This window comes from Diuraphis noxia, unplaced genomic scaffold (genome assembly GCF_037042655.1).
Source record: "Diuraphis noxia isolate RWA-SAM2 unplaced genomic scaffold, SU_Dnox_SAM2 contig0004, whole genome shotgun sequence".
In the NCBI taxonomy this organism is placed as follows: Eukaryota; Metazoa; Arthropoda; class Insecta; order Hemiptera; family Aphididae; genus Diuraphis; species Diuraphis noxia.
The window spans coordinates 69,748,538-69,859,368 of record NW_028301714.1 but is presented as its reverse complement, the minus strand read 5'-3'; the positions used below and the strand labels follow the sequence as shown (position 1 = coordinate 69,859,368).

Sequence of the window (110,831 nt, the reverse complement as noted above, 5' to 3'; positions counted from 1 at the left end):
ACACCTGCATGTGTTGTCTCTGTATAACTTTTTTAATTATTATTTCTTAATACTGAAAATAAAAACTTAAAAATTGATAAAAAATGTTTAGATAAATTCAAAATAGCCTATTTATGAAGCTGATCGCTGATGATAAGCATAATTTTGGTGTAAAAGATTTATCTTAGTCAATTAGCTTATTATTTTTATATTTTAAGATTCAATATTTTTTGGTTAAATTAATTTGGATCGTAATAACCAATAGGCTCGGATTTTATGACATTTGCTAATTTTATTATTATAGGATAGAGATAAAAATAGCAGAGTGAGCTATAAATTTGTATTATGCACCAGGGATTCCAAATATGAAATTTTATAAAGCCATTTTTTGCATATTTGAAGTATTTTAGGTTTTTAGTGCTATTTTTCAAGTTTTGGTGCTATTTTTTGCTATTTTTTGCTAATTTATATACTATAACGTTTTATTTTGTATTTTCATAAATCTAGTTTATATTATGTGATATGAAAATTATGAAGATGTATTTTTATTTTTTTTTGAATACATAAAATAAAAACACACATTTTACCCATATCACACCCATTTTATAAACGTACCTATTAATTATTAAATAATCTTTAGTTAATAAAATATTTTTTTTTAATTTTGAGCAGAATACATTTTTTTTTTTTGCTATTTTTCATGTTTTTAGGACATATTATAGTGCTTATTTAAAAAATTTTAGGTCATATTATAGCGTATATTTCATTTATTTTCAGTGCTATAAAATCCGAGCCCTGGTAATAACTTTTTTTTAAATATGATTATCAAGAATTTGCTGACAAATATATTTCTTAATTTATTTACTTATCATATATTACTAACAATTTTTGTCATACATTTAATTAGCATATTTTTTTATTTTTTTTGGTTGGATCTTTCTGTTACACCTGCATAATATAATGTATATATACATGTTTATAGTATTGTATTTAAAATAAAAAATATTTGCTTATTGTACACATCAAAATATTTTTAGTATAAATATCTATGGTACAAAATGTCGCTATTTATAAATATCTGTAATAGAAATATCTCCTATGAAAATATTTTAATAATTTTAATGTTTTTATAACAATAATTATTATTAAAAGTAGGTTAAAATATATTATTATAAATTGGATTATATAATCAATAATTTATTTTATACTGGCTATAATAATAATGATAACTAATTATTAAAATGTTTTCATGGTAGATATCTCTATTAGAGATATTTTTAAATGGAGACATTTTGTACCATAGATATTTTAAATCAAAGCTATTATGACCGGAGATATTTTGACCAGTCATCATAACAGAGGGGGTAAGAGATTTACTGGGATATTAGCTCCTCCTTAAATGGCTTAGTGAATTGATATAAGTAGCTAATTTGGTATGGAAATTTGTTTAGTGGTTAAATACAACTTTGTTTATAGTTTCAATTTTAAGATTATTCTGTAGTGAGTTGTTGAAAATGTACCAAGATACAAAGGTTACTAAACAGAGGGTGATGGATTGAATTTACTAAATTTTTCTAGTGAATAATTTCTGGTGATTTGGCACAAGTGCAGAACACTGCATGTAATCTCACAGATATAGATAATAAACTAGATTGCTAACTGTTGTTATTAACAACGGGAAAATTTGAAGCCGCTGAGCCGGTAGTCCGCCATCTTTAAAAAGGGCAGCTGAACAATAATAACACAAGATAACCATGTTATATTAATTATTAATATATTATTTTAAATTACAATATATATTTTATATTATGCGTCTTGTTCCTTCAAGTTTTTATTTAAATTTACTAAACATACAATAAATACAAAATAACTCAATGAAGGCATGAAGCATAGGTACCTAACATGAATGTTAATATAAAAGGTACAACAAAACATAAAACACAACACAAATATATTATTGTTATTAATAAATAAACATTTATAACATTGATGTATATAAATAAAAAATGATTCACAAAATACATATTTCACATATAATTGATTGACATCCTCACCTAGTATACAACCAATTTGCCTGCTACCAATAATGTGCCTGTCTCTTAAGAGGATGTCAGCGCACTATTTGTTTTCTATTTCTGGCTCACTCGTAACATAGACAAAACGCATATACGCAGAATCATTTTTTCTATAGAGTAAAACCTCCCATTACAAAAAAGATAGAAAATAATATTTTTAAGGGAATGACATATCGATTTGTCTAAATATTGTCTCTAAATAATTTAAACATTATTTAAATGTACAGTGTTGTTTTGTTTATTTTGAAAGTCAAATATCAATAAAATATAAAATCGATATGTCATTCCCTCAAAAATATTATTCTTTATCTTTTTTGTAATGGAAGGTTTTACTCTAAAATTACTTAAAGACATAGAAAAAATGATTCTTCGTAAATGCGTTTTGTCTATGTTGCGCGTGGGTCAGATAGAGAAAACAAATAGTGCGCTGACATCCTCTTAAGTCTCTCATTTATTTTCATCTACGAGTATATCTGTGTGTAATCTGAAATGGTCTTTAATCTTTATCAATGCTAAAATAAATGTAATTTTATTGTTGAAAGAAAAATTTGATTTTAGGATAAGTTAGTAAAGGTGTTCTCTATTGTTAAATTGTATTCTTATTGATTTTTAATATATGCCCCAGTTAAGACCTTTGTCTAAGTACAGTCCCATTTAGTAATGCAAAATCACCTTACCAATAGTAGGTACCACAAATATCCACAATGATGTTACTCAGTTTTTATTTTAATGTAATACACATCTTAAAATTTGAAAGTAATAATAAATTATTGCACTGGAAAAATATTTGAATCATATATCCAATACAAGATTTTCAGTTACTCATCATATTTTTTTTTGTAATCAAATAAGATTAGTACCGGCCTACATAATATTATACTGTGGATGAAATAGACTTAGGTATAATAATTAAACTATAATTGAAAAAATATTCTAATTTTAAGATTTTGAGTGTGGCTAATGAATATATTGATTTTACATGGGTCAGTATTTTTTTTTGTGTTTATAATTTTTATATATTGTTAAATCTATATATGCTAAATTGCTGATTTCCCATTTCTTCACGTATATGTTTCCTCATAATTTCTAATATACCTTCAAATTTCAATTACCTACTTTATTAACGGTAGTTTTGGATACTAATGTAGTAATGTAACTAATGATCCTCTTCCCTTTGAATCTTTTTGCCGTTGATCCAAATTTAGTTTTCTTTTTTTGCTTGACAATATAGTATTGTCAAAATATTGTTTTAAAATTGCAACAATCACAGTCTTTTCTGGCATAATATGATATCTCGCTGAAGAACCAATACGATATTTTCTCAGCTAAAAAAATTATTACAGGTGAAGTGATTGAAAAAAATATTCAAAGTCTAAATTAGGAATTTATAATATATTGAAAAAAAATATATATATACCTATTATATATTAGTGTAGGGGGGATCCAGCCAAAAATAACGGGGGGGGGCAGTAGTATTTCATAGACGTAAATATAGAGACTGTTTCCAAAAATTAATAATTAATATACACAATAAATTGTATATGGATAGGAATTTTTTTAGAGGACGGGGGGCGAAAAACAATTGTTGATATTAATGTTTTAACAGTTTATTAAATATTAATATGATCTAAAAATACACAAATATTAAACTAGAATTTTATAATATAATATTAATTGTGGTTATAGATTCGAGTATACAGGGTGTCCCGCAAGGATTTACCCATTTTGCGATATCTCACGAAATAATGGAGATATCAAAATTCTGGTTTTATAATATGATATACTAGGATAAGAACTACAATTATTTCATTTATTAATTTATTTTAATGTTTTTGTATGTAAAAAATATTTTTTTTTTTATTTAATTATTTCCGAAAATATTAAAGATAGCCATTTTGTAGAGTTTATTTTTCTGAAAATATTGACGTTTCAAAATGTTATTTTCATTAATTTCCTGATTTTTAATATTTTTTCTAGTTTTGAAGAAATAGAATATGATTATAATTTATGACTATGTATTAGGAACACGGAAGGTATTTGACCGGCCGTATGAAAATGCCTGAGGCGCGGCGGGTCACATGTTTGATAACATTACGGTGTTATAATTAATAATTCACAATTTTTCTCGAAACTAAAAAAAAATATTAAAAATCAGGAAATTAATGAAAATAAAATTTTGAAACATCAATATCTTCAGAAAAATGAACTCTACAAAATGGCTATCTTTAATTTTTTTGGAAGTAATTAAATAAAAAAATATATTTTTTAACTTTATTACCAAAACGTTAAAATCAATTAAAATATGAAATAATTGTAGTTCTATGGTTAGATCTATGTAGATCCCTGTGAGGCTTATTACAAAACCAGAATTTCGATATCACCATTATTTCGGGAGATATTGCAATGGGTAAATCATAGAGTATTATTATATTACTCTATGGGGTAAATCCTCAGGGGACATTCTGTATGTTAAAGACTTAAAGAAGGTAGTCAGAAAAAAAAGCCAGGAAAAAAAATCCAAGGAAAAAAAACCCACAGAATAAAAAGCCATGGGAATAATATTAGCCACGGAAAAAAAGTCAAACTACAATAATTAAATATACCTATAACAATTAAAATTAAACTATTAAATTATATAGATATTATTTAACAATTGTTTACACATTATTGGTCAAATATATAAAAAATAAAGATAATTAAATATACGAAAAAATAAAATTTAAAGTATTATTCAAAATTGTTAAACATTGGTCATATTATATATATATATATATAATTAAAATACACAGGTTATATGTTAATTAATTTAAAATTTTTAAATAAAAATAAAATTGTTAATATTATAAATTATAATATACATTAATTAATAAAAATAATATAATATTTTGTGGATATTATCTTGAAATCAATTGATTTATGTCTTACACCCTAGATATGTATAAGTATAATGTATATACTTTGTACAGGCCACAGGGTGATTCTTTTTTAAATGTACATGTTGCAGTATGAAATACCTACATGCTTGAAATAAATAAATTTATATATATTTTTAATTTAAACTTTTTGTTTGATAAAATCTATACATTCATTACTGTATAGAATCTAAAATATATTTATTACTATGAATAATAAATAATAACATAATATGTATAACCTGTGTATTAATAATTATATATATATATTATGTATAACTACAATATGACCAATAAATAATAATGTGTGAAATTTTTTTAAATAATACCTAATTTAATACTTTAATTTTAATTGTTATATATTTAATTATTGTAATTTGGCTTTTTTTCCGTGGCTTATTTTTCCCATGCCTTTTTTTTTCTGTGGATTATTTTTCCCGTGGCTTTTTTTTCTTACATTCGTTAAAGAAGTGTTCCATAGTCACATAATATAGATAAATATTATTATTATATAAAAGTATGTATTAAAAATGTTACATAATAATGTTGAAATATAGGTATATTGTTTAAAAATTTCAAATTATAAAATGTATACTATAATAAAAAATGTGTTATGTATTTAGTTGGTACGGGGATTTTTTAACCGTATTTTGATATCGGGGCTTTTTTTCCCTAGATTCATTACCCACAAACCATAATGATTCAAAATGTCAGTTGAATGATTAAAGACATACTATTGCTTTTCCATGTACATTATGTTAAAATATGAAAATCAATTCTTCGTCCTTTAACTTTTTGTTACCTAGGTAGGTACTAAAAATTTTATTTTGGATTGTTTTTATTCGATTTACCGCTAAAATAATTCTAATGTAAATTAATAATTAGGCAATCATCTTTATTTGATGTAGAGTTTTGGCCAAAAAAAAACTGTAGGTGGTAGTTTTTATTTTAATAATATATTTCCTTACTTCCTTAGTGTTAGACACTTAGACCTAAACGTCCTAAACAGTAAACGTAAATGTCGTGAATCGTGATAACAATAAATTTTCGTATGATGTGATATGAATTAAACATGCTGATGCTGTAGACCGTGATTGTGGACGTATAATACCATAATACCAAATGCGGTTTATCATAATCAAAAATTTTATGATTGCCTTGAAAAACCTCAGAAATTCAAATAGATGAAATAGATTTTATAAATTCACAGTTAATATTTTCATATGTAAATTGAAAATTCTAGTATTAGCGCCACCTATCCTATGCGTTATTGCCTTACGATGCTAATGTTTAGGTTAATATTTCGATTTTCGAATTCAGATTACAATGTTCAGTTTACGTTGATTGTTGACGTGTAGATAGCGGTTAACGTGTTTTGTGCTACTGATTACTGAATGTAACCCACCTTATTCATAATTTATTTAGGCTAATTATTGTTGTGAAAGTTTTTCAACAGTTTCAAAATAGGTACAATGCGTGAAGTATTATTTTAGTTATACCTTATAGAACCTGTCTTTTGCTCATAAATTAACGAGAATAAACATCATGTCTAATTAATTATATCAATCTCTTATTGTTCTGTCGTTTAAATAAAATCAAACATTAACTTAAAATGTTACCCTTTATATTTAATGACCCACGAAAATATAAGGACGGAATATATTATTAAATCAAATTAGTCAGCATGAGTACAATTGGTTATGGTCGTTCCAGTGCTCTGGAAACGTATGTTCGTGGCCAGTGGTATAAAGTATATGTGACTTTGGAAGCTGATTTTTTATGCATTAGTTTGGATGAAACCTATGATAACTGTACACCTGTTAATGGATCTTTAAATAACAATAACTTGGGTAAAATTAAAATTGTGTTCTATTATTTATTATTTTTATTCTGTAAGATGTACTTATGTACTTGTTTTACAGATTCTTCGGGAAGTCATATTGACTGTGTTGATGTACCAGACTCAGTAGCTAATCAGAAACGTCTCATTCGTGTAGTAAAGACAGATAGCAATGGCTTGGGAATTTCAATTAAAGGTGGGCGTGAAAATAAAATGCCCATCCTTATATCTAAAATATTCAAAGGAATGGCTGCTGATCAAACTGAGCAGCTTTATGTAGGTGATGCTATATTATCCGTTAATAAACAAGATTTAAGAGAGGCAACTCACGATGAAGCAGTTAAAGCACTTAAACAAGCTGGAAAAATTGTTGAATTAGAAGGTTAGCTGTAATTTCATGATGGTATAATTTATATGTTTAAATTAATTTTAGCTTACTAAAATAATTTGTGCAATTTAAGAGTAAGTACTTACTTTTTTATGCAATAAGTGTAAATAAATGATGATTTTTTAATTTTTAGAATTTTTATTTAAAATATTTATAAAATAAATAGGCATAAGTCTTAGAATTATTTGTTATTGTTTCAGTAAAATATTTGCGAGAAGTAACTCCATATTTTAGAAAAGCCACTATCATATCAGAAGTTGGATGGGAATTACAGCGAGGATTTTTATCTACAAATTCACCAATTTATCGCTCTCCTCAAAAGCCTGATGCTCGTTATTTACCATTGCAACTTTGTTGTTTAACAAGAAACTATAAGCATCCTGATCCTGGTATTTATTCTTATACAATGATATATTTTTGTCATTCAAAAATTATAATTTTACATACATTTCAGATAATAAAACTATTGAACTACATTCACCAGATGGTGTACATTCCTGTATATTAAGAACTCAAGAAGCAAGTGAAGCTACTTGTTGGTTTAATACTCTTCATGGTGCTTTAAGTGTTTTATCTTTAAAAGCACTGCATGATGCGAACAAAATATTAGCAAACATAATACCTGTGCTTGGTCAACTTCATCACATTGGATGGTTATTTAGGGTAAATAAAAATGAGGTTGGTTTTTTTATTTTGTTATTTTTCCAATTTTTGATATTGGAATAAATACGTTCTAGTTGTAGTTCTAATTTATTTTTTATTTTTTATTAAAAGTAATTTACAATCTCTATTTACTAAAATATTTTAATAAGCAAATATGAAATTTTACGATGATTGAAATGACATGTAAAGCATGAGAAAATAATCCATTGGAACACCTCCTAAATTATATTAATAAAACTTAACTTCAATTACGCTTTAGTTTGTATATTTGGTTAGTTCTGTAGAAGAGTAATGGTGTCGGTCATATGGGGAATGAGTTAATTTCTATGCTTATTTAAAATTCGGTGGAAGCATTTGTATAACATATCATTATTAGAGTGAGTTCAGTAATTCTATAACTATTGTTGTTATGTAGCATAAGGTTTGAAACAAACCATGGGGCTTGAATCTAGTAGCCTTAATGTAATGGATTTAGGAATGTAATATCTGAATATGGTCCTTTAAGACCATACTTAAATACTTAATAATTCTGAAAATTAGAATTAGAATAAATGCTCTATTAAAAAGAAAAACATAGGTGAGCAATGAGCATGCTTAAAAAAATCATCCTTTATAAATAGCTTATCACTTTGATGCTTTCTAATCTTATAATGACTTTGTTTGGTCCATTGCTGATTGTCAGTTGCCCTTAGTTATTCTAATTCAGTAAGCTTTTAGGTCATAAACACATTTTTTAGAAAAAAAATTCAATCCATCCCTATTCATGTCTATTATATAAGTTAAATATTTATTAATTTTTAAATAATATTAAATTTTTTAGAATAGTATGCGTAGCATAAGTTCAGAAGAGGAATTTGCAGTGAATGACAAATGGCAATCAGTATTTGGTGTGGTCACTAGTAAAGAATTACGATTGTATGAAGTTGCTCCATGGAGTCCAGATGCTTGGTCTGCTCCACTCTTTGTTTGTTCACTTTTATCTACAAGGCTGATGAACTCATCTCGTAATTCAGATTTAATCACATTTAGCTTAAGATGTGGAACAGAAGAAGGTATCATTACTCACCGGTTTAAAGTTGATACTCAAAGAGATCTTGCCTGTTGGGCAAGAGCTATAATTCAAGGTTGCCATAATTCTGTGGCTATCAGAAGAGAAGTAAATTGTCGTAAGTACTTAATATCCAATGTTTTTTGTTAATATAGTAAAAGAAATTTGTTTACTAACTCACATCTAAGTTAAAATATGTATTACATATATTACTATTTTTAATATAGCTACTATTTATTTACATATTATTCTAAACAGGTTGTTTATGGCATGGAAAGCCAGCACAATTATCAATTCACTATGAGAATGGATTTACGCTTATTGAATCAAAAACTGGATCTGTAGGCCGTGAACCAAAGAAGTTATGGAGTTATCCTTTTGATAAATTAAAAATGTCTTCTGATGATAATAACAGATTACTTTGGCTGGACTTTGGTGATAGCGTAGATATAGTAAGTATTAGTTGATGATGAGATAGATTATATAGTTGAAGGTGTTAGATTTGTATTTGAAATAAGTAATACTAGAACTGTTAACAGAACAACAATAATCTGTATTTATTAATAAAAATAATTAAAATTTACTTATAAGTTATGGAAATGTTATGTATGAGATCTATTAGTGATTGGTATAGCAGCGGCTGGCATTTTTGGCCAAAACTGTTTGATAGTGCGCAGCTATCTAACATGTTGATAAGAAAAAAGTTTCTGTCTTCATTTCACTTTTCTTAAATTTTAAAACTTCAAATTAGTAAATAAGTTTGACATCATTTTTAAAATTTGATAATAGTAATTATTCTTTTATAAAGTAACAAATATTTATCTAACACAAATAGTTCTCAATAATATAAGACGTAATTAATGAAATATATAGTCATAAGAATTGAATTTTGTAGCTATCTGTTAAAATTCAAAATAATCATTAAAGTAAAAGTATAAGTTAGGCATGGGTTTATATTGATATTTTAAAATATAAAATAAATCTACAGAGTACTAATTATTTATTTATCTATCCCAGTTTATTGTAATATAATTATCGAACTAATATTAAAATTATTTGTTTTAGGAAATAGACTTGGAGTGTAGTCCAAAACCATTAGTGTTCATACTACATAACTTCCTATCAGCTAAAATTCATCGGCTTGGTTTGTATGCATAATTGAAAATATGCTTTTAATTAAACTGATAAAATCAAATCCATCAATTATTTTCATGATATCTAAATTAAACTAATAAGTAGTCCACTGACTATTTAAATTAATATTAATATTTGTTATACTTGCATTTATTGACCCTAAACATTAAGCTCAATAACAATTAAATATATATTAATTTTAATGTGGAATACAAATTTATAATTTAGTTTTGTTGGATTTAATTATTATTATTGGTAGTGGAATGTTATGTTTATTAAAGTTAAAATTGTAATGTATAAGTATTTTTAAATTAATACAATGTAATAAACTTAAATTAATTTCAATGTAACAGGGTGCTGTGGCACCATAACATGCACACACATTCCTACACTTGAAATATAGTAACTTGTCTGTGATAATTTGTTTTTATTTCATTAAAAATGTAAATGCTATTGTGTATGTGTGTATGTTAGTGTGTCTATGTGTCAAATTTGTTTTATCAAGATAACAGTGTCAATTTTTTTATTTGGGATTTAAAGAGTCTCACAAATAATTTCTAGTTAATGTTTTTTTTTTTTAAATATTATAAAACATTGATTATTATTCTATTTGTATGTACATATTATTATAAATTAACTTTATCATTAATATTGACTGGTGTTAAAAAAATGTCTTTTATCGTATCATTATTTTGTTTTATATGTAGTCATTGCACTTATAACATTCTTATAATAATGAGTCAAATTCAACATTAACTAATTAATTTAATGTAACAATCAAGCTTTTATTTTTGGCATTCTTATTAATTACAACACGACTAACATATATTATATTATAGATAATTATTATATAATTTATGGTAGTACAAATTTGTTATACCATATAATGGTAAATAAGTTAGTTGGATTGTTTTTTTTTTATTATTATTTGTTAAGATTAAATTGTTTTATTTATGTATAAAATAATAACTAAGTATTGTTTGTTAATCTTTTATTCAATTACATTTTTAGATTTTTTAATTACCTATTTGTAAGTTTTATATAAACTATAGTTAAATCAGTTTTTAACAGTTCTAACAAAATACACTCATTTATAAAATAGTTAATTGACAAACAAGAGTAAATACAGCATTTAGAAGTTTATATTTTTTATTAAATACAAACCATTGCTTTATTTATTTATGTTACAGTGTCTGCACTCTTAAACTATCAATTTTGGAAGATAGTATACATTTTTTTCTGAATTGTATATAAATAATAAGTATACAGATATATATTATATATATATATATATATATATATATATATATATATATATATATATATATATTCATAAGTATAATATGATTATATTGATTATTGAATATGTATGTATGGCAATCTTCATCTTGACTTTAAACAATCAATTACTGAAATTTAAGCCGATACTGTTATAGTATTGATACTTTATTTTCAAAAGAAGCAATTAATTTAGGGTGAAAAAAAAATATTTTGAATTTGTTTTATGACTAATTTTATTTAAAAACATGTTATGTAAGCATAATTGCATTATCGTCTAAATTTAATACAGCACAACCCACACTTTCAGAAATAGTTATACCACCTGTGTCATCAACATATCCTTGTGCAGTATCATCATCGTCAGTCATTTCTGCTTTTGTCTCATGACATTTTACAGGACTAGGTTCTAGACCTGAGAAATATTAAAAAATAATTTAAATATAAAAAACAATAAAATATTGCAAATGGTTTACCATTTTGAACTTGTGTTTCATGAGCAGATACATGGTCATTGTATCTTTTTAAGCTCACAGTTCCAAATGGGCACCGATTACATGAGTAATATGAACTGTCCATTTTTTCCCGATGATTATTCGTTATATGACTTTTGAGAGCAGTTACTTGGATACATTTGTAATCACAATGAGTACATTTGTACGGCCTTTCCTCTGAGTGGCGGAGTTTATGACGTCTAAGTGAGTTATGATCCCCTATACATTATACCAAATAATAGGTATTTTGTTTCATGAGATAATTTTGTTTATTACCAGTTTTAAAATTACAATCTGGAGCATCACAACTAAATGGTTTTTCACCAGTATGCTGCCTCATATGCACTTGCATCATGTATTTAGTTGCTGAACCATGATTGCAAACTTGACACACGTAAGGCTTTAACTTCAGATGAACATTTTTTGTATGAAGTTTTAAACTTTTTGAGTTAGCTAACACCATATTACAAATTACACATGTTTTTTCCATATACCTATGGGAGTATTCTTAAAGTCAAATAATCTAAGTACATAAAAACCAAAATAGTATATAATTACCATCTTTCTTTATTTACAGACTTAGCTTTTGAATGAAATACTCTGTGATTCTGTAGCTTAATTGAATCCTCAAATTCAGCACCACAGTCTACACAAGACAATGCCTTATTGTGTTTCATGGATACATGATTAACTAAGTTATGATAAGTTGTAGTGGTATATTTTTTACAAACCTATTAAAAAGAAAATATTTGTGAAAGTGTGCTTTTACTATAGTAATTAATATAGACCCAAATCTATAATTTAACATTATTAAAAATGCAATTTTGAAATGTAATACTATATTGACTAGATAGGAGAAAAACTCATATGACGTGTATTAGATTAATTTATGTGACACCCATTAGGCATATAGACCAAGACACAAGAGTTATTCGGGAACAATTTGGGAGGTACCATACTTAAGATGAAACATTGTTTTATTAATCAGTGACAGTGTCGGCCTGGCCATGGCCGCGAATGCATCCGGGGCCTCCGGCCGTATTTGTGTCGAGGGGCCCTGATATTACTAAAAATATAATATTTCACTACTTATAAGCATTTTTTATCATTTTTATTTAATAACATGTTTGGGGGCCCTTCTGAAGAAATGCATCCGGGGCCCTTTAAGTACCAGGCCGACACTGATCAGTGACAGTCAAATGATTTTGTTAAGGGAGAGAAGGATATTGCTGATTTTTTTTAATAGGCACCATTTTATTATTAAAAATATAATTTATGGTAATTAGCTTATTGAAAAAAAAAGGTCGAGTGGAATCTATCCCCCTCACACAGTAAATAACATACTGTTAGTTAACAGGATTATAGAACGATATAATCGATCAATGATCTTTGGAAAATATGAAAATAAACTACTGATCACCAATTTCCAAGATCAGAATTTTTTTGAATTTTTATGGAACAGAGAAATCATTTCTTGTAGGAAAGTGAATATAGATGATACATCAGGTGGAGGAGGAGGTTTAAAAACTAAAAATCTACAGTATTATTTAAAAGCATAGAGAAAAATAAAAATAACAAATTAAAGGAATGTACAGTATGGGGAAATATTGTTTGAAATATTTTAATATCTAAATAAACATACTTGACAGCTAAACATATCAACATCAATTTTATGAACTTTCCATAAATGTATGCGACAAGTATTCCATCTTGGCGTAATAAAATCACAATTTTTTTCACTACATTTATAATCTTTACTATCATTTTGGTGACACAATGAATGAAGTACTTTAGAATTTTCAGATCGAAATTTACGTTTACAATGTACACACCTAAAACAGTATTCATTTGTATTTTTTTCAGATAAGCAAAATTTTATTTTAACTTACTTCGAAACATACTCTATATCTTCAATTTTTTTTTTACTTAATTGAATACTTTTACAATCATTTTTTTGTTGTTTATTTAGATTATTTTTAGGAGTATTTATTAAATGCTGAAATCAATTTAAAAAAAGATAATCATGAATCAAATTACTAAAATTATTTCTTTAAATAACATATTCTAGGATACCTATCTAGCAAACTTGAAATAAAAGTTATAAATAATTTAATAATTGTTAAAATTAAACATAAAATATAAGATATACAATTTCTAAAAATGTAGAAGAAAGATTGAAATGTTAAGACAAAATAAGAATGTAATAGGAAATATATTTATTTTTTTTTAAATTACCTGACTCATATGTTCTTTACATTCACCCAGTGTATTAAAAGTCATTTTACATAATGTACATGAATATACTTCAATTGTTCTTGTTGTATTTGATGTATCATTATTAACTTCAGTTTCTAGTTGTTTTCTAGTCTATAAAAAACAATTAATTTGATTTATAGAAAGCATTAATTATAATATTATTATACATATTAATTAATTTACTTCATGTTTTTCTCTAAGATGCACAATTAAATTTTGTTTTCGAAATGTTAAGTATTCACAATGCAAACATTTGAAACGAATTCTTCCTTTTTTTTTTTGATTTTTTTTTAAGATTGGTAATTTCTTTCCTGGTGTATAATCAGAGTGTAACTTCACATTGGAATCAATATTTATTGTGTTACTATCATTATTTTGATTTACATTTTCTGGAACTACTGTACCTGTTTAAAACATACAAGCATTATAAAATGCTTAAAAATTCAAAACAATAATAATAATTAACATTCTTAAACTTAAAGTTTGTTGATTAAATAAAAATATACATATCATAAATATATAATATTATACTATAGGTAGCATTCTGTACAATAATTAATAACTATGGTCCAAATTTTTGTGCGAAGACTATATATCTCAACATTAACAATTTATTATTTGCAAAATATTATGTTTCTGCACAAAAAATACTTAGACAAATGCATAATGTTAAGATATATTGTATATAATAAATTGTAAATTTTGTATTATATAAAACTATACTTGAAATTATTAAATTTAATAAGTGAAGTTATAAAATGTATTTGTTGCATGATTTAATTAATGAATCACAGTTTAATTATATACTCAATTAGGTACAACTTACAATTTAATAATATTTGTTTATTGTTCAAAATAATCAATGGCAATGAAAAATTAGACTTATCCATGTCAATAAAATAAAAAAACTAAATTTTAAATACCAAGATAATTATAAATGAGTATAGTTATTAATTAAAATTAAAAATGTATCTATAAAAAATTAAAAAACAAATATCAAGGATGGTTTATGGATAACGATAACATGAAGCAACATAATATACTATACTGCATAATAGGACAATATTATTGTGAAGGCACCTAACCGTCCTAACCATAAGTCAAACATGAAAAACAATATATAACATTAAATCTATTGTCATAATGTAGAAAAAAATTTGTTCGAAACACTCAAAAACATAGTCTTTACCAACGAGTAACGACGTAAAGACTAGAGAAGTAGAGAAAATTAAAAATATCTTCCTTACATGTTTGTGGTTATCATTCTTTGATATCAATTATCAGGTCCATCCAATTGGTAATAAAGATTATATAAACACAATAATGTAAATAACATACAATTTTGTTTCATTTAAAAGAATAATATATGATTAGGACACACGGACATCAGCAGCTTACGACAGTTTAAATTTTAAGCTATTGCTAATAACTATTCTATACTGTATTAGTTCGTATTCCATAACTATTGGATTCCAAAACTTGTGTTTGTATTGTAATTGTTAAATATAAATAGGGTTTATAATAATTATTAACTTTATCATTTTATAATAATAATTTACTCGTTTGAGCAACGAAATATCCTGAGCAGCATAAACAGTCAAATCTACATTTTCAAAAAGCTAAACTATGCCGACCTGGAACCAAATTCAAAGTCAATTAAGAAACCCGCAGAACCCTGTAGTGTTCTTTGATATATCCGTCGGGAGAACGGTAAGTGTCTTATTTTGTTTTGATGGCAGTACATAATTAAAATAACAAAACATTCAGCTGTATTGTTGGTTAAAATGTAATTATAGCTCTAATTTGTAAAAGTACTTGGGTTTTTATTGGAAAAAATAGATTTCAAACAGATAAATAAACACTTTCTTCGCATGCAACACTGTTTTATCAAATAAATTATCATAATTTTGCATTTTTCCCTAACCTAAACTTGGTGAATTGTAAAATAAGTAGTAAGATTCTACGAGTATTTCCCTACTCACATGACATTTTAAAATGTATTGCTTATTATGACTTATGTGTTTAAAAGTCAATTGGTATATCTGATTGTTAATTATTAGAAACAATTGTAAGAAAGGGTATTTCAGTCTTGGTCTATATTAGGACGTAATTTGTGAATTTTAGCCAGGCATAAAAAATCCTAGTTCCGCCTCTGCTCGCATGCACATTTCATATAACTTTTGCAAATTAAAGCAATTCAAATAATTTCTCCCCATTTACTAACTTCTCCAACCTGGTATTTAACTAACAATTCACTCCACATTGACTTCAAAATTAAAACTATTACCACAGTTGTATCCATCCATTATAAAAAATTTCACTCTAAACTAGCCACCCACACCAACCCTCTTACAACTATTAAAGGTGGGGCCAACCTACTAAATAACCCCATTCGACGGCTGAAAAGGCGCTGGTGCAGGGATTTAATAAATTCCTAACCATAATGCTGCTTGAAGGTTCTGTCTTTAGACGGTCTCCTTCTTCATAAATATATATATATATATATAGTATCATTGTAAATATTCTCCATCATATTATTCTATTTGTTTATTGTACATACTATACTACAAATTGTAAACTTTCTATTTTGATTAAAAAAGTACTGAACTTTGAATCCTTCAAGACACACTTTTTATTCTTTATTTTAAAAGAACAATTTTAAACTTTTATGTAAATAAAATTTCTTGTAGTTTTAAAAATGGATAAACAATACAACAGAAAGCTAGCACTACATCACTACTAACCTTCTATTAAATGTTTATCTTTTATTATTTTTAAATTCTGTTCTTATATTCCATCTCAATTATGAATAAATTGTTAACAATGATATAAATGATCAAAATTTATAAGAATTACATTGAATCATGTGATTTCTATAAATTTCTAATTTTATAAAAGTTTTTTAGTATGTATTTACATACCTACTAAGTTTAAAGTTTTACATTAAAATTAATTGATGCTGTTTACAGGAAATCGGTAGATTAATAATGGAATTGTATGCTGATATTGTGCCTAAGACTAGTGAAAATTTTCGTCAATTTTGTACTGGTGAACACAAAAAGGATGGAATTCCATTTGGGTACAAAGGATGTTGTTTTCATCGAATAATTAAAGATTTCATGATACAAGGTGGTGATTTTGTAAATGTAAGTTTCAATTTCCAAATAATTAATACGTAATTTGAACAAATCAATTTTCTGTACCTATAACAATTCTCAATTGTTTTTCTATTAGGGTGATGGTACTGGGGTTATGAGTATATATGGAGCAGATACATTTTCTGATGAAAATTTTAAACTTAACCATGATGCACCTGGACTATTATCAATGGTAAGTGTATATTATAGTTGTATATTAAATATATATATAATTAATTTTCTATTTTTTTCACAATAGGCAAACAGTGGTGTAGATACAAATGGATGTCAGTTTTTTATCACTTGTGCAAACTGCAACTTTTTGGATGGAAAACACGTAGTATTTGGTCGTGTCATTGATGGGTTGTTGGTAATGAGAAAAATTGAAAATGTCCCAACTGGCCCCAACAACAAACCAAAAATACCTATTGTCATATCACAATGTGGACAATTATAAAAGCTATGAAATATACTTTTTTATTTACTTCATGTCGTTCATTTGTATGTATGCATTTAAAAAAAATAAATATAATTTTCAAATTTATGCTGTGAGCAGTATAGTTAATATTTTTGTTTGTGTCTCATAACTCATACTCCTAATATAGGCAGAGAGATAAATGTTTAATTTTTAAAACAATTATAATAATTAATTCTTAAAATATTAATGATTTTATTACTAACTGTACAAGATTATTTTTTATTTTTTAAAATCAAATCAACATAGTTATTCATACATTCCTTAACCTTATCCACAGATTCAGATGTCCCATGTTTTCCTTCCAATATCATCCACTTATTAAACAAACTTTTCATCTTTTTTGGTGCTAATTTTTGTATTGTTGCTCTTTCTAGTGCATGTCTAAAATCATAAAAATTAATTTTATATTATTATCAAACAAACTATGTAGTAAAATATCTTGGTTAGAATTAAGGTGTTTTTACCTAGCCAAATCAATTCTGTTAGATTTTATCAACATATCAACATAAATACTCCATACATCAATACGTGAAGGATAGGATGTTAGGACATGTTCAAAAAGTGTTTGTGCTTCTTCTGGCGATCCATGGCTATTTTCAACCAAAGCAAATCGACTAATCATAGTGACATCTTTTAAACAAAAAAAATATGATAAAATATTATTATAGTATTGCATAACAAAATTAATATTGCACTAACTTTTGATAATTTTTAATATTCTTATTTTAATTAGAAATCAAAATACCAGGTGATCCATTTTATGTAGACATTAATTATTTCTAAAAGTATTGATGTTTTTCAAACATTTTTTTTATTATGGTTTTATCATTATAAAACTATATTTTCTAAAAAAGAGTGATAACTTCTTCTCTCAAAATATTGGTTCACTATTCAGTTCTAAACTTTAATTACTTATGACTAGGGCCCGGAATTATATGCACAAATAATGTATGGAATATGCATTCATATTTGCATAAATAAACAAAATGAACAAAAACGCATTTTAATTAAAAAATGTATATAGTTCATTAAATAATTAGTATGGAACAAAATTTAATTGTATTTTATATGATGTATTCAATTGTATGTTGCATTTTGAACATTTACTCATTTAGATAAAAACTCATGAACAAAAATCAACGAAAACAAATATAGCACATTTTTGTTATACAATATTTCAAAGTTACTGAAGACTTGGATAAATTTTAAAATAAAAATGCACATCAATTTTTAGCAACATTTTTTCTTATCACATTTGCAGGTTTTACATAGGACATAGCCTTAAGTATTAGTATTGATAACTTATTATTTTTTTTCATAAATATGCATTATATTTTAGAAAAATGGTAAAATATGCATAAAAATTAAAAATATTCTAAATATGCAACATTTAACTTTGCATACCAACACATTAGGTTAAGACTCAAGTTTGTGTATACCTAAATACTTTTTAATTTTATAAATAACAATATGAAATATGCAAATGCATACAATTCTGGGCTACTTGTTTCTAAATATAATTTGTATGCATTTATCAAAGTACTATGAAAATATTTTGATTTGGAATATTAAACTAAAATTTAATGTTTTCATTCAATAAGGTAAAAATAAAAATAATTACAGAATTTTGTTTTATAACCACAGAAACCATACCAACATTTTAATAATATATCAATTTTAATTGACAACTGAAGTTTCTCATTTGTGGAGTAGCAAAGGGAGTAACCAAGAAGCAGCCCTAAGTTACTTAAGGGGGGGGGGGGTATGTTAAAATTCCCAATTATGTGATAGTTTAGTATTGACTATAATACTTAATAAATAAATAAGTTTGGTAATTACAATTGATATGACAAAGAATGCCTTTATTGGGCTATTAGTGCTAAAGGATAGGTGAAATACTCTGAAAAATTTTAAGTTTACCACACCACCATTCTTCATTAACTAAATCACATTTTGTATTACTTGTTACTATTTATCATAGGTTTTTGTGATTTAAGAATTTTACTATATAATTATTTAATACATAAATTTATATACGTGATTTGGTTGGAAGATTTGACAATGCCTTTTGTAAAATAAATCTTGCTTTGCCAGATTTATTCAGTTTGAAGTACACAGTGGCACAATGTAGATAAGCATCAAGAGAATCACGAAACTTTCTGTTTATTTTTGTGATTAATTCTTCAAGTTCCTAAATGAAACAATAGCATTAAAAATAAAGTTAATTAAAGAAATAGGTACTTATCTGTCATTGCCCTACCACTGAGCCATATACAATTTATCATCTTGCTACCAGCCAAACTTACATCAGTAATCTATTCCAAATCTAAACTTTTAATATTTCATTGTATTTCTATGATATCTTATTTTTAAGTTAATTTATCATCTATTTATTGAAAAAATGGTAAATACTACTTAAAATATTTGAAATTCTTATGTATACTATTTTAATCACTAAAACATGTATAATTTAAGGTAGGTTACATCCAGTGGCATACCCAGGATTTTTGAATGGCGGGGGCTAAATCTATATCGATATTTGGTTCCATAATAAACGTAACGTTTATGCTTTGCTTATACTATGTCATTGTTACTAAAGATAATACACGTTGTATTCAATACCGTTTTTTAGAAATATCATGGTTTGTACTTTGTCTTTTATGATATATAATGTATTCCAAAACACGGCCAATGGGGGGGGGGGGCTGAAGTCCCCTAGTCCCTCCATGGGTACGCCACTGGCTACATTGTAAATATCTTATACAAGGATCTTTTTAAAATTGTTTTGTTAACCTTAATTATGAAATATTAAAAAGATAAAATAAGTATACTACTACTATTAATTTTAAACAATTGATTATTATTATTTACATTTATTTAAATGTTTTGTAACCGTATATAAAAAATATGATACTACAACAAACAGTAGCAGCAGTAGGGTGATAAATTGTATACAATAAGGTGGTTAGGCAAAAACCAATAAGTACTGCTATTAATTTTCAAACTATACTTTTAACTTATTAGATTCTGCATATATATCCAATATTTTTATATAAATCTGATATTCGTCATTTGAACGTAATGCTTCATCCATTGTTTGTTTAAATGATTCCTATAATATAATATAAAAATTAATATTTATTTATTTCGTTTTTAAATATTAATATGATAATATATAAAGAAAAACATTTATGGTATTATTATACTCAGGCGGCAGAGAAAATGCTCCTGGACATCAACCAAAATTCGTTCCAAAGACTCATTTTCATAACTAAACCTTCCAAAACACTGGCCCTGTCAACTAAGGTTGATACTTTTCTAAATGTTCTTTTACCTACTTGTCTACCAAAAAGATAAGTACTCCAAACAAAATTAAACAAACAATTCAAACATGCTCACTAAAAAATCACCCATTTTTTAATTTAATTACTGCAGAAGTAGATAAGGCGCCTCACCAAAAAAGCCATAATGTTTATAACTCACATATTTAATGCTGTATTCAGATACTAATACTATCCAATGTTATGGAAATTATCTAAAATAATTTGTTTGCAAAATCTGACAAACCACTAGACACCTCGACCTCATTTAGACTTAAAAAATGTCTCCCTTTTTCCTTATTTCTATTAAATTAAATCAAATTAAGCAAAAAAACACTAACAAGTCCAATATAACTTATCAACTTCGAGAATTGCAAAAAATTAAAGTCTGTGTTCCACAAGATATACTATCCATTTAACTCTTTAATATATTATATGCATCTGACCAACCTACCATGTAACAAACCATCGTCAAATAAAAATAAATCGAGTTTTTAATCTTTTTACCTTAGTGCCATATAAATTTTCTAAATTTAAAAGTGCAGTCCAAATATTTAGTTTTTCTTGTTCTTCTCTAGAATCAATTACAGACAATGCTCTTTTGGCTATTGCTCTTGCTTTTTCGACTTCGGTAGCCTATAAATTAAAATAACATTCAATCACAATAATTATTGTAATTAAGTCGAGATTAACCTAAGAAAAATTGTATAGTTGAGTCTAGATCCAAGAATCAATTAAGTTTTAGTAATTATAAAATAAAATAAATTAATACTTGTAAATGGCAAGACATATATTTAATCCAAATAAATGAGCTGTTGGGATTAGACAACACTAATCTGTCAAAGTGATCGGCATTTTGTGGATTTGTTTCAATTTGAGTTAATTCTTCTTCAACTTTTCTAAGTCTTAGTTCTTCTTGCCTTTGCTCTTCACGTCGTTGAGAGCTATTTAACTTGCGTATTTTTTTCTTTTTCGGTTCATTGTCTTCGTCCTGAAAATTCATAAATTAGGTTGTAAGAAAATTACAACCATATGACGTTTTTTATTGGGATTCCCGTTCATAACGAGAATTAAGTTTGTTAATGGTTATTAATAATATCTATTGATAAATTAACAAACTATAATTTGTAGTGTCTTACTTTGTCAGAATCTTCCGATTCACTGTTATTTTTATTGAAATAATTAGGAGAAACATCCCAATCAAATCCAATTCCCTCGTTGGTTAAAATTTGCCTCTTTTTGTGTATACTTTTTTTGCTCATTTTTACATGAAATAATTGAAAAATAAAAAATGCAAATTTTTTAACTTTGAAAAACGTGTTCGGCTTCGGAATTTCGGATATAAATTATAAATTGTAATCAGACTATCAGAGCTAATAATGATAAGAGTTTGAATATTTATTTCATAAACCCATGGTCTTATATACAGGTCGGGCAACTCGCCTATAGCACAATGTTAAGATTTAGATTTCTTAATGGTTATGTAAAATTTTCAAGAACACAGGGCGCGCCCTCTATCATTGAAATTAATGTATATTGTTTATACAAATAAGTACAGAGTGCAGCACTTCATAACGTAATTATCATCATATTGTATAATGTGTAGTTACTATAAAAAAAAAAAATAGTTAAGAGGACGTATATAAGACCATGCTATAGACATAATTACCTGTTAATGGGTCTATGGTTAATACGATACGATAATAATAAGCGTTTTATGCGCAACCTGGTTTGTCCTACGCACATGCGCAGAAGTATGGAACCACATGAAAAGCGCAGCCTCCGTTTACCGCGGGAACTACAACTATAAAAACAATAGCTTGTTCTATGAGTTATAAGGTCTATGATTGAATAGCGAATAGGTATTAGGTAGATAAGAATTGTTGTCGTGACGGGAACACGATTAATATATGCTATAACCATAGGCGTGCATGGGCCATGGCATCCCCTGCAGTCTACTCAGATAGCTTGTTTTATGTTTTTACTTTTAATAGTGAAAACTATCAATATTATCATAATTTTTATCACAAACGTAACAGTCTTGTTGTCTTGTATGTATTACATTTTTTTAGAAAAAAATTCTGATTTATGATTTTTTTTTTTTTAATTGAGTTATTTTGGATTATATTGGCATCTCCTGCGAATAAATTCTGCGCACGCGTATGACTATAACTATAGAGCCTCGATATTAAATCAAGGGTATTATATCAAGGCTCTTCTAGTTGAAGCGGTTTAAAGAGAAAATACCTATAAAAATTGTAGAGGAGAATTTTATCTATAATAGTAAGAAGCCCGATTTTCGATATTTTTTATTAATAAGTTAAGAAATTAATTAATGAAAAGTAAAAAAAATTATTAATTTACCATGCAATATTGGACGACTGGAATACGATATCAAAAATCGGCCTTCTTACGATTGTAAAAAAAATTCTCCTTTACAATTTTTATGTTAGGTATTTTTACTGTAAACCACTTCAATCTCAAAGTACTGTGCCAAAAGGAGCCATGGTTGAAAAAATAGAATTTGGAGCTTAATAAAGAATTGAAATCAATACCCAAATTGTGTCCCTCAACTTGAAAAATATCTTATTCAAAAAAATTTCAAGATGTTCAACTTTACAAACATTGAAAAAAAATATTATCATAGAACGGCGTGAATTACAGTTAGTCAGCAAAAATTCTAGTCAGACAGATTTAAATATTTCCATATTATATTCTGTGGTGCTAGTTCCGGCATAGGAATTTACATCCTATTTTCTCATGGGCCATTATGCTCACTAGATAACATATTTATTAAATATAGGTCCTCGACAGTTAACTATTGGACATATATTATTACATAGTTCATGGCAGACTGCAATTTGCAGTCCACACAACGTCAGTACAGACTTGTTTTAAATAGCGTAGTCTGTCTGGCCGAGGTTTGTCAAACTACCATGGTTATTTATAGGAGTCTTAGTCAGATCCTCTAAAATTATTATTGTTAAAAATGATTCAATGTACAATTCTTGAAATTTAAGGTCAAAATTAAATGGGATTAATGATTATTTGAATATTGTTATATATATAATTGGGATAATCATGATCACCAAGTATGGACTAAAATATAATAAAAACATATAATGCCATGGGTATAATAATCACATAATTTACTATTATTCACTTCCAACCTTTAAAGTGCAAAAGCTTGAAATAAAATATTAGCAAGTAGGTATGGCGTTCATTTATGAATACATAATTCTATTATGCAAGGTGTAACATAGCAAAATCCTGCTATTTGTCTACAGATAATCGTTTATTCCGCATTGGAAATAAATTTAGTTACACATTGATTAATTGGACCAATTATATATATCTTAATACATAAATAAATGTATTATTTATGAATTCATAAATAACATAATATAAGATAATTCCACTTCATTTATCCATTTTAGAAAATTGATTTCATTTGTCGTTTTTGTGTTGATTTATTGCACACTGTCCAAGTACTACATAAAATTATATATATAAATAAAAAAAAACAATGCTAAATAGTTTTGTATTTTTTTTTTTATTATTATTCACATTTTCAAATAGAATAAATTCATTACTTTATTTGTCCTAGAAATTCCTGAGAAAAAAAAACAAGACAATTTATAATTAGTTTTTTTTTGAATAGATGAAAGAGTATTTACTTACTTAGCTACAATTCCGTGTTCTTTTGCTAACCTCGTTATGCAGTCATCTGACTCTCCCTAAAAATAAATCCATGTATTAGTAAGAGATAAATTATTTGTTTATCGTAGAATTAGATTTTATAGAATATTCACTTGATTGGAATTAAACATTTATCCTAAGAGGACGCTACTACCTTACATATGTACATCATATCAAAAATGGTTTAACATGGGATAGAACGGAGGCTAATTATAACTAAGAAACAACATTTTAATACATAAAAAGAAAAACCTTGGTCTTGAAATATTGTTTTAATTTACTCAAAATCGGAATGAAAAACACAAAGATTAATGGATTTCAAAACAATTTAACTTTTTTTCATGGAATGATATCAAAAAAATAAAAATTAGATTTCAGAGATAATGTTTTTAAATATATTGTATAACAATTTGAAATCCTTGTGAGTAGTTACACCCAGGGCTCACACAAAGGAGAGAAGGATCTATGGTACTGGGGGTTCATGCAAATAATTACTTTCATATATATTTTCAAAAATTTTCAAAATTAATTGTTATTTAAGAAGGGGCTGAATTTAATTCAGTACCAGGGCCAAAAATATGACGTGGGTGGTCTGGTTATATCATGCACAATAAATTATTGCTATGTTGTACATGGGTGTAGTGTCTAGTTAAACGTCCCAAACAGGGGAAGTTTGTGGTTTTATTAGCATAATTTAATAGGTTTACAGAGTATGAATTTGTTATGTATATACTGGCGAAGAAGAAAAATTTATAACTTACATCATTAGGTCAACAAAATAAGAAATGTATTATTTTAGAAAAAATATAGTACATTTCAATGTTCATATACATATTTGATAAAATATATTCCATGACATTGAAAAAAAGGACCTTTTATTCAACTAATGGCAACCCATAACTAAGGAAAAACTGTTCATATTATATGTTTTAGAGTAGTAGTTATCATAATTGTTAATTTTTTTTTTATTAATGTGGAATTTTGATGGGTTGAACAATTTTCAGATTCCTAATGTGGCCCTTCAAAAATATTAATTTTTGATTACTGTTTCACTCTAACACAGGCAAAATTATAATCGATTGAAAGAATAATTGGAATGGATATAAGCAATCAAACTAATGAAGCAAATATAAGTCCTACACAGCAAATGTTTAAAATAAAATAAATTTAAAAAAAGCAGAAGTTAGAATTAGACCGAGATTCAAAAAATTGAATTTAGTATACTAGTAAGAAGTCATAGATAGTAACATAGAAAAGTATATAATTCCAATTCAACTGAAGAAGTAATCATGTTATTTAGTATACTAACCATACGACGAATAGCTCCACTAATGGTCAAAATTTTGTAATTTCCAGTTATGCGACCAGTGGACGAGTCGATTTCGGCTAAATTGATCTGAATAGAAGCATGATCTTTAGCAGGAATGATACGGTTGCTGGCAGAGCTATTAAGAAAGTTACAACATTTAGTCAATAAAACAATAATCACAGAAAAATGCCATGTGGCTCTAGAACATCTCGACGTTTACTGTCACGATTAAAAATAAATTCACCGTCACCCGACCAATTCTCACCATTTCCTTGGGCAGTACAAATCAACGAATTCTCCGGCGTCGTTTTGCATTTTGAGTTTTGTGAATTTCTGACTTCTCGATCCAAAAATCCTAGGCGAACGAAATCTGAAAAGATCTTATGGAACTATGGAAGTAATCAAGTAAATACTATAGTCAATGGAAATCGAGATCATAAAATGATATGGTATACATAACCTCAAAATTCTCGTAGACAGTTCTATAATTTTAATCTCTTTGGTGATTAATAATGTGTGAAGTAAAGACCGTGGTCTATGAAGCGCGCATGCAATTGGTCGAGCCGTTTAATCCATGAATATTTATTTGCCCGGGTTTAAAATTTTGAAATGCCCCAAAAAAAATATAATAATGTAAATAATAAATAATAAATAATAATGTAATTGTGTACTCCCGTATTTCACACGGCTTACTCCTATTTTCCGATTCCTATTAAATAATAGTTTAAAAAATCAAAAATGTGCATTCATAGAGTAATAACGCCATATTACATATGTAGTAATAATAGTACAATACTATATTTTATAAAAAAAAAATCGATATGACATTATGACGATATCTGAAAATATAAATTATCGTACAAAATTCGATTAATCAGAAATATTAAATCAGAAACTTTTTACATTAAGGATCAACAAAACCTACGTTTCATAAAATATGGTTTCTCTTAATACTATGGTTAATAGTAACACTATGCTCATGCTCAATCATTGATGGATAAAGACGAGTGGAGGTACATCAAAGTTATTGATAAGGATTGTAAAAAAAGAAGGCTCATGTCTATATCTGTGTATAATAATTATTAAAAATAATAATCGTATTCTGATTTATGAATACCACCACAGTATATTCTAAGTTGGTTTTAACAATGTCACTATGATAATATTAATATAGTGTATACTAAATAATTATTAGCATGTTATTTGACAATTTAACGCGTGGTACTTAATTGAAAATTATTACTCATAACAATATTAACAAGTACTTACTGCGTATTATCATCAATACGTCATCTATATAAATATTATGTCTACACCTTTATCGGCTTTACTTTACCTATATATTAATAGTAGGATAGTATAGATACCTATATTACCTCGCCCCTGGCTATACCTAATAATCGATTGAAATTTAAAAGTATAATAATTAACAGATTGCAAGCCAAGCCAGGAAGGTTTTTTTAAAAAGAAACACTCATTTGAATGACAATGATAGAATAGATAGACTTTTTTACTCCACCATTAATCTAAAATTATAAAATGTATATTATATTTTATTTTTTATACATAAATTTATTTATTAAATAAATTAAAAATATAATACTTAATCAGTTTAGCAAACTATATTGTATAAATAATAAGATAAGTATATCGAAATAGATAATAATAATAACTTTATAATCAGGGCTCGGATTTTATAGCATTTGCTAATTATAATAGGATAGAGATCAAAATAGCAAAGTGAGCTATACATTTGGTATATAAGTTTTTTTTTTTAATTTTGAGCAGAATACATTTTTATTTTTGCTATTTTTCATGTTTTTAGGTTCTATTATAGCGCTTATTTTAAATTTTTTTAGATTATATTATAGCACATATTTCATTTATTTTTAGTGCTATAAAATTCTAGCCCTGTTTATAATTTATAAATATATACCATATGTATTATATAACTCTTATTTCTTATAATATAATAAAATATAAGAGAAACAATCATAAAGTCATAAGCAATTAAGCTCTTATATGGAATATTTATACAATTATACATGAATCGTGATGGCGTATCGTAAGGAACTGATAAGTGTAATTGTTGTAATATTCTTTTATAAAGTGGTTTGTTCCTTAAAAATGAAAACGATTTACAATCATATGACCTCTGGGGCCTAGGCCGCCATCTCAGCCTTGCTAAAATTGGTCGGCACCAACAATTTGACCCGATACAAATTTAGAGCGGACATTTTTGCCCCTCCTTAAAAAATAAAATGACACCTATGGTCTATGGATTAGATCCATATATTTGTAAACAGAGAAATGTTGAGATCGAGATGTGTATACGTTTACCTATTATAATACCTTTTATAATATTAAACAGAGATATTTACCTTTGTAGTGCATTAATACATTATAAATATCGTAATAATATATTAGACATAATACATTATATAGTATGTAAACTGTAAAGTGTAGAGTAGCTACCGAAATCACAAACCTTAATATAAGAGTGTAATAATTTATCATTAATAATGCAGTTGAAAACTTGAAACACATTTTACTAAAAATCTACATTTACTAACTTGGACGCATATCACTGTACAGGTATTGAAATATATAGTAGATAAATACTACATGTCTATATATAACTACTTGAAAGTTAAGAACTACCGATTTTCATTGTCTATTTAATTATCAAATAACCAGTTAACCATTAAACTATGTCGTAGGCATTTTCGGCGCCTACTATTATGATCATATAATTTATATGAAATGTATACTTATAATAATAATTATTATTATAGCTTATTATTAGCTTGAAATATCAATGACGTACATCTATTTAATATAATTTATTATAATTAAGAGGTTAAGTTAGGAAATATTTGGGGGCTATAATAAGCTCTCAAATTTATGTTTATGATATAGGTACAACTGTATGAATAATGTAATCTATATCTATTAAGGCTGTAAAATTGTATAAGCTCCATTTATACCTAGAATTATTACCATAACTTTATCCTTATAATAGTTATACATTTATTAATCTATAATTTTTTTAATTTTTTAATCAAGAATCGTACAAGCTGTAGGTATTTATTACAATAATGTTGCTCAATTGAAGTTAAAGAATAAAGACTAATTTAAAATAAAACTAATGTCTAATTAACTATGCATATAAGACTGTAGATGAATCCTATTTAGGTAAATAAAGGATGAAACGTGGGAGTTAGTTATGTTTTAGAGTGTTTAGACACCATTTTAGGAGCCTTTTAGGAGACCTGAAATAGAGGAAACAGAAAATATTCTGAGATTAGGTGATTGCGTTTACTGTGAAGATTGGAATGTATAGGTGTTAGTAAAATATATCGTACTGTTGGGATAGAAATAGACAATAGTAACATGTTTTAGACATATAGTACGGCCAGTACTGGGTTTATTTGTTATTCGACGGAGACGTTTGGATTGAATGTTCAGATTTTACTAATGTAGGAGGATTTGGCTACTCACTGCCCATATCTGAATAGTGAATACCGTAAGTCCAGACTATATAATAGCATAAAATGTATAATCGCAGGTACAGCTAGCTGTTGTAGAAGTAAAGTGATTATATCAATTTCAATTACCATTATACTATGCATGCAATTATATACAAATCATATGCATATCAGCTATCATAATTATTTATTATTGTATAAAATAAAGTACAAACCAAAACGTCTTATATCTTTAAATTCTTGACACACACACTCGAATAATTTTATAAAATTACTCTCAAGACTTCGAGTACATGGGTATAAATTATAATTTATAATCAAGTTTATTTGTTGATCTATTTATTTTAACATTTAAAACGATTCATTTGAAAATATCAATCATTTCAATAGGTAGTAGGTACGACGTACGAAGGCACCTAATTTAAGATTACATCATAATATATAGTCAATTAAGTAATTAAAACATTCATTTTTCCTAAAAATTATTTTAGTAAATAATAGCACTGATGTAAATGTAATGTATCTACATTCTACATACATATATATATATTTATATATATATATAAATATACATTAACAATAATATATTTATATATATTTGCACAAATATCACAGCATTTTACCTAACAGTTAAAATATATTATACAAAAATAAGTTATAGAAATGTCAGGTTTCGGTGGTTTCATCGTTTCCAAAAAAACTCGAGTACAGCCACGCTACCACGCATAAGACCACACAGGTGCAAATCATCATCAAGACGATTTTTTTCTGCAACAAATCATTAAATGGCTTTAAAATCAAATTTATATTGTAGACCCTTGTCCATGTTTTTTTAACGTATAAATACGTGTCCTTAAACAATATAATAATATTATCATTCGTACCACTCTCGCTTTACTAGAGTATATTACTGCTTTTTTGGTTTCTACTTTGGCATTTTCAGCAGCTTCTCCAGCCCTTAAAACGTGTTGTTCTATACTATTAATTATGTCACCCTGTAAGAATTAGTAAAAATTTTAATATTTATAATATTTTTGAAAACAACATATAATTGTGTGCACAGTTAGTGATGATAACGTAGTTATACAATATGAAATTAAAAAACAAAAAATTCTCATCACCCTCTATTAAATCTGGAATAGCATATATTGCAACATGATAAATAAACATCCACATTGGAATAAACATACAATTTACTATACCTATCTGTAACTTTAATTTTAAAGTATATTATTAAAGATCAAAGTCTAAATTTGATATTTTTTTAAACATAATTTTAACTATAATTGTATAATCTAGGACGTATATACAACAAATACAAAATTATGTCTTAAAAAAATGAAAATCTATTGATACGAATTATACCTACTTGGTGAATATTAATATTAATGAATGATATAAAAATTCAATATATTCAATATTAATATTCACGCCACAAAACGGTTATACTACGATCGCAATTTTACTTTTTAATGTTTTCATTAGTTCTTATGAAATGCACGGGCCAATCGATAATTACACGTGAATAGATTTTAATGAATTTCTAAAATTCTTGTTTATAGCAACGTGAAATCCATATTTATAATAGTACAATAGAATATATTGTAATAGACTCGTGAAAACGCGAATACACGATATGAGCATTTGGAATAATTATTTAGATCTATACAAAAATATTGAATATACCAATTTTAGTACTGCGATGGATCAAACAATATTATATTTACTATTTAGTTATATATATAGTCAGTTGTAATAATAATATTAAATATAAATAATCTTATTATTTCAATAATACATAAAAATTGATTTACTGCAAAGGGAAATATACTGAGCTTCTGAGCTAATAATAACAACGAACAATAAACAGTTAAGACGTACTTCTTACTAAATACCGGTCATTAAAAATTTTAAAACGGTAATTGACACGGTGATTATGATATATTGTGTGTATTAAATGCATAACTTTAGATATGTACCAAAATGTGTTTGTTTCTGCTTTGTTTACAAAGTTTTATCGAAAAAACCGTACAGCACGTCGGCACACAATTGAATATATTGCAGCGCAGTAGGTACGCACGTGTACCTATACCAGAAAGACAGAAACTTGTTGGTATTGAAAATCAGATATAGAAGATAATTAAACAATAATAGACAATAGCCTGTTTAAATGTATCACCACATATTTTGTAACTTAAACGTTTTGGACACGTCCGTGGTTCTGGAATAATGTACCTACTAAAATACCAGATAAGTGTAGTTATCATCGTATATTACAATAGGTTGACGAATTATTATGACAATAATAAAAATATAATATGAAATTTAACGTGTGACAAATACAGACGGATAGACACAGTGGCGTAATTTGGAATTGGCTCTGGGGTGGCATTTAAGTTTATACTATAATATACCCCCCTTTACCATTAAATTTCATAGATCGCATGGTAATATATTAATTTGTTATTATAAATTAAATGAGGTAAATGGTATATTGGTATAATAATTGTTTTCAAAGTTATCTTTTAAATATGAACCACACAATTTTCTTGTCATATATTGTAATTGTTGAGGTATATCGCAGTTTTTTAAACTAGTAAAAATAATAAAATAAAAACAAATCTCACCTATAATATACGACAATAACGTCCATGAGTTCTTATTTTAAAATCTTGAAACCCTTTAAAGCCAAATGCTTACGGGAGTTTAATAAAATTATGGTTGTTTTTAAAAAAAAAGTCTGTGGGGGGGGTATATCTTGATATCCACCCCAATAATTACGCCACATGATAGACAAGTTATGGGACACGATGGGATCTAAAGCGAAATTTATGTACCTATGCATGGTATGCATTTATCCACCACTGCAGGACTTGGGTTATATCATCTTATACATAGGGAAAATCAGAAAATAGTGATGAAGTATCCACCTGCTATACGAGTATATAATTATAATATTATTTATATCGTCTATATGATCGTCATACTTGCTTTTCGACCAGCATGGCCATCTCGACAAACATGTCCCGGAGCTCTTGGATGCTCTTCTCCAGTTTCAGCAGTTCCAAGTGCCTGTCTTGGACTTCTTGTAACGTGCTCCTGGCTTCCAACGTTTCGGCAATTATCTGGAATCATAAACTTATAATATATTTATTTACACACACGGACACGAGCACAATATGAATAATAAATATATTTTGTGTTTTACAAGACAAAAAGAACATGCGAATATCAAAGAATAGCTCTTACGTTGCCGTTGAACACGGCTGAATAGTTGCCCTGGCTGACTAGCTCGTCGAACTGATCGTTGGATATTTCGGCTTTCGCTGCAGCAAAAAATACACAACAGTCAACAGTCAACAATAACATATTATACATGTAAAATTGAATCGATGAAGGATTAGGTAACTAGCTACAAATCAAATCATTAAAAACAATTTTGAATTACTAACCTATGCACACGACTTTCTGCATGCGTTCCTCGCATTTTTCTTTGTAGATGATCTGCTCGGCGTTGAATTCAGCCAGAGCTTCGACTAACATGTGTATTGTGGTGGCGTGTTGGGTTTTTCGTATCCGCAATGCAGCGCTCACTTGTACGTTATTGTCACCGGAAGACTCGTCTTCTTCCTGGTTGATCTGTTTCTCTAGACCTAGAAACCAAATCAAATATTTTAAACGCCTCGACGAGTACGACTACACACGTCCGGGTTTCTTCAAGTTTCGTGGGTATAGCGTATAGATACTATTATATTGATTTTTATAAAGCAAATATAACTTTCATACAATTTTTACCCATTACATTTTAACGCAGACATCTAATATATTATTGATTTATTAACTTCGTGTGTCCACGTGCAGGACGATTTTAATCCGCTCGAAATTTGGAATGAATACAAGACATAGTTTCGGAGAATAGTTTTACATATTTATTTTATCAACAGATTTTACCGCATATTTTAATTTAGATTTTTACGATTTTCCTTTGTCAGTTTGTCACTATATTATTATTTCCTGTCGCACAACTAAATAATGATTATTTTTATTTTTATGTATAACAATGGATTAGATTAATACTAAATTCAGACACAAAGTAGTGATTCAGCAATTACTTTTATGATTAGTATTAGGCTTTTTTTTTTTTTTTTTATTAAAAATATATTACAATCCGTTTACACATAAAACAATAAGTAACAATGATGAGTGATTTAAAGAAGACATGATTAGTATTAGGTATAATTTTATTTCGGTCAAATTATTCAAATGATTCTACAAACATTATTTAGAAATGTAGAAATCTAGTTGGTAGTTTTGTATTTTAGAAAACAATGAACACCACATTTTGAATTTACCAAGCATTGATATATGTTTTTTATAATATATAAATATGAATTAATATTTGGTTATCTATACTCATATTACTACTACAGCTATATAAGATATAACTATATAAGTACGTTTTTTTTTGTATTATATTAAATAGTAAATAGGTACATCTGATGTGTGTGATACCTACTTCAGCAGTGATGTGTTTATGTGTCGTTTAATCATTTAAAATAATAATAATATTTATATCATAATAAGTCGAAACGCCTGGTAAAACGTTAAATGAAACGCCAGTGAAGGGCCTTGGCGATGTTAAAGAATAATTTTTGTTATTTTATATATACATAGTATATTTATGACATTTCCGAAGTCCAATGTTGTCCAAGACCTTGATGCCCGTGAATCCGTTCTGGACAGCCTACAGATTACCATTTACGATTTTTTTATTAAGGATATTACCTCGTCTATATTCTGTGTGTATAATATATACATATACGTGTATGTGATGAAAAAAAAAACATTATCGAGCGTTTATTTTTGCCGTGTCATTTCAATGAAATATCTACGAAACTGTTTGATGATAATAGACGTGCCAAGTGCGAATTATATAACAATACCTATATGTAAAAATTAATTTCAAACCAAATATTATATTATATTATTTTTAATACTTGCATGTCTTTCTTATTATATATAAAAATTGCGTTTAACAATCAGATAAGTCCACTTTATAATCTAGATAAAAAAAAAATGCACCATACTATTTTGGACTTTTTATAACAGTTTATGGGTACTCATTACTCTACACCTATTTTAATACCTTAGATTTCAGTAGTTTAGTTTAAAATAATTTTAAACGTGAATAAAACACATGGAATTATCTGGTTTCTTTGACAATTTTTTTTAAAATAGGTTTTATTAAATCAAATTAAAACATTGTTAAGTATTATACTCCGTATACCTATAAAAGTTAAATAACATATATATTTTTAACTTTCAATACAATTCCATTAACGGTTATAACTCCGCCGAAAATATCAAGATATATTAAATATTTAAATCTGAAATACGGTGTCTATTGCACTTAATTCTCAAATTCCTAATTAGAATTAATTTATTTGAGCACAAATTTGTTGCGCCCAATTCGAATAAAATATTGTTATTATTATATTATGTTTATATATTGTTATAACTTATTACCTTTCAATGTGGTGCTGACTTGTTTACCCATTTTTTTTACATTTTCCGTTTTTGTATCTATTTCTCGTTTCATATCTGAAAATTAATTTAATAAAGACAATATTTTAATCTATATAATAAATTTTAATTGTAAAAGGCGCTATACAGTTGTCATTATATATAATAATAATAATAATAATAAATTATAGCATATACAATTGTATCATACTTTCATCTTGCCTGGGTAGAAGTAGTAACTTTCCGTGCAACGTCCTCATCAACACTACGTGCTCTTTAATTTGTTTTATTTTTATCCGACACTGTTCTATCTGTAATATTGATTTAGTATTATGATTTCAGATTTGTATTGTATCAATTTACAGTTTTATTAAACAAAACAATTAACATAATATAATATAATTATATCTATAATCGATTAAAGCATCATCACGTTGTAACTTGTAAATATATATTATTTTTCCAAATTAGAAGAAGAATTCATATAACATATTATAATATATTATAATTTAAAGCATAAATACCTATAGGTACAGTATAGGTACTTATCGTCATAATAGGTGTTACCAGTGTTGGGTTTGGTTAACTTTCTATTACACAAACCATAAGAACGATCACGTCATAATCATCAATCAAATTTCGATTGTTTTACAATTTTTCTTTTTTAATACCGAACTCGTATGCGATAGGTGAGTTGATTTACGAGACCTATTTTATGTATTAGTTAATTAATTCCCGGGTCATTATTAGTTACCGATGTACGAGTTGATTCCCGAGTCATTAAGAGGTAGGTAATATGAGTTGATTCCCTATTGTTGTATAATCTCATTACCAGATACCAATTTATAAAAACAATGTGTTACAAATGTTTACTAAATTACTAATTTTTTTATATTTTTTTTTATCAAATTACTAAATGATGTTACATTTTTTTTACCAAATTACTAAATGTTTTAATAATTTGTTTAATAAATGTAATATAATATAGGTAATACAAAAAATAATTAATAAATAAAAATTGAATAATTTTCAAAATATGAAAAAACAAAAAAAAAACAACATTTTTGAAAAACTTGTCAGTAAACCTCCTCATGGTGTTTCTTGAGTTATAGGCTAAATATCTTACTAAATATTGAAAAAGATATATAATGATCCGTTAATCAACTCGTACGTATCTCTTAATCACACGGGAATCAACTCGTACGCAGCCAACTCGGGTATAATTATTAATTATGTACCATTAATCCACAATAGATATATTTTTAGACTTAAAAATTAAAATTGTACCTGATCGAAAAAATGTTCCATGTAACTGTACTCTGAGTATTGCATGTCCAAAGCTACATTGTCCACTCCTCTCATGTTATTTCGGGAATCCATTCTATTGACGTGATTTGGAAATACATCTTCTACGATCTACAGAGAAAAAACGATAACTATAAATATACGATATATATTGTATTTAGTGGAATATATTTTGTTATTTTAGTATAAGACTGAATTCCCCTAGTATTAAATCCTATTACTCTAGACTCTAGTACAGAACATTACTTGTGCCACTACGTTAACTATTTAATGATATTTTAAATTTTTATGTAGGTTGTGAACATGAATTTTTACAATTATAAAATGCATGCAAATTAAAATATCCTTAAAAAGCCAACGTAGGCAAGCTGAATTAGATGATTATTATTTAAAACCAATATATTATAAAGCACCAATGAGATATTATTTTAGATTCAAGTGCCCTAACCATAATATAATGGCTCGGGGCCCAGAAATATATAAATATATTACCTACAATTTACAAACATATATAAACATATTATGTGTATGTCGTTTATAAATCATAGTGCATAATAACCATTTTTACTTGTGGAAAACTTATTTTATCTAAAAATTATATTCTTATTCTTCTTCTTCTTCTGTAGTCCATCTCCCAAAAGCGGAAGTTTGGTAAAAATTATATTATATTTAATAATTTCAACGTTTATACATATTTTTAAATGCATAGTTCAACAAATTATTAATAGCTATTAAACTTACCTGTCTTCATATTATTTTTAATTAACACTAGTCAATAAAATGTTTTTTAATACATAATATACCTAGCGCATATAGGTAATTTATAAAATAACACTGTCTTTTTTGTATCTAAGGACTAAGATGTCGTTTTTAATTTATAATTGGCGTTCATAAAATAATTAATAAATTATCTTAAAACTAGACAATCTAAGAATTTATAGTAAATATATAAATATTATTGTTTCTACTAGTTATGTTAATAATTTACATGGATTTAAATATTAATTTGAATATTCAGTATAAGTAATGCAGACTACAGAACTAGATATAATTAAGAGATTTTTTTTCTTTATAATTCATAACTTGACTTTATGACTAAAAATAAAATATTATTAGAATATTTCACTAATTGCGGGTTCAAATAAAATGCTATTTATTTATTTTTATTATTATATTTAAGGCTTTAATTCAATGTTTATTAGCCTACTGCAGTAGTTTAGATGTCTTTTATAATTACATTATAAGTTAAGAGTATTTTTTTTTTACATAATTTATGATTTATAATTATATTTAACATATTAATAACTATACGTAATGTGGTATTTTTGATACGTTGTCTTATATGCTCGTTGTGAGATCGGCGATCTGGATGAAGTTAGTTATGGTTTTTTTCTTCTCCCGGTCCGAATGATTTTCTGAGTTATATGGTGTTTATGTTTGATTTTATTGGGCGTTAATAAGTGTTTAACAGTAAGTTCACTGCAGTTGCACGTTTCGCACCTGGCTTCTAACACATTAGATGAGAATTTGTCCTAAGTCTAGTAGGTATTATGTCCAATACGTACTCTGGTGACCATGGTCTTTTCGAGTCGTGTAAGCCTGATTGGTGGGTTCAGCCATTTTTTAATTGATGGTTTTATTTGTCTAAAATTATTATTTTGATTGGTTTTTTTTCCACCGATTCTGAGTGCATGGGTTACATCATGGTATATGTTAGTATATGTTACGCCTACGTGTGGATATATTTTAGTGTCCAGAGATCTTGCTGCTTTCATTACCAAATCGTCAGAGAGTCCATTGCCTGAGATGCCTATATGTGATGGGATCCTTATAAGTTTGATGGATTTGTGGGTTGTGAAGATTAAGTTTTGGATGCTTCGGGTGAATTTGCATTTTGTATGTATGTTAGGTATCGAAGATTGAAGTGACTGCGCGTATAGAGTCGTTTAAGATAAGGACTTTATCGTGGTTAGAGGTAAATTCATTTGATATAGCTTCGAGTATGGCGAAAATTTCCTGCTGTGTATATGCTGAAAAAATGGGCTATTTTATGGAGACTGTTATCATCCCTGCGAGTAATAACAACGAAACCAGTTTCATTTGATGTTTCGTAAGCGTCTGTGTTGAAGTGGTAGTAGTTTTGAAATCGGTGTTTATTAAAATGCATTTATATTGTAAAGGTACCTTAAGAGGACATCACATTGTCATTTGTTGTCTCCGACTTACAAATGTGTATTAAAGCAAATTTACGGTTAGCATTTAACGTGTGGAATAGCATCTTGGTTAAAAATTAGACTATTAGAGTAAATGTATAGTTTATAATAATATATATTTTCTTAGCCAAGTTCAAGTTCATAAATAATTTATTTATGTTTAAAGTAGGTTTATTATATACCATAAAAGTTCCAATTAAAAAAAAAATATTTGGTTTTGAATATTTAACACACTCACTAAATTCAATAAAATACATAATATATAGCCACAACGTTGTAGATTAAATATTATATTCAAATTAAAAAAAACGTCTCAGTCCAAAACTCTAAGACAAATCACTAAAGCACCATATTATACTTTCCAATCACACACTCCATCACGACCGCTCCATATCCTTTGTTGCAGACGTGGCTAAAACACACTACAAAAGATTCCATAACCGTATTTTAATTTTAAACCACAGAAACCCATTCATGTACGATATCTCTTCCTTGACTATCCCTGGAAATCCTCCTAAACGGCTAAAGCGCATATGGTGTAGAAACCTAATGACAAACTAACTCAATTTTAATATTCATGTTTTTATTTTGTTGTAGTACATCCACTGGGAAGTGGGAGGCATCTTCGCTCTGTTACCTTTATCTACTTTTTTTTGTTTTTTTTTTTTTTATTATTATCTTTTACTTCCTCAGTTGTTCTTATTGTTCTTTTTCCGCAACATGTTTCATACTTTATATACATAGATAGAAGATTATAAGGAATTTTATACCTCTATAATTTTCTAATCTTAGACATAAAAAGAAATTTGTTTATAAACCTCTAACTACAAAATAATTTGCAAATTTTCGCGATTTTGATGAATTTCTTAAAATTCTAACTTCAGACGACAGACGGTTATAAAAATTGATGTTGATTTGACGATTTACGTTTAAGTTAAACTTTTATTTTCATTACCAACACTAAAAACAACATTATATGAGGAACTTATCAATATCAAGTTTTCAAGTTAATCGAGTCTAGTGGCACTGCTGAGCGCCTGTCTATAAATGTTGACCTCCTGTCAATATAACTATTAATTATCAAATTTACTCATTATTCTTATTGTATTTATTGTATGTCTGTATAGAATAAAGATTGTAAATAATTCAAAATTTAAAATTTCTTACGACAGTTTCCTATAAATAGCTTATATAGAGAATCATTTTATTTTGAAAATTGTTATTGAATTGTGCATGCGTACAGAAAATGGTCATTATAATAAATATTCGGTAACAAGTTCTAGTTTATTATTAGTTTTTGTTTTTTGAGTTCAACCAAAAAAAAAAAAAACAAGTTTGTCAAAAATATGTTTCGTTTATAATATTTCCGTTCTTTAAAATATATATATACTTTTTTTGGTGATAGCTACAAAAAAAATAAAAATTAAACATTATTGAAAAATTAACAGGTAGATACGATACACTTATCATTCCACTCAGAATCTAAAATAGTTATAGAAATTTAATGTCTTGATGAGAATACATTGATAGTTATTAATGTTATTATATTATTACTAAATAATACGGTAGTGTATAATTTTAATTTTAGTATAGTTAATATTTAAATTAAGTGCAATATTATGATAAATATTTTGGAAATTATTTAATAAATTTTTTGTTTTTAACGACAAGCCGAACAAGCCTTAAAGTGATGCCGTGGGTAAAGCTAGCTCTCTAGTATGTTCATTGTTTATACCTAATATTTTTATAAAAAAATATTTTATAGATAGTTTATTCTCTGATAAATGTAAATAAAAAAAATCATAAGCGACATGCGTTGTCATACAATCTCTGCTTTTTAACTTAATATTCAACACGTTTTAAATTTGAACGTGTATTTCATTATTCGTTTATCATAATCAATTATCACTTATCACTAAAAAATTATCTTTTTTCTATACAATTTTGAATTTATCAGTTGTTTTAAGTATCTTCCTATAATGAGTATAATTAAAACCAAATTCCAATACTGTTATTTCATTTTAATTTAATCTTGACATAATTGAAATAAATTTAATATAATAGCTAAGTGATTTATACCATATAGTACCTAATATACTAATATCTGGTATTCTAGTGAACTACACATGGGTTATGATAGATTAAAATTAGATATTAAACAATGTTTTTTTTAATTGAAAAATCAGCAGCCTATGATTTATAATATGGTTTAACGAGATTTTATTTTTTATTTAATGAATAATGACTATACACGAGTTCACTGGTTATAGACGACCTTCTTATCTTGCATTACTATTTATTATAATTAAATGTATATTAAATCATACATCTAATATCATATATATTGTATACATTTACAAATTACGAAGATTCAGTACGTGATACCTTAATAATATATATTGTAAATAATAATTATATATTTATATAGATATTAATATAAATAATGTTTTAATTTACCTATAGGTATATATAATATAGATAATACCTATATATTTTTAATAGTTCAATGACATGTTAAATCTATAACTGTTTGGCCCAAATTACTGTGTTGTTGAATACATTTAAGTGATATATGGAGCGTATTTTATAAGGTTACATAACTATCTAATGATGGATAAATAACAATACCTATGATAAAAAATAAAAATAAAAATATAATGTATATAATAATAATACACAATTATATATGTATAGTTTTTTTTTTTTTTTATAAAGTTTTCCTGACAATTGGTCATCTAAACTTAAAGCTATAGTACGTATAGTAGGTTAGTATGTACTTACAAAATGACAATACTACAATTTTGACGTCCACTCGGATAAACAAGTATGCCATCATCAACGGATAAAGAGTAGTAAAATGTATAAGAATATTTATTATATTATTTATATTATTATAAATAGGTACGTATTGTACCTTTAGGCTTTAAGTACCTATGTAATATATTTTATTATATTTCCCTCGCTTTTATATCGATGTCCATTAACACTAATAACTGGAGTACATAAATATAATATTATCTATACCTACTATATTAACACGAATATGCAAACGATATTATGTTTTTTTTTTTTTTTTGAGTATTTAAGACTTCATCAATGTTATCATCTTTATATACATATAATAATTTAATATATTATACTTTGTTGAGCGCTGACGGAGTACCGTCCTGTCCTTCTACATAAAATTTCGTTTATTGATCTAAACAAACACAATATTATATAATTATTTAGTTTAAGTGTATAACTATAACAGATATAATATGGCTAATCGTTTTTTTTTCCAGTATTTTGTGTTTGACTAATACGGCCTTTTATTCGTTATGAATTAGTATTATATATATTATATACTATGAATACGATAAAAATAATGTTCCTTATGGTTCCGCACTACCGAATATTAACTACAGCGGCACTCACCTATATGCAGGCCTTGAAGTCATTGTGTTAGGGAAAATTAATTGGTGCCATTTTCAACAGATAGATCAGGACTGCAGTTGGCACAACAATAAACCAATTGTGTATGTAATGTTTGTGGTAAAAAATATAATTATATATATACCTATACGTATTATATATAGTATAAATAATAATATAAAATATTTACAATCTACATGAAAATTTAAATTTTTATTTATAGTCAATTTACATAGGCAGGTACATACATACGTTATACCATGGTTGATGATGTGTAGGTACACCAAAATAATATTATAATGAGCATAATATACAAAAATAATGTCCCACGTTTTGTTTAATCGTGTCTCGTTTTTAATCCAAAACAACCCATCATACTGCAACGAGGATCGTCCATTCATTATAATATATTAATATAGGTATACTATTAGGTACCTACCTACGACATAATCAACTTTTATGGACGGTCACTACTTGCACTCTGTATCGCGGGTATAGATTTAATATCTATTTAGCCGTTTTTTCTATACACAAAACAAATTAGAATTTTGAAGATTGTATTTTGTTTGGCCTGTCAAAACAAATATTTACATAGTTAATATCAATTGAAAATCAATGAGAACAAAAATACTATCCTAAAAATGATTTTTTTCCTACCTATTCAAGATGCACTTTTCGTAGCCACGATATTTATTTTTGTGTTTTTCAGTTTTGACATAATTTATGTAATTTTAATTTAAAATCTTTCAGTTTCATCTTACAATAAATTAACAACATTAAATTAAATATTTTTAATTATGTAAAGATACTAGATAGTTTCAGTTGTCTACAGTAGATAAGACAAGTGCAATTAAGTCACAATAATTACATGTATGTTTCAATCAAAAATTTAAAATCCAAGGTTAAACTTTGTTCTGAATATATCTGAATACTGATATTAATTTAGTTATACAATGGGCAATTAAATAATAGATTTATCAAATGTCAATAAATATATTGCGAGTTAAATATTATATGAGTAAATGACAAATACTAATCGAAATATAATAATGGAGATTTGGGAAATTAAATGAAGTAAACTTCTTAAAATATTTCTTAAGCGATTGAAAGATTTTGTAACTGAATATTTGAGTAAAAAGTAAGTTTTACAACATAGTTATCTATATGTACCTGCCGTTATTATTTTTGCAATAATTTATTAATTATGGACGTAACTACGGAAGTACTAGGTATATGATTAAATTTAACAACCAATAATTTATATTTTATATCTTAAATTTAGTTTTGACAATTTACATTTCATGGGGTACAGTACATTGATTAGTAAGACTGTACACTTAAGTACCTATACGAATATATGGATTATACCACTATTATAAAATACATATATTAAATAACTTGTGTGATGCTTAATACCAATATGCTACTGGATTTAGTTTAAACTGTTTTTTTTTTTTAGAAAAACTATATTACCTCATTAAATAATAATTACTAATTAGATAATACAAAGCATTATAGATATTATCCATTTATATAATGAATTAATGACGAAAATATGTATAAATGGGTTATGGGTACCCACATATTTTATAAGATGAGTAGATATATATAATATCTTCTGTAATATGCTCTTATATTATCATAAATAATACGTAGTATATAATATTTTAATACAATGCTCTTGTACATAGACACATAGTAATGTTATTTTTTTCATATTGTTTAAATTTATTCGTATCATCGAAAAATAATATTGTAATAAAAAAAAAACTACTCACAGCTTGTAACTCTTTCAGTCTATCTTTAATCATAATTGGAATAAATAAATACTATTCAGTTTTGCAGCTCAAACATATTAAACAATATAAAGATTACACTACAGTATAGATATAGGTATTAAACTAGGTACTATATAAAAACATAAACACATTATTGTGACACTGTACACTCGGCGCTAACAAAATCGAAACTGACTATACACGAGTTTTCAAACAGTAACAACTTTATGTCACCCCCACCATAAGATTATTACGCTTTTAATATTGTATCCATGATTCATACATAAACAATGAATAGCATGAAGTACCTAACTCAATTAACATCAGTATTAAATAATAATTGTTAAGATAAGTTATCTGAATAAAACGTTATTACATATAACTAATGTAAATTCCAGCATGATGTATATATAATCATTCATTTTTAAGAATAGATTTTTTTAAACTTTATGTGCTTATTAATGTATAATAATGGTAAGTACAGTAATAAAGACATAATATGTATTAAGCATTAGAATAATCTATGGTTTTGCGAGCCCTTAAAATACCTCATATTAAATTATTAACAATAAAATGCACCTATAGCTAGGTACATATTACTATAATTTATAATCGTGTGAAAATATTACCAGCAGTATAGATACCATACTATCTACTACACGTCGTGTGTCGTTACCAGACTCCAGTTTTGTCAGTTTCAATGAATGCCTATTTTTAGAAAATGTTTAACAAATATTTATAAATATTATTACATTTAATATATTTAATTTTTTTTCCCAGTAGATGAGTAGTTTTGAATTCGATAATATTATATCATAATATAATTATTATTGTATTGAATATTTTAGACTATATACGGAACAAATTTTACAGTTTTAATGTTTATTTTTTACTCTTTTGTTATATGATCTGTCATCATGAATTCATCAAAATCATGAAAATTGGTAAATTATTTTAGGATAAGAAGTTTATGTCAGTTTTAATAAACACATGTTTCTATTTAAGATTTGTTTACTAGAATTATAAAAAAGTTTAGTGTCATCCCAAAGATATATTATTATATAGCATATGAAATTTGAATTTAGAAGAACTATTAAATATTCATGCATAAAATCTCAATTTCTCATCAAACGATTAATTTTTTCCAATGTAACTCAAAGATTACAAATCGTAGAAGCTTGATCATTTTATTGAAATTAAAACAATAATAATGTTTATAAAATTTTTTTAAGTAATTTAAAGAGGATTGAAATTTTTTAATTGTTGATAAAATTGGTTAGGTTCAGATGATTAAAAATTTTTAAAATTGAATACAAGGTTCTACATAAGTAATAAAAATAATCATACTTAGTAGTATATATAGATATAGTCTCCGCTCATAATCGTGTTTTTTGTACGCAATGATTTATCATAAAATTAAAATTAAAAAACATCCATTACAGCGTGACCTAACCTAACCTTAACTTCTGTACATCAGAGCGTTACGGTTACACCGTGGTACCTATTTGTCCGATTTTTTTTGTCTTCTATAACTAGTTTTTATTTTTTTAGTGAAAGAAATATTAAAACGAATAGTAAAAATTAAGAAATAAAAACGTACAGCTACCCCCTATAAGTTTTTATTTGAAAAAATCAAATAGTCTTACAATCACGGTTTATGTGCGATGCGGGTTGTGATTAAGAAAAAATTAAACCACCTTTCAAATGAGTTAATTATAAAATATGTTAAATGTTTATTATTTATTAATATGTAATTAACTTCACTATTTCAAGTTTAGGATTTTACATTTAATTGCTCACCTTTGTGAATTTCTATGTATATGAAAAACAAATAGAGGTAGGTATATAACTATTATAAAGGTATGAAAGTGTGTAAGGTATTATATTATATAATATATAATATATATATATATTATATTATATAGGTATTATACCTATTGGCTGCTATAGTGGTGTTTTTACGATTTTCTTCTGGTAGGTGACAAAAAATAGTAAAGTTAGTAAAATATCAAATATTTTGTTCAAAACTATTTTTTATTGTAATATGTCTTAAGAAACGTCTTTATACTTTTTGTCCCTTGATACAAATAATTAGTAGATAGTTAATGATAATATTTAATAGGTATTTAAATGTAATTATTTATAATATGGGTGTGTTCTGTTAAAATAATCGCTTTATACAGTAAAGGTCGCCTTCAAGTTGACGACACAAATCACTACAATACGGATCCCAAACCACTGAACCATATTCAAGAATCGGTCGGACGAGAGCGCAATATAAAGAGATTTGTATGAGTTAGTAAATTTTGTCGCAGAATGACATTAGATCATTTTCGGTTTACTAACATTGAATTTTAATGTGTTTCAGCCTCTAGAAAAGCGAGCAAGGCGATAGATTTGTATTATTGTCAGTGTGTCACATAATTATGTTAGTATAAGAGGAATATAAATGGGTAAAAATATACGGACTTCGTATTAGAAACAGAGTAAATTTTTTTATGAATTTCGGGTATCACATTTGAAACTGGGTGTGATATGTTTTTTGAATTTTTGAACGGGTGAGAGATAAGAGTGGGTCAATTTAATAGCGGGTTGTGGATTTTGCGTTTAAAACTGGGTAAAATGTTATGCAGGAAGCAGGATGCCTGTTTTTACTCCTTGAATTCAAAAGATGAATCAGTGATTGATGATATTATTCATATGTGACGGGGCTGAGTAACGAATATGAATTGTTCCAACTTATATTCCTGCACTACTGCGTGTATCAAATTATAAATTGTAGGTTAATACTAAAAATCAAATCAGCCAGCTACCTGCAGCGATCGACAATGATTTTTCGCTCTAAATTACGTAATCTCACTCAACAAGTAAAATTTTCTTTTTCGACAGTAAAATTTGTTGAAGCTATTTTGACACATCAGTATGAATTCAGTTTTAGTAATCGCATTCCAATTTTAAAAGATGTTTTATAAATATTTCAATTGCTTGCCAATCGGCAATCTGTTTAATATTGATGTTGACAATATTCCTTTGCGTTTCAAATGCATTGATGATTCTGTCAAATAATTGGAAGGAGGCCTAAATATTTGACCTACATTCATTCACACCACTATATTCTGTCTTACAATTACAATATTTTTCCTTTTTATAGAACTAATTGAAATTAATAGAATAAATAAACATTTTATGGAATTAAGACTAATATTATAGAAACATTTTTTAAACTAGAATCCACCTTAAATCTTGGTGTAGTTCCAAGTTAGTACTAAAATAAATTACCAATTGTAATTTTGAACCCTATGCATGGTACCGTTTTATTAAAGTCATTTAAGTACAGTTAAAATTTTTTCCCATATTAAGATTTGAGAACTGAACTAAATAATTAAAGTCCAGTTCATTTCAAACTTCAAAATTTGAAGCTTCCATTTGAAATTAAAAAAAAATATGTACAACTAGTAAAGGTTAGCCTGTGCTGATCAGTGATCATGCTCAAAAGATGACCAAGTACATTCTCTACCAATACTAATTTCAACACTTTAATAGTTTTATGTAGCTATGTAGATCTGGGGAGTATTAACCTAATACTAAATGTTAGTTTCTCACGAGATGTTTTTTTTTTTTGATAACTAATAAAGTAATAACCAACTTTCCCCCTTGGTTGAATAACTAATTGAAACTTGAAATATTAGCTTAAAAATTCTTATATAGACCATTAAATATTAAAAGAATAGAAGAATTAGTATCAGTTTAATGTTTTTTTGGAACTAAATAATATGGTAAGTCAATAAAAAAATTTATTTCAAATAATAAAATTAAATATAAAAATTAAAACTAAATTTTTTTGTTAAAATTATTTGATCCTTTACCTTAAGATAAACTAGTTTAAATATAAAATAACATTTAACATACAATTTTTAAACAAAATACACGTTAAACAGTATACTTGTGGGACTATAATAATAGTTCAACAAATCTAAAGTAGGTACTTTATTATCTTAAGATGTTATATAGTAATGCGAATGTAACATAAAATTATATTCTATTTTTACGTTTATGCGGGGTTGGACAAATATTTACATCATCTGGTGAAATTAATTCAGCCGGTTCAATTAATAAATGATCATATTGTCCATCCCTGGCTGTGGTTTCCTTAGCATGATTTGCATATTTCTTTATATAATCTATAGCTAGTTTTGTATCCACGTCATTCATGTACAGTCTGTTACCCCAAGTGACAAGTACAATTGGCTAAAAATAAAAATAAAAATGTAAGTACAATTTTTAATCGCAATTTTAATCTTCTATAATCACACTCTCAGAGGACTGGGGAAAAGTATTATTGAGTATGCCTTTTTTATGAAATCTATAGGAAAATTTTAATTTGACGGCAAGTTGTAAATTCTTTTTCAAAAATTAAAAAAAATATTATCTTTTAAACAATTCATACAAAACTTTTAAAATGGCATTTTTGTTTAACTGAAAAAAAAAACACTGTTAATATAAAATTAAACTTGACTGATTTGAAGATGGTTTATTTTTTGATTTTCTTAAAATAATTAATTATTATATCAGTAAGATACAAAAACAGATTTGTTTGAAAGTTGATCGCAATGCCAAATTGTTCATCAATATATCTTTAAAGTATTAACCATATAGCCCATAATTATATATAGAATATATTTGAGAACAGTTTACAATATATTCAATTTTCCAATCTATTATAGTAAAAAAATAATTATTTTTGTAGTAAAATATTTGTAATTTAAGAAAAATATATACACTATGTCACTATGGCAAAGTTATGATTTTATAAAATTAAATAATAATTTACAGACTATTTAAAATATAGGTATTTCAATATTAATTTTGAATCCATTGTTTAAAAATAATCACTTGTAATAGCATCATGTATGCTGAAACATTTTATGAATATAATAAATGAATAAAAACAAAAAAAATATTAATTTGTTTGAATCTAATTATTTTTGATTTTAAGGATGTTCGAAATACCATTCATTAGTAATCTATTACCTATACCAATATTCAATTTTTTAGTTTGTACCAATCAAAAACTTAATTAGAAGTGACTAGCTCAATCTTTAGTCAAATAATGGTCCAGCTTATAATCTTATTATTTTTACTGGCTTAATGATATATCACCCTAACTCCCCTAGTCCTCTGTTTAGTCTGACTTTGCACATACTGTATGTATCATACAAACCCTATCTTCAGGAACCAAATTATACGGAGTAATAATATGTCTGAAAAGACATGACTTTAATACTGTTCGCATACGTTGGACTAAAACTGGATGAGTGCATGGATGGTATAACATTACTACGGATCCATGCTGAAAAAATAAAATAAAAACATATATCATATTATGCAATACGTAGAATAATTAAAATAGAGCTAGTAGCAATTGATATGATACATACCTCTAAATTGTGTAACCATCTTTGTTTTGGTAAAAATTTATATTCACCATATTTGGCCCAAGCAGGACGATGTGAACCACTATCAAAAATTAAAAAAAAAAAAACATATAATAATGTTATTATATTTAACTTTTTTCATACTTCATTAGTATGTGATTAGCACATTACAATTAATATTTAATTCTTATGTCGGCCTTCATAAAAAATTAATTAATTAAATGATTCAACCATTGGACACTAACAGTGGCGATCAAATTGGGGATAGATACCACACCATGAATTTTTTTAATATTTAAGATCTAATAAGCATAAATTATATTTTTAATCATCAAATAGAGAATGATGAAAAATCAGTTATATACCCCATGACAAAATCATTTGATCGCAAATGTTTAAATCATGTACAGGAACCATTTCTCATTATTGAATCAATAAATTATTATTAATATATAAAAATAGTGATTGGACATTCAACCAAACTTTAATGTAAGTACTAGTATATCAGATAGTCTATAATTACATTTGTAAGAGTATATTAAATTGAGTTAGAATTTAAAATTGAAAAAAAATGTTAAAATTTTAACAAACATAACATTTAAATAATACACTAAAATATATGTTTAAAAATTAAAATAATGCCTATATTGGATACCTACAATAATTGTTTAGTTTTATAATTTATTTTTTGAAGAGAATCCTTTTTATAAAAATTGTTAGTGATGGATATAATTGTAATAATACAAATTGTTGTTTTGAAATATGTCTTATAGGTACCTACTCAATTATGATTTAGTTAAGTATAGAAAAAGTTAAATATGCAAATGAGTAGCTACTTACAATGAGGGAATATCATGATTGTAAGATATTGATTCTTTCATGCACACATGATTGGCCTACAAGAGAAAATGTTGATTAATCTTCAGGTTACATTGTTACAAGGCAATCAAAATTCAACCTTATAATTAAACACAAAATATTGTATTGAGTTAGTTCTTGATTTATAATAAATACATATAATTTTATAACATGAGCCAACAAGCATCAGTGGTTCAGTGGTAGAATGCTCGCCTGCCACGCGGGCGGCCCGGGTTCGATTCCCGGCTGATGCAGAAAACTTTTTGCTTTTTTTTCGCGTAAGATTATGCAAGTAATGACTTTTATTCAGATGAATTGGAAATGAAAGTAATTAGCAAATATTTGTACCAACTTTCTCAATAATTGAACAATTGTAATTAAAAATAAAACTGTCAAATAATAGAAACTAGAAGACATTGTGTTGTATATCAGAGCGGGTTTACTATTGTCTATTATGTAATATAAATATAATGAAAATTTATATTCCGATTGAAATCCCAGCTAGGTGATATTAATTGAAGAACTTTATTGAGAATGATTTTTGAATATAAAATTTAGTCAAAATTTCATAACCACAAAAAAAAATGCTATACATCCAAAGCCCGTATATAGTATTTATAGTTAGTAGTTACGATGATGATCTTAATTTTAACTTCTTAATTAAATAAAACGGACAAGTGATTAACGCTCTGACACTTCTACTATACATTAGGGGTCTAGGGCAGTGTTTCTCAACCTTTTTGATATCACGAAATACCAAATAATAATATTTTTTTCATGCGGAGCTCTTTTGAAAATCATCTTTAGAGTACCGGCCGTCGGCGGTCTCTCTTACGATTTTAAACTTTCGCGGAACCCGTAAGTGATCTTCACGGAACTCTAAGGCCTAGGATTCCGCGGAACACAGGTTAAGAAACACTGGTCTAGGGGGTCATTTTGAAGGGTGAGTTAAATTTGAATTCAATGATATAAAAACATTGTCAGCCTATAACATTACGTCATTACTATATGGCTCGGAAGTTGATGACCTTAAAAACAATAAAAAATGACCTAAAAAAAATATATGAAAATATGACATAAAAATGGAAAAACATTTTCTTGAAAAGTGACTTAAAAAATTATAAATATTAATTTTGAATTAATAAAAATTTTATCAAAATGTGAACTTTAAATGCTTATTAAAATCCTGAGTACTTAATACATCTAATTTTTTTTCTTAGAGTTAAACCAAAAACTAAGATTAACTTTGTCAAAAACTAAATTTGCAATAAAAATTTGTGCTATTGCTTAGTTTTTTCATTTTGTTATTCCAGGCACTTCTGAAATACTACAGGAAATTTTGAATTTTAACCTAAATGCATAATTTACATTCAGTTTTACACCAGAAAAGACAGTAATGTTGAAAATTAAATCATTTTTTCAACTAATTATCATGTATACAGATGAAAAATATATATCATTGTAAAATCAATATCTTCATTCAGACCACCCAAATCTAAAATCTACAAATATTTTATTTCATTTATCAAGAATAGGTATGCAAATGACCTTAATTTTTAGTATAATCTATTTAATTAATTTTCCTTATATTTTGAGAACATTTATGTTTAGGTTTAAACTTTAAATAATTCTTGGTGATGACTAATTAATAAAGTTTATTTACTTAATAAATATTAAAATAATTTAAACATAATATTATATTGTCTAATGGCAAATACTCAAAATACACTTTTTAGGCATTATTAACACTATCAAGGTTGTTATTATTATTTTTGAGCAAGAGTGCCAATTCTATTATGCAAACTTAAAGCAAAATTTATAAATCTGAAAAATTATGTTTTTAATAACAAAATTCTACAAAGATATAGTGTATATTTATTATTTAATAATATTTACCACATAATATTTAGGCACTAAATCTCTATCCAATAATGGTCGAATATCAGATACTGGTAAAGTATCACTCAACATGCACGTATAATTGTAAAATGATCCATCCCAATCTCTTGTCAAATTTGTCTGAAATGATACAAATAAATAATCATAAATAATTGTAAATTTCTTAATGTTCCTATTATAAAGAATAAATAAAAGTTTACTATTAATATAATGTATTAAAAAATACCTAATATTGTTATTGTAATATTTAATATCTTTTAATAACTATTTTTTTTTTTTTTTTTGATCATCATTTAAGTATTAATTAACTTATAATTTCATAATCAGAAGGACAATAAAATACATTTTTCAAAAACAGTACTAATATTATTACAATCAAGAATCAATTGAAAGTATTAATAAACTATGAATATAATTATATAAATTATGATAAAACCTTTCCATCATCACACGTAGAATTGATATCCATAGATCCCATTGTAACCATGCTTTTTTTTTGTTCTGGCACAGTATACACGGCAAAATCTTCATTTTCAGTAACAATTTGTGAGATACTACCATAATTTTCTTCATGTGAACGGTCAGGTAAATATCTACCATTCCATCTGTAATTTGAAAATTAAACTCATTAAACTATATAGATATCAAAAACATTTTGTATAATATAATATAGTTATCTTTTGAATAAAAGATGATCAAAGGCACAATTAAAATGTTATTCATGTATCTCAGTTATCACATTCCAGTTATGCCTTTGTTTTTTAATAGTTTGGTGTGCCCATATTTATACTCATGGTACCTAGTAGAATAATACATGTAATTTAACTACCTAATAAATCATAATTTTAACTAACTTTTTGTGTACATCAGATTTATCAGTAGATTTTACATTAATAACATCAACTGGCATTGGTACATCTGAAAACAAAATGTTTCATTATCAATATTCAATATCACAAATGTATAAAGCAATTCATCAATTGTAAATTTGAAATTCTGCTGTAAATATTATTTTTATTTTGTTGATATTTTAAATATCTTATATTATTTAGAAGGTACATAACAATTCAATATTTATGTAATTACTTATGATAATATATAATTATTCTAAATTCAATACAATATATTATTAATTAAGAATTTTGTGTTATCATTGAAAATATTTTTTTTTTTACAGTTTTAACTTAAATATTAACAATAAATTCTAACTATGCATAGAATTGTTTGAATATGTCTATATTATTTTATTTAAAATCTTTAATCTCAGCATTAACATTTTTAATATTATTAATTAACACTAACTATATAATAATTCGAAAAGGTACGATATACTGTTGTTAAATGCAAGTCATTCAATGATTAAACTAGACTCATTGAATTACTAACCATGTTCCTGTAATTGAAATGAAGTTCCTTTTTCACTAGCCACAGTTGATGCACACAGACATAAAAACACTGAATTTAAAATGCAAAAACCTGTCATTAACGAAAACATAATGTTTAGATTTCAGTAAAATAAGTAGCAATGGCCAATAACTAAAATGAAATGTTTAATGTTCAGACATCTTTGTCAACGATTCGATTTTATTAATGGCAACTAATTGTAAATGTAGGTGCTCATTAGTGCTCAATTATGCATGAAAATAATGATGATTAACTTTCTCAAACAATTAAAAACCTAAGTAGTAAATAGCCAAATAGGTAGTTAGGTAGGTTGCCTACTAAGTACTAATCACGATTTAAGATATCTTAAATCGTGGTACTAATTGACGTCTCTATTTCTCTAAAACCATATTATCTTATCACTTCAAAAATATGATAAACATTAATTGATAACTGGTTTAATGATATGGAAATCGTCAAAGCGCTTTTAAAAATATTAAAAATTTAGAATTTTAATAAAATTTATTATTTAAAGAGAAAAATATATTTAAAAATGTAAAAAAGCAACACAATTAATTTAGTTATATACATTATCATATTTTTTTTAAACAAATTACTTTTATTTAGAATTTTCTTATTGTTTTAGTATTCCAGTTTGTTTCCTCTTTGACGTATCTGCGCGTCACCGACTACCGTCAATTGAGGTTATAAACAAATCGACAATTTCTTTCCTTGATTCTCTCACTGAAAAGTTCTGTTCGCGTTACTTCATTTAGTTACATCAACATCTTTTAATATTTTATAATCCTGTAAAATGCCACCTAAAGGTGAAAAAAAAGGTAACTATACACATATTTATAATGTTATTAGTACACTAAAGCTGGAATAAATATTTTTTATGAAAATTTGATGATCCAATTTGTGTCGTTGTTATAAGCACATGGCATGTCATTACTTTCTTGGTCTGTTACATTAAATAATTTTTAATAAATTTATTCAAAATGATCTCATTGCGTGTTTACTAAGATACCAAATCTCGTTGATGTATTATTATTAAAGTTGATCGTGACGATAACTACTAATGTCAAATGATAAATTATAATTCCCTACACAAATGCTCAGTACCTACTCAAGACGTCTAGACTAATTACCTATTCACTCATAACTATCGTGAATTTTGTGTATAATTTTAAATAAGCTTGTTGAATTGTCTAGTAGATACCAAATGCATTTTAATTTCAGTACTCTCTTATCTGCCTTTGGTATTACGATAATTTTAATGGAAGTTCTATAATTTTACAATACATCTATGGTGGTTAGCTGGCTGACAGATAGGTGTGAAAGTAAATCTGCTGGTGGAGCCTGAGATAAATATACAAGCTTGAAAGATTAGATATCAGAAATCTTAGGTGTATTAGTTCAAGATATAACATGTGCAGTATACAAAAAGAATTTATAAACTTGTGTACTTATTGAGTGCTGACTTAATTTTAAGTTTGTACAAATTACTTGGGTTAAATTTTTCTGATTATAAATCTTACCTGTTTTTGAGCAAAATATAATTTTTTTTTTGTGAGGATGAAGGAAACTATCGTAGAAACTTAACTCATCATATTTTGTGGTAGTTATCTCTTTGTTATACAGAAATTACCACCAAATAATAATAAACTCCTACCTAAGAGCTATTGCATGTACCAAGCCTTAATTCAATTCAATTATTTCTCTTTCTCAGTTTTACTAAATGAAAATTATTTTACTTATAGCCTATAGTATGTACTTTTGATATAAATTTAATTGTAAGTTAAATGCATTAAATTCTTGATATAGATAATATAAGAGATGTTTTTTTCATAGTATATAATTTAAAACTACCTAATCTCAGATAAGGATAATAATAATATTATTTAACAATGCTAACTCTCTGATTTTCATTATTTATTTTAGCCAAACCCGCTGCTTCAGGCAGTGGCGGCGGAGATAAGAAACCATCAGGTAGTGAAAAAAAGCCTGCAGCTGCTTCATCTGAAAAGAAACCAGAAAAGAAGCAACCTGCACCAGCTCCTTTACTTGATACCAAAAAACCAACTGAAAAGAAATCTGCAGACAAGAAACCTGCAGCTGATAAAAAACCAGCTCCCGAAAAGAAATCTGCTCCTGAAAAAAAACCAGCTCCTGAAAAGAAATCCGCTCCTGAAAAAAAACCAGCTCCTGAAAAAAAACCGGCCGACAAAAAATCTGCACCAGCTGCTGCTGACAAAAAACCTGCAGACAAGAAGAAGGATGAATCTAAATCAAAGGCAGAATCTTCCAAGAAAGCTGATCAATCTAAACAGGGTAAGAGTGCTGAAAAAGGTACCAAACGACCATCTACTGAAACTGAAAAGCCTGGACCTGCTCCTAAGAAATCTACAGCTAACAAAGGAGCTGATAGCAAATCTAAAAAAGAGCCAGAAAAGGCCAAAAAAGAAGCTACCAAGAAGAAGGCTGCTGATACACCTAAATCTGCCCCAGCAGCTAAAAAAGCAGCAACTGATCCAGCTGCTCCTAAAGCACCTAAAAAAACTGTAGCTAAAAAGGACAAGCCCAAGTCAGCAGCCAAACCTAAAACAGGAGATAAGAAAGAAACCAAAGCTGCTGATAAGACCAAGAAACCACTTAAAGGTAAATCAGCCGCAGCTAAGAAAATGATCAAGGGTGCTGCAGCTGCTGCTGCTGCTAAGCTCAGGAAAGAAAAGAAAGCTGATTTGGCCAAAGGTGTTAAAGTTGGATCAAAACGTGATGCTGTAAAGAAAGCACTGAAGTCCAAAATTAGGGTAAATGAAAATTATATATATCATAACTAGGTATTATTTTAAAAGGATGCTATAACCGCATGTATTGTCTATGTCTTACAAACGTACAACATAGCAAAAACTATTTTACGTGGAATAGAACCATTCAGGTTGTAGTCATAACTAAAAAACGAAATTTACATGGTGTAAAAAGGAGAATTGTGCAACATTGTTTTTATTTTTTCAATATCACAAATACCAAAAATAAATTGTTGTGTTTAAAAAATCATTATTTCAAACTTGAATGACCATGTTTTTGTGATATTTATAATAAAAACAATGATGCACAGTAAATGTTCTTTTTGCCGTGTGAAAATTTTGTTTCTTAGTTATGATTACAGCTTGAGTGAGTAGTTCCATCCCGCATAAAATAGTTTTTGTTATGTTGTACATTTGTAAGACGGACAACACACGCAGGTATATTGTCCTCTTAACTGGAGACTTTAATTTCATTGCAGTATTAGTTTTCTTTCTTATTCCATACTCATACTACCCAAACTGATTATCAATAAAATTCTATTTTTAATCCTTATTTTATTTTTAGACTTTAAAAGGACCTCATGGGACTAGAATTCGCAAGATCAGGTATTCCGTCCACTTTCGTCGTCCAAAGACTTTCCAGCCACCGAGGAACCCAAAATACCCAAGGAAATCTGTTCCCAAGAGAAATAGGTATATTAAATTAACTTTTTTTGTTTTAAAATTGAAGTTATTTGTTGAATGTTATCTTTATATACATATGATTCAAAAATTAGGATGGATGCTTTCAATATAATCAAATTCCCCTTGACAACTGAATCTGCAATGAAAAAAATTGAAGACAATAACACTTTAGTCTTTATTGTTCATTTGCGTGCTAATAAGCACCATGTAAAAGCTGCAGTTAAAAAGATGTACGATATCAATGTGGCCAAAGTCAACACTTTGATCAGGTAATTCACAAAATATTCATGTTTTTTATTTATTATACCTTTAGAAGTTGTGTGATGATTTAATGAGAATCTCTCAGAAAATTCTATTTAATCTTATGATTGATACAACTATAAACTGATAATTTTTAAATATATTTTTTTACTAACCTATATAATATTTTTATCTTAAGAAATACATGTTTTATATTTACAATGTACATGATGACTTATTGAGAATCTCTCAGATATTAAAATTTAAATGATTGACATATTTCTGTCTGATATAAAAATATTAATTAGTTGTTATAAAAAAACATAATCGTATAAATAAAATGATGATAGAATATATACATAATTTAAAAAAAAAAAAACAACTTTTAAGGAAGTCGCCCATTGGTAACACCTAAGAACTTATAGTTGGATTTAGATCACTTAAGGAGATCTCGATTCCAATTTCGTTTGAGCCTGCGAGGGGGGTTGCCTGGGATATGCAGTGAAGCCATATCTTTAATGAGAGGATTAGTACTGGAGTTGAGTTGGGAGTGGAAACGGTGGTAGTGAATTTTGGCGTAGTCATTGACATTAGTTACTTTGAGGTCGTTGTGAAGTGAAAGGTTTGTCATGTACCATGGAGCACCAGTTAAAGTACGTAGGGAAATGTTTTGGAAAGATTGGATGGGGCGAATGTTTGAGGGTTTGGCCATCCCCCATATTTGAATACCATACGACCAGACAGGTCTGATCATTGTATTATACAATAACATTTTGGTTTTTAGATTAAGTTTAGATTTAAGAAGAGGTCGGAAGAGATGGAGTCTACTGTTGGCAAGTTTCCTTTTGTTTTGGAGATGGGGTTTCCAAGTTAAACGTTTATCTAAAATTATACCTAGATACTTTGTCTCGTTCGAGATAAGTATACCTTTGTCTTTAAGTTTGATGTTAATCAAATTTATGTATATTAAGTGGTAATTACTATAATTTACAATAATAAAATTACTGTGTACAAATACTTGTTAATCAACAAAATAAGTATAATAAGTATTACATTGTTATATGATGACTTATTGAGAATCTCTCAGATATTCAAAATGATTGACAAATACCTGTCTGATAATACATTTTGAAAACACAATAGCTTTTTAAGTTTGATAGATACTTATTTTTAAACAAACATTAACTGTTTTAATTACATGATGACTTTGAGAATATCAGATATTACTTGTAATAAATGATAGAACATTTGTACTGATGGTTTATACTTAAATGTTCCTTGAAAATATTATAGAGCTTAAGATATTATTGAGAAACTACTGTTCTTTGTTATTTTATATTTAATAATAATAAATATTTCATTTCTAGGCCCGATGGTAAAAAGAAGGCGTATGTACGATTAGCACGGGATTATGATGCATTGGATGTTGCGAACAAAATTGGTATCATATAAACGTTTGATTGTTTCATATTTACTTTTATTTTAATAAAATAAAAAAAAAATAAAAAAATCCAAAACTGCTTTCCCCTTTTTGCTTCAACCCTTCCTACATACTTAAATTTATCAAAAAGTGATATTGTAATAGGTATAATATTTGATCTACCATCAAGTTTATAATATTACATGTAATCTACAGAATACAAAATATTTTATTTAATTTATACAAAAATGTTTATATTTCTATTCGATAATAGGATCGATAAAGTTTTTAAAATGATTCACTTTGTAATAATAAAATAAATATTTAAAACAAGTATACAGTTTCCATTTGTTGCTTTGAACATCAGTGGTGCACAACCATCTGTCACAAAATAAAATTTTATTAAGGGTCACCAATAGTTTTTACACCAAATTGAATTACAAACTTACTTATGCGAAACAGCATTTTCAGCAATAACAATGTCTATTTTTTTTTTATAAATACAAATATCACTCCAGATAATAGGCCAGTCAAATTCGGTTTGAATTCGGAATTAATTAGTGGAAAGCTGGAAATCGTTTAAATTGCTTAAGTATAAGTCTAGTATTAGGGGAACATGTTTCCCCCCCCACAGCTCTAAAATCGATGTTTTTTTAGTTTTTCGATAATTATTCAAAAACTATGAGTTTTATGAAAAAATGTCATCTGGTATAAAATATAGAAGGCTAAATTCTCTTCAAAATCAAGTCCAAAAATAATGAGATCAGTCTAATATGTTCATAAGTGACGTTAAAAAAGTACGTTTTTTGAAATTGTCAATTTTACGACAAAAAGTCATAACTTAAAATTTGTATAAATTGTAATTTTACGTCGAACAGTGTTATATTCAATAATTTTGATTAAGTATCCAGGTCAATAATAGACTTTGATATTTGACTCTCAAATCACCGGTTACAAAATATATATATAGGCGTTGCAATACGTTTGTAACAAATTCGTAAGTAATTTATCGTGAAAAAAACCAATAAATATTTACTCCTTTATACCTACTTGCAAATATAGTTATAATAATAGTATGAGTATAGTTACTTATAAAATAATATTATGCATATAAATAATAGTAATATGTTATATATTAAGTAACTTGTTTTACACAAAAAATCTAAAGATATTGTAATTATTTAATTTGAATTTACATATATATATATATATAATATACAAGTGTTATATTATTTAAATAATTTATTTGAAACTAATTGAATTTATTGTTTATGTTATGGCCCATGTTATCCTTTTAGGATTTAAATATTTTTGATGTTGAAGGCCCATAAATATCTTCTTGGTCCCTTTTTTCAATCTGGTCTTTCTTATCATCATTTTCGTCTTGTTGCCCTTCTAATTGATCTTCTTTATTATCGTGTTCTTCATGTTCTCCATCTGTTTCACAGTATTTTTCAATCATTTTTTCAAAATCTTCATCAGTTTCTAAATTGTCTTCTTGATCGTCTTTTAAACAGTTAGTGCACGATTGTCCCCGACAGTCAGAGGTTAAAGTGGGAAAAAATTTCAGAGGGGACTAATGTTTCCATATAGTTTTAAGCGTTCCTTATATAATTTTATGTATAATGTCTAATGTATAAAATCCTAATTTGTTAAAGGGGACGCTTTTTAACCGCTATCAGAGGTAAGGGGACTGAGTCCTCCTGCGTCCACCCCCACTTTAACCCCTGCCGACAGTTAAAACAAATATTTGAACAATTCATTCCTATTTTTCGGCAACTACACGATCCTCTGCATTCTTTCACACATTTACATGAAACTTTTTCCAATACTGATTGTGGAGCCTGATCTTTGTTCGTGGTAATTGGAACAAGACCGTATTTTGTATTCTTCCAACCCCAATCTAGGGGATTTTTTTCATTTCCAATCCACATTTGAATTTGGTGATATGTACGTAAAGAATGTTGACGAGCAGCTGCTTGAGTAGGAGGTAAAGAAGCAAGATTGAAACTCTTTTTCATTAAAGATTTTGCGAAAAGCTGATATCGTAATTTATTCAATGACAACATTTCGACACACTAAAATGGAAACAATATCTTGCAATTCGTTTTTTGTATCTAACAATTTCACGAATTGTATTTTTCCTTTTCTAAAAAATGCCGAAGTTGTGTCACATCCACTGAAAGCATGGAGAAACATTATGTTATCTTTAACATGTTTTGAATATTTTAAGTTGTTAGCACTATAACACAAATGGTCCAATTTTCCTTTTCCTGGTTTCAAAAAATAAATTTTTGTACGAGATGGAGGGTATAGAGCTATCAGTAGAACCAAAAGATCAGTGTCTTCGCCAACCATAACAACACACTCTGAACTATTGGCAATCTCAATAGTACTACGAACAATTAAAGTGTCAGCATCCTCGATAGCTTGCTTCACAATAAATTTTCATTTTCAAGCTTTTCCAGTAAAAAAAATATAAGACGTTTTTTGTTGGCATCATTGGAAAGGAATTGCTCTTGAGACATAGTTACACACATTGTCTCGTCAAAAAGTACATTTGCAGCTCCATGACGAATTGCTCTTCGATAGCGTTCTGCTGATTTGGTACTTACCTATAGTTACATCATCTGGATATCCATCGAAAACAATAGTGACACCATTTTTGTGATATTGTTTCACATAATTGACTTACTTATTTAAAATTGAAGAAAATGTTTCTCTTATTTGCCAAACAACTCTATGTAAAAGAAAACCACCATCTATTACGTAAACAGCGTTTTCAAAATTATAGTCAGTTACAGGATTAAACAAATCATAAAAAATTGATTTCTTAGCTTTCCGCATTCCTTTTTCATCGAATAGTGAGAGAGGATAGGGAGCCAGTTCAAATTCAAAATATTCCTTAAATTCTTCATCCGATTTTTTCATGTATGAAATTCGTCGAAAAATAACATCAAGAATCAGTGGCGCCAAAGTCCAAAATTTTACCTGTGACATCAGACACCTCCACATAAAATTTTGACACCCACCTATTTCTTATAATTACCTTACCTTATAGTTTTATGAAATATTATCAACTTTTAGTTTACAATTGACAGTAATATCTAATACATGCAATTATCCATATCGTAATATATTTAAAATGACAAACGTAACCCTCCTACCTACTAAAATCATCTATGACAGCTGTCATATGTAAATATATATTTTGGCGCCACTGTCAGGAATTCAGGACTAACAGGAATCTCTTCATTGTAAATTTTTACTTTTGAAGTAAAACCTCGTAGAGGCATCACTCGATATTTTCGCTGAAACTTGACTTGTCCAAAATTACTTCCAATTACATTTGACATTGATTCAATGCCTATTTCATATGCTAGATGGCAATTTATCTCTTTGTCTCCTATAACTCCAGTACTTATGGACAACACATTTTCTGACTTGATAAAAGGATCATGAGATTTAAGGCAGTATAAAATATGAAACCAAACAGAATTAATGATGACTACAATGCAAGCTCAGGTCTTTCATTAAAATAATTAAATAGTAATTTTATAAATATTTAAATGCTGATTATCATTTTTAATTTAAGATTTTATAAAACTAATGTTGTATTTTAAATTCTGAGCGGAGCGATGAATGTATTGATTTTTTACCGTGATGTGTGTTTTTATTTATTTTTTTTGTGTCTGTCCACGTTTTGGGGAAGTAAAAGTGCTTCAATTTTTGAATTCAGTACCTCGTTCGATCAGAAAGTGAATCTAGTTGGTATGGTATTTTGGGGGTCAGTAGTAAAAAATTCTTAATACTTTTCTAAATAATCTAGAAAAACTAACTAAAAATTAAGGGAAAAACGGTAAATTTTACGCACAATCGGTTTTCGACAAAATCGATTTTGGTTTTTGATGTCACATTAAAACAAATTACCACAGATACATAAAATTTTCAGCGAATGTTTATATAAGTATATTCTATCCAACATGCAATTTTCAAAATTTTTCGACTTAAGTTGAACTATTCATATGCATATGAAATTTTCGATCATTATTAGTTTTTTTAAAATTAATATCAATAAAAATTTATTTTTTGGGTAGAAAAGCTTGAAAATTTAATACACGGTTCCTACCATATTGCTACAATAGGTAATAGCAGTTAAAAAATAAAAGAAATTCAGTCACAGATTTTTTTTATAAGCATTCAAAGTTGGTATTTTGACAAATTACGAAAATTCGCAAATTATTTAAGCTAGAAATTCATAAAAAAAGTTTGTTTTAAATCTAAGATTTGAACATTTAATTCAAGATTCCTTACAAGTTTGACAATTTTTATCACAAAAAAAAGTCCGCCTGAAATTCAAATTAAATTTTTACAACATTTGATTTTCACTGGATTTCACATTTAGCGATTTTCTTATTTTGGTGTAACTCTAAAGCAAATGACCGAAGATACTTGAACTTTTGACTGAATGTTTATATAGGCATTTTATATATTTTATATAATTTTCGAAATATTTAGATTTGTTTTAAGCTGTTTACTGACATTTTAATTTTTCAACTTTTTTAGTTTTTTATCTATTAATGTCAATAAAATTTTATTTGTTGGGTAGAAAAGCTTGAAAATTTAATACAAGGCTTCTAACATATTGTAACAATAGCAGTTGAAAAATATTAAAAATACATAGACACGATTTTTTTTTATAAGCATTTAAAGTTCAAATTTTGACTAAATACGTAAAAATCACGAAAATTCGCAAATTCTTCTATGCTAGAAATTCATAAAAGTTTTTATTTTTAAATCTAAGATTTGAAATTTAAATACAAAGCTCCTAACATATTTTTACAATAGCAGTTGAAAAATAAAATAAATATATAGTCACATTTTTTTTTATAAGCATTCAAATTTTAATTTTGACAACATAAAAATTTTTCTTTTTAAATCTAAGATTTGAAAATTTTTAATAATCTATAATATATCCTAGAGTCTAGACAGATAAATCGTTTCCGCTCAGAATCGTTTTTCGTGTACAATGATATAATATCATTGGATTCAAATTTAATTCCATCCATTACAGTAACCCACTTACAGCAGACCGACATCCACTTTCCCGCTTTTTTTAAAATGTTTTGGATGAATTAAATTGAAAAAAATATTAAAATTGCCTAAAATTAACGTTTTAGTATACACTTACATAATATTGGTAGAAAGGGGAGGATCGTATTCTTAAAAAAATATATCAATAATTTTGTGGGGTCGTGAATCTTAAAGATTGCGCACCACTGGTTTACAATGTAAACTCTACATCATTGTTCAATAATAATCTCTAAAATACCTAATTAAAACGAGCGCTTCATGATCACGACATTTAACTATAACAATTCGTTTGTTGTAATTTGTAATATCCTCAATCCTGTGAATCGTCATTACTGAGTTAACGAAACACCCACGCCCAATTATTTTTATTTATTTATTTAAAAGGCATATTTACAATCTATACAATTTGCACAATGAGTAAATTTGATGACATAGGTAATAATAATATAATGACTTGATGTCTTGAGGTGGAAAACCGTCCATCAACAGTACCTCCTATTTAATTTTGCGGGTTCAGATATTATGGGGACCTTTTTTTTTCTTCTTCTTAGGCAAGAGTGTCTCTTTGCCATTTTCTTTTTCGGTGATATACGATTGCGTACGTTTTTCCCTTTTAGTAGAACGATTGCGTACGTTTGTACTATTGCGTACGATTTCTCTACCTATACCTTAAAATATTACGATTGCGTATGAAAATGAGAGCAACGTTGCCAACATGTACTTACTACTTAATATAATATAATTTAAGGTGCTAAAGTGCGACACGCCAGGAAATCCGATATAATAATCGGCATTTTATCTTATCTTATAGTATTTTATAGATTATCGTAAGGTATGGGCCTGGGAATAGTAGTCACAGTAACGTTTATCAAATTGTATCAAGTATAAGCAATAATTTCCTAAAATAAGTTATTTTATGATTTTGAACAACGGCAACGTTGCACTAAGCTTGGGTAAGTAGAATGTACGCAATCGTAATAATGAAAAAGGTCCATACGCAATAGGTATCATGCGCAATCGTAACGCACCCTTCTTTTTAATATCCTCGGAGGGTTGGGCTGTTGGGGATAGTTATAGAGGACATGAGGGAAATAAGAGGCTTTTGGTTTGAGTGCAGTTTGGAGTGGTATTTTTTGTATTGTCGACGTCGAGTTGGTATTTCGTTGACTGTTGCGATTTGTAGATCCTTATGTAATGCGTCGTTGGTCATATACCACGGGGCTTCAGTTATTTGTCCGAGAAATATAGACTGGAAAGCTTGTTTGGGTCTTATATTGGATGGTTTGGCTTGGCCTCCAATTAATTTATAAAATCCTACATGTTAGAACTTGGAAATAAAAAGTTAATTCTTAATTCTGAATATTACAAACTTCGACGACTACCTACCATCGACCTGTTTTATTATTATTGGTTAGGTTAAATGAGGTCAACTGAAAGAAATCTTTGTTAAATTTTTACAATACCTAGTAAAACAAATAGAATTGTTAAGTATATGTTGACCGTCCAATGTTCTGTCTCGCGATGTTCGGGTTAGCACAATAGCACCGTGGTCCGCTGGTTGCCTTCCGTAACGTTAGAGACGTATACCGATGCTAAGGTTCATAGCTTCCATAGCAACTCATTATAATAACACAGAAAATAGGTAATTTTATGTTGATATTAAATATTAAATCGTATTTAATATTTGTGGGTTAACGTTTACGCCAAGTTGAACGTCGTCAATAATGGTTTTGATACAAACGACAACCGTGTTGCTTGTTGAAATCGTGTGGCTCACATTCGCCGAAAATGTCGGCACGTTTTTGTTGTCCGGCTCCAACCTCGAGTGGCCATCGGTGGCCGAGGAGAGCAACGACATACTGTTCGGCCGGTACGAACCACGCAAGATACTCGTGCACGGGTTCCAAATGGACGGCGAGCGCGCCTACGTGGCCATGCCTAGGTTCATGAAGACCGGCGTTCCTTGGTCGCTGGGCGTATTCCGGTTGGACGTGATGGACTTCGAACCGGACATCCGGCCGTATCCCGATTACAGTAATTACGGGTCGTGCGGCGACGGACGCACCTCAAAGTGCATCGTCAACGTCGTCGACGTGTACATAGAAAACGGCGTGCTGTGGGCCCTGGACACGGGCACCATCAACGTGCTGTGGAAACCGTTGCGCCTGGGCCCGGCACAGTTGATCAGCGTCAATCTGACCACGCACACGGTAATCGGGGCCACTGACTTGTCGGACATCACGTGGCCGAACAGCGTCCTCGAGTACGTGGTGGCGGTGCGCACGTTGTGCGGCCGGCTGAATGTGTACGTATCGGACGCGGGCCGGCACAATATCATCGTGTACGACGTGGACGCCTGCCGGTTGCACGCGATTCAGCTGCCCGAGACCATACCGGTCGACGGTCACCGGCGCGCCGTTCTGCACCTGGTGCCCGTCGACGTGGCCGGCCGCGGTTACCTGTACTTCACGTACCGACACAGCGGCTACGTGTTCGCGCTGGAAGCGTGGTCCCCCGATAGTGTGGCGCACGGTGCTGTGTCCGAGGTGGGCGTCAAGCCGGTGGCCATGCACGTGCTGGGCTCGGACAGGGGCACCAACGTCTACTTTCGGACGGCCAGCGGCGGCAACGACAACGACGTATGGGCGTGGGACGTCAACCGGCCGCTGGAAGTGCGCAGCTTCACCCTCGTCCACCGCAGTTACCTGTACTTGACGCCGACTGCCGTGGTGGCCGGCTGGCGAAACGCCGTGTGGACGGTCGAGTCCAACTACGACGAGTACACCGCCGGCAACGTCGACTGCACCGGTCCCAGGACGCTGTTGCGGCCTCTAAATGGTGGCGCGGCTGACGACAGCAATGAGATCTTATAGATTTCCGTCCGCGATTTCGCGTATTGATTTTTTATCTATGGCAACTCTATTTTGGGTCAGTCGTCGCAGTTTAGTTTTTTAAGTTTCATCTCACGTCACTACGATGATCGTTTTTTTTTCGTTCCCAAATGGTGTGTATTTGTGTACAAGTTCATCGGGCTAATGGCGAATCTGTTTCCTAATTCCGAAGTAAAAAAAAAAACCCGACAATAAAGTTATTGGTATTATACTATTATAGTATTATGCGTCACGAATTATCATTTTTAAACTTAATAGTTCGATTATTTGATTCGACGTTCCTATTAAAGTATATTGTATTTATTACAATATATAATTTTTTCACTATTCAAAGTGGCCAATTGGAATAGAATCATAAAAATAAAATTTTTTGTCAATTTATAGCAATGTGGTTTTCTAAAATAAACAATTTTTTTTGACATTACCTAGTTAATAGTTAATAAATAACGTATTAGGTCATTATTAGACAGTGTTCGGAACGTTCACTAAAAAAATGAATTCGTTCACGTTCACGTTCAGTCCTTAAAAAAGGAACTCATTCATGTTTTTTCAAACGAACGCGTTCACGTTCACGTTCTTTGAAAAAATGAACGCGTTCATAAGGTTGTTCATCTAATTTTTTATTTACAAACAGTTTACTAGCAGTTTGTATAAAAACCCATAAACATATAGGTCTCAACCCTAAAATAAAAACAATTTAGACTTTAGAGCATATACATTTTCTAAAGTATCTAAATTATATACATATTATATTTATTAAATAGTAAATAAATTGAGCGTCTTCAAAATCGTTCAAATTCATTAAAAATATAAACGTCGTTCACGTTCACGTTCTATTTTTAAAAAATGAGCGACGTTCGCGTATCGTTCACTAACTATAAACGTGAACGTGTTGACATGCGTTCATGAACGACATTCTTTCCAAACACTGTTATTAGATACGTATTATAAGTACCAAATATTACATTTTTTCTGTCGTAAAATTGAAATCGTGTACATTATAATAAATAGGTATAGGCGCCTAATTTCTAGTGGCGAAAATCATTTTTTTTTTTTTTTTGTCAGCGCACTCAATTATCACCAATCAATCTACGATTTCAAACATGTCTACTGCTTTAAGAGTTAACCACACCATTTTATAACTCAATATTACTATAGTATATAATATAACCTCTTCAAGCTTGCGACTAGGTACAACCACCACATAAATATATACATACCATCAAACAATTTTTTCGGTGTGAGAAAATGCCTCCTCCGGATTTGTGCCAAGGCTATTGCCCTAACCGGCTAACCTAACATAATATATGATATATATATTTATTAATATATGCTGAGAGAATAAAATTCTTAGGTTTAAATTATTCTAAGAGTATTGCAGGTCTTGCAATGCAGGATCAGAATTGCATCATAACCTCTTTAAAATCCTTAGTGCGTCGTGTTCTTTTCGAGAGTTTTTTCCTTATTCAATCACTCTTATTTAATTGGTTAGTGATAATTAATGATTGTGCAGGGTGGTATTTTTACATCTGACTTGGTATAAATGTATTATAATATGAACTAAATTCGACCAATTAACTCAATAATTTGTTAAATATACATAATATGTATATATATATATATATTATAGTATCATTTTAATTTTTATGATGAGATTATAAATTATAATCATAATGAACACCTATCAAATATAACCATGCCAGACGCTAAGCTCCTATAAAGTCTATTAATTGAATCTCTGCGATTGAGAAAAAGATCTAAAATAAAATTTTACCGGAGGTTATATTTTTTATGCCAATTGAAGTGTAGGGAAGTTAGTTTAGAACACGGATTTGTCTAGATAACGCGACAACAAAATAAAAGTTTTTGACGAATTAGTTAAAGACAACATAATTAGCACAGGGCGTTATAGTTAGGCAATTTCATTACTACACCACTGTCGTTCAATTTTTTGGATGGCCATTGACCAATGAGTAAATACTAAATAGTAAATTAATCGGTCATACAATCCTACGAGATGTCAAGGCATGAGTAAAGCAAAATTAATAATGTGTCAATAATGACTTAATATAATTTTAAATAAATCAGAATTAATAAAATTTACTTTTCAATTAAGAATATATATATACAATAAATATTTTTATATATTATATATAATTATTTATCACCCATTTATTCAGTTTTATTAGGTACATAATATAACATAATTTTCCAAGGATGCAATTTCAGTGAAAAACTAGAAATTTTTATGAAGTTCTATATTTTAGATTCTGAACGAAGTGATGAATGTATTGATTTTACAATGATGTGTTTTTTTTTTTTGTGTCTGTGTACAGCATAACTAGTCGAAATAATGCTTCGATTTCAAACTTTGGGGGTGGTTTCCGATGTAAAAGTGAAGATCCTTGGTGCATTATAGAGGTCAAAAGTAAACATTTTTCAAAAAAATCGAGAAAAACAAAAAAAAAAATGACAGAAAAACGGGAATTTTTACGCAAAATCAGTTTTCGACCAAATTGATTTTTTTATATCGTTGTAATTCAAAAACTAATCACTGTAAATACTTGAAATTTTTGACTTTTTTTGAGTTATTTATAGACCACTGAAATGTTCGACTTTTTTTTTGAAGTGTCGGTAAAAAAATGTTATGAGTTCTTATTGTAGCTAAAAAAAATTAAAAATCGTAAGTCACGGTTTTTTTTAATAAGCGTTTATGGTTCAAAATTTTACGAAATCTGTCGAAAACGCGAAAATTTGCAAGTAATTTTGAAGTTGAAAGTAAGGTTATAAAATTTAACACCAAGTTTTCCATAAGTTTTGCTTCAAATAGCTATAAAGAAAATTTGAAGCGTCATTATAAGCGTAATGATAACGATTTATCCTCAAACCAGGTATTCGTATATATCTATGATAATATAAGGTATTATGAATTATGATAACTAAACTAATTGATTTACCATGCCATATGCAAAATGCGTCTTAATTGAAAAATAAAATATTTGTTTCAAAATAGAATATATGACAATATTTAAATATAATATATCCTAGACTGACAAATCATCTCCGTTCAGAATCGTTTTTCGTATACAATGATACCTATCATTGCATTCAAATTTAATCCCATCCATTACAGTAACCTACAGTACAGCAGAGCGACATCCACGACTTACCCGCTTTTTTTTAGTTAGACGACTTGGATCAAGAATTGTAGTGATGAGATTGTTATTATTATTTATTTATTTTCATAAGTATACAATAAGAATTTTTCCTTCTGTAATAATAACTTAGTAATTTACTAAATAAACAAAATATAACCAATTATCTATAAATGATGATGCTGAGGAAGCCATCTACTTCCAAATTATACCCATACTTTTTTTACTGTCAACAACAGAGTCGGAGACTCGGTGATTTTGTATTATTTAACATATTTTAAATAATATTTACCATTGTCATATGAACACTGAACATAAAGAACAACCAGGTTAGGCACAGCTTGGAGTTTTTTTAATAATCTTTGTACGAGTGTATAAATTTTACTTATTATATGTGAGTTTAAGACTAATAAATTAACTGTCTATAATTTGTGTAATGGTATGATTCCTATTCTGTTTTTTTTATATGTATATATACAATTTATTTCATCATTTAACTAACAATTTGTAGTTAACCATAATATTTTAGGAGATTGAGTAATTATATATTTGAAAATTTAATTTTCTCGAATTTTGTTTTCAAAATAAATTTGTATTTCTCTTTGAACAAAATACGGTAATTTAAAAGAATAATACTAAGTAGTGAATAAATTATTGTATGGACTTAGCTAATTAAAATTTAGCAATATGAATGTCTTTTTTATTAAATTAAAAATAATTTATATGTATTATATTATATTTATCACAAACTTGGATTAAGTAATTTAGATTGCATTATGAATTCATAATAACTTATTTTAGAAACCAATTATAAAAATTTATAATTTTGGTAATAATATTAGGAATAAAAAGATAAGCTTATCTATTTGTGAAGAGATAGAAAAGTTAATGTAATTAGCATAAAAACAACAACAATAATAGTTACAAAAGAAATATCTGTAATATAATTTGAGTATTTTTTTTTTTTTTAACACACAATTTATTTGTGACCTCGTCGTGTTTTGACTAATGGTTTAGCTCTAGCACCCTTTTTATTTGATTTCTTTTTGTCCATACGCATTTTAGCACGCATATCTTTTTTCATTCTTGGATCTACTACTTTGTATGGTCCTTTCACACCAGCTGGACGTTTCGCTCTCTTGGCAGCTGTGTGTTTTTTGGATACAACATATTTAATTTCTTGTTTAGGCTGTTTCAATTTTTTGTAAATCCTATATGAAAAATGTTTTTTTAAATAAATTGTATCACTGAAAAAATCACAAAAACACTTACTGTCTAACTTGTCGAGCTTTTTCAGCTTCAGTAACATCAGTATTTTCCACAACACCTTCCAACTTCTTCTTTGCCTTTTCCATTTGACGTAATGCACGTTTCTTCTTTCTAGCTTTGGCCTCACCAACTTTTTTAATAGGTCTTATATTTATTTCCTCATGTCTTTTGCCAAATTCGGCCACCAGTTCCTTAATATCATGAATAGTATACAGTGAATATTATGTTTAAAAAAAATGAAATATTTTTAAACATACTTTAGGAACAGGCACGTGTTTACGCATGTGTTTTGCTTCATCATCTACAAACCAATCAGGTAGATCTTCATCATTGAATGCAAACCTATTCCAGGCACCATCAATAATGTCTCTTTTCATCTTTTTTGACGAAGCCATCATAGTACCCAAAGCAAGACCGTCGTCATCTAACATCCTAGCATTCCTCTTCTTCTTCTTTTTACCTATTCATAACGATTATATTGTTTACATATAAAGTCCAAATAAAATGTATTGCTTTTCTCACCTGCTGGTGTAAGTACGGGTTTATCATCCCATTCATTTATGGGTATTGCAGCACTCTGATCTTCAGCTTCACTGATTTCAGTTTCAGTATCAGAGTCTGTAGTTTCATTATCAGCATCATCGTTTTGGTTCACTTTTATATTTTTATTGGTCTTTTTTAAATTAACTTTTTTGTCATCAACATCATCATCATCTTCGTCGTCATCATCTAAATTATTTCTATACATTTTACCGCCTTTAGATTTAATTACAGCAGCCATTTTTTCTAATTCGTAATCTTCATCTTCTTCTCTTTCAACATTTTTAAACACATCCTATGCAAAATTATAATTATTCAATTATTTCATAACTTTATTTAAAATAAAATAATTGTATAGTTTTTTACTTTGTCAAACCAAAGTTCAGCTTTGGAAGTACGTTTGTCTTTTACATCTCGATAATCAAGATCAGTTATCAGAGGATGGTTTTCGTTTGGATCAGCAAAAGTTACTTTTTTTTTAGGTAATGCTTTTGATGATAGTTTTTTATCAGTAAAACCTGTAAAAACAAATACCATTTAAATGAACGCGTTTTTTTTTTTTAGAAAAAGAAACAACATTCAACATACCTAATCCTTCAGTATCACTATCAACTTCATCTGATGAATCTTGTTCTGATGCACTTTCATCTGAACGATAAAACCTACACAAATAAAATAGATGATAAAACAAAATTAAAGGTTATAAATGATAATTTTTTATTATTACATTCCAGATTTGTCGAGGTATGTATTGTTTGGATCATATTTCATTTTTTTAGGCTTAATCTCAACATCAGAATCCTCAGAGTCAATTATATCTGGTTCTTGATCAATTACAGTGTCTAAAGCTTTTTTTGTTTTTATATTAGACAGTTGAAATACACCGGTTTCACGTTCTTCCGTTGGTCCCAAATCATCTTTGTGCACCATTTTTAAATTCATTTTAGTCTGTAGCTTTGTTCTTTCTTTGTTGGTCTTCTTCTTCTTGCGTTTCAATTCTCTTCTTTCCTCGTCCTATTTAACAATTATCAATCATTATAGAACTATTTATTAAAAATATATAATGATGAAATATATTTAAAATACACACCTGTAATTCCTTAATTTCCTTATCAACTTCATCCAATTCTCTTTCATCTTCTGAAAGTTCAACATCATTTTCTTTGTTTTCATCACCAGTTTCCTCAGGTTCAACTTTTTCTTCTTTATCTTGAAACACTTTCCACCAATTCATAATTGATCTTAAATCTTTTCGTCCTAAAACTTTAATATCTTTGCAACATTCTTTTATTTCGTTTGTTGTACTTGGATGGTTTGCTATAGTCGGATCATCTAGAACAATCTAATAAAGTATAAATACAGTGAGTGTAAAAAGTATTCGTACACTCCGTGTTTTTGAATAAATATACACTTTTCTTTATAATATTTTATTTTTATCAATAAACCAACATTCACATTGTAATTTATATATGTATTACTAAATGTATTACAAAAAAAATACATGACAACAGTAATAATCATAATAATAAATATAACTGCAATAAATATTCGTACACTTCAATTTTAGTGATGGAAAGGCCTATTTACTCAGAATAATATTATTATAAAACGATAAGATAAACGTATACCCATTATTAATGATTACCCCTAATTCCCCGATTCAGTTTGCTTTGAAATATTGTTGGAGTATCATTCTATTACGAGATGGGTCGAAAAAAATGTGAAACAAATAAAACTGAACGTGAACTGATTTTGAGATTGCAAATTCAGTGCTAATGATTACGTCAAATATCAAAAATTGTTAATAGAGCTCATAGCACTGTAAAAGATGTGATAGATCTATTCAGTGAGCGTAAAAGTCACGAAAATAAGCGACGTCCTGGTCGGCCACAAAAACTTTCGGACCATGACAAACATATAGTCATACGAACAGTTAAGATGGATCCAAAAATTAGCGCTCCTAAAATAGCACAAAATCTTGCAAATTTTTCTGGAGTACATGTTAGTGAAAGTACAATTAGAAATTGTTTGAAAAACAGTGGTTACCATGGTCGAATAGCTCGTCGAAAATATTTTGTAAATAAAAAAAATAGACAAAAGAGGTTTGCTTTTGCAAGTGGCAACTTACATCGCTCTATTAATTTTTGGAACAGAGTAATATTTACAGATGAAAGTAAATTTAATATTTTCGGCTCAGATGGAAGACGTTTTGTGTGGAGAAAATCAAATGCAGAAATGGAACCAAAGAATTTACAACCTACAGTTAAATACGGAGGAGATTCCGTTATGGTTTGGGGCTTTATGAGTGCTCAGGGTGTTGGAAACTTGCACTTTATTGACGGCATTATGAACCAAGACATATACTTAAATATTTTGAAGTCAAATCTTACAGCAAGTGCTGAAAAAATGGGCATCAAGGGCGATTTTGTGTTTACACAAGATAATGATCCCAAGCACACTGCAAAAAAAGTCAAGGCTTGGTTGTCTAAAAATGTAACAGAATACCTTGTTACACCACATTAATTCTATTGAGAATTTGTGGGACCATTTGGACAAAAAAATTCGGAAGCATAATATTTCAAACAAAGAAACTCTAAAAAACGCTCTAAAAGAGTAATGGAATATATTCTGCAGAAACAACATCTCATCTGGTTGATTCAATGCCTAGGAGACTGAAGGCTATATTAAAGTCCAAAGGCTACCCTACAAAATATTAAACAGGATTATGTAATGATTTAAAAATATTTATTTAGTTAAAATTATTGGGTGAACGAATATTTATTGTAGTAATATTTATTATTATTATTATTATAATTATAATAAAATTATGAGTATTAATATTATGATTATTACTGTCGTCATGATTTTTTTTTGTAATACATTTAATAATATATCAATTACTATGTGAATGTTGGTTTATTGATAAAAATAAAATATTATAAAGAAAAGTGTATATTTATTCAAAAACACGGAGTGTACGAATACTTTTTACACTCACTGTAAATAAAACATTTAAAAGCCATAATAACTACAGTAAAACTAGCGTAAGACATTCTTCAAAGAATCACTTCAATATACCGTATCATACTACTTTTACTATATAAATCTGAACACAAGGCAAAACAAAATTTAAGAGTATCATAACACTTTTTTAGAAATTCATTGGTTTAAACTGGTACAAAATTATACTGCATTAAGATAATAATGATGATATAGAGCAAACATCTTAGACCTCAGTGTATCTTTTTTAACAACAGTTAGTATGAGCATGTTTCTAGTGTGAGATTGGCAATATTCATTAACTTTTAAAATTAATGTTTTATGGTAGGAAAGCATAAAACTCGAATGAAATTACTAAACCTAAATATAATTCCATGAGCTTATTAATAATTATTAATAACTTACTTCATAAGCATCTTGTAATGCTATGGCTGGATTTTTAGATTGCATATAAGTAGAAACAGGTAATTGTTTAAATAATATAGTCGCGTTATCTGGATAACCTTCAGCTTTTGGCTTCTTTTGGGTTTTGCTTTCAGAATCTAATTTAACCTTTAAACAAACACATGATGTATATATAATATATAATAAGTACTAAATAGAAAGTTAAAAAATATGTAATATAAAAATATATATAATTTACCTGTGGGTTGACTTCTAAGTCTTTGAAAACATAGCTTGGATTAAAGAAACGCATATCTAGTTTAGACGGCTTCAAATAATATTGGCAAACAACAAATATTTCAGCAGACTCACTACGTGATGCTTGAGGTTTGGTAGCATGTACTTTTTTGAAAAGTTGTTTAAAAACCCACATAAGGGCATTGTAATCTTTGGATCGGAAAACTTTAGTAATGAACCATCCGCCTTCCCTGAGATTATGACAACATAACTTCAATGCACTTAAGGTGAGACAAGATTGAGAATAAGCATCATAAATCCAATTTTGTCCTAAATAGATATAATTTAATACATTTATAAACAAATATTAATAATTAAAAGGTATAAAATGTGTACTGACCAACATTGGGTGCTCCGTCGTTCAGCACAACGTCTGCTTTGTACGTTTGAAGCTCTTTGCTGAGAGCTGATTGACATTGTGGAGTTGTAATGTCTTCCGTTAAGCATATACAACCAGGTACAGGTTTTATTGGATACATATCGATACCAATAACGATGCTGGACACCGGCATATTCTGTTTGGCCACTTGCATCCATCCTCCAGGAGCGGCACAAAGATCAACGAGAACACGAGCTTTCTGCAGAAACTCAAACTTTCTGTTCAATTGCAGTAATTTGAAAGCTGCACGAGATCTGAACCCTGTTTAAGTGCCAAACGTACGGAGTTTATAAACGATCGTTATTACGCACTAGAGAGTTAGTAATTAAAAAATCACTCACCGGTTTCCTTAGCTAAATGGTAGAACTTATCTTTACGCTGTTTTCCAATTTTACTTTTTTTACCCATTTTGATGTGTACGGGCGCGAGGTGTTATAGATTAGATACAATCTGTGACAAAGTCACCAAAAATCGAAATTATATTATCCTCATCGCACCTATTTCAAATTTTGAATAAGTGATGTTTTTGAATAATTACAGTATAGTGATATGTTATCTTCTTAGGTTATGTATACACGTGATATACGGCCAATGTGCGTGCGCGAATACCAAAGACGTTGTGAACAAAAATTTCGCTGTCTTTCGTGAGGATTTGAATGATTACAAATATTGGAGCACATCAGTAAAAGACAAATAATGCAAATAAAAGTAATCGCCTAAACATTAATTGAATTTGTCAACACTTTTAAAGGATTTAAGGATTCAGGAGATATTTATAAGTGTGCATAAATATTTATGGTTTGACGATAAAAATTATAGTAAGTGAAATTAATCATGTATTCATGCTCCATGATTACGATCGTGTTTAGCTTTATTTTTATGAGTAATTATTTTTAATTATTATATAATAAAAAATAAATATTATTAATAAATACATTATGTGTTTATATTTTATTGACACAAACAGATAGTGACGAATTCGATTAGACGTTATTATATCGTAGGCCTTGTCTTGGTGTCTTGACATTATTAGATGTAGCATAAAATGTATAACTAACTATAGTAATGAGTAATCTATCGTTTAAAATATAACCATTATTTATAATCAATGCTAATAGTTATACATTTTTAATCATATTTTATTTCTTCAAAACTAGAAAAAATATTAAAAATCAGGAAATTAATGAAAACAAAATTTTGAACGTCAATATTTTCAGAAAAATAAACTCTACAAAATGGCTATCTTTAATTTTTTTGAAAATAATTTAAAAAAAAATATTTTTTTAAACTTTTTTACCAAAACATTAAAATAAATTTAAAAATGAAATAATTGTAGTTCTTATCCCTGTAAATCTTATTATAAAACCAGAATTTTGATATCTCCATTATTTTGTTAGATATCGCAATGGGTACATCCTCGCGGGACACCCTGTATATAATGTGTGCGCGCACAGTTTATTGAGAATAGATATTGAATATATAGTAAAAAAGGAAATTAAAAAAAAAAATGATGAATAAATGATAAATTATATATGATAAATGATAAATGATAAATGGTAAATGAATAATTGAAATATAGAGAAAATATTTGAGAATAATAAGAAATAAAAATTTTGACGTGAAAGAAAGTAATTTTAGGACCGGTCCGAATTAATTTTAAATATTATATAATAGCATAAATACCGTCCTAATTAAGTAAAAATAGTATAATAATATAAATTTTATTAAATTAAATAATATAATAATAGTTAGGTATTAATTAATTATAGTACTGTCTAGAATAAGTTATAATAGTTTTAATAAATTTAAATTAGGATTATTAATTTAGATTTAATAAAATAATAATAAATACGTTTATAAGTAATTTTGCGATATATTAAATTAATTATTCTATTTGGAGTAATTAACCAAATATAAATAATTATAACATAGAGGCGTAATATTTAGTAGTAATAATGATATAATTCATGCTTTGTGTGAGTGCAGTTTATAGTAAAACTGATATAGAATAAACACGTAATATAAAACGAAAACATCGCGGAACACGATTTTTATAATGTAATATTTGTGTTACGAATCAAATAAATAATAAAAGTAATATTGAGTATATAAATCGAAGTTGAGAATTAAGGTATTTAGGGAAGAAAATATATTAAATATATAGTTGAATAAATAAATAAGAATAAATATTAGAAAGTTATTGAGGGAAGAATAAATGTTATTTTTATGAAATAAATAAAATTATTTTTCAAAGTTTAAATGAATAAAAAATATATTGATGAATAAAAATTCAGGGGTAATAAAGATATTTTGACAGGCAGCATATTAGTAACATCTGACGACGAAACTAGAGACGTAGGTGTTCAAGTAGACAACAACGAGGGGGCTGTAGTAGTCCAAACAAATATCGTTAACTAAACAAATATCGTTTACTAAACTTTTAAATAAAATATAATATTGTAATTGTAAATCATGTAACATATAATGTAAAACTCACAAAAATTGTTAATAGTTAGAATTTATAACTAATGGCCTTTGATGCTGAGTTTATCCAAATACCAATAAAAAAACAAAACAAATAATATACCTGCAATTTAATCCTAGGATTATTATGAGTAATATATATATAAATTCGACTGTAATAATCAGAAGAAAGTATGTGATATTGTTTATACTATTTTTATGACTTTCGTCAGATAAAAATAAAAATAATGTAATAATATAATTTATATAGGCCAAAAATTTTCGATTTTATTTGAATTATTATGTTATATTTTTAAGCAACACAATTAGGTATATTTAATTCATTTTATTAATATGTGTAATTAAATTAATCAAATTATTCAAAATCAACATAAAAAAAAAAATCATACCTCCGGAATTCTATTTATTACCTATTGCAGACAGCCCTAAAATTCGTCTTAGCCAAAATACGTAAGCCAGAGGGAATTTATTGTGATTTGCCGACAAAAATCAACGATACTTGTTATCCGCCACTTGCGTGATATTGCCGTGCGCAATTATAATAGTATCGTCCGTCTGGTGCGATAGGAAACCGATAAACCGATAAAATAATTTTTTTTCCCACTAATGTCGCGTGCGTTTTGAAACTAAATATTTGGCCTTGAAACTATACGTGCAAAATGTGATGTTATCGTGTTATATTTTCCACTGGCGTCGTTAAACGGAACTATGGTAAAATATAACAATCAAACTCACGAGCGATCTTGTCGAGTTAGCGTACAGATGGCGGGACGGAATTCATAATATACCTGGTACCTATATTATGTAGTATAACACTCCACGGTCAAAATCAAAATAATAATTATTATATGTTGGTTATTCTCTTTCAAGTTTTCAAAACGTTAATCATTATTGTACGTCTGTCGTCCGTCCGTTCGTTCATTATTCATTATGAAATTTATAATATTATTATTGACAGGTCGTCGTTGTTATTACGAATTAATGTATTATTGTTGTACCTTATTTACACCTCTGTTACAATAGGTACTTTATATGCAGCACACCTGAACCAAAACTTACTGTTGCCTTAAAAAGGACGATGCAAATTGCAGGTAAAATTATTGTCGAAGTTTCTACGATTTTTTTTTTACCTTGGGCACGTGTACAAAAAACTGACGACGTCGGAAAAACGACAATAACAAACTTTACGTAAATATAATTTATTTCGAAACAATAGTTTATTCTAAAAACACATGGTATTATTTCGATTTCGAATGTCATCGTCGATGAGATTATTCACAGAAATTAATTTCTGATAAATAAAAGATAATTTTAATAAATGTAGGAGACGTCAAGTTGTCTCAGCGCGTCAAGCATTCGTTTTTATACGTAAATATACATTTATGATATATCTAAGGAGTCACACCGAAACGGATAGATTCAATTTAAGCGCCAGAAGTCGTTTTTCAACACCGCGAATTCGTAAACTTCTGACCTTGAAGACACTTGCGTCATTTATTCACAGCAGTTTGCATTTTTATTCGCATTTAGATAAACCTAGATGTTAATATAAATATTTTATTTTTTTTTTATCATAATATACACAGACACACATATATATTGGATGGATTTGAAATTTGAGGGAAATTCAACTAGTATATTACTACGCGCACGTAAATATAACGGTATGTAGACGTCGATTGACCAGCACGGACGAGGGATGAAAAAGCGCTGTTTGTTTTAATGTTCATGTCGAAAAACGACCTCGGAACTGCAGTGACAGGCGTGTATAGCTTTTAGACGATATTATTATGTATTAACAAATAATCGGGACTAGTAGATAGCGCGTGTAACATATATTAACAGTTCATTCGCGAAAATATTATGTAGTTATGTATACGTATTTTCAGTCCAACGTCTTTAAAATGTCTGCGGCGTAGGGACCAAGCCGTTAAATGGGTCTAGGTCATATAATATATATATAATAACATATAATGTCTCAATACCTATGTGGCTATAATACGTATATTCCCTTTCGACCTTGTCATGATTTTCCGTTTTCCTAATTATTGTAATATACATATAATATATGTATATACATATAATAATAATATAATATATAAATGTGTGTGTGTGTGTTACCTGCACGGGGTCACGCTCGTGAACAAAATTCCATGTCTATATATTACTGCAACGATGTTGATGCCTTATGTAGGGCAGATATATATTATGATATTGTCTTCGCGAGAATTCTCGAGACGATTGTGAATATTTTAATAGAATATCGGGCACGAAACGGAAAACTATTCCATGGTTCACTTTCATCAACGATAATTTTCACAGACAGTGAAACAAGTTAAACACAATAAACGGACCCACTCGCCCACGTCCTTATACTATATCGTGTTCGACGGCCTTAATAGTTAACAATAAATGCAGTGTAAATACTTATAGTCTAGATAAATGTATTTGTATTCATACAATTTAATTTATTTAAATTTATAAAAGGTATACGAAGAGAGAGAGAGAGAGAGAACGAGAGAGTAGGAAGAGAAGGTATGAAAATGTAATTGAAATGCCCAAGATTTAAACACTAAATACTAAATCAACATAGTCCTAAAATAATTTAATTACTAAATCAATTTAACTATGATTTTTGTGTTAAATTGGATTAATGAGAATTGGACTTTTTTTTGATTTTTATATCTCAAAACTAGAAAATGTAGTAAAATGCTTTAAAATATTTTATGTTGTTTCAAGTATAATCATGACATCGTTTGAATTAAACACGTAAAATTTCGGAAAAGATAAATTATAAATTGTGTGATTATAATTTTTATTATCTTTTTGCGTTAACACCAGAAATAAATAAATAATAATTAAACCTGTTTAATGAAATAACTATTTCCCCTATGTTTAGGTGACCATATGACTACATGAGATGACCTATATAATATGCTTATTGCTTAGGCTATAGGTAGTGGATTGTACTTTTAAAAGATCAATTTCAAATTTCTTAATACTTTCCCTGTAGTAGATTTAAATTGAACTAAATTTCGATAATTTGTGAAGTAATTTAGGTTTTAACTGAACTCTATTCACTGCTCGGGATCATTTTTTGGTCGTGTTGATGTATTATACCTTTAAAATTTATTAAAAGAGTATAACAGAGTTACACTATAGTATAACTGACCACCCATTCATAAGTATATAATTTAACCAATACAATTTTTGTCATTTTTTGGATTGTTTAAAAGTTTTCAATTAGGTTTAAAAAAATTAACTTGGGTTATTTTGTCACAAATTTACAACTAATTTTAGTTACCTGCATGAATTTATTAAAAATAAAAATAATAAAAATAGTCAACCTATTGCAGATATTTCAATTTCCATCAGATAATTATTTTCAATTTGTGATTTTTACTATTATAATTCGTATCTGCTTTCAATTTTTTTATAATAGTTCATTGCTCAATATTTCAATTATATTAAAATGATACAAACTTTTAAAGAATTCAACAAGAACATTGTTATAATTTATGATCGTTTTTCCTGCTACAATAATAATTGTATAGTTATCGTCCATGGTGCGTCTATAATCTACTAAATGTAATAGTTGTGCACAAAAAGATATGAGGTACAAGTACCTAACCTATATTATTATTTATTGTTATATATTATCTTGTCCAAAAGAATATAACAATACAAGTTTTATTTTTCATAGTTCACAATATACTCGCACACATATACATTATACAGATTATACAAATACAATAAACAGTATATAATATGTACTTATTGTCTGCGACGTCATCGAAGCTATATAAACATATATAATATATAGTATTGGTACATATTATTATTTAAGTATTATGTAATGTATTGATTTTCGTGTTTCCCCAGTAGATGATAATATGCACAGTTGTTTCTCGTCTGTCTTTGGCAGTGCGGGCGAGGAGAGATCTAATGCGAGATTATAATATGGTTGTTTATGATATTATGACTTATAAGCCTTATATAGTGTTTATTATTACAAAAAATTTTTTTATAATATATTATATTGTCATCAGTGGTACTAGAAATAATATTCATTCATCCCATGGATATACCTATAAGGTACTACAGATAGGTATGCATACATCCAAAGCGAAGATGAAAGAAGAATCGTTTGTATGTATAAAAAATTTTGCGGGAAATCATATTGTTGTAGTTTGCGGTTATCAAGTGTATAATTAATAATATTCTAATATACGGCGATATAATATGAAACCTGTAGTTATAGTATGCTAGTAATTTATGTAATAATATCTATAATACCTACGTACTTGCATTTAAATATTTTACATAAGACATTTAATATCGTTGTCATTTATTGTAACACGAAGAATTTATTTAGCAATTTTTTTTTTACAATCATTATACATTATATTAGTCTAAAGGCTATTTAATCAAATGACATATACTAATATAGGCCCCATAAAACGAGGCTTATATTAAAATAAGTATTATGACTGCGACCTAAAGATAAGTACCAACAACAGAAACACATAATACTATTGTGCAGCAACGTACGAAAAAGAATTAGATAAGTTGGTCTCGTTAATGTTATTATTTTTATATTCAGATATTCTGCATAATTTTATCGAGATAGGAACAATATAAAACAAGAAATATATAATATAATAGTTTATTATTCAAATAAGAACAAACTTATAATATATAAATATAATATATATAATATTTATATACGGAACACAATATTATATTGTTCATTGTAATTTTTAGTCATACACAGGATGGTTCACCAAGCATAATTATCCCCATTTTTCGTTTAATAATGAAATAATTGTAATATTGATTTTTGAAGTTTTTAAAATATACTCAAATGTCTTTTTTTCCAATTTTTTTTTTACTACCTAATCAAGATGTTTTTCAAATGAAAACCTCTTTTTTATTGTAAATTATTTAGCGGATATTTTTTTTTTGAACATTTTAATTAATTAAATTATTATCAATTCAAAATTCAGACAAATAGTTTCTTAGTTATTATAATAATTTTCTAAAGATAATAGGTAGTCTTTAAAAGTGGTTTTACAAAAATATGAAACTAATGTACCTAATATTTAATCAAGTATTTATTATACTTAAACTATTTTTATAAATTATTAGGTTAGGTTAGGTAAGGTAACCAAACCATTATATATCATGGACATATTTATCCTTAGTGCGCGAAGTTAAATAACTTAAAAAATACTTGTTTGATTTTGATTCTGATACGTCAACATTTTCAGAAGAATTATCTAGTAAAAAAATTACATTTGATAAGGGGGTTCTCATTTGAAAAACAAAAATTTTGAAGCACTTCTAAAAGTACTACCTAAAAAATTGAGGGTAAGTATGCTTGGCGAATCATCCTGTATATACATGCAACATATAAACATATTGTTTATTTGTGTACCTATATAATAATATATACCTACTAGCTTTACCTATAATATAATCTAACAATTGCGATTGAAAGAATAAGCCTGCAAATATACTGTAAATGACGTAATCGAATCAAAATGCCTGTAATAGTTTGACGATGATGATATAATATATTGTACATAAATATGTCAGATACTTTCACGCTATTAAGCGGTCGATTTTTCGCGAAAATGTCTCGATGATGACACGGTTTAATGTATTTTTACATAAAATAATAATTATAATAATAATGCCTACTCACATTACATTCTTTATATTTCTTAAAGCGATATATCTATTAAAATCCAGTTTAAGTATTGCCTACTTACCTACGAACAATTTTAATTATTATTAATAATATATAGGTACAACATACGTATATATAAATAATACATATATTATATATTATATCCACTTTTGATTTTGTGTTTTACCATCAAACTACATAATATATTATATTCGAATATAGGCAGCCATTATCGTGTTCCAATATAATATAATTTGATTTTGAGACTATATAACGTGTGCAGAAGAACTTGAAAAAAGTCGTTAAAGTTTGAAATTGTCTATTATAGAGCATAATATTAATACTCGGCAGCCAGCACACGACTTGAATTGTAACATACAAAAAATTAAAATTAGAAGACATAGATATTGGAAAAATAGTGTCGCTGAACTATCATGCACCAAGTCGTTAAGTATATTATAAGCTCTAGTGGTTCGTTATATCGAGGAATATTTCCTAAGAATGGGCGAGCGATTTAAACTATGACATTTTTTCGAAAGCACTATTATTATAAATACATGTGACGATGCATATTGTTGGACATAATATATATTATAGTATACTGCACTTTCTTGTTAGTTATTATTTTATTTTGTCTAATCACACTCGTTTATTGTTGTTTGTTCCACGTCGAACGCGATTAATTATACTTTTATACTATGGAAAATAAAAATGAAAAGTGGTCACGACATCACGTTTTATACTGTGATGAAGTCAGAGATGTGCAGTGAACCATTTTAAGTGTTTAACGCACAGCATATACAATATATTATAATAGTTGTAAACCTAGATTTATAATACAATAAAGATAAATATTTAATATGCGAATCAGGCCACGTTTGCTGTTATATTGTTATCAACATTCGACATATTATAATAATGTACAATAATTACATTTTTATATTTGTAATTTTCCATTTACAAAAGTATATAATTATAATATTATATACGTGAATGATACATAGTCAACGTGTTTTACTTTTAATTATTATTATTGTTTTTTTATCGTCTATTGTAGTTTTTAATCAGCTAATGACATTGTAATAGAATATTGACACGGGAACCATCATAGTGTCTCTTCCACTAAATTACCTGTACGTATATATCTCGTTGTTTTTCGATGAAAAAAAAAACGGTATTTTTAAAGAAATATTAAGCTACTTATAATAATTATGTACGTATAGTATGATTAAAATTCAGCACCTAAAAGTTTAAAACAGGTGAAAACGTATAATATAGAATTTAACCACTGGGTGTTTTTCTCGATAAAATGAAAGAAAGAATAAGCTCTTATGAAAAATGTTATTATATTACTCTGACTTGGCAGTCAAATTCTCTTTTTCAAGGCTTGTCAGACTAACTTGATTACTGACAGTCACGTCATTTCGTTTTTGCTTTTAAAGTGTATAATGTATAATATTGTATATTATTACTGCTATATACTACGATATACATATAATAATATAAATACGAACTAATATTTTATCAATTTTAATGAAAATAAAAATTATGATGAGTTCTAAAATTGGTAGTATATACTATATAGTTACCGCTGCAGTCATGTATATCGTTATGTGACAAATACATACCGAATTTAGAAAATGTTTTATTGCGTCATTATGCTGTATAGAGTAAAATATTTAAAGCATATGTATGTATATATCTAATACCTATCGCAATTGTTTTAAATTGAATTGTTGAGTTCCAAAGGTTATATATATATATATATATATATATATATATATATAATAATTATTATATTTTAATAAGGGATAACTCAGTAGTAGGTGTATAGTAGTGATCATTTTAAGTTTCAAATATAATCTAAAATGTATGACTACTTATTTATAATTATATATGATATTATACACACGTGGTTCTCTGTGCGTATATAAGTGAGGTGCTTGAGTGAGAAACGGGTAATTACTGGAAAAATACTAATTCATGTACAACATGCATATTTTTAACGGTGATGCAGCTCTCATCGATTGATGCGTGAAAGCGAAACACGAATAGTAAAGTGTACGACGGGCGAAATCTTTCTCGTGAAAAGCAATATCCTTATAAGTTTAAATATTTAGGTCACAAATTAAGTTATATACTATTACAATAACAAAATCTTATAAGAATACAATAGGTATGAGGATGATTCTAATGTTGATTCATTTAATTAAATATTTGTAGACTGTTTAAATGTTTAATGCGTATAGCGACATGGCGTATTATAATGTTTATACTTAAAGAGCTAGCGCATCATTCGGCAATAAAATATATTAATTATTAATATAAATTGCAGTAGGTATACAGGATACCATAATATTTATTTTTATTGACCTAATAAAACGTCGGCGACATCGGCTATTAGTGATAAATTATTTTTATTGATTGCATTTGTTTCCCTAATTTATAAAAAATTTTAATTGTATTTCTTTAAATTATATCGAACAGTTTAGATTTCCCTAAAAATATTAAAATTCACAATATTTATTAATAAATATTGTGAGTTGTTTAAGTGTATTCATTGTATTTTTGAATGAGTATACTTCGTATAGGAATTTTTACTCCACCAAACTGTAGTGGTAATAGTAGTTGTATAAGTATAATTTAATCTACCTAATACATATATTTTATACATACTCATGGAAAAAATACTATTCATAGACATATTTTAAATGTAACAAGACGTAATTTTTTTTATTTATATAATATGTAAAAAAAGAAATGATTGAATCGTAGAATATAATATCTATCGTTTCGAGTTCATATTGTGTACATATAATAATATAATATAGACGATTAATATAAGGTCAAATCGAAAATTGTTTTCGTTTATGCAATTTGTTTACAAAATAAAAAATAAATAAATAGAAAAAATAACGTCGATCCCACAGAGACAACTCTCAGGGTGGCCCGCAAGAAATATAATCGCTGTTGATAAAAAAAGAAAAAAACAATTTTTAACTCTGGGAGGTATATTTTTTTTACACTTGGGCGATTTAAAATAATATAATTATGCATAATTATCGGAATGATTCGACGGAAATTAAATACGAAATAATTCGGATCTTTTTCTATACCGCGGAGCGTCATCGGTTACGTTTAGAATAATTAAAGAAAATCGAGAAAGTACGTATCTATAATATTTAACAGACGTCAAAAGTACTTTATACAGACTGAACAGAGGCGTACGGTTTTGTGCAATCTAACGTCTACGCATTTCACTTTAAAGCGTGTATTCTTTACGGTGCTGTCAATAATTTTCAATTTCCACACAGACCATACTATATATATATATATATATAGCTGTTGCAGTAGTTTAGGTTAGCCGATTTCAGTGAGTGCACGATCGGAAAAATCATTGAAATGTCATATATTATTATAACGTCATTATTTACTGAGAATATTATTTCGCAATCGATGTTAGCAGGACATCGAGGATAATACTATTAGGTATATTATGCTGTTAAATTCGTCGTCCCGAAATCCTATCAAAGCCAACTATTATGCCATTTATACCTACACGTATACGACGTATAACGCTCATTTATTGTATTATTATTATTATAATAATATTATTTCGTTTCATCGCAGTCTCAAAACTTATTTGACACAAAGTCTTCTTCGTAAATAATTTGCAAACTTAACACAAATTCACGTATATAGGTTGTGTGTTAACTTTATTTTACTAATGCTGTAGTAACTAGTAAGGAACAATAGCGCAGCAATTCTATTTAGAATTATTATAACGTTATCCATCCGCGGATGTACCTACCGTATATTTATGTATATAATATATAAGTTACGTGTTTATTATTTTAATATACGTATAGAACACCACAACACAATAGGATATAAGATAAATAATAATAATTATTATAACGGGGTGTTAAAATTGTATACACCTAACTAACAGACAGTGGAGATGTGTTCGCTGTACGAGTAAACTTTTAATGAACAAAACTAATTTAATATCTTGATGATAATATTAGGTACATGAAAAAATAATCAACAGTTTTTTTTAATCATTTGTTACAACAAACCCAGAAAATACGCGTATTTAAATATTATTAATAAGTATAGGTATATTATTCTGTTTTAATACCATCGATTTCATTATTATCATAATATTATATATCACTACATTGGACATTATGAAAAATGCTTAAATATGACGAGCGATAATGGTTTTTATAATCACACTAAATCTAATTGAGAGTGAAAACAATATTTATATCGATCGGTTTTTGTCGAAAACATTATATTTTAATGGATATTTATGCCTTTTTTAAAATAAATATTGTTTGTGACGTCTTGTGAACAATATTATGTACATAAAGTTATAAAAATAAGTTTTGAAATAATATAGCCGAGTGGGTAGTTTATAGAAATCGAACATAATGCATACACAGTCGACTCTCAATAATTCAAAGTTCGTGGGACTTATTATAAAAAAATTCGAATTAACGAATTGCTGCAGAGTGGCTCAAAAATTGTTAAAAGGGTAAACAAATTTGGATATAACCGAATTATGTGGAAAAAAATGCGTGCCTATAATGATAATAATTATAATGTGGGAGGGCATAGACGGATTTATCTTTTTTACGGCTATAGTCTATAGTGACCAACAATTTTCCGCGTTCCGCCACTATAATAGCGGCGAACAAGTTACAATACCTTCTCCAAAATATCTACTCTAAATATTAAATACATAGACAACAGTAGACAACATACATTTGAATTTTCGGACTATATTTTTCGCCTTTAGTTATTTAGCCTACTTTGAAAAAACGTACAAATGTACAATGATTATTTTTATTAATTATAAACCATCAATAATAAAACAAAACTATAACCATTGTTAAGAACATTAAGTAAAACACAGAAGTTACAATATTTTGTATACCTAGTAAACATTTTTATTTATATGATACAAATTAAAAGGCATACAAAACAGATAACTAATCTATAATACATCTAAACTTAACTTTTAGGCGACGCGGGCTCTGGGTGGACTACACCAATATGTAAAATATAGTTATATCAAAAACGACAAAAATTGTTTTCTACACAGGTGTTTACTATATTTATAATGAACCAAAATAGATGGATATACCGTACACCATATATTATAAGATCTACACAAATATAAAAAATACGCACATTATTAATTATTTTTCGCGATTAAAAAGTAATTCATTTTTCAATTTTTTTCTTTTATGTCTGATATTTTTTTTTCAATAAAACACTACAAAATTTGCCACCCTAAGCTGTTGCCTACAGTGCCTAATGGGAAATCGGCCTCTCTGTGGACGACTTCCAACTCTCGTGGAAACAATGTTGCACTAGAGCAGAATAATATGTATACAACACAATATAATAATATGGTTGGACGACAGTCGTCCGGACGTCGCTGATAAAAACGAAAACTGACCACGGAGATTTTTGCACGCAGGTTTTAGGTGGCCTAGCTGCTGTTATCGTGTTTACGGACCACGACGCCGTCGATCAGCGTGCCGATATAATAAATGAGTACTTTTTTTTTCGCGCGTTTTCACCGGACGAGTTTTAGCGGATACGCCTACCCGACACGTGCGAATAATATGCACACGAGTTCAAAAAAACAATATTATTCAGCGTACATATATAGCGTATCATTATACGAATGCGTTGTGTAAACCGAGGGGCACATACTACGGCACGCCGAAAAAGAGGAATTTTCGTTTTTCTGTTTTTCGATGCCTGCACGTCGTCGAGCAGTGTTGGTATAGCGCGGTGGCGCGCGGCTGCATCGCATCTCGTCACCATATTATTATAATCATCATCGCCACTCCCACGACGACGACGAGAAATGTGTCCCAAATCCGTGTGAATGTCCCGGACACACAAAAGCGTCTTTGTTATAATAACGTACCACGGCTGTCGGTCGCGAACCGTACCGTCTATATATGTGTACTATATACACGCACTCGAAAACGGACAGTAGTTTCGGATTTATCATTTTGTTTTCCTTCCTTTTCTCTTACTCCCCCCCCCCCCCCCCCCCGATACATCACTCTTTCTCTTTCTTTTCGTCGTTCTTTCTACTATATTCGATGGTTTCTTTTATATTTCTGCTGCACCGCGTGTATATACTATAAATATTATAATAATATAATATATATGTACACTGTATAGGCGTATATAGGTACGCCCGCGCAACACACTCTCCTGACGCGCTCACCTCGGCCGTAGATCCTGCAGACGCGCCGACGATCATTCCCTTGACCCAGAAACGCGCGCGCCATTAGATCCGACCAAGACCCCGCCGTCCACTCTCTTATAATAATAATAATATAAATCGTTGCCGACGATCGTGCCGCCGCCGCCGTGGTCGTATCGCTGCTCCGTTTATACGCTCCGTTTAACGCGCGCGGGCCGACGACATCCGATCGACCGGAGCCGGGGGGGTGCGAGCGGAGCGGGTGACGAGACGCTTTCGAAAGAAAAAAACGAAATAATATAAGAAATCGAATAGGAACAGAAAAATTCGTCGGCTCAAGGTCTTCAGCGACACGCAAGCCAACGATATATTTAAAAAAAAAAAATATTATATAGGCACATGGACGGCGGCGCGGCGTACAACGCCGACCAGCATAATATATTGAAATCAAATAAAAACCATATTATATTATATTATGAAGTTGAGAATAATTAAGAAATCTATATGATATGCGTTATTTATGACAATATAAATTAATAACAACACGTTTTAAACGAGGAAAAGTCACCGGCATCGCATCGTTGTGATGAATAAAATAAATAATAATGTAAGCGATATCAATTAATTTCGGGTTTTAGCGTAAGTATAATTATTATATTGTAATAATTACGCTGCAGGAAAATAATTAATAAAGGACATAATATCGCAATATTACAATAGTATTATTATTATAACAACACTATATGACATTATATATTGATAAAATACACATTAGATACCTATAAATTATAATATTATTATAATAACTGGCAAAGCCAGCAGACTGCCTGTATTATAACCAACTGAAATTTTAGAATATGATTTTAATATAAAATCATAATGTAATATATGTATGCATAGTTAACTATTTTTTATATAAATGATGCAACACGACCGTAATAATACAACGTGGCTATCATAAACAAATAAACAATACACGAATATTTATGTGTATTGATTATCGAATTTGTGTATGTTATTATTATGATTGGTAAATATCATACCTTGACCTTAAACGCCACACTTATTTCAATGTCATATAAAGCGTACATTATAATATTCACACGTATACACAGAGTAGGTATACCTACGACCCGCCGTGCTTGTGAGCCGAGTTGAACGATGTTATACACATTTTGTATATTATGTTATACATATATTACTGCTAGAGTTGGGGGGTATATACGAGACATACATAAGTATAGTATGATTTAGACAGTTCAAACACACTAGTCCCTAGTCCCTAGTCCTAATCCATGCAAGTCAATGCCACGCGCTGCCATTCCCCTCCATACCGCTCCATACCGAGCTGTATCGTGCCTTTCTCCAACACGTGACATATACCCCTTCCCAATCGCATAACATACCACCCCTTTTATTTCCCCTTATTCATTCGTATATTCATTATATAATTCTTATAATTTAATTAAATATTAGGTATCCTACTATTTAAAAAAAAAAAAAAAAAAACAGTTGAACTATTGTGTAAGAATTAATAATATACTATAGTCTATAAGTCTATAACCATCACTCAAAATCCCATAAATCCCATTACCCTGTCCAACCTATATATCTATGACATTATAACCATGTTCAGCCATCCCCCCCATTCATGTCTATCAAATACTCTCCCCTCCAATATAAAAATAATAATGTACATATACAATACATAATATATACTATCCATGTACATACCACATACACCTCCTATCATCTATACCTATATACCTATATATATATTTATCTTGCAGTATGAATATCATATACCTATGGTGTAATTATACGAAATAAATTTACGTCAGAAGATGATAATATAAAATGAATACTGGTGATTTTATTCATCGTCGAATAAAAACATATCGCTGTAGTGCGGTGTTTATGTGTGATTAAATTAATTATTTGTGTTATAATCTTTTGTAAATTTATTATTTGTATGTTTTCCCTTGTCAATAATTATTTCTTACCCGCGTTATCTGCACAGGTTGAGGTGGGTCCTTGGAGAAAAACTAATTGTTGTGCTACGTTATACAAAATACTAAATCCTTTGTCATAGCCATCTAGCGTTTTTTTCGTTTAAGAGTTAAGGATCGGGTTGAATGTTTCACATATTGATCAAATATTTCCAGTTTTTTCGACACGATAATGATATCCTTATTTATCGAACTTAAAGTTTCTTCCTGTATATTCTTGGGCTTCAAAAAAAAAAAAAACTTAAAATTATTAATTTATCATGAATTCTTATGTTTTATTTTTTTCTGTATTTTGTCTTATATTCATGCAGTTCGTAATTGTAAGTGTAACCAATAAAAAAATTATAATTCCTCCAATTTAGAACATATGATGTCAACTATTTCAAATAAATTTTCTTCCTGTATATTCTTGTACATTCTAGCTTTATTATTAATTTATTATGAATTCTAATGTTGTATTTATCGTTTGATTATAAAAGAAAATAATAATTATAATGTGTATTAATGTTTGTAAACTATACTAAATTTGTATAAACACTATTACTATTCTGTAATAATTTAATTTAAATTGCAATTAAATGTATTATATAAATATATAATTTGTGCGAATTTAAATCTGTTCACAAATGTTATTCCTTAATTCATTAATAACGATATATGAATAAATAAAATACGATGATATTAAGTCGATTAATATTCGATTATCGGCGGCAATGTGACTAATGTATGATGTATATATTTATATAGCACAGTGAATAGAGTTAACCTAACCTAACTTATAGATCGGACTCCGTCACCATTCTTCACGTGGCCTACTTTTGATTTATTTCATTGATATTATTTATAAGTGTATATTTTGTCTTATCACCTGCAATGGACAACAGCTATGATGGGCTAAGCCATCGACATGGGTCCATGGCTGGCGAAGCCACCACCACCAGCATCGTCTTAACACATCATCATCGTCAAGTCGTCGAACGTACATTGTTTTTCACCAAAGCTCGCCCCTTTTGTTATTATTTATCTCTGCAGCATTTCTCTTCTTATAAATACTACGATTTTCCTAAGCGGCACCCCGGTAACCGTGGATGCGGAGCCGTTCCGTTTATATATACAATATATACAGGTGCGGACTGGCTGGGATGCTATAGCATCCCTTGCCCTAAAATATATTCGATCTATTTTTTTTTTAATCTAATATTGTACAATTTTGTTTGAATATTTGTTGTAACTTGGTACCTATTTACGATTTTTTCTTATTTTCAATATTTTTATACATAATCTACATATTTTAAATTTTCCCTTTGAATTATGTAGCATCCCATGCCCTTTTTTACCAGTCCAAGCCTATATATATAAGCATATATTTATAAGCATGTCATACTACTGTATGATTACGAATACATGTTCGGTAACCGCTTATCGTAGTCGTGTTATTCGTTGAAAACAATTTATATTTTATATGTTATATTTTTTCTTCCTCCGTTGTAGTGTAATATACTATTATTCAAGTGTTAAGTTCCTTTAACTAACTATTACAAGATAAGTTAATTTTTCTAAACATGACTTTATTAATTTAACGAGATAAATTGATTTCCATGATACGTAGTTACTATAATATTATGTTAATTTATTTTATAATTATGTTGAGTTCGTTAATTGTTCCCTAATATAAACCTGCACAGTAAAAATGTATTATGTTTTTAAAAAATATCAGTTTTATAGGGGAAAAAATAATAATCAGCATGTATATTATTTTTGAATGTCAAATCATGTTTTGTAAATACTAAAATGTAAACTGTCAAAACTCAAAGTACCTACTCGAAATGTTGAATGCACCAATTTCGGATTTCAACAGAGATCTAATGTATTTAAATAAACAAACCTTGATATAAAAATGTTCATAAAAAATTACAATTTCAGCCAATCTATAGCATTTCAAATCTCTCAACAAGATAATCAGATGATGAAACCCAGTTTGATGATAATAAAAAAAAAAATGAAAAAAAAATGAAAAAAAAATATCAACTACCTAGGCTTAAAACTTTCTACTTGGCAAGTTAAATCTACAGTTAAAATGCCCTGTTAGGTAATACTACTTCTGAACATTAATATAATATATAAGTTTTTCATCAATTATTTTTATTTACATTTAATTTAGGTAAATGGTTACAATAAAAAAACATTCACACAGTACCAAAATATCAATGGTAATATACACATAAATATAAGTAGGTACGTAGTGAGTATATACCTATTGCATGTATATCCAAACCCAATGTACACGTAGGTACAACAGAAACATTCAATGGTGTTCAATATCTTCAAGTGGCTGTTTATTCAATCTTAACTCTTAAGTATGAGTACTGCAGTCGTTCGAAAAAATAAATAGAAAATCATATTTTATTATGATATAATTATCTTTGCGGCAACAACAGCATATTTTGAGTTCAGAGTTTCAGACATCAAAATTTAATAGACAATAATACAATAGCTCAACTTTTCAAAACTATAAATATATAGATTGTGTAATAGCAAAACGTTTATCAATTTTAGATACAGCGTTTTATTTTTCTGTTCGTTTTCGTTCAGGAGGACGTTACGCAGACACATTTATCGTCTCACACAATTAGTTAAAGTGAATTAAAATCGTAAATTGTTTGGAAATCTTATAAAATACCTACTCACGAGTCACGACCAGCTTTAAAATTAAAATGTAAGCCCACGAAATGACTTATAGATAGGATTAGGACTAGGGACTATAGTGTGTTTGAACCTTCTAAATCATACTACTTACATAAAATATTATATATACATGGCGGATACTCTGTACACAGATTATTGTGTTTATAATGTGCGTAATGTTGTTGTTATTATTATTTTTTTTAAAACAACCGTTTATACAACTTTACAGCGTTACTTATATATACATTCAGCTAATCAGCTAGGTTTACGTATTCTAGCTGTAAATATTTATTCGAAATTATTATATTACTGGATTACTAAAGGAGAATATTATATTCAAAGCAGACGGGTATTACATAATAAGTGCACGTCATCATCTCCTCCAACTAATTTATTAAATGACTTATAAAGTGATAACTAAATCACTTACTGCTGGTACCAAGTATAAACTCGTAAATTTGTAATCCAATAACTATATATGTAATAATAACGCGTAGAAAAGTTTACCTGTTTCATTGTAAATATTGGTATGGTATATAGGTATTACCGGATAAATAATAAATAATGAGTCTCCTGGTCCAGTTTACAAACAATCGTTCTGTTACAAAAACAGGGAAGTGTCTACACAATATACGCACAAACTTGTAACTCGTAAGCCACAACTATTACTTACCTATATTTTGTTGTGAAATTCGTATCAGATAGGTATATTATATGTATAGGAAATGTATTATTTGTTTTTATACAATAAACATCATTACAAATAATATCTGTCTCGAAACGATAAAATTATATAGTATATTATAAAACAGTCGGTGACTGATAATACATAGGTAATACATGATGTTATATTATTATGCATGTATTTTGGAAAATCAGCTCCTAGTAAATGACCTTGCTAAAAAATAACCCTATAAAAAATACCTAACCTATATGCGTATACCCAAATACAGCGTCGTTTTACACATCGTTCGTCTGAATTTATAAATATTATAAATCGCAATTAATGTTTTCCAAATAATTTGTAAAATGTTAGAAATTTGTTACGCCAGCGATCGCGTTTCCTTTGCACACTATTTAAACACAGCCGTACAATATATATTCATGAATATTCAAAATTCTGAAAATTATATGATGATAACGATATAGTATAGCTGCAGTAACACCCATACGTAATACGTTTGATTTCTGTAAATTATTACTTACGTAACGTTTTGATTTTACATATAGTTACAATAAGTTTAAATGTTTATCTTGTATGTAATTATATCGTTCAATATCGATCTAGAAATAAATTTAAAATATGTAACATAATAAATTATCATTAATTACTTACACACCTAATATTTATTTCAAAATTTTTTTATGATTTCATCTTTTTTTAATTCAGATATTTATAGTGCGTATATAAATCCATATCTCAATGTACATATGTTGCCAGTTTTTAGTGCTGCATGCTTATTTGGGCATTTTTTAGGGCTTAGGGACTTAAAAGCTTCAAATTAGTGACAATAACAATGTATAATGTTACCGAGGCTTGCATAATATCACTTGGGACTCTGAACTAACATATAATATGGATTAAAGAGCGTATCAGTGAATATACGGATTTATTTGCGTTCTATATCTATTAACACATAACCCTAACCTTGTTGGAATAAAATACAAAAAAAAAAGTATACAAAGAAACGTTGACGGTGTGTTAGATATACAGTAGTGCGCATATCGTAATAAATATACATGTGAAATGTGTATAGGACATTATACAAGTACCTATTATAGAGGAAATAATGTGCACACGTCAGGCGGGTGGCCTGTTTTTGAATAACATTGGGTCAGGTATAAAGGCATTTCGGACCTCCCTATTCGCGCGTAACGGTTCACCGACCGTTCTTATAACCCTTTGATTTGGAACAGTCATATACACGTATCTGTATGATAAATGTAATTCTTTTTCAAGGCCCTTTCGGATGCCAGGGTTACTTCCTTGAATAAAATACAAGTCAGCGACGTCCGCATTTCACCGGGAGGTCGTAGTCGTCTACCTACTATACCTACTATAGTACCTACCCTGGCTACCCTCAACGGAGATAAAAAAAAATAAAAGACGACAATAAATAACTGGCTGCCTCTGCAGCCCGTGCGCCATTCAAATAACGACGTAGTATTATTATACTGTACATAATGCATTATATTATACAATAGTACGAAAACACAATCGATCTCGATATACTGTGCACGATATGAGAAATCAGAAAGGAATCCTTTTGACCACCGTTATGCCTGAATGACCGTTGGAGAAAAAAAATTGTCCATGACATGTATAGTGGATAACGGCGTGTCGTATGATGGGGGTAGGAAATTGGACAGAAAAAAATATGGTCGCACATCACATACGTCAGATGTTATGGAGGTATACACGGTGCATATTACGTATATTCAGTTAGACTTACCGAATTCGATTCGTCCATTCTATTAGCCCGGCCGTATTATAATATATTGTTTAACAATATTTAGTGAACTGCTCCATACAATGTTGTAGGCGGAAACAATAAATGATAATTAGTATTGCCTGAAGAAACTGCAGTATATACTATATCAACATGATGTTATTATTATTGTTACCAATGGGCAATGGGCTATGTTGTTATGACCTTGCCGAAAACTATAAGTAGGTAAGTAAACACACAACAAGGCATAAATCATGTTTTAATATATATATATATACTCAATACGCGCTGCTTGTACAATATACAGAATATTGTAAACACTGCTACAGGTATATTATACTATACCTAGGTATGTATATTATTGTTTACCAGTTAACTGTTCTCCGATTGTTTACTTTAATAACTACACCGAAGTGGAACCGAGATTTTGCGTCGGGCGAATAACAGTGGAACTCCTAGCCGACCAAAACTATCAATATTCTTCCGGAATAATCCTTAAAATACACCGTGTCCTATATACTCGTAGTCTCAACGTACCGTGTATAATATAGTTGTCGTATTCAACTTCCTGCACTTACACACAATATCAAATAATTGATTTATATAATTTAAGGCACTAAAGTAATAAGATATTAGGCACCTGCCTGACAGTTGTCACCGCTTTATAAATATCAGTGAAAAATATTATAGATAATGTTTATACCTATAACACATGTATATACATATTATAATAGATATTGTGCGCATAATGCGTATATTGTTTGATTTGTTTCAGCTTTGTCATCGGTTCGACTGTTATTATATGACCAAATAGCATATTTTAATAAGTACCTATAGACTTACTATGGATTATAGATTAAAAATTCAACTAATAATCTTATTGAAATATGAAAAAAATAAAATAATATTTGCCATCGAAAGTGATAATATTTTGAAAAACAATCTTAAATATACGTATTTCACCTAAACTCATTAATCATTTTACAAAAAAAAAGAAAAATTCTGAAATATTCATTGGCAACCGAGAAAAACGTTTTGTACAGTCCATTATTGAACTACCTTTATGTAATACATTATGTTTAGAACACTATAGTTTCCATATATTTTTTGATTATAATATAACGACGCGTATATTTTTATATTGTTTATAACTTATAAGTTATTACAGTTATATAACAAATATTGAAATATAATATATATGCAGCCAATTTGACATATGTAGACAGATTTTTCTTGGAGAAAATATAAAAGTATCGTTATTCTAATAGAAAGTTATAATAAAATTCAAATTTCAGAGCGTATGCGCAAATAATGAAATAACTTTTAATGCCTTTGGGAAATCTGGTCTCTGAATGTTTAAGTTTATAGAAATCTAGATCATTGTTCGTTATAATTGTTCTTTGCAAAAGGTACTTGTTATATAATTGTCTAATCTGCATGGAACACCAGTATTGATCAGGTCTATGGGTAGTGCAGAATTCCGCCGATATTTTTATTATTATTATCATTATTATTATTATGATCTTATTATTGTTGACACGATTCTGATTTATCTCGCGAATTCTTTAATGTTAGAATTCTAAGTAGGTAAACTGTACTATAACAAATTCTACATTTTAGCTAGTTTTTAATTTCTATACGATGAAAACCTGTAAATGGACATTTTAACGCATTGCTATTCCGGTGATATGGCGATATTTTATTCCTACATAGGTACTACACCTCGTTACACTTTTTATTGTATTATCTAAAATTATAAGATTATAAGATTATAAAATTAGATATTGTTAAATTTAAATCTATTTTTAAAATGTCAACGAAGAATTAACGTTTAATAAAAAATGTGATTATTCTGCCGACAACCATAATAAGTATCTTAGATACATAATTTTATGATTAAAAAATACATTAATTAATGCACTTATCTTGTGTCTTGTACATTTGTTTATTGTGTCTATTATCGTGTAAATATACTTAATATATCTTGTATGTTTACATTTTTTCGCGCTAGTATACTTGATAATAAAAATGAAGATACATTTTTTCGGGATTAAAAAAAGGTGAAGTATTCAAATAGGATCCAGGGAAAAAAATTTCGGGACAAATAGCCCGAAAACACAAGATTTTCTTTTGATAGTTATATGTATTATATAGTTATGTATATATGTATACAAAATTAACATTCATTTAAAAATGTATCTAATCATTTTATTGTACAATTTTAATATTTTATTATATTTTATTAGTAATTACTAATTACCATCCCTTATGATTACTTATCAACAGTTTACAAATATTTTAACATTTGTTCCATATTATAATAATTTAGAATAGTGGTCAGTATAAAAGCAAGTTCAAAATATATATAACACTTAATATACATTTTTTGGCTTTAACAAATATACAATTTACAAAAAATATCGATCACTCCACAATGATAATAATAAATTATATTGAATATGATGTAGCTTAGCGTATAGTGTATAGTTATAATAATTTAATAAAAATATGATAATATGGGTAAAACAAGTGAAGTGTTGCATGGACATGAATCAAATTTTAACTTTTTTAATCATTCCTTGTTGCTTACATCATGATAATTTAGGTATAATTCATAGGCACTCTGATGAAGTAATATGTATGTGCTACTCTCTAACTTTCCAAAATCAGACGCATGGAGCATAGCAATGTTTTAAATTTAAATTTATTCAATTTTTTAATTATAAATATCAAAATGATGGTAAAACTACATAACAGTGAAAATAAGTAACTTGTATTTTAAAGTAAATAGATTCACTTAAATAATATTGAAATTATTAAAGATAAAGTAGAGCTGTAGAATCTTAAACTACTTCGTTAGTCATAGACATTGATATTTACCAAAGGCGTAGGCTTAATTTTTCACCTCTCAACAGGATGTATTAAATCATCGGCTAATATTGTCAACAGACACGAATTGGGTATCAAACTGTTGTGGATTGGATGAGGTGGAAAATAGGAAAGTCGAAAGCCTGTTTGGTGCAGATCAATGCTGTACTCAGATCTGCTGTAAATCAGACTTGTTTGGGTAATAACCTAGGTATATAGAGCCGCAATACATGTCTTATTTATACGTAAAGTATTTTAAAGTTTAAAGCTCATTATGAGTGTCTACTGTCTAGTAATCACTAATCAGTCATCATCTGTAGTTTAAGACAGACCTCTGGATGGACTATAGTGAATTGAATACGGTGCTCCGATGTTTTCAGATGTTTTTTTAAAGTCAAAAAAAGAATCGTTAACCCATCAATGATTTAGTTTATTTGTTATTTATCAGTCAGGTCTGGGATGAATGGGACCAGGTTATGCAATCCACCAGTGCAGATTACGAATATCAGTGCATTTCCGTTCAACTGTATCTCGGATTTTGAATTCGGTTCAGGTGTAGTTTGTCGGTGGTCGGTTTGTTCAAAATTCGATAATGGACGTGTAGTATATTATTTTAAATGTTTAGGACAGGTGATTTATCATATTTTGAGGAAAGTTTTTAACCGACAATCGTTTTTATTTTTAATATTTTCTGTTGTAAATTTGTAATATTTATGTGTACTAATACTGGTGTCAGTAATACCGCTAAACGCGAAGAAATGCGAGAATAAAATTGGTAAATAATATTGTTGGCCAATCTCAATAAATTTTGATAAACAATATCTCGACCTCACACTCGCGATGAACACATTCATCATATATATATAAACTTGTTGTGAAACTCTGAAGGTTTTTCTTGAAAACTATTTAAAAGATTACACTCTATTCTTTATCGGTTTCGTCCACCTACATATTTTCTTACGTAAATTTACGTATTAAAAATAAATATATCATATAGAAATATTTGATACTATAACAGTAAAATACATATCTATAATACTTACATATTACTGTCATAATTATTATAAATATAATAACTGCAGCAACAAATTATTAGTTGAAACATTTAGTTAGGTATACCTATATAATATATATAATTCTAAAATATTTACAATTCATATACAAGTTAAAATATTGTTGACGGTATCGACTTCATGAATATGCATCTCGGGAGCAGATTTTGAAATATCACGCTTTACTATCCTTTTATACCCATCACAAAAATATACGTTTTTAGGGTACTGTTGTTTTTCAGTGAATCCGGAATCGAGCTTAACTGGTCCGCATTACCTTGGCGGAAGTGAAATAAAATAATTATACCAGGCAAAGTTCACTTTAAACTGCAAATATAAAATTCAATGATCATATTATTATAGCTATGATACTATGCATTCAAAAAATTTTCACCCTTTTGTATCCATACAGACTAGAACACGACTCTGATTATGTTATAGATACATTAATTTACTATGACAATTATTAAAATGTTATATATCAATTATTTTAACATTAAATTTAGTAAAATATAAATTCTGCCTAAAATTTATATCTGATGTCTATAATTTTTATAAATTGAAGACTCGCTGCAGTGGAATCGATAGTATAAAACGGCCAGTGATTAGATGAGGATAGCGAGACGCGCAATATAATGTAAAATAATATGAAGATTAGGAAAAAGAATAATATCTATTAATATATTAATAAAAATATGAATATGTGCAGTCGGGATTTGGTTACCCCTGCAGGTATTTATCATGGACATTTGTCAGTGGTGTAAATTATAAATTATTTTTATTTTTTTTAAAGAATACTTCAATTTTGTCTAATATCTGTTGTATCCGTTCGTATTTCATTTTCATACATATTGCTAGCTACATTTGTTGATTTTTATAATAATTTTGACAAACAATTTTGTTTCATATTACATAATATAACATCCTGACGGGCAATTATGATTCATTGAGAATATTAAATTAATTTAATATATAACCTATTATACACGCATTTTACATTATCATAAATTATTCTAAATAGACATTTTTAAGCATATTATTAAAAATAAAATAAAATATTATTCATTTTAATTTTGCATTTTACCTAGATACGAGTATTACTGTTGTTGAATATTATTAATCATTATTAATGAGTAGCTTGCTTATTTTGTTCTAACCTTATATATTTTGTAGAATTTATTTCCTTAGTACAAGAAACAAATACCTATAGTATTATTATATTGTATCTAAACATAATTTACATCATATTTAATTTTTTTAGGCAACTGCATGTAGTTATAATAGTACAATATTGTTACGATTAATTTACATAATATTCACATCATATTATTTAATACTTGGTGTAATAATATTATAGCGTACTATGTCCATCGGTCATTATGGGCAATCGTCATGGAATATGGATGCAATGTATAGTAGAGAAATAGTCAAAAGAAAAAACTAAAACAGAAATATTAAAAATCACTAACTTTAATTAAAATCTTCGAATACTATTTTCGTCACGTAAATAGAACGCCGCAGTTCTTCCTGAAGCTGCTGTTATCACAGAAGTGGAAACGCCATTGCCATTTGTTTTTATATCGTTTATATTTTTAAGACTTTTCCAAAGACTTGTTTGCTTATGTACTATGTGCTTCTCGAAGCTGTTGTTACAGAAGTGGAGATGCCACCCCCATTCGTTTTTAAAATTGTTTGTATTTTTAAGATCTTTTCAAAGACTTGTTTATTTGCGTGTGGTCCTATTTCCCAGTGTCATATACTTCTATACATTATATCAAATCTCTTCAGTGATAAATTTAAACAAATCTATAGTAGATTGATAACGATATCACTTATGTTTTACACGTAGAGAGTTATAGCGTGAGATCGATCAAAACAGATCACACGAAATGATAATGGTATAAAAATTATTATCATAATACTTTAATATTACTATATAGTGCTTCAATACAATTTCAAAATTCAAATGCCTATGAAAGGAATGTTTTAATTTGCAGGTATTTAGTATGAAGTAAATCGATTATTAGACGATTAGTTTTTAATTAAAATACTTGGTGGATAAATATACCGAATAATGCTTATTAGGTCTCGAGCAATTAAAATGTGTGATAAATTATTTCTAAACAGGGAATAAGTAACCAACGCAATTCAAATTATTTCATAATACCATATGAAATTGTTATTAAATTCTATTGGTTTACACAATTTATTATACCATCGATCACTGTAATTAGATATATACAATATACATGTACTATTAAAGGTGTACCAAGTACAATATGATAAAATAAGAATTATAATAAATATATTTTGTAAAGAAAAATAATATTTTGATAATTTTTTAAGGTCATTTATATTTCTGTTTATAATATAATATTTCATATTATAAGACTTGAGAAATAGGTCTGTTTCGAAATTTAAAATTCATTCGAGAACCTAGGTTATTCAATTAAGCAATATTATATTAGATATTAGATATACCGCTATACTACAAAAATATTAAAATTGTTATAAAAATTAATAATAAGTACCTTTAGTTGTACCTATCGCTTCAAATAATTAAAACATAATTATTCTACTCATACATTTCTATGTATAGGTAAATCTAAAGAATTGTGCTTATTCATTTTATAACTACTGCAGGTTACACAATCTACGTCGACACGTCGTATTGCAATATGTCTGCGAAGAAAAAATGAAATTTCGGCAAATTTTAATTCACTAAACTGTTTGTATATTTATCTCAAGCACGTACACAGGATATAATTTTTTTTTTTTTTTTTTTGGGGGGGGGGGGGGGTTGGGGTGTACAAAATATAGCAATACAAATTGTATAGCAACATAATAAAACAATTTATTTCTCCTTACTCATTATTTTTAATGTGACTATTATCATGCTAAATATCAAAATTTTATGTACGTCACTTGTTCAGAAGTAAATAAGAATATCACTATATTAGGAATAATAATAAGAAATAAGACTTTAAATAATATATATTACAAACAGAACATACATTTATGCTCATAAAATTACCTAGGTATAATAGGTATATATTATATTATTAAGTGATAGAAGAAAAAAATCAAACAATTAATAAATTTTATATTAAAAAAAAATACTAACTAAAGTATAAAATACAATTTTGATGGTAACTTAGCAAATCTACAATTTCTTCCAATTTAAATAAATATATAATTTTTAGATTATTAATTTAATTAAGAACGATAGTTTTGTGATATTTATTTAACAAATCCTAATTTATTGACTTCGTTTTTATTTTCTATTTGAAACAAAATCCGTTTTAAAACGTCTATAGCAAATAAATAAATGTTTCTGTGTCTAAATTATTATTTAATGCATTATAATAAACTCTATTCAATGTTTTAGTAACAGTGTTAATGTTTTTCTACGAGTAGAAGTATAGTATGATTATTAATTAACACTTTGTCTAATGCACATCGTTTAATATCAAATCTAAATAATCTAATCGTAGCTGCATTTAATTGCACTTGGTTCAGAATTCATTTCAGTTGTCATGATTGCTGTTATACACGTTTTAATACATTTTATTTTTTATTTAATTTTAAATGTTACTAGATTTTCAAAATTTTAAATCATTGAGAATTGTGAAAAAGGGTAATTTTTTCACTAAGAACTTGTATAACGATCTATATTACAACATCAAACTACTCTAACTATTGCTAAACATCTTACAAGGTTTGTTTTTATGAGCAACAATATACTCTTTGACTGTCAAATTTCTCTAAAAGCCAAATGCAATTCAATATGGTGCTGGCGCACAAAAAAATATGAATAACAATTGAACATATTATAAAAAAGATGAAATTCCAAGTAAACGATAGTAAATCAATGACAATAATTTACAATACAGTTATTGACTACCTACTCTGTACAACAAACAATTAAACAGATAAATATCTAATGACGATGAAAACTTATTTTTTTCATTTTTGTATTGTTCAAATTACAGCGCAGATAATGATGTCTCACAAAAGTTCCAATATTGTTACATAATATTGGATCTTAATTGGCTATTAACATTTTAAATAGGTACATGAATATATTTTCAATTTTGTTTAAGAACAAAAATATTCAACTATACATTTTTTTTTTTTTAATCAATCAGTAGTCTGCAATAGATTTTTAATTTTCAATTTAATCGTAGTTAAAAAATTATAAAATGTTCATAGCTAAGAATTAGAAACATAAAACAAGAATTCTCATAAATATTTCATACTGTAACAAAAAATTTAAAAACCGTTATTTTCTACAGATATTTTAAATTCAAATTTGGACGAAATTTACAACCAAGAACAACGATTTCAGTTATTTTGTTGTAATTTAAAAATATTATATACGTGGATATTTGAAATGTATTCATAAAGTACATTATTATAATATTGTAAAAAGTATACATTTGATGAAATTTTCAAACGCAATTTTTTTGTCAAAAACTAATTTGACCTGCTTTAGTACTAATGTCTATAATATAATATAATAAAATAAATAACTTTAATTTCAATAATATCATACAACTTAGGTAGGTAGGTACTTATAGTGATTTTATAGGCTGATAGATTGTCTTCGTGCAGAATCGCGCGTTTTGCGTATATACAATGATTATTGAATTCAAATTTAACACATGTATTACAGTTATACTCTCTAATCTTTATAGACACCTAATATATAGCAAACCATAATCTACTCATCCGCTTTTTTAAATTATCAGTTTGAAAAGTATGAAAAACACAGTATTTTCCTAGGGACAAATATAGTAAATCAAATTAGAAATGTTATTTAAAATCTAACTATAATCGTCCCGGTACGACTTAATGTGTCCCTAACTATATGACCCCCGATTTGACTCCCACTGCGAACAATTCAATCACAGTATCATTGGCTCAGCATGCACGAGTACTGATGAGATTTCGATTATAAAACGATTCTATGAAATCATTGTCTTATAATCGTAGCTATTGGCTTAGAATCTAAACTTTAGATAATATGACAATTTAACAGCTGTGTAATGCAAAATAGCAATTTCCCATGAGGCCATCACAGAACATTGATGTCTTCATTTTTCAGTATTTCCACAACGAACCGATTACCGATGCATAGGTACTTAAAGATTGGGATTTTCAGATTTCTTCTATAGTTTATAGTCGAAGATATTCAAGTTAAACGATTCACTAAACTTCGTATGTAAGTAAATTAATCTATTATAATATGTAGACATTGTAGACCAGGATGTGGAAATATAATAACTATAATCAATGTTTCTGATTATGTGTTAAATATAATTCAGCTAATAATCTAACAAAATAAGTATAGGTGCGGGTAATAATGACAAATTAACCGGGCGCAAAGTCAGAGATCAGTGGTGGCGATGATGTCGGGGGTTAAAGGGTTGAGAATGTGAAATAAGGTGAAATCTTTAACCATCAAACTTGTGCAATTAAATCGGACGGACGTGTCTCTCATTGGCATACAACACGTCATATATACGTATACGTATAAGATAATATCCTACTCGCCATTATTAACATTAACCAATTTAGAAACGTTACAAACTAGGAGAATTAGAATCGATACTTGTTTCATTTTTAAATTATTAAATGGTATTATAAATTGCTCTGAGCTACTTGTTAAATTTAATTTTCTAGTACCTGCCTCTCGCACTCGAAATACTATTACATTTTATGCGCCATTCCACCGTACTAATTATGCTCAAAATGCCCCATTAATAGATTAATGTGCCTTGTAAACAAGTTTAATGTAGATTTGTTCTTTTATAATAATATTGTTTCTTTTAATTCATATCTTAAAAATAATGTAATATATTTTTTTTGTTTATAATTTTGTGTATGTTAATATTAATAATATATCTAGAACCAATGTATTTTTACTATAAGATGTACAACCTTTTCAACTTTACTTTGTAAACCATTCATGATCTTTGTTTAATCTTTATCTATTGGGCCTAGCCCGTATAAATATAAATAAATAAATAAGACCTATTAAAACGAGAGTTTTGGTTGAATGTCAATCAACAAAATCTGTTAACGTAATATCACATATAAATTATAAATATAAATGTGGGTTCATATACACTTATCGGCACACAAAATCATCTTTTAAAGATAAAAACCATAAACGCCATAATATTATATATACGTATATAGGTTATATAAAACGTATACCAATAATATCGTGTTTTTATTGCGCGCGTATTTGTATGTATGCTCACGTACATATTATAATAATGTTATGAAAAAATATCCATAAATATATATATAGAAGCGATGCCCATATGATATAAAAATTGGATTCATTTTTTCATTCACGTCCAACGTCGTTTACCGTGCCACCATACAGTACCTATATATTATGTATGAATTTAAAGCGAATTGCAAGTCGTACATAAGAAATAAGCATATTATTAAATCATAGTTTTGTACAAAGAAAATCAGAATTTGAGCTAAGTCTACTGAATGATAATGATTTAATATGTATACAAACTCCACTGGATGATGATGAAGTGGACGAGGGACCAGGGTAGGCGAGAGGTTGTGATATATATATATATATAGAACATGGCAGCGGATTTATGTTGCACACAGTTATAATAGGTTAGAACACTGCAGTACATTTAGTTTGGCCAATGTATAAGCCTATATATAATATATATATTTATGTGTATATATTTATATTTATATATATACACTGCACACGCATACTTTGACAATAATACATATACGTGACATTCAGTACACATATATATGAGTGAACACGCGCACGCGCTCTAGTATACGGATATGTTGGATGTGAAAAGCTAGACAGGCGCGTGGCTGCAAGTATATATGTTTTTTGCAGTAGAAAGAAGGAGAGAGAAAGAGAGAGAGAGATACTGTCAAAGTGAGGTAAAATGAAGGAGCAAGAGCGAGTGAAAGAGAGAGGGGAGGAGAGAGTGAGAGGGTATGGTCTTCCCCTTGGACGCATTTTTCGTGCCCGGGATGGGGTATAGACGTATAGTACACAGGGTGTTTCTCTCCGTGGCCGGAGCTGCTACAGAGGGAGTTCCGTGGGTTTCGGATGGATAGCGGTCGAACGGTGGGGGGACGTCGGCAAGCGGAAAGTGCGATTGCGAGTTAGGGGAAGGCTCGTCGAGCTCGTTACCCGGGTGACAGCCTTGGCACGCATCCTGCACACCCACCGTCAGGGTTTTTCGCCCCCGACGTCGGCGGTCGAGCGCGGCGGCCGTGACCTGAGTCGACCCCGGAAAACAATCAGACCCATCATCGTGCGCGGCGCGCATCATCCCCACGACGACGATGACCCCGTTACGAGGCTCACTTCCACCCTGAGCCCGCAACACTTCCACCCACCATCTATTACAATCCACACTTTGAGATTCTTTTCACCGTCATCATTATAAAGTATATTCCACGTGTACCTATACACTTAAAAAATATTACGTGTTGTTCATTTGTTTACGACAGAATGATTCACTCTTGGTCAGTTGTAATAGATTTTACAATGCCACATAATATAAATATAAACTTATTTTATAAATTGTTATTCTATTTTATAGCATAAAAATATATAATAGTGTAGTACCTATTGTAGTGTGAAGTAACTATCCACCGGTGTTTTGTTATGCAATTATGACACGACGCGCTTTTTTCGTATTGTTAGATCTGTCTACAGCACTATTCAATCATTCTACACTTTTAATAAACATAATATTTTTTGGAAAAAAAATAAAAATTTGAAAACTATTCTTATTTATATAGAAGGTACTTAATTATAATGAATATGACGATAACGCATGTAACAGTCAACAGAATGCGCTCCTCTAAATGTGGCACTTGTGTACAAGTGTTTTATTTTTATTTAGTTTTGCATGAATTAAAACCAATAAATGACTTGGAATTGTTATGAGATCTCAATTTTCCACAATTTATAGAGAAGAACATATTTTGTGCTATAGCGTCTATAAAATTTCGATAACTTAATCAACTAATTTATTTTTGATGAAAAATACAAAAATCTAGCTTAAAAAATGTATTTGATCTGACATAAAATTGCTACGCTAAGCTATAGATAATATTCTTCTCTACTTATTATGAAAATTTTATGATTTTATAATGAAACCTATAATTCACATTTTACTTTATTTATTCACGCAAACCCTGTTTTTACCCAACAAATTATGGGTGGGTAGCGCATTTTGAAGTAATCATATATAAAGTTATGCATTTCAAGTACAAAGTTATAATTCCATTCAAAAGTCAAAGCAAAATGCAATTTTTAATTTAAACTCAAGGTATTGAATTTTTCATAAAATATTTAAAAAATATCAAAGTATTTTAATTACCGAATCTCATCAATACAAATATGCATACAAATTACAAAAGATATAAGCATTTTAAAATATTGATTGTAAATTGCCTTTTTAATAAAATAAATAAATATCTTCTTATTTTCTTTTGTTTAGTAACTTTATTACTTTAAAAACTAAGGTTTTAAAATTTCATAAGGCTTATTTATTATATCTAAAAGTTTAAAGTCATCAATTTGCGAGTGAACATAATATTTCAAAGTTGGTTTATTGAATGAAACAAAAAATATGTAACACATATATATTATATTACGTAATAGTTACTTAACAATTTTATAATATAACAAATTTAAAAATATATAGTCTTTTCTTAAGTTACAAACTTATAAGTCAACTCAACACTATAACATATTTTACAACTCATATAAAAAATGATTGATGTTTTTTATTTATTGTTTATTACTTATTCATTTAGGTAGTTAATGTTGTAAATTGTTTCATAATTATTTAAAACTGAATTCTATTTTTACAACCATAATTTTTAAATCATAGTAGTATAAAGTGTTAGAACTTTATTACGTTTAAATGGTACTATAATTGTACTAATTAATTCAATAAATAACCTATTTAAAAATAAATCATTATATTTATCGTGTTTTTGAAATAATTTCAAAGTAAATTCGTACATACAATTTTATTCTCATTTTATTACATCAATTTATACAATTATTTTACAAATGATATATGTATTAGATTAGGTTAGGTTTTACATTACTAATTTAGTTGCACAATTTTACAAATAATACATATTTTATACATACATTAGGTTATTAGTTTACAACATTTACATATTTATACATATATGTATATATTATTACTTATTTTAGAAACATCGTCGTCTTCTTCTAGGTGGCTAAATTTTAAATACCTACTACCTACCAGTTGCGCCGGTGGACCAATCGACACCTTGGCGGTGGCCGCGGACTAAGCCTTACGTATTCCAACGTATAGAGTGACCTGTGGCCGCGGAGACGACTAATTCACGGCAATTACGATCGGATTGGAGGGACGGAACTGTAGTATACACATTATCGGTGGGTGTTGACAGGTAAGATTAAGATTTTTATTTTTTATTTTACTGGAGACTGTCCTTGAAGACCAAACTGGAGCTCTAGGGTATAACGTACGATACACTATGTACAAACCTACTGCAGAGGCAAAGCTATAAATATATGACCAAATAAATCATATAATGTACATCGTGTAACTCAAACTTACAGATAATACGTGTTTATTTTAGATTCTGAGCGGAGCGAAGAATGTATTGATTTTACCATGATAGATGTGTGTTTTTATTTTTTGTGTCTGTCATCACGTTTTGGGGCAGTAAAAATGCTTTGATTTTCGACTTCAGTACCTTTTTTTTATTAAAGAAATAGCCCTCGGCAACTTGGCCATTGGGACAAGATACATTTTTTTTGAAAGGTGTTACATAGGTAAGAAAAAAAGAAAAGGTTTAAT

The 110,831-nt window shown here is 28.1% G+C and overlaps 10 protein-coding genes, 1 long non-coding RNA gene, 1 other non-coding gene and 1 pseudogene across 17 annotated transcripts; 6 read left to right on the top strand and 7 right to left on the bottom strand.

Annotated features, from left to right (window-relative positions):
- Positions 1-6,347: 6,347 nt before the first annotated feature.
- On the top strand, positions 6,348-11,182 carry Syn1 (Syntrophin-like 1). The gene is made up of 7 exons (XM_089227211.1): positions 6,348-6,816; positions 6,889-7,188; positions 7,395-7,583; positions 7,649-7,872; positions 8,678-9,023; positions 9,164-9,357; positions 9,971-11,182. Exons 1-7 carry the CDS (start codon positions 6,651-6,653, stop codon positions 10,061-10,063), a joined length of 1,512 nt encoding a protein of 503 aa, XP_089083337.1. The 5' UTR covers positions 6,348-6,650; the 3' UTR covers positions 10,064-11,182.
- Positions 11,183-11,535: 353 nt separating this feature from the next.
- LOC107167703 (zinc finger Y-chromosomal protein-like) lies at positions 11,536-15,306 on the bottom strand. The gene is made up of 9 exons (XM_089226150.1): positions 14,894-15,306; positions 14,251-14,471; positions 14,047-14,178; positions 13,701-13,807; positions 13,454-13,643; positions 12,370-12,542; positions 12,088-12,305; positions 11,794-12,030; positions 11,536-11,732 (listed from the first exon to the last, which is right to left on the bottom strand). Exons 1-9 carry the CDS (start codon positions 14,955-14,957, stop codon positions 11,569-11,571), a joined length of 1,506 nt encoding a protein of 501 aa, XP_089082276.1. The 5' UTR covers positions 14,958-15,306; the 3' UTR covers positions 11,536-11,568.
- An 82-nt stretch (positions 15,307-15,388) lies between these two features.
- LOC107168254 (peptidyl-prolyl cis-trans isomerase H) lies at positions 15,389-17,748 on the top strand. The gene is made up of 4 exons (XM_089226152.1): positions 15,389-15,777; positions 17,037-17,213; positions 17,302-17,397; positions 17,464-17,748. Exons 1-4 carry the CDS (start codon positions 15,694-15,696, stop codon positions 17,659-17,661), a joined length of 555 nt encoding a protein of 184 aa, XP_089082278.1. The 5' UTR covers positions 15,389-15,693; the 3' UTR covers positions 17,662-17,748.
- A 102-nt stretch (positions 17,749-17,850) lies between these two features.
- On the bottom strand, positions 17,851-22,386 carry LOC107167719 (rRNA biogenesis protein RRP5-like). Its single transcript, XM_089226151.1, has 7 exons — positions 22,142-22,386; positions 21,775-21,993; positions 21,510-21,638; positions 20,693-20,794; positions 19,720-19,873; positions 18,147-18,312; positions 17,851-18,063 (listed from the first exon to the last, which is right to left on the bottom strand). Exons 1-7 carry the CDS (start codon positions 22,262-22,264, stop codon positions 17,895-17,897), a joined length of 1,062 nt encoding a protein of 353 aa, XP_089082277.1. The 5' UTR covers positions 22,265-22,386; the 3' UTR covers positions 17,851-17,894.
- Positions 22,387-24,536: 2,150 nt separating this feature from the next.
- On the bottom strand, positions 24,537-26,449 carry RpS21 (ribosomal protein S21). Of its 2 annotated transcripts, XM_089227538.1 has the most exons (4): positions 26,276-26,449; positions 26,011-26,146; positions 24,684-24,739; positions 24,537-24,615 (listed from the first exon to the last, which is right to left on the bottom strand). In XM_089227538.1, exons 1-4 carry the CDS (start codon positions 26,323-26,325, stop codon positions 24,606-24,608), a joined length of 252 nt encoding a protein of 83 aa, XP_089083664.1. In that variant the 5' UTR covers positions 26,326-26,449; the 3' UTR covers positions 24,537-24,605. The 2 variants fall into 2 exon arrangements, with proteins under 2 accessions (XP_089083664.1, XP_015372371.1); XM_015516885.2 differs by lacking the exon at positions 24,537-24,615 and having other exon boundaries at positions 24,680-24,739.
- Positions 26,450-29,662: 3,213 nt separating this feature from the next.
- On the bottom strand, positions 29,663-43,927 carry LOC107168256 (Syntaxin 1A). Of its 5 annotated transcripts, XM_015517601.2 has the most exons (12): positions 43,732-43,923; positions 42,393-42,524; positions 42,202-42,330; positions 41,957-42,098; positions 36,309-36,437; positions 35,233-35,332; positions 35,025-35,099; positions 32,951-33,151; positions 32,748-32,824; positions 32,486-32,623; positions 30,383-30,493; positions 29,663-30,266 (listed from the first exon to the last, which is right to left on the bottom strand). In XM_015517601.2, exons 5-12 carry the CDS (start codon positions 36,399-36,401, stop codon positions 30,165-30,167), a joined length of 897 nt encoding a protein of 298 aa, XP_015373087.1. In that variant the 5' UTR covers positions 36,402-36,437; positions 41,957-42,098; positions 42,202-42,330; positions 42,393-42,524; positions 43,732-43,923; the 3' UTR covers positions 29,663-30,164. The 5 variants fall into 5 exon arrangements, with proteins under 5 accessions (XP_015373087.1, XP_015373088.1, XP_089082415.1 ...); XM_015517602.2 differs by lacking the exon at positions 41,957-42,098; XM_089226289.1 differs by lacking the exon at positions 41,957-42,098 and having other exon boundaries at positions 42,206-42,330.
- LOC149056428 (uncharacterized) lies at positions 37,368-39,721 on the bottom strand (annotated as a pseudogene).
- Positions 43,928-44,094: 167 nt separating the features above from the next.
- LOC149056427 (uncharacterized) lies at positions 44,095-47,506 on the top strand. The gene is made up of 3 exons (XR_016191480.1): positions 44,095-44,205; positions 45,915-46,026; positions 46,100-47,506. It is a non-coding gene; the product is annotated as an uncharacterized LOC149056427 (long non-coding RNA).
- LOC107172353 (uncharacterized) lies at positions 47,504-53,692 on the bottom strand. Its single transcript, XM_089226290.1, has 8 exons — positions 53,310-53,692; positions 52,778-52,841; positions 52,360-52,528; positions 51,921-52,043; positions 50,007-50,062; positions 49,170-49,248; positions 48,953-49,081; positions 47,504-47,979 (listed from the first exon to the last, which is right to left on the bottom strand). Exons 1-8 carry the CDS (start codon positions 53,416-53,418, stop codon positions 47,764-47,766), a joined length of 945 nt encoding a protein of 314 aa, XP_089082416.1. The 5' UTR covers positions 53,419-53,692; the 3' UTR covers positions 47,504-47,763.
- On the top strand, positions 50,208-50,278 carry TRNAG-GCC (transfer RNA glycine (anticodon GCC)). The gene has a single exon. It is a non-coding gene; the product is annotated as a tRNA-Gly (tRNA).
- Positions 53,693-53,985: 293 nt separating the features above from the next.
- RpL23A (ribosomal protein L23A) lies at positions 53,986-58,557 on the top strand. The gene is made up of 5 exons (XM_089226427.1): positions 53,986-54,145; positions 55,251-56,119; positions 56,682-56,809; positions 56,893-57,069; positions 58,408-58,557. The coding sequence occupies exons 1-5, from the start codon at positions 54,121-54,123 to the stop codon at positions 58,490-58,492; spliced, it is 1,284 nt and encodes a 427-aa protein (XP_089082553.1). The 5' UTR covers positions 53,986-54,120; the 3' UTR covers positions 58,493-58,557.
- Positions 58,558-65,275: 6,718 nt separating this feature from the next.
- Positions 65,276-66,427, top strand: LOC107168251 (protein yellow-like). Its single transcript, XM_015517596.2, has one exon. The coding sequence runs from the start codon at positions 65,279-65,281 to the stop codon at positions 66,425-66,427; it is 1,149 nt and encodes a 382-aa protein (XP_015373082.2). The 5' UTR covers positions 65,276-65,278.
- Positions 66,428-70,520: 4,093 nt separating this feature from the next.
- Positions 70,521-76,019, bottom strand: LOC107168257 (pre-rRNA 2'-O-ribose RNA methyltransferase FTSJ3). Its single transcript, XM_015517605.2, has 12 exons — positions 75,811-76,019; positions 75,431-75,730; positions 75,053-75,360; positions 74,815-74,961; positions 72,500-72,751; positions 72,137-72,423; positions 71,998-72,071; positions 71,776-71,927; positions 71,392-71,704; positions 71,127-71,329; positions 70,873-71,060; positions 70,521-70,811 (listed from the first exon to the last, which is right to left on the bottom strand). Exons 1-12 carry the CDS (start codon positions 75,875-75,877, stop codon positions 70,580-70,582), a joined length of 2,523 nt encoding a protein of 840 aa, XP_015373091.1. The 5' UTR covers positions 75,878-76,019; the 3' UTR covers positions 70,521-70,579.
- Positions 76,020-110,831: the final 34,812 nt, after the last annotated feature.

Bases quoted from the DNA above. Each gene is read 5' to 3' on its own strand.
- Syn1 (XM_089227211.1), top strand. From the start codon at position 6,651: ATGAGTACAATTGGTTATGGTCGTTCCAGTGCTCTGGAAACGTATGTT. The intron at 6,817-6,888 runs GTAAAATTAAAA...CTTGTTTTACAG, and splicing joins TTTAAATAACAATAACTTGG to ATTCTTCGGGAAGTCATATT. The intron at 9,358-9,970 runs GTAAGTATTAGT...TATTTGTTTTAG, and splicing joins TTGGTGATAGCGTAGATATA to GAAATAGACTTGGAGTGTAG.
- LOC107167703 (XM_089226150.1), bottom strand. From the start codon at position 14,957: ATGGATAAGTCTAATTTTTCATTGCCATTGATTATTTTGAACAATAAA. The intron at 13,644-13,700 runs GTAAGTTAAAAT...ATACTGTTTTAG, and splicing joins GATATAGAGTATGTTTCGAA to GTGTGTACATTGTAAACGTA. The intron at 11,733-11,793 runs GTAAACCATTTG...AATATTTCTCAG, and splicing joins TGAAACACAAGTTCAAAATG to GTCTAGAACCTAGTCCTGTA.
- LOC107168254 (XM_089226152.1), top strand. From the start codon at position 15,694: ATGCCGACCTGGAACCAAATTCAAAGTCAATTAAGAAACCCGCAGAAC. The intron at 15,778-17,036 runs GTAAGTGTCTTA...TGCTGTTTACAG, and splicing joins ATATATCCGTCGGGAGAACG to GAAATCGGTAGATTAATAAT. The intron at 17,214-17,301 runs GTAAGTTTCAAT...TTTTTCTATTAG, and splicing joins AAGGTGGTGATTTTGTAAAT to GGTGATGGTACTGGGGTTAT.
- LOC107167719 (XM_089226151.1), bottom strand. From the start codon at position 22,264: ATGAGCAAAAAAAGTATACACAAAAAGAGGCAAATTTTAACCAACGAG. The intron at 21,639-21,774 runs GTATTAATTTAT...TTTAATTTATAG, and splicing joins ATATGTCTTGCCATTTACAA to GCTACCGAAGTCGAAAAAGC. The intron at 19,874-20,692 runs GTATAGTTTGAA...TGTTTCATTTAG, and splicing joins CAGAATCTAATAAGTTAAAA to GAACTTGAAGAATTAATCAC.
- RpS21 (XM_089227538.1), bottom strand. From the start codon at position 26,325: ATGCAAAACGACGCCGGAGAATTCGTTGATTTGTACTGCCCAAGGAAA. The intron at 26,147-26,275 runs GTGAGAATTGGT...CTTTCTTAATAG, and splicing joins TTGTACTGCCCAAGGAAATG to CTCTGCCAGCAACCGTATCA. The intron at 24,740-26,010 runs GTTAGTATACTA...ATTTATTTTTAG, and splicing joins GTGGAGCTATTCGTCGTATG to GGAGAGTCAGATGACTGCAT.
- LOC107168256 (XM_015517600.2), bottom strand. From the start codon at position 43,764: ATGATTAAAGATAGACTGAAAGAGTTACAAGCT. The intron at 33,152-35,024 runs GTAATAAGTTAT...TTTGGTTTCTAG, and splicing joins AGTCAGCACCACATTGAAAG to GTCTAGAGAAACAGATCAAC. The intron at 32,624-32,747 runs GTAAGAGCTATT...TTATGATTCCAG, and splicing joins CAGCCGTGTTCAACGGCAAC to ATAATTGCCGAAACGTTGGA.
- LOC107172353 (XM_089226290.1), bottom strand. From the start codon at position 53,418: ATGTTTTCGTTAATGACAGGTTTTTGCATTTTAAATTCAGTGTTTTTA. The intron at 52,529-52,777 runs GTTAGTTAAAAT...TTCAAATTACAG, and splicing joins AAATCTGATGTACACAAAAA to ATGGAATGGTAGATATTTAC. The intron at 49,249-50,006 runs GTAAGTAGCTAC...AATTTTTGATAG, and splicing joins AATCATGATATTCCCTCATT to TGGTTCACATCGTCCTGCTT.
- RpL23A (XM_089226427.1), top strand. From the start codon at position 54,121: ATGCCACCTAAAGGTGAAAAAAAAG. The intron at 56,120-56,681 runs GTAAATGAAAAT...TTTTATTTTTAG, and splicing joins CACTGAAGTCCAAAATTAGG to ACTTTAAAAGGACCTCATGG. The intron at 56,810-56,892 runs GTATATTAAATT...TTCAAAAATTAG, and splicing joins TCTGTTCCCAAGAGAAATAG to GATGGATGCTTTCAATATAA.
- LOC107168251 (XM_015517596.2), top strand. From the start codon at position 65,279: ATGGTTTTGATACAAACGACAACCGTGTTGCTTGTTGAAATCGTGTGG.
- LOC107168257 (XM_015517605.2), bottom strand. From the start codon at position 75,877: ATGGGTAAAAAAAGTAAAATTGGAAAACAGCGTAAAGATAAGTTCTAC. The intron at 71,705-71,775 runs GTAAAAAACTAT...AATTTTGCATAG, and splicing joins CTGAACTTTGGTTTGACAAA to GATGTGTTTAAAAATGTTGA. The intron at 71,330-71,391 runs GTGAGAAAAGCA...CGTTATGAATAG, and splicing joins ACCCGTACTTACACCAGCAG to GTAAAAAGAAGAAGAAGAGG.